This window comes from Monocercomonoides exilis (genome assembly GCF_001643675.1).
Source record: "Monocercomonoides exilis strain PA203 chromosome Unknown scaffold8-1962414, whole genome shotgun sequence".
Classification (NCBI taxonomy): domain Eukaryota; phylum Preaxostyla; order Oxymonadida; family Polymastigidae; genus Monocercomonoides; species Monocercomonoides exilis.
Genome location: NW_027150553.1, coordinates 1,642,057 through 1,758,584, shown reverse-complemented (window position 1 = coordinate 1,758,584; position 116,528 = coordinate 1,642,057). Strand labels below are relative to the sequence as shown.

Below are 116,528 nucleotides of genomic sequence, written 5' to 3'. Positions count from 1 at the left end.
TTTGAGATTGTGAATTGAAAGTTGATAACAATATGAGAATGTCACAAATGAAGTTAATAATTCAAAAGTGATATATTTTAAAACAAATTACCCATTTTTCAATATCTGCCTGGCGCATCACACCATCTTCGTGATTCTTATCGATGATATCAAAAATGATACTCTCATGAAAAAACGAAAGATGAGGTATCTTGAAATATTAGTTTTTAACCAACTGCTAAGTTTCATTAATTATAATAAATTGAATTTGTTCAACAAAAAAGATGTTTCTTTTCGGGAAGAACAACTTTCAAATAATTGAAAAAAGAAATGGCTGAACAGGTCAACATCAAAACAATTATCCTTATAGATATTAGTGATTATTTTTGATATCAAATTTTTTTCTTTCAAAAATTTCGGTTCGAAAATTTTCCTTGGATATCAACAAAAGAACACTGAAAAATGAAAAAACTCATAGAAGACATCTTCATCTTTATTTGAGTGAAAACATTTGTTTTTGGAATAGTTTTGATGATTTTTCAATTTGAATACAAAATCTCTTCCCAATGACAAACAAGCTTAGAAAAATGAACACCCCGAAAAAAGTTATAATTTCATAAATTATCATTTATATTGAACATGAATAATCACACAGTTTTTAAGCTTTTAAAAAATGAAAAATAATAAAAATGAGACACTGATAATTAAGCTTCTTAAACATAAAAAAATGAATAAGAAAATTTTGATGATAATTTTCAAAAAATGATAGGACTTTTGTCAAAGTTAAAAATAGTATTTTAATAAATTAATATTTAATTAAGGTTTATTGATTGAATATAGTGATGAAATTTATGTTAAGAAATTATTGAATTATTGGAAAGTTATCCTTTCATAAGCATAATTTAAAAAGGTGTTTGTTTTTATCAAAAAAAAAAAATAAAAAAAAAAAATAAAAAATAAAAAATAAAAATAAAAAATAAAAAAAAAAAGGAAATAATGAAAAAAAAAAGATGGGCTCTGACTAACGAGGGCACACCTTTTCAAGGTGATGCAGATGTTAACATGGAATTGCTGCTGAAGGCTTCTTTCATCCTTCAGACGAACTGTGGATGAGCGTAACTTTTCAATAATAACATTATTTACTATGCGCATCATTTCTTAACATTTGTCCAAACATAATGGCACGAAGAATAAACATCATTCTGTATATATACTCTTAAAATTTTGCTGTCTTCAATTATTGACAGAAAAAAATATCCCACAAAAGAATCTTATCGTTGCCTTCTTCTCATTGATCCACATTCATCAAGGAAAGATCCAACGATATGGAGACAGTTTTAAGAAGCTGAAATAGACGTCGTAACCTTCGTTCCACATACTACACACATATCGCAGCCTATGGACAGAGGTGTTTTTGCAGTATTGAAGTCGGAGCTTTCAAACAATTACAGCTCCCCATCATCCACCTTTTCATCTTCAAAAAGAACAGCTGTTGCAGATGTATTACCACAAGCTCTTCACACAGCATTCACCCCTTCAGTCATCAAAAAAGCCTTCATTAACAGCTGAGTCCTCAGCAATGAATCTGGATCTGTGTTAATGAAACATCCTCAGTCTTTAAATACTTCATTCCTTCACACTCACATTGTTTCGGTTTTTTCGTATTCGAAATTTCATAAGAAAAACTTATTGATGAATGGGATGAGATTTATGAAAAACACAAGATGAAAACTGGAAAAATTGAAGAAGAATAATTGTCATTTGAGAAAAAAAGTGAATCGTTTATTCAGATAATTAATGAAAGATGACAATAAAAATTTAGATGATTTTGACTCCTTTGAATGTTAAAAGGAATAAAAAATGAACAAAAAGTTATTAATTAAAGTTTTGTGTTTTTAAAAGGTGTTTTTAATATTTGTTTCCTAAAATAAGGATATTTCTTTTAAATCGCAAATAAAGAGTGAAATCAATTAAGTATTTTGAATTCATTCAATTAATTATTAAAGTTATAATTTGCTAAATTCTTTAAACCGTCCAATCAAAATAAATAAAAATACGAGTTTCAATATGCAGACAAGACCACTTCATTTTTATTGTGTCTTTGAACAGTTTGAAGAGTTTGTTTCAAAATAGATCAAATGATGTTTTGTGTTCCCACTTGTCAATCAAACATTTGCGATGTTTCAAAAAGAATAACATGTTTTTCATTATAAAGCATTCACCACAAACATGTAACGGAACATAATTAACTTGAGAATAGGCTGTTTCATTATTTTTCATATCCGTTTGTTAAAAATAAAAACAATACTTTAATTAAAATTTCTTGAAAGAAAAAGAATGATGTGAAAACAAATCACTCAGTTTCATTTTCTAAAAAATTTGAAAAATTTTGTGTTTTCCAAAAGAAAGTGATTTGGATGATAATTGAATCATGATACAGCCAACAAGGTTGAAAACCCCTGTTTCAAATTATTTAATTCCTGTTGTATTTTTAATCTGAATTGATTGCATCGCTTGTCCAAATCTTCATTTTTTTCTCTTTTCATCATCTCTTCGAACCATTTTGACAATCCTCAGAAACAATCAAAAAATTAAGGAAATGAAAATGAAAATCGTCGTTTTAAAAATAATAATAGAGAAAAAATAAAGTCACCTTTTTTTGTGTTTCAAAATCCTCACATATCAGAACTGACTCTTTTTGATGATTTGAAAATGTTTCTCGAGTTTTACACAAAATTCAATTTCACATTTGACTTGATCCTCTCTGAACAGTTGGAATAAAGAATTTTTCTAAAACAACTGTTTGGATGTGTCTCGATATTTTCTGTTCTTGGCTCCATTTTGGGCTCATTGCAATAATTCTTTCTCATTCTTTTTCACAGATACTTTTTTCAATGAAAATGTTTGAAATGCCCCATTTCCTTGTCCATATCCAATACCCAATTCATATTATCCCTAAAACATTTTATCTCGTCAATTTTAATTTTTGCACACTTATTTATCATCAGAACTACTCAAGAAAAAGAATAATAAGCACAAAATATCTCAAAAATGGCAATACATTTGATTTTTGCAAAAATTGAAAAAAAAAAAAAAAAAAGAAAACTCTTCTAAAATTAATGAACAAATCAAACGCTGCTTCACTCTTATTCTCTTCCAACAATACTTTTCTCCATCCAATAACAAACAAACCCCAAGGCTCACTTCATTTGTTTATCACCGTTCAAGTAAATTCCTCAAAGGCACCTTTAACCTGCCATCTTCCGCTTCATATGCTTCAAACCCCTTTTGCCTGTCAATACGTTTCAGCAGCATTAACATGACAACCAATTGCTCAGATCTAAGTGGAAAGCACTCCTCTTCCCATCGCCATTCAGCACTTCAAGAAACAAAAACGATCATTCATTCTGTGCTTTCCTGGCTCAGGTGCTCAACATCTTCCAAAGCACAGAATGCAGATCCACATGGCCATTGCCTTGAAATGTTTTGTTCAAAATCTTGTGCTGGCAATTAAAAGTGCTCAAACAATAAACATCATCTCAATGATGTTTCCATTGTGAGTCCGATATTTCCAAAGATGATGAATCCTCTTCTTTTCCCAATGACTTAAATCTTTTTGTTCCAATCTCAATAGTTGTTGTCTCGCTTGTGTGATCCCCTCCCATCAGCGTGACTGACAGGCTCACTTGAATCACGCTCTTTTCAACTGCAACACCAATGGTTCTGCATGCACTTGACTCATCCAATCCACACAACTCTTCTGCGTTTCCTCCACTCACTGCCACAAATCGATTGAGAATCCCTCTCTTCAGCCAATCCTTTTTGATATTTCGTCATATGTCCAAACATTTGCAATTGCATAATTGTATGCAAAGCAGATCCTCTTCTCATCTGTGTTTGTGGTGTAACATTCATAAAATGGATTTCCTGATTCCAAATACAGATTGTAATAATCAACATATTCAACGTCATGCCCACGTGGATTATTTGCATCCCTGCAGCTGCATTCATGGAAGAACAAAAATAACAATGAATTCCATCATTTGGTATTGTTTCTCGATTTGGCTGTAATAATAATCCTCCTCCCTCTCTTAATGCTGAACATGAAATAAATTGAATGCTCCTCATTTTGAATTGATTAGGAACATTGTAACAACGCATGCCTCCACCATAATAATTTGTAACCGAACATGAAGTGAAACTGCAGTCAAACACACACGCACTCTCTCCTCCTTCATTTTCTGCTTCAATGCATCCGGTTCCTGAAATATTAAAATTATTAAGATAAAGCCCTCCTCCATAGCTATTTGCTTTGCAATTCTGGAATTCACAATCGCTGATTCGAGCACACAATGAAATCGCATAAATAAGCATTCCACCCCCATAATGATTCTGAGCTGTGCATGCATTAAATGAGTTGTTCTCTATTTTAACTTCTTTTATGCTTGCGCACATTATTCCCCCTCCACGACTGTATGCAAAACAATTATTAAATATACAATGGGAAACAGACACAGAGGCAGATGATAAACCATTCACACAGATTGCCCCTCCGCTCGATTCTCCATCCGTCCATGAATCACTTTCTCCTGATGTTTTCGATCCATTCCATTCGCACCAAGTGAATGAATTAGCTCCATTGAATGTTTCGTTCTGTCTGTCTGGCTTCAAAGGAACCTCTGCTGTTCCACTGCATTCAACATTTCTTGTCCGATAACATCCAACAAACGAGGTATTTGAGGCAGTTAAAGAGGCATAGGGATTGTTGAGGGAATGAACAATCCTGCCATCATATGCATCACAAACAGACGAAAATGAACAACTGTTCATAAAACAAGAGGTTTGGATTGATGCAGTGGTTGGAGGTGAACATGCATCATTTGCTGTTGAGATGTTGAAAAATGTGAGTTTGGAGAGGGATACAAGGGGTATTGAAGGGGATGACAGGAATGGGGCTGATGAGACACAAAAAGAAGAGAATCGTGATTCACTCACCGAAATACTCCCTTCAATACCTTCTCCATATCCATCTCCTTTTCTTCCTCTTCCTCTGCCTCCTTCTCCTCTTTCTCCTCCTTTCTCTTCATCTCCACCCTTCTCCCCTCCATATCCCTTCCCTCCAAACAGCCTTCCCGAGTATATCTCTCCCCTCTTCTCCATCCTTTCAATGTGATGTTTGTCAACGCCCCAATGCTCCCACTCACATCAAATGCCCCTGCCTCAATATCCTTCCCCATCCCCACAACAAACTTTTCATCCTCTTCCCTTTTTCCCACTCTTCTGCAAATGCTCCTCAAAACATTCTATCTTCAAATTCCTTTTTCCTCCATTTCCTCGCCTTTCATCCGTTTTCAATCTGTTTTCTTATTAATGCCTTCTTCTTCTCAATTATTTCTCAAATTTCTCCTTCTGCCTTATCATCAATTTCTCTTCTCTCTATCTTTTATCGCTTCCCCTCCCCCTTTTCAAAATACCTTTTCCATTTCGCAAATCCCATCTTTTCCACACATTTCATATGTTTCCCTTTGCTCACTCATCTATGCCCATTCCATTTCCTGCCTTCTGCCATCTTCCCGGGATCGCCTCAAAATCCATCTTTCCTCATCCCTCGCGCTTTTAACCAACGAAGATATTCTTCCAAAAAGATCCTAATTTCAAATAAAAATATATATTAGAAAAGTTTGATAAAATGTTATTTCTTTTATTCAAAAAATTATGTGTTCATGCCTTTGACAATCTCTATTCTTCATTGCTTCTGTTCTTCTTCTTTCTTCTTTCTTCTTCTCTAGATCATTTTTTCTTTCTGCAAAAGCACCCATTTCCCCTCATCTCCATCTTCCATCATTCATTCAACAGCTTTGCTTCTCTTCTGCTTCTCCAAAAAAACATCCTATTTCCATTCTCCTGTTCTGCTTCTTCTCAAATAACTCTTTCAACAAATATCCTTCAAAACGATTTGGTGAAGAAGAAGAAGATAATGACCAAGAAGGGGTGAAAAAATATATAATTTCTTTGTTGAGGAGATGCATTTGAAAATAATGACAGAGAAGAATTCGATGAAGGAAATGAAGTAGATGAAGGGGATGAAGATGAAGAAAACGATGAGACTGAAAGTGTAGAAGAGGATTTAAAGATCTTTAATGTCGGATATTTTCTGTCGAAGATTGCTTCAAAAAAAACCTCGTTCTCTGCTTCAATGGATAACCCTTCGATGATACAATGCCAAAGGCGATTGCAAAATGATTCAAATCCATTTTGCCTGTCATTTGCCTCCAGCTGCTTGTATTACGCCGAACTGCCTGTTTTTCTTGCATTATCGCTCTCAAACCAAGCAATCAAATTTAGTTCCACTACTCTTCTCAGTCCATAAAAATATTGTCTTGTCCTTATCAACCCAAGAAAATCCATTCGTCCAGCAACAACCGCCAATCTCTTGTTTCAGCCACTTGTCTCCATTTTCCATTCAATGCATCCACTCCAATCCCTCCAACAAATTTTCTGAAAATGTCCTCTTCCTCTTTTTAAAAAAAAGGCAGCCTTTTCAGAAAAATTGGTCACACTTCCTTTTTGTATTTGGCATTTTCCGACTCCATGAATTTCTGCTCCATTAAAACTCGTTTTTCGTTGCATTTCGACCCATTGCATATTGCATCAAAAATAACTGTGAAATTTTTCGTTAAAAAATCCTCATGTTTTAATATTTGCTGTTTGTAGGTAATATTGGTGTGATTCCCTGCTATTGTCCTCTTCAAAAAAATAAATTGACTTTTAATATAAAATTGTCCGAATCATGACTTGGGAAGGATACGGATGAAAATATCTTCACATTATATAGAATTATCAGAAATACATATATCCCGTGATATATATAATATTTTCAAAGCATCGGTGCTCCATCCCCTTTCTTGTACAAAAAATCGCTTCAAGTCTTTCCAAATTCAACACCAGTCCCAGTCGCACAAGACGCCTTCAAAAACAATAATTCAGCAAATCCACCATAAAATATTATTGTCTGATGCCCTCCCATTTACAAAGGTAGTTTTCAGTTTTTTCTTTTTTTCAAAATTGTGACGATCGTATGCATAATTGAAGACTGGAATAGACAAATTGTATTTTTCTCGGTACACTCCGAGCACTGAGGCAAAGGCCGGTGGATGTGCAATGACGGCTGTTATTTGCATTACGGCGAGGTGGTTGTGGGTGTTTTGAATTTGAAAGGGATTTGATGTCTGGGTTGTTGGCAAATTCGATAATTGGGATTGTTTTGTGTGTTTTTTGGGGAGAATTGTGGAGATGAAGGGAGGACAAGAGGAAAGAAAATTTTAGAAGATGAGGATGTTTTGCCTTTTGTTTTCAGCAGGTTGTTAGGATGTGTTTGCTATGTTTTTTTGATTCTTGTGATTTGTTGTGGATAATGTGTATTGCGGGCAGTAACGGTGGGGGCAGTGTTGCACACTGCAAATGAAATGGATGCTAGCAGAAGAGTGTTGGTTGGGGAATTGTGATGTTTTAGAGAGAGAAAGAGAGAAAAATGGAAAATTACATATGAAAAAATGAAATAAATCAATAGAGGAATGAAAGGGAGGAGGGAAAAAGGCGAAGAGGCAACAGAAAGATGAAGGCTGTGGAAGTGTTGGAAATTGGCAGCAGGAGAGGGGAGCAGATGGGATGAGAAGGAAAGAGCAAAGGAAGATGGCAGAAAAATGGGGTGAATGATGGCTGAGAGAGGTGACATCTTGGGGTTTTGGTGTTGCTGCGATGAAGCAAATGGTCAGGGTGTGGGTCGTGTGCTTTGCTGGGGGAGGGAGAGTTGAGCGGAAAGGACAGGGAAGAGGAGGGGAAGGGAAGCGGAAGGGGGCAGTTATCATTTCTGGATGTTGACACATGTTGCGTTTGTGAATTCGATATTTATTTGTTTATTTGTTTATTTGTTTGTTTGTTTATGGTTTTATTTTCAAAGAGATATGTGCTTTTTGTGAAAATGATTGACAAAAGTGAAGATTGATCTGGCGCAATGAGAGGATAGCACGAAATAGCATTGGAAGCATTGAGAAGTGACAGGGCTGGGAGGTCTGTTTGCGAGGTGAAGAACGGAGGAAAGCAATGCTGAATAGGCTGGGGCTGGCAGGAAAAGAAGAGGAAGGAGAAGAGGAAGATTGCAAAAAGAAAGAGGAACAGTTTATTTATTAATTTTTATTTTTATAAAAATACTTTGTTTTTAATTTCATCTTTTTTATATTGAAATATATTTATTTTCGTTGTCTGTAATTTTTCTTTATTTTTTTCTGTTTTTTTATTGATACCGGAGCCCTTGCATGTGTTCAAAATATATGCGAGAAAATTGAATTTGGAAAGAAGACAGGAAATGACAACAGAAGAAAAAGAGATTCTGTGGAAAACAGTTGACAAATAACATTGGAGTTCCGTATCCATTTGGTGGCACTGAAGAAAAAGATGCTTTTCTCTTATGGATATCCCTTTGAGAAGCAGCGGAAGAGGCGGGAAGAAGGATTTTGAATTTATTAAATATTTTGCCAGATTGCTCCAAGAGGCAGAGGAAGAGAAGACAGCGTCGAAGATAGTATTTTTGTGTGTGAGTTGCACTTCTTCTTTTTTGCCAATTTTTTATCATGAGTCTTCACCCCTTATATCTCTTTCTCATTTGACATTTTTCAACATATCAACAGCAAATGACGCATGTTCACCTTCAACCACAATGTCAACCCAAGCTACATGTCTGATGAGCAGCTGCTCATTTACGTCTGTTTGTGATGCATATGATGGCGGGATTGTCACTTCCCTCAACAATCCCTTTACTTCTCTGACTGCTTCAAACACCTCTTTTATTAAATGTTGTCGGGCAAGGAATGTTGTTTGTGAAGGAACTTCAGACAGAAAGTTGACTCCAGAGAGGCAAAATACAACAGAAAATGGAGCGAATAAATTTGTTTGGTGTGAATGGAATGGATCGAAGACGACAGGAGAAAGTGATTCGTATGCTGATGGAAAATCGAGTGGAGGTGCAATTTGGATGTACAACAAGGGAAATGGAGAGCTCTCAGTTTCACGTTGTCTGTTTAATAATTGCTTTGCATACAGCCGTGGAGGTGGAATTATGTGCAACACAATCAAATCTGTGTATATCGAAAATAATGTGTTCAATGCGTGTACAGCTCAAAACCAACATGGAGGCGGAATGTATGCCAGCTCTATTTCATCATGTGCTCGGATCAGTGATTGTGAATTCCGGAATTGCAAGGCATCAAGCTATGGAGGAGGATTAATATTGCAATCATTTCAGGTATCTGGAACAGGATGCATTGAAACAGAAAGTGGAGAAGGGGAAAGTGCGTGTGTGTTTGACTGCAGTTTCACTTCATGCTCGGTTGTAAATTCTGATTGGTGGAGGGATGTGTTGTACACTGTTCCAGTTGCATTCAAAATGAGGAGCATACAGTTCATTTCATGTTCGGCGCGACAAGAGGGAGGAGGATTAAGATTGACCAGAATAAACAGAAAAACCAGTCAATGGAACTTATTGTTATTTTTTTCTTTCATGAATGCAATTGCAGGGATGCAACTAATCCATACGGCATGATATTGAGTATGTCGATACATACAATCTGTATTTGGATTCAGGAAATCCGTTTCATGAATGTTACACCACAAACACAAATGATAAGAGGATCTGCTTTGCAACAATTATGCTGATGCAGGTGCTTGGTCATATCAACACACAGAAAAGTGGATTGGCTAAAGGATAAGACGATATATGTTTCTGTTGGTGGAAATGATAATTTTGAGTTGTGTGGGTCAAATGAAACATATCCGTGTCTGACAGTGAAGAAGGCGTTTGAGATGTGTGAGGTGCAGATTAGCTTGTCAGTCACGCTGATGGAAGGGAATCACACAAGCGAAGCAACAACTATTGAGATTGGATCAAAGAAGATTTCGGTCATTGGGAAAGGGAGGACGGAGAGTTCGATTGGAACAGAAGCTGTTTTTCCTTATTCAACAATTTTCATCTTCTTCCTCTTCTTCGCTTTCTTCGTTATTCTCGTCAATTTTAAACATTTTGGTTGCATGAATTGTTCGAGTGCGAGCGAAGCTGAGATTGGAAATGAGCACAATTTTGGAGCAGAAGAGAAGCAATGCTATTGGCTGTGATACTGGCAGCTGAGACATAGCAGATGGGTTTTGCAAGCAGAAAGGAGCAATATTTTGAAAGACAAAAGATGATGATGAAGAAGAATATGTAAATGAAGTGTGATTATTTTTGAAGCTCATGAAATAAAAATGTTTCTTTTTCAATTTTTCTTTTTCAATTTTTCAAATATTTTCTTTTAATGATATTGGAATGTTTGCACAAATTCCCAATGCCAATGCACTCGCAAGGAATATGGAAAGATGGCGTTTTGACATTTTTGCTCAGCAAAAGGTTCAACGGTTTTTGTATAGATAAAGGAAAATGCGGGCTCAACAATGGAAACGAATAGAAGAGGAGTCCTTTTATTGCTTTGTGAGGCATATAGTGCAATCATGCCAAAAGAAAAGAAAAAAAAAAAAACTGATGAAATGACAGAAGAAGGAGTCTGACGAGAGATTGAGAAGAAGAAATATTTTTTGGAACTTCGATTGAAAGAGAAAGTTTTATGAAAATCTGTGAATGAGAAGAAAGAAGGGAAAGAGAAGATGGATTATATGATTTTGAGGGATGCTTGAGGAAAAATAGAAAGAAAGAAGAAGAGGAAGAAATATTTATATGAGAGAGTTGTGGAACTCATCAGTTGAGATGAAGAGGGCAGGGCTGGTGGTTGGGGGTGAGTGGAAGGAAGGGGAGTGTGGTTGTGGTGAGAGGGTGTGTTGTGGGAATGGGGAAGGATGATGGGGCAGGGGCATTTGATGTGAGTGGGAGCATTGGGGTGTTGACAAACATTACATTGAAAGGGTGGGGAAGAGGGAGAGAGATCTATTCAGGCAGGCTGTTTGGAGGGAAGGGACATGGAAGGGAGAAGAGTGGAGATGAAGAAAAAGGAGGAGAAGGAGGAGAAAGAGGAAGAGGAAAAGGAAGAGAAGGAGATGGAGATGGAGAAGGCATTGAAGGGAGTATTTCAGTGAGTGAATCACATTTCTCTTCTTTTTGTGTCTCATCAGCCCCATTCCTGTCATCCCCTTCTATTCCCTAATGTCCCTCTCCAAACTCACTTTTTCAACATCTCGACAGCAAATGATGCATGTTCACCTTCAACAACTACGTCAACCCAAGCCTCATGTTTGATGAGCAGTTGCTCATTTTCGTCTGTTTGTGATGCATATGATGGGATTGTTCCTTCTCTGAACAGCCCCTTGGCTTCCTTATCTGTTTCGAACACATCATTCGTTGGATGTTGTCGGACAAGAAATGTTGTATGTGAAGGAAATGCAGATAATAAGAAACAGCCAGGGAGACAGAACACAACAGCCAATGGAGCTAATTCATTCACTTGGTGCGAGTGGAACGGATCGAAGACAACAGGAGAAGTTAGCTCATACACCGATGGCTCTTCGAATGGTGGAGCAATCTGCATGTTCAGCTTATCGTCTGGAACGCTTTCAGTGAAATGCTGTTCGTTCAGTGGATGTGAAGCGTATTATTCGGGAGGAGGCATTCATTGCTACAACATCAAATCGGTTGATATTACAAATAACACATTCGACTCGTGCACTGCTCGAACATGGATTGGAGGAGGGATATGTGTTTATACAACTTCAACATGCACTCGAATCAGCGAATGTGAATTTCGGAGTTGTCAGGCTTCTGGCTATGGAGGAGGGCTTTATCTTAATGATTTCAAGGTTTCAGGAACAGGATTCATTCCAACAGAAAATGGAGAAGGGAGAGTGCGTGCGTGTTTGACTGCTGTTTCACTTCATGCTCAATTACAAATAATTATGGTGGAGGCATGTATTGCGCTTCTGTTCCTGCCACGCAATTCAAAATGAGGAGCATTCAGTTTATTTCTTGCTCTGCAACTGCATATGGCGGAGGTTTAAGATTGTATCCGAATAGACAAACATCGCAAAATGATATTATTTATTGCTATTTCCTTTTCTTCCATGAATGCAAATGCTCGGCCAATCCTCCATTCGGCCATGATATTGCATATGCAGATTATCACAAACAATTTTTGGATTCTGGTAATCCGTTTTACGAGTGCTATACTACAAATGCTGATGATAGGAGAATGTTTTATGAACACTATGATGGTACTAATTGGATCCACAAGCACACCGAAAAGTGGAATTGGCTGAAAAGAGGGATTCTCAATCGGTTTGTGGCGGTGAGCGGAGGAAACGCAGAAGAGTTATGTGGACTGGATGAGTCAAGTGCATGCCGAACCATTGGTGTTGCAGTCAGTCGGAGCGTGATCCAGGTGAGCCTGTCAGTCACACTGATGGAAGGGAATCACACAAGCGAGACAACAACAATTGAGATTGGATCGAAGAAAATTTCAGTCATTGGGAAAGGGAGGACGGAGAGTTCGATTGGAACAGGAGCCCTTTCATCATCATCAGCAGTAGGAACGTTGTTCAGTGTGACGACAGGTCATCTTGGTTTATTGCACATGGAGGTTGATTGCAACTCAAGTGCAAGTCCTTCGCCGAGTGTGGTTGTTTTTATGAAAGTGAAATATATTCATTAGAATTTTAAAGTAATTTTGTCAAATGAGAAATGGAGAAAGACAATGTCTCAAAAGTTGCATGTTATTTGTTTGATTTTTTGTATTTGTTATATTCATATTTCGTTGTGTTTTGTTTTCAAATGCATATTGTTTTCATTTCATTATAATTTTTATGGATTTTTTGCGAGATGGAAAAAGAAATAATTTTTCAAAAATTCAAATATTTGTTATTTTTTCAAGAATAAATGAAAAAGAAGAAAAGAAGAAAAACCTCTTCAATGCCATTTTTTCATTTCTTGAAAAGAGAAAAGATTGTTGAAAAAGTAATATTGAAAATAATTCTTTTCATGAAATATTCATCATCTTGTGAATATTACTCATAAAGAATGAAATTCTTATGCCTAACAAAAAATCTTTTTCACCTTCAACAGAATAATCTCATTTCTTGTATTTTTTGTTTAAATCATTATCTTTTTTACTCATTTGTTTGTTTGTTTTATTGAATTTTCAAATATGATCTTTCATTTCTTTTTTCATCAAAGAAGAGATATTTGAAAAAAATGGTTAATTCTTTTGGAAAAGTCGCAAATGTTAAATTTTCAAATAAATCAAAAACTTCATATTTGGCTCAAATTTTCGTTGGCATACACCAAACTTCACTAATATGGAATGTATTTAAGGATGATGCTATTTCACACATTCGAAAGAAGATTCATAAGTGGAAACGAAAATTTGAACACAATATGAAATTTTTGAATTATTTGAAAATTAAACATTTGCGACTTTTCAAAATGAATGACCCAAATTATTCCTGTTTTCAATGGGAAAAAATAAAGTTATAAAATTGTTTCTTGTTTCTTAAATTTTTTTTAACATGTGAATTCAAAGAAGGACGAAAAAAAATAACGGATGAATTTAAAGACAGAACGAAAATTTTCAATATTATCAGAATTTTGATTAATATTTCAGACTTTATGACATATTATTGTTTTGTTCAAAAAAAACATGCACATTCCGAGTTTTCTTTTTCTTTTCTTTTTATTCAAACATCAATTGAATTGTGTTCATGAAAAATAACTTTTTCTAAAAACAATCAAAAATAGTAATGATGCGGATTCATTTGAATGAAGCTGTTTTTGTTGAATAACAATCCAGCATGAGAATTGTGGTTTCAAAAATAATCACCCAAAAATCTGGCTGAATCTTTCATTGAGTTGAAAATGTTTTCTGTGATTTGTTTGTGATTATTTGAAGGGATTGAGTGTTTTTGCTTTTTCACTTCTTTTCGAACACTCAACTGAAACGCAAGGGCTCAATCAAAATAAAACGATTAAATTGGGGAAAGCATTCAAATGAGAATATTTATAATTGTTTTTTAAATCAAAACATTTTTCGGAGAATGTGTCATTTTCTGATTCGCAGTTATTTGCAAAAGAATTTTAACAAAAGTGTCACATGTTTTCAAATTATTGTTTTCCAAACACACATTGTCATTGAAAGACAGAAAAGATCATTCAAGATTTTTATTGAAATAATGGATTGATTTCAAAGAATTTGTGACAAATTGTTGATTCCAAAATATTGATAGGAAAAATGTGAAATCAAAAAGAATCACCCACACTCCAATAAAAAAGAAAAATCGATCTGATTGGTATGACTTTTTCTTTTGAATAACAAATGTGTGAATGTGTGTTGAGTCCTTCAAAGGAAATCTTCATTTTCTGTGAAACAATCATTTTTGTGAAACCACAAATATTTCCAGACATCAATTCAGGTGCAAAACAAATATCCGACTTCATTTAGAATGTTGATTTTCAAGCATTTTTTTTCACAATTCATCATAACTTCTCTTCTCCAAATAAACTCAACATTCTGGCTGGAAATCATGAATAAATTTCTTTTTCATGTTTGTTATGAAATACAAGAATTTTGATGAAATATTGTTTGGAAACAAGGAATATGTGTTTTTCAAACAATTTTTATTTTAAGTGTTTTTTTTAAAAACTATAAATTTTATTCACTATTCGTATTTTTTATAAAAAGTGATTGAAGTTCCATCCTTTATCTCATATTTCTTTCTGTCATTCATTCTCCATGTCATTGACCGAACTGAAATAATGTTTCAACCTTGAAGAGATAATACTACTGAACTCGACGGAGTACAAAATTTCAATTTCTTTTGGATATTAAAAAGGAAATGTGTTCTCGGTTCAATAAATCATTCAAATCAAATAGATTTTGACTTTTAAATTCTAATCAGTTTATTCTTCTTTTTGAAGTGAATTTTAATGAATCACTGTTATTCTTTCAAATCAAAAAATGAAAAATATGATTTTTTTTGTTCAAATCAACAAGATATTTAGACAAAGAGTTTTTGATATCACGGTTTGCGGATTCACTGTTATCTTGTCCAAATTCCTTGAAATGATATTTATTTCGAATTTTTCAAATATATTTTTTTCAAAAAAGAAACGATTCAAAACTCGCCTTTTGCAACAAAACAACTATCAACAATAATCACAATTAATAATAATTTATTATCTTTATTTTTTGTTGAATTCAAGTTGATTGATTGTTTTTTTCTAATTTATTGATCGAAATATAAGTTGGAATGTGATTTTGTGAGAACAAAACTTATTTTTTTTCTCCAGAAACACCGAATACTTCTTGAGCAACGATGTGACATCGCGAGCAGAATGGAGAGGCTTGCCAGGTGCTTCATTACCGAAAATGACATGTCTTTTTTGGAACGAACAATGAACAGTTTTGCATCGAAATCACTAACTTTCCTCATTCTGTTTGTTCCAGCAGTTGTTCCACAAAAAGACACTCGCAGTTGCTGGGCATCCACCAACAGAGTCTGGCGCACGAGCAGCTTCAGCGAATCTTTCCATTTTGTGTTTTGTGTGAAAGGAGGGGAAACGACAAGAAACGAGATGTTTTCATGAACACTCAAGATTGAGTGCGATTGCTCGAAATACTGGTTGCATATTGCCAAACATGAATCCTGCCACATGGATTTCATGCACTATTTTTTGGACAACAACCGATGCAGTATTTGAATTTATTATTTTTTTTACAAAACATTGCAGAACTGAATCCCTCACAAATCACGTGGAATGAGAATATTTGGAGTATTGCTACATGATCAAGCGTATATCCGATATTTTCTCTTCGATGTCTTTGCCGACTTGAGCCGATGACGATTTTTTGGTTGCTTGTCACAATTTCTCCGTTGATTTGAACAAAGCGATTTGTTTGTCTCCAAAATGAGCGAAATGCAATAATTCGTATCATGGATTGAGCTGATGAAGCTCGCAAGCATTTTTGCAGATTGAGTCTTGATGATTTTTCACTGATCCTTTTGAGTTATTCACCGTTCCCTCCAAAGAAGCGTTATTGGAGCCTCGGAACATGATTTTCGACCAAGCATATTATTGTCCTCCTACAAAGAAATTCTACATATTTCTTCACCACATTCATTGTCTTACCACCAATTTCAGCCTCAGTGGAGAAACTCTACCAAAGAAACGATATGAAAAGACAACGAGACTGCCATTTGCCATTCAATCAATGATGAACATCCTTCCCCTGCCATCATTGGTTCTATTTGATTGCAGCATTTGTTGGAATACGAAGCCATCTTCAACAACAACATCATCATTCTTCACTGATTCACACAAAAAGTTCTTATAACGAAAATGAAATTATTTCTTCGTTGTTTGTTTCAATCACATTTCAATGACAGATCAGAAGAAGGCGATTGAGGCAGAGAGATGAATGAAGAGCGTTATTCGCTAATTGCTTTCTTTATTGAGGAGGAAACAGCCAAGCAATTTGGATGAAGAAATGAAGATGGGATGAAATATTCATTTGATATTTGCAATGGAAGGGGAAAATGGGTGAAGAGACATTCAAATTGATGATGTTTGAAGGTTTGTTTGTTTGTTTTATTGATTAATTGATTTATTTATTTTTTTGATCAATTGATTTTTCATCAGAAAAGAGGGAAAAGAAGAAGAAAAGCACAATTTTCACGATTTTTCTTTTCAACATGGGTATCTTTTTTCAAAGGCAAGAAATGAATTCTTGATGAGGAATTGAGCGCCAATTTGTTGCATTGGGAAAGGAAGAGGTGTTTGTGTGTGTGCGTGTGTGTGGCCATCTGAGACAGCAAGGGGGATAAGCAGAGCAGAAGAAGGCTGTGTGCTTTGTCAGATAGAAGATGCGAATGATTTGAGATGCAACTGCGAAACAGGAGAAACATAAAGAGAGAAAGAGAGAAAGAGAGAAAAAGAGAGAAAAAGAAAGAAATTTGTCATTTTGAGAAGTGGCCAATTGGAAGAGATGAGGCTCAGCTGTTGTGCTGTCTGTTGGTGTTGGCATTGGAGTTGGTGTTGGTGTGGAAGAAGCACTTGCGAAATAATGACGAATTTATCTTCTGAGTGTGAGGATATCATCATTTGCTTCATCAATTTCGATGGTATTTAAATATTCTTATAATTTTTATTCTTTTTTTCTTTGATTATTTTCGAATTAGATTTTTCTTTTTCATTTTTGTCAAACAGATTTTTGTTTTTGGCTTTCGCCAACATTATTTGATCAACAGATTGAATTTTATTATCACGCATGTTTATATTTTCAGCCAGCCGATGCATCGAATAGCCATTTGGAGCTGAAAAGCTTTCCTTGAAAATGGACAATCCTATTTCTCCATGACATTCAACATTATTTTCTTTTGTTTTCTCCTTTGTTTTGATTTTTGTTTTTCTCACACAGTATGTCGTTCAATCGACACGTGTTGTCCCAATCAATTTTCATCCAATAAAGAAAAAGTTAAAAAAAATATCATTGTTATTCACTTTAATTTGATAAAAGAACAATAATAAAAGATAACACAAGGAAACAAAATGAAAGAAAAGGAAAAGAAAGAATAAAAAATTGAGATGAGGATGAAGAAGAAGATGAGGAATAAAAAGAGGGATAAAAAGCTTTTTTGAACAAATAAAAATTATTGATGAAAAAGTTGGAAAGAACAAATGAATATTAAGCATATCCTTCGCAATTAGCAGTATCAACAAATGCTCTGAATCTGTCTTTCTGCTCCGAGTTCTTTGTTGTCTCAAATATCTGCTCGGAAAAATAACAGGAGAAGGGATGTTGAAAATAAGATTTTTGTAGATTAATAGTTGACATGAAATGAGCTGAAGCTGTTGAATCACTTTTTCTCGAGGATAGTTGATAAATAGGGAGAAGAAAGAATGAGCAGAAAAAGATAAAGAAGAGAATGATGAAATATAAAAAATTTGTTTCTGTTCCAATCGAACGTGTTTCTCTTCTTTCCCAATGACTGAAATCTTCTTTTCTCCAATCTCAATTGTTGTCACCTCGCTTGTGTGATCCCCTCCCATCAGCGTGACTGACAGGCTCACCTGAATCACGCTCTTTTCAACTGCAACACCAATGGTTCTGCATGCACTTGACTCATCCAGTCCACACAACTTCTTCACCGCCACCACTCACAGCCACAAATCGGTTGAGAATCCTCTCTTCAGCCAATCCCACTTTTCTGTGTGCTGATATGTCCAACCCTTGGAATCCGTATAATCATGTCCATAGCACCCTCTGGTCATCTGTGTTTGTGGTGTAACATTCATAGAACGGATTATTCGAAGATAAGAAAACATTATATCGATCATAATATACCATATCATGACCATATGGCGTATCTGCAGAGCATTTGCATTCATGAAAGAACAAAAAATAACAATAAATCACGTCATTTTGTGATGCTTGTCTGTATGGATACAGCTCCAATCCACCTCCATGTGCCGATGCTGAACATGAAATAAACTGAATGCTCCTCATTTTGAATTGCGTGATTGGAATATTTGCACAATACATGCCTCCACCGTAGTAATTTGTCACCGAGCATGAAGTGAAACTGCAGTCAAACACACACGCACTCTCCCCTTCTCCATTTTCTGTTGGAATGCATCCTGCTCCTATGGCATTAAAATTATCAAGATCAAGACCTCCTCCATTATAATTTGCTTTACAATTTTGAATTCACATCCGCTGATTCGTACACATGTTGAAATCGTTACAACGTATAATCCTCCTCCGTAATGGTTGCTGTGCAAGACAACATGTTATTTTCGATACGCACAGTCTTGATTGTGTTGCACATAATTCCACCTCCACGGCTGTATGCAAAGCAATTATTAAACAGACAATGTGAAACAGAGAGCTCTCCAGAATTGAGATTGTACATGCAGATAGCCCCGCCACTCGATATTCCATCTGAAACAGAATCGCTTTCTCCTGTTGTCTTCGATCCACTCCACTCACACCACGTGAATGTATTCGGTCCATTGGCTGTTATGTTCTGTCTTTCTGGTTGTTTCTTATTAGTTTCAGTTCCATTGCATTCAACATTTTTGTTCTGCAACACCCAACAAACGAGGTGTTTGAGGTGGTCAAAGAGGTCAAGGGGTCATTGAGGGAATGAACAATCCCGCTATCATAAACGTCACAAACTGATGAGAATGAACAACTATTCATTAGATATGAGGTTTGGGATGATGTAGTCGTTGAAGGTGAGCATGCTTCATTTGCTGAGTTTGAGAGTGAAACAAGAGGGATTGAAGGTGATGAGGAATGGGGTTGAAGATTGGACAAGAAATTTCTTTCCTTCAACGTTTCTTCCTTCTTCCCCTTCATTCAGAAAAATTTTGCAAAATATCCCAATAAGTTTTAGTATCTTTTTTGTCTCGCTCGCCTCTTCTGATAGGAATGTTTTCGCCTAAATCTTTTTTCCTTCTGTTTCCGTTTTTCTTCCTTCTTTCTCCATTCCATTCGCATTCATCCCTTTTGATATTCATGCAAAACCCTGTCATAAAAAAAAGAAAAAAATATTTAAAATGTAATACAAAATATCACAAACCAGTACTATTTTCCTTTCGCAATCTGCTTCCTTTTCTTCATCTTCATATCCTTCTTGACTTCCTGTCACATTTCTTCTTCAGCCATTTCCTCAATTTTCCGATTATTTTCTGTTGCCTCCCTTTTCAAATCGCTGCACAAATCTTCAAAGCCCCCCTCCATTCATTTCATTGATTTCCTCCAGCTCATTCTTCGATATTCTCAAAAAATTGTCATGCTTTCTCATCAAATACATGTTCATTCGTTGCCTGAAAATGTCCTTCCATAAATCTCAATCCCTCAAAAAAAAAAAATAAAATGTTTGAAAAATTGGAGGAAAAATAATACAAAACAAACTCTGAAATATATTTATCGCCAATCTTCACACTTTCTTCTTCTTCTTCGAATGCCTCTCAAAATATTGTTCTTTTCTGCCAACAAAAACCTTGCTTCCCTTGTATGTTTCATTGCCAATGAAAGTGATTCTGTTCTGCTTCCAAAAACTTGCTTCATTTCCAATTCTCGGCACTGATTCCGCTCGAATAACACACAAATAATAAAAATGCTTCAATATAATTTTAATGAAGATGAAGAAGATAATGACAGCGGTGATGGCGATGATAGAGATGAAGATGATAAAGTTGGTGAATGCGATGTTATTTTCAAGTTTGAATACTATGTGTCTTCTGTCAGAAGATATCTTCAGCATCGCAACCTCGTTCTGCTCTCCTTGTGAATAACCCTTCGATGATGCAATGCAAAAGGCGATAGCAATGGTTCAAAGTCCATTTTGCCTGTAATTTGCCTCCAGCTGCCGTATTACGCAAACTGTCTGTTTTTCTCGTTTTTCGCTCAAGCCAAGCAATGAAAAAGCAGTTCCATCCCTCCTCAGTCCGTAAAATCAATGTCTTGTCCTTCTTCTCCAAAAGAAAGGCGCATTGTTCTGTCCAAACTGATTTCAATCTCCTGTTTCAGTTATTTGCCCCAATCTCTCCAACAAACTTAAAAATGAAAATGTCCTCTTCCTCTTTTTAAAAACTCTCCCTTTTCATAGATATTGAGCATTCTTCCATTTTTGCCTTGGAAGTCTTCCAATCCCGTTGACTTCTGCTCCATCAAAACTCATTTTTCGTCGCATTTCTATCCATCGCGCATGTTGAGTCCAAAATAATTGCCAGTTTATGACAAAATATTCAGGCTCTAGTAATATATTTGTAAAATAATGTTTGTCTCACTTCATTGCTGTTCTCCTCTGCAAAGAATAAATTGTCCATTTTAAATAATTTGTCTGAATCACGACTTTGGAGAGGATACGGATGGAAATATCTTCACAACAAATAGAACAATAAAAATTACATACATCAAAAATTCTTCATTTCCATCGAAAATATTGTTGTTACACAGCCATCCAGCAATCAATATGAACAATTTCATCTTCCATTAAACAAATATTCTTTTGCAATACTCAACCCATTCGCTGGAAATATTTCACTTGGTCAATCTGCCTTTGTTTTAGCTTCGGAGTCTCACTCCGTTGGCAGTTTCTGAGCATTTGATATTGCTTGATCATTTTCCATAACGAATAAGAGTCTCAAAGAAAAGGAGCACAACTCGATGTGTCGTGGCTGAATGGGCATATGAAGACAATGCGATAACAAAAGGATGGTATGGGGTGAAGGAGTTGAGTTCTTGGAGGAAACAGGGTTTTGACAAAAGGATGTTTTTGTGTGTTTTTGAGATTTCAGATGCAAAACGGATGTGCGGATTTGGATGGGATTTTGAGGGTTTTTTTCGATTTTTATCATTGGGAAGGTGTTGAGGCAGTGTTTATTATTTGAGAAAAGGAATTTGTTGTTGAGGAGGTGGGATAAGGAAAACAAGAAAGGTGGAGTGAATGGAATATATTTATTGGAGAGGAGGATAAGAGATGGAGAGATATGGAAAGGGATATTTTTTTTTCAAATGCAGGGAGAGAGAGGAGGGAGGCATATGAGGCGGAACAAAGAGAAGAGATTTTGTGGGCTTATGTTTGATAAGAAGGAAAAGTGGATTGAAGAAAAAAAGTGAAGAAAAATATTCTTCAAATTTATATTATTTATTTTGTGAACCGTTTGGCCGCGCCTCTCATTTGCAGGGCAAGTGTTGGAGGCAGAGGTGGAGAAAGACAGGAAGAAGGATCACACTTTGCATTGGAGGTGTGGAGACAGAGGAAGATGAAGGGCTGACAATGAGAGAGTATTTTGCAATGGAAAGAGACGTTTTTTTTTTTTTTTGGTTGGAAGAAGGGCATGGGAGATGAGGAGACAGGGATTGTGATATTTGGCGTGGTGGTATTATTGTTGTTTTGGGGAAATGGAGAAGAAGAAGAGAAGGGATGGAAGAGATTTGAATCTTCTTCTTTTGCCAGTTTTTTAAAAGAATGGAATTTGTGGAGGTAATTTGAGAGGAAGCAGAACAGAAGATTGAGCTTTTGTTAATATTTTAAAAAGAAGAAGAAAGAAAAGCCAGCGAAAGGCGGTCATTGTGAAAGATATAGGTTTGGATATTTTTAATTATAATTTTTCATATATTATTTTTTATGAAACTAGAATGTTCAACGAAAACGAATGAACAAGGAGTATGGAAAGAGGGGATATTGGATGCATATAAAGAAATCTGGAGATAATAATTGGAAGGCGTTTGGTGGAGTGAGCTGGCGCAAATATAAATGAAAGGAAAAGAGAAGAAGATATATTTTTATTTGAAGGTTTTGGAAGACATATATAATGAATCTTAACGAAAGCGAAAAATGAGATCAAGGAATTGATGATATGACAGAAGAAGAAATTTGAGAAATTTGAGAAGAAGAAGCGGAAGATGGTAGTGGTACGGGCTTTCTATTATTGGAATTTTTTTTTAACAATTTTATATTTTTGTATATTTTTAAATTTTTGTTTTATTAAATATTTTTTAAATGATAGCAGGAGCTTTTGCGTGAATATTCAAAATGAATGGATGCGAATGGAACAAGGTTAGGAGCGAAAGATGGAAAAGGAATACCGAGCGATGAAGAAGGGGCAGAAGAGATGAAAAGGATGGGAGGATTTTTGGCTTGAGGCAAAAAAGAAGCGTTTCAGTGAGTGAGTCAAACTCCATTCCTCTCAACTCCCTCGATGCCATTTGCTCTCTTCCAACTGATTTTTCAATATTTCAACAGCAAATGAAGCATGCTCGCCACCTCCTCATGCTACATGTTTTAAGTAGCGCTCGTCAGTCTGTGACGTTTATGATGGAGGTATTGTTCCTTCACTCAACAACCCCTTAGTCTTTTGACAGCCTCAAACACCTCGTTTGTTGGGTGTTGCAGAACATGTTGAATGTGAACTGACAGAAAGTTGATTTGGACAGACAGAACACAACAGCCAATGGAGCAAACTCATTCACTTGGTGTGAATGGAATGGATCGAAGACAACAGGAGAAAGCGATTCTGTTTCAGATGGAATATCGAGTGGCGGGGCAATCTGCATGTTCAGTCAATCAAATGCCTCTGTGTCTGTTTCTCATTGCACTTTCAGCAGCTGCTATGCTCCAGGGCAATATCAAATCGATTGAGATTGAAAACAACACATTTGATTGGTTCATTTATTTGATTTTGAAATGTGTTCGGATCAGCGGTGCGAATTCCAGAATTGTAAAGCATATAGCCATGGAGGAGGACTTTATTTGGATAATTTTCAGGTTTCAGAGGCAAACTGTATTGGAGCTGAAAATGGAGAAGGGAGTGCGTGTGTGTTTGACTGCAGTTTCACTTCATGCTCATTGACAAACAATTATGGAGGAGGTATGTTTTGCTATAATGTTCCTGGCACACAATTCAAAATGAGGAGCATTCAGTTTATTTCATGTTCTGCGTTGGCAAGGGAGGAGGATTTTATTTTGATCCAAACAAGCTACACCAAAATAATTCAAAGTCGAAAACTTTCAATCAAAATCGAAAACTTTCAACCAAAGTCGAAAAACTTTCATGAAATCGAAAATTATTATTCAAAGTTGGAAAACTTTCATTCAAAGTCGAAAGTTTTCATTCGAAGTCGAAAAGTTTCATTCAAAGTCGAAAATTATTATTCAAAGTCGAAAAAGTTGCAAACGAAATCGAAAAACTTTCAATCGAAATCGAAAGACTTTCAAACAAAGTCGAAAATTTCACAAAAAATAAATAAAATAAAAGTATTCCACAAAAGATGAAAATATTCTTTTGTTTTTGGATATATTATCAGCAATGTTTGCGTTGTCGATTTCTGCAAATTTTAAAGATTGCGAACCAAAATTAATTCAAAATCAACTCAAACATCTCAGAACACATCCTTCAATAAGAAATGAGTCGTTTGTGATGAAAAACTTTAAATAAGAGAGTCAATAATGTGTTCTTTATTCTTCATTAAATAGGTAATTTTCTGTGAAGAAGAGTGCTTTCAACTGAAATGAGATAAAAATATGTCAGAATTTCTCTCATAATTTTAAATTTGTAATTGGTCTTAAGAAAGCTAAGAAAAACACCGGAAAGATAAAAACATTTTTATTACAAATGTGATTGATGTGTACCAATGTTTTTTGACTTGTATTAATTTTTGTCATCTTTTGAAATTTAAAGTTTTTCGAACTTTCGACTTTGTTTGAAAGTTTTTCGACTTTGTTTGAAAGTTTTTCGATTTCGATTGAAAGTTTTTCGATTTCGTTTGCAACTTTTTCGACTTTGAATTATAATTTTCGACTTTGAATGAAACTTTTTCGACTTCGAATGAAAACTTTTGAATGAAAGTTTTCCGACTTTGAATAATAATTTTCGATTTCGTTTGAAAGTTTTTCGACTTTGGTTGAAAGTTTTTCGATTTTGAATAATTTTGGTGTAACAGCACAAAATGAAACAATTTATTGCCCTCTTCTTCCATGAATGCAACTGTTTGGCCAATATTCCATATGGTAATGATATGATGTATGTTGATGTTTTTGAGCACAGGAAATCCGTTCTATGAATGCTACACCACAAACACAGATGAGAAGAGAATGTGCTATAATGAATGCAGGTGCCTGGACATTTGATCAATCAACAAAAGGATTGGCTGAAGGACAAGACAATTTATGTTTCGGTGAATGGAAATGACTTGAATGAGCTAGAGATGTGTGAGGTGCAGATTGCTTGGCAATCACGCTGCTGGATGGGAATCACAAAAGCGAGGTGACAACAATTGAGGCTGGATCAAAGAAGATTTCAGTCATTGGGAAGGGAAGGGAAGCAAGTTCGATTGGAACAAGAGCTGTTTTGCTTTTATTCTCTGCTCAGCAGTTTTTAATCATCCGTTTTTTTATTTTCCTCCTTCTCATCGTTGCCCTATGAAAAAGCGTATCTCAGTCACTTTAGCTGTCTTCATAACAACAAAAGAATTGGCTTCTAATCAATTTTCTGCTTTTATTGGTTTTTACTGGGCCATGAGCAGAAAGAAGGAGGAGCAGAAAGATAGAGGCTGAGTCTTTGTTGGCTATAATTGTGTAGGTTGTGCCAAATGTACATTTATCATCACCAACTTTTCATCAATAATTTTAAAAAAAAATAAACCTTCATCCTCCTCTTTTTCATTTTCCTACTCTTCTTCTTTATCATCGTAATCTTTTTTCTTCTCTTCTTCATTTTTCTAGTCTATGCATTAGATTCCAAGGAGTGGAAGCAGAACTGAGGGTTTTAAAGGGGTGGTTTTTGAGGTCGAAGGATGGAAATGGGATCGGCAGCAGAGATGGGGCAAGCGGGTGTGCCAGCAGAAAGGACGATATTTAGAGGAGGAGGAAGAGGAGGAAAAGAAAAGAAGAAGAAACGACGAGTTGGAAAAAGTCAGCGAAAAAAATCGAATAAAAAGGTTTCTTGTGTTTTGTTTGTTTCTGCTTGCACAGGTTATGCCTTGATGCTTATTTTTCTGATTTTCACATAAATGATTTTATTTCGATCATTTTTCTTGTATTATTTGTACTTGTTTTACTTGAATTAAAGCGATGAAAGAAAATGGATTTTTGAAAGACAAAAAAAGCAGAAGATAAGCAGAGATGATGCGACCATGTTGAGGTGCATGAAATTTCACCAAGAAGCATTGAGAAGAGAAGGAGGCAAAGAAAGAAGTGCTTCAGTGAGCGAACTGCATTTCTTTTTTCTGTATTTCTTCCAACATATTTTTTTCAATATTTCAACAGCAAATGAAGCATGCTCACCTTCAACGACTACATCATCCCAAACCTCATATCTAATTAGTTGACACATATATGCGGTATGATTCAATTTCCCCTATGCCTCTTTGACTGCCTCAAATACCTCATTCATAGAATGTTGCCGGACAAGAAATGTTGAATGCATTGGAACTTCAGGCAATAAGAAACAACCAGGAAGACAGAATATAACAGACAATGGACCGAATACATTCACGTGGTGTGAGTGGATCGAAGACGACTGGAAACAAAGATGATTATACTGATGATGCTTCAAATGGTGGAGCAATTCGCATGTACAATCTGGGAAATGGAGAACTTTCTGTATCTCACAACGACTGTTATGCCTATTATAGAGGCGGTGGGATTATGTGCCTAACAATTAAGTCTATACAAATCGAAAATAATGTGTTTAATGCTTGTACTGCACAAAATCAGCATGGAGGAGGAATGTATGCGTATGGAATTTCATCATGTGCCCGAATTAGCGGATGTGAATTCCAGAATTGTAAAGCAAATTATTACGGAGGAGGACTTCTTTTGAATCTTTTCAGGTTTCAGGAACAGGATGCATTCCAACAGAAAATGGGGAAGGGGAGAGTGCGTGTGTATTTGACTGCAATTTCACTTCATGCTCACTTACGAATAGTTGCGGCGGAGGTATGTTTTGTAGAAGTGGTGAATTCAGTTCATTTCATGTTCAGCACGGCAAGAGGGAGGAGGATTATTTTTGCAGCCAAATCGAGCAACAGCACCAAATGATAAAATTTATTGTTTCTTCTTGTTTTTCACGAATGCAGCTGCAGGGATGCAAATAATCCACGAGGACATGACGTTGAATATGTTGATTATTACAATCTGTATTTGGAATCAGGAAATCCATTTTATGAATGTTACACCACAAACACAAACGATAAGAGGATCTGCTTTGCATACAATTATGCAAATGCAAGTGCCTGGACATATGATCAAACATCAAAAAGGATTGGCTGAAGGATAAGACGATTTATGTTTCTGTGAGTGGGAATGATGAATATGAGTTGTGCGGGGCAAATGAATCAAATCCGTGTCTGACAGTGAAGAAGGCGTTTGAGATGTGTGAGATGCAGATTAGTTTGACAATAACGCTGATGAAAGGGAATCACACAAGCGAGGTGACAACAATTGAGGTTGGATCAAAGAAGATTTCAGTCATTGGGAAGGGAAGGGAAGCAAGCGATTGGAACAGGAACACTTTCAGCAGCAGAAGCGCTGTTCAGTGTGACGAGTGGCCATTTGGGAACGAGCCATTTGAAGGTTGATTGCAACTCAACAGCAGATTTTTCTTCACCAAGCGTGGTAGTGGCATCTGATGGAGCAGGCAGAACACTTTCCCTGAAAGAATGTTTCAGGAAGAGAGTTATTTGTATGCAGAACGCGATAGCCGAAGGATGCAAATAGACATGGCTTGCCATGGCAGTGATATTTTCATCGTGCCCTGAATCGTTCTTGTGTGTGCATTATTTCTTTCAAAAATTGTTCGAAGATATGATGCATCAGTTGATATGTGTTTCTTCTTTTTTCTTTTCTTTTGGAGGGGAATAAAAATAAAATAAAATATTAAAAACAAAAAAATCTAAGCTTATTGATGAATTATTTATTTTTAAAGAGGAACTGAAAAGAAAAAATAAAAACAGTTGTTGTTTGATCTTTCTCTGAAACATTTAACTCATCAATCCCTTTTTGTCAATGATAATATTTTTATTTTTTGATTTTTATTTTTTGATTTTTGCAGAGGCTTGGAGATGCCTGAGATCCAAAAAATAATATTTTTATAATATTGTTATTTTTGAATTTTGTGTTTGTTTTGTGAAACATTTTATGAGCATTATGTTTTGGAAGTTTGTTTTTGTTTACAGATGTGTGATCATTGGCTGAGAGTTTTTTCAGAGAAAGTTATTTCTGATTTTTAAAATTCTTTTGAGGTTGATCCGTCACGGGCATTTGCTTGTTTTCTATAACACGCACACAACACACTCAAGCAAATAGAAATCAAAAAATACAGGCATTTAATAAAATGCTCATGTTTTGTGTTTTTTCTTTCCATGTTTTTTTTTAACAAAAATCTTTAATTTTTCAATAAATAGTGTTTTTTTCTGTGCAACTTTGTTTTATAGAAAAATTAAAAATTTTTGGAGGAAAACAAGGAATTGTGATGCTTTTTCATTTTTCAGTTGAAAGAGAAGAAAAGAGAAGATGAAAGTGGTTTGTTTCTTTTTTTCCCCCAACAATGAAATGTTTGTTCGAGAGATATGTGAAAAAAAGAAAATAAATATAATCAATGATATTGGTCAGATTGAATTTGTTTTTATATTCAATGGAGTATGAACCACTCAGATTTATTCTTTTCTGTTGAATCCCTATGATATGATAAAGCAATGAAAATATTGATTTCAAAAAGAATCACCCATCCATTTCCTTGAGATAACAAGGATCAGATATTGAAATGGAACTCTTCTTTTGATCAAATATCATTCACCAAAATTATTCTTGAACAACCTTTTTGAAATAGATTGAATGAGAACATGATTACAAAAATCAACCATTTGTTCCAATTTGTTTCCAATTTGTCAATAATTCCGTTTTCAATTACCAAAGAAACATATCAATAAAAAATTGTCAAAAAAGCCAATTAAATTCAAATAAATTAACATGAATGTTTTTGCAAATAATATCACTTATCAAAAAAGAAAGATTGGTATTTTTTCTCACAAAAAATTGGAAATGTTCCCAAATCACTTTGGTAATTGAAAACGGAATTATTGACAAATTGGAAACAAAATGGAACAAATGGTTGATTTTTGTAATCATGTTCTCATTCAATCTATTTCAAAAAGGTTGTTCAAGAATAATTTTGGTGAATGATATTTGATCAAAAGAAGAGTTCCATTTCAATATCTGATCCTTGTTATCTCAAGGAAATGGATGGGTGATTCTTTTTGAAATCAATATTTTCATTGCTTTATCATATCATAGGGATTCAACAGAAAAGAATAAATCTGAGTGGTTCATACTCCATTGAATATAAAAACAAATTCAATCTGACCAATATCATTGATTATATTTATTTTCTTTTTTTCACATATCTCTCGAACAAACATTTCATTGTTGGGGGAAAAAAAGAAACAAACCACTTTCATCTTCTCTTTTCTTCTCTTTCATCTGAAAAACGAAAAATAATTGCAATTCCTTGTTTTCCTCCAAAAATTTTTAATTTTTCTATAAAACAAAGTTGCACAGAAAAAAACACTATTTATTGAAAAATTAAAGATTTTTGTTAAAAAAAAACATGGAAAGAAAAAACACAAAACATGAGCATTTTATTAAATGCCTGTATTTTTTGATTTCTATTTGCTTGAGTGTGTTGTGTGCGTGTTATAGAAAACAAGCAAATGCCCGTGACGGATCAACCTCAAAAGAATTTTAAAAATCAGAAATAACTTTCTCTGAAAAAACTCTCAGCCAATGATCACACATCTGTAAACAAAAACAAACTTCCAAAACATAATGCTCATAAAATGTTTCACAAAACAAACACAAAATTCAAAAATAACAATATTATAAAAATATTATTTTTTGGATCTCAGGCATCTCCAAGCCTCTGCAAAAATCAAAAAATAAAAATCAAAAAATAAAAATATTATCATTGACAAAAAGGGATTGATGAGTTAAATGTTTCAGAGAAAGATCAAACAACAACTGTTTTTATTTTTTTCTTTTTCAGTTCCTCTTTAAAAATAAATAATTCATCAATAAGCTTAGATTTTTTTTGTTTTTAATATTTTATTTTATTTTTATTCCCCTCCCTCCAAAAGAAAAGAAAAAAAGAAGAAACACATATCAACTGATGCATCATATCTTCGAACAATTTTTGAAAGAAATAATGCACACACAAGAACTGATTCAGGGCACGATGAAAATATCACTGCCATGGCAAGCCATGTCTATTTGCATCCTTCGGCTATCGTTTTCTGCATACAAATAACTCTCTTCCTGAAACATTCTTTCAGGGAAAGTGTTCTGCCTGCTCCATCAGATGCCACTACCACGCTTGGTGAAGAAAAATCTGCTGTTGAGTTGCAATCAACCTTCAAATGGCTCGTTCCCAAATGGCCACTCGTCACACTGAACAGCGCTTCTGCTGCTGAAAGTGTTCCTGTTCCAATCGAACTTGCTTCCCTTCCCTTCCCAATGACTGAAATCTTCTTTGATCCAACCTCAATTGTTGTCACCTCGCTTGTGTGATTCCCTTTCATCAGCGTTATTGTCAAACTAATCTGCATCTCACACATCTCAAACGCCTTCTTCACTGTCAGACACGGATTTGATTCATTTGCCCCGCACAACTCATATTCATCATTCCCACTCACAGAAACATAAATCGTCTTATCCTTCAGCCAATCCTTTTTTGATGTTTGATCATATGTCCAGGCACTTGCATTTGCATAATTGTATGCAAAGCAGATCCTCTTATCGTTTGTGTTTGTGGTGTAACATTCATAAAATGGATTTCCTGATTCCAAATACAGATTGTAATAATCAACATATTCAACGTCATGTCCTCGTGGATTATTTGCATCCCTGCAGCTGCATTCGTGAAAAAACAAGAAGAAACAATAAATTTTATCATTTGGTGCTGTTGCTCGATTTGGCTGCAAAAATAATCCTCCTCCCTCTTGCCGTGCTGAACATGAAATGAACTGAATGCTCCTCATTTTGAATTGTTCAGGTGCACTTCTACAAAACATACCTCCGCCGCAACTATTCGTAAGTGAGCATGAAGTGAAATTGCAGTCAAATACACACGCACTCTCCCCTTCCCCATTTTCTGTTGGAATGCATCCTGTTCCTGAAACCTGAAAAGATTCAAAAAGAAGTCCTCCTCCGTAATAATTTGCTTTACAATTCTGGAATTCACATCCGCTAATTCGGGCACATGATGAAATTCCATACGCATACATTCCTCCTCCATGCTGATTTTGTGCAGTACAAGCATTAAACACATTATTTTCGATTTGTATAGACTTAATTGTTAGGCACATAATCCCACCGCCTCTATAATAGGCATAACAGTCGTTGAACGTGCAATGAGATACAGAAAGTTCTCCATTTCCCAGATTGTACATGCGAATTGCTCCACCATTTGAAGCATCATCAGTATAATCATCTTTGTTTCCAGTCGTCTTCGATCCACTCCACTCACACCACGTGAATGTATTCGGTCCATTGTCTGTTATATTCTGTCTTCCTGGTTGTTTCTTATTACCTGAAGTTCCAATGCATTCAACATTTCTTGTCCGGCAACATTCTATGAATGAGGTATTTGAGGCAGTCAAAGAGGCATAGGGGTTATTGAGGGAAGGAACAATCCCGCCATCATATGTGTCGCTAACTGATGAAAATGAACAACTATTCATTAGATATGAGGTTTGGGATGATGTAGTCGTTGAAGGTGAGCATGCTTCATTTGCTGTTGAAATATTGAAAAAAAAATATGTTGGAAGAGAAAAATACAGAAAAAAGAGAAATGCAGTTCGCTCACTGAAGCACTTCTTTCTTTGCCTCCTTCTCTTCTCAATGCTTCTTGGTGAAATTTCACAAAATACCTCAACATGGTCGCATCCCTTTTTCCATCTTTTCTGCCCCTTCTTCATCGTCTGCTTTCCTCATATCCCTTTTTCTTTTGTTGCAATCTTCTGCTTTTTTTCAAAAATCCATTTTCTTTCATCGCTTTAATTGGCATTCGTAAAAAAATTCTAAGTACACAACAATACAAATATACAAGAAAAATGATCGAAATAAAATCATTTATGAAATATATGAAAATCAGAAAAATAAGCATCAAGGCATAACCTTTGTGCAAGAAAAAAACAAAACAAAACATACAAGAAACCTTTTTATTCGATTTTTTTTTCGCTGACTTTTTCCAACTCGTCGTTTCTTCTTCTTTTTCTTTTCCTCCTCTTCCTCCTCCTCCTCTAAATATCGTCCTTTCTGCTGGCACACCCGCTTGCCCCATCTCTGCTGCCGATCCCATTTCCGATTGCATCGCTTCCCTTTGACCTCAAAAACCACCCCTTTAAAACCCTCAGTTCTGCTTCCACTCAATTAACTCCTACAACCAGAATCTAATGCATAGACTAGAAAAATGAAGAAGAGGAAGAAAAAGATTACGATGATAAAGAAGAAGAGTAGGAAGAAAATGAAAAAGAGGAGGATGAAGGTTTATTTTTTTTTTTTAAAATTATTGATGAAAAAGTTGGTGATGATAAATGTACATTTGGCACAACCTACACAATTATCATAGCCAACAAAGACTCAGCCTCTATCTTTCTGCTCCTCCTTCTTTCTGCTCATGAAAGTTTACCCAGTAAAAACCAATAAAAGCAGAAAAATTGATTAGAAGCCGCTAGAATTCTTTTGTTGTTATGAAGACAGCTAAAGTGACTGAGATACGCTTTTTCATAGGGCAACGATGAGAAGGAGGAAAATAAAAAAAACGGATGATTAAAAAAACTGCTGAGCAGAGAATAAAAGCAAAACAGCTCTTGTTCCAATCGAACTTGCTTCCCTTCCCTTCCCAATGACTGAAATCTTCTTTGATCCAGCCTCAATTGTTGTCACCTCGCTTTTGTGATTCCCATCCAGCAGCGTGATTGCCAAGCTAATCTGCACCTCACACATCTCAAACGCTTTCTTCACCGTCAGACACGGATTTAATTCATTTGCCCCACACAGCTCATTCAAGTCATTTCCATTCACCGAAACATAAATTGTCTTGTCCTTCAGCCAATCCTTTTTCATTGATTGATCAAATGTCCAGGCACCTGCATTCGAGTAATTATACGCATAGCACATTCTCTTCTCATCTGTGTTTGTGGTGTAGCATTCATAGAACGGATTTCCTGTGCTCAAAAAAACATTGTAATAATCAACATACATCATATCATTACCATATGGAATATTGGCCAAACAGTTGCATTCATGGAAGAAGAGGAAATAGCAATAAATTGTTTCATTTTGTGCTGTTACACCAAAAATTATTCAAAATCGAAAAACTTTCAACCAAAGTCGAAAAACTTTCAAACGAAATCGAAAATTATTATTCAAAGTCGGAAAACTTTCATTCAAAGTCGAAAGTTTTCATTCGAAGTCGAAAAAGTTTCATTCAAAGTCGAAAATTATAATTCAAAGTCGAAAAAGTTGCAAACGAAATCGAAAAACTTTCAATCGAAATCGAAAAACTTTCAAACAAAGTCGAAAAACTTTCAAACAAAGTCGAAAGTTCGAAAAACTTTAAATTTTCAAAAAGATGACAAAAATTAATACAAGTCAAAAAACATTGTTTTTGTTGAAATATCAATCACATTTGTAATAAAAATGTTTTTTTATCTTTTTTCCGGTGTTTTTCTTAGCTTTCTTAAGACCAATTACAAATTTAAAATTATGAGAGAAATTCTGACATATTTTTATCTCATTTCAGTTGAAAGCACTCTTCTTCACAGAAAATTTACTTCAGAAAATTGTTATTTTTTTTTCCTATTTAATGAAGAATAAAGAACACATTATTGACTCTCTTATTTAAAGTTTTTTCATCACAAACGACTCATTTCTTATTGAAGGAAACAAATGTTCTGAGATGTGTTTTGAGTTGATTTTTGAATTAATTTTGGTTCGCAATCTTTAAAATTTGCAGAAATCGACAACGCAAACATTGCTGATAATATATCCAAAAACAAAAGAATATTTTCATCTTTTGTGGAATACTTTTTATTTTACATTTATTTTTTTTGTGAAATTTTCGACTTTGTTTGAAAGTCTTTCGATTTCGATTGAAAGTTTTTCGATTTCGTTTGCAACTTTTTCGACTTTGAATAATAATTTTCGACTTTGAATGAAACTTTTTCGACTTCGAATGAAAACTTTCGACTTTGAATGAAAGTTTTCCAACTTTGAATAATAATTTTCGATTTCGTTTGAAAGTTTTTCGACTTTGGTTGAAAGTTTTTCGATTTTGATTGAAAGTTTTTCGACTTTGAATTATTTTTGGTGTAGCTTGTTTGGATCAAAATAAAATCCTCCTCCCCTTGCCAACGCAGAACATGAAATAAACTGAATGCTCCTCATTTTGAATTGTGTGCCAGGAACATTATAGCAAAACATACCTCCTCCATAATTGTTTGTCAATGAGCATGAAGTGAAACTGCAGTCAAACACACACGCACTCTCCCCTTCTCCATTTTCAGCTCCAATACAGTTTGCCTCTGAAACCTGAAAATTATCCAAATAAAGTCCTCCTCCATGGCTATATGCTTTACAATTCTGGAATTCGCACCCGCTGATCCGAACACATTTCAAAATCAAATAAATGAATATTCCACCCCCACGATAATTCTGTGCAGTACAAGAATCAAATGTGTTGTTTTCAATCTCAATCGATTTGATATTGTAGCAATTTATACCGCCCCCTGCATAATGAGCATAGCAGCTGCTGAAAGTGCAATGAGAAACAGACACAGAGGCATTTGATTGACTGAACATGCAGATTGCCCCGCCACTCGATATTCCATCTGAAACAGAATCGCTTTCTCCTGTTGTCTTCGATCCATTCCATTCACACCAAGTGAATGAGTTTGCTCCATTGGCTGTTGTGTTCTGTCTGTCTGGAATCAACTTTCTGTCTGCAGTTCCTTCACATTCAACATTCCTTGTTCTGCAACACCCAACAAACGAGGTGTTTGAGGCTGTCAAAAAGACTAAGGGGTTGTTGAGTGAAGGAACAATACCTCCATCATAAACGTCACAGACTGACGAAAATGAGCAACTACTTATAAAACATGTAGCTTGGCATGAGGAGGTGGTTGAAGGCGAGCATGCTTCATTTGCTGTTGAAATATTGAAAAAAAATCAGTTGGAAGAGAGAAGCAAATGGCATCGAGGGAGTTGAGAGGAATGGAGTTTGACTCACTCACTGAAACGCTTCTTTTTTTGCCTCCTTCTCTTCCTCTCCCCCTTGCCTCTTGGTGAAATTTCACAAAATATCCTAATGTGGCCGTATCCCTTTTCCTATCTCTTCTGCCCCTTCTTCATCGTCTGCTTTCCCGGTATTCCTTTTCCTTTTGTTTCCATCTTTCGCTCCTAACCTTGTTCCATTCGCATCCATTCATTTTGAATATTCACGCAAAAGCTCCTGCTATCATTTAAAAAATATATTTAATAAAACAAAAATTTAAAAATATACAAAAATATAAAATTGTTAAAAAAAAATTCCAATAATAGATATGAAAAGCCCCGTACCATTTTCTTTTCACCATCTTCCGCTTCTTCTTCTCAAATTTTCTCAAATTTCTTCTTCTGTCATATCATCAATTCCTTGATCTCATTTTTCGCTTTCGTTAAGATTCATTATATATGTCTTCCAAAACCTTCAAATAAAAATATATCTTCTTCTCTTTTCCTTTCATTTATATTTTGCGCCAGCTCACTCCACCAAACGCCTTCCAATTATTATCTCCAGATTTCTTTATATGCATCCAATATCCCCTCTTTCCATACTCCTTGTTCATTCGTTTTCGTTGAACATTCTTGCAAAAATCCTAGTTTCATAAAAAAATAATATATGAAAAATTATAATTAAAAATATCCAAACCTATATCTTTCACAATGACCGCCTTTCGCTGGCTTTTTCTTTCTTCTTCTTTTTAAAATATTAACAAAAGCTCAATCTTCTGTTCTGCTTCCTCTCAAATTACCTCCACAAATTCCATTCTTTTAAAAAAACTGGCAAAGAAGAAGATTCTATCCAAAGAATCTCTTCCCATCCCTTGCCCAAATCTTCTTCTTCTTCTCTCCATTTCCCCCCAAAACAACAATAATACCACCACGCCAAATATCACAATCCCTGTCTCCTCATCTCCCATGCCCTTCTTCCAACCAAAAAAAAAAAAAAAAAAAAAAATACCTCCATCCTTTTTCTGTCTCTTTCCATTGCAAAATACTCTCTCATTGTCAGCCCTTCATCTTCCTCTGTCTCCACACCTCCAATGCAAAGTGCCAGCGCTGATGTTCCTTCTTCCTGTCTTTCTCCACCTCTGCCTCCAACACTTGCCCTGCAAATGAGAGGCGCGGCCAAACGGTTCACAAAATAAATAATATAAAAATTTGAAGAATATTTTTCTTCACTTTTTTTTCTTCAATCCCACTTTTCCTTCTTATCAAACATAAGCCCACAAAATCTCTTCTCTTTGTTCCGCCTCATATGCCTCCCTCCTCTCTCTCCCTGCATTTGAAAAAAAAAAATATCCCTTTTCCATATCTCTCCATCTCTTATCCTCCTCTCCAATAAATATATTCCATTCACTCCACCTTTCTTGTTTTCCCTCTTATCCCACCTCCTCAACAACAAATTCCTTTTCTCAAATAATAAACACTGCCTCAACACCTTCCCAATGATAAAAATCGAAAAAACAACCCCTCAAAATCCCATCCAAATCCATCTCCCGCACATCCGTTTTGCATCTGAAATCTCGCAAAAACACCTCTTTTCCACAAAAAACATCCTTTTGTCGCTCCTTTCCCTCTCAAAACCCTGTTTCCTCCAAGAACTCAACTCCTTCACCCCATACCACAAATCCATCCTTTTGTTATCGCATTGTCTTCATATGCCCATTCAGCCACGACACATCGAGTTGTGCTCCTTTTCTTTTGAGACTCTTATTCGTTATGGAAAATGATCAAGAAATGCTTAATGCTCAGAAACTGTCAACGGGGTCAGATTCCGAAGCTAAAACAAAGACAGATTGACTAAATGATATATTTCCAGTGAAAAGGTTGAGTATTACAAAAGCGATATCTGTTTAATGGAAGATGAAATTGTTCATATTGATTGCTGGATGGCTGTGTAACAACAATATTTTCGATGGAAATGAAGAATTTTTGATGTATGTAATTTTTATTGTTCTATTTGTTGTGAAGATATTTCCATCCGTATCCTCTCCAAAGTCGTGATTCAGACAAATTATATAAAATGGACGATTTATTCCATGCAGAGGAGAACAGCGAGGAAGCGAGACAAACATTATGTTACAAATATATTACTAGAGCCTGAATGTATTTTATCATAAATGTTTATGTGACTTATTTTGGACTCAACATGCGCGATGGATAGAAATGCGATGAAAAATGAAATTTAATGGAGCAGAAATCAACGGGGTCGAAAGATGTCCAAGGCAAAAAGGAAGAACAACCAATCTCTATGAAAAGGGAGCGTTTTTTTAAAAAGAGGAAGAGGACATTTTCATTTTTAAGTTTGTTGGAAAGATTGGGGCAAATAACTGAAACAGGAGATTGAAATCAGTTTGGACAGAACAAGGAGCCTTTCTTTGGAGAAGAAGGACAAGACATTGATTTTACGCACTGGGGGGAGCGATGGAACTGGAATTCATTGCTTGGCTTGAGAGGCGAAAAAACGAGAAAAACAGACAGTTTGGCGTAATACAGGCAGCTGGAGGCAAATTACAGGAAAAATGGACTTTGAATCATTTTGCTGTCGCCTTTTGCATTGTGTTATCGAAGGGTTATCCACAAGAGCAGAGAACGAGGTTGCGATGCTGAGAATATCTTCTGACAGAAGACACATAGTATTCAAACTTGACAATAACATCGCATTCACCAACTTTATCATCTTCATCTCTATCATCGCCATCACCGCTGTCATTATCTTCTTCATCTTCATTAAAATTATATTGAAGCATTTTTATTATTTGTGTGTTATTCGAGCGGAATCAGTGCCGAGAATTGGAAATGAAGCAAGTTTTTGGAAGCAGAACAGAATCACTTTCATTGGCAATGAAACATACAAGGGAAGCAAAAAAGGCGAGTTTTGTTGGCAGAAAAGAACAATATTTTGAGAGGCATTCGAAGAAGAAGAAGAAAGTGTGTGAAGATTGGCAATAAATATATTTTTAGAGTGTGTTTTGTATTATTTTTTTCCTCCAATTTTTCAAACATTTTATTTTTTTTTTTTGAGGGATTAAGATTTATGGAAGGACATTTTCAGGCAACGAATGAACATGGGGAAAAGAGCATATTTGATGCTTTTCAGAAAGCAGGCAATGACAATTTTTTTGAGAATATCGAAGAATGAGCTGGAGGAAATCAATGAAATGAATGGAAGAGGAGGGCTTTGAAGATTTGTGCAGCGATTTGAAAAAGAAGGAGGGGAAGCAACAGAAAAGAATAATCGGAAAATTGAGGAAATGGCTGAAGAAGAAATGTGACAGGAAGTCAAGAAGGATATGAAGATGAAGAAAAGGAAGCAGATTGCGAAAGGAAAATAGTACTGGTTTGTGATATTTTGTATTACATTTTAAATATTTTTTTTCTTTTTTTTTTAATTGATAATAGGGACTTTTGCATGAATATTCAAAAGGGATGAATGTGAATGGAATACAGAAAGAAGGCAGGAGACGAAAACAGAAGGAAAAAAAAGATTTAGGCGAAAACATTCCTATCAGAAGAGGCGAGCGAAGACAAAAAAAGATACTGAAACTTATTGGGATATTTTGCAAAATTTTTCTGAATGAAGGGGAAGAGAAGGAAACGTTGAAGGAAAGAAATTTCTGTGAGAGAATTTCTTGTCCAATCTTCAACCCCATTCCTCTCATCACCTTCAATCCCTCTTGTTTCACTCTCCAAACTCACATTTTTCAATATTTCAACAGCAAATGAAGCATGCTCACCTTCAACGACTACATCATCCCAAACCTCATATCTAATGAATAGTTGTTCATTTTCATCAGTTAGCGACACATATGATGGCGGGATTGTTCCTTCCCTCAACAACCCCTATGCCTCTTTGACAGCCTCAAACACCTCGTTTGTTGGGTGTTGCAGAACAAGAAATGTTGAATGCAATGGAACTGAAACTAATAAGAAACAACCAGAAAGACAGAACATAACAGCCAATGGACCGAATACATTCACGTGGTGTGAGTGGAGTGGATCGAAGACAACAGGAGAAAGCGATTCTGTTTCAGATGGAATATCGAGTGGCGGGGCTATCTGCATGTACAATCTCAATTCTGGAGAGCTCTCTGTTTCACATTGTCTGTTTAATAATTGCTTTGCATACAGCCGTGGAGGTGGAATTATGTGCAACACAATCAAGACTGTGCGTATCGAAAATAACATGTTCAATGCTTGCACAGCACAAAACCATTACGGAGGAGGATTATATGTGAATGGGATTTCAACATGTGTACGAATCAGCGGATGTGAATTTCAAAGTTGTAAAGCAAATTATAATGGAGGAGGTATTGATCTTGATAATTTTAATGTTTCAGGAACAAGATGCATTGGAGATGAGAATGAAGGAGGGGAGAGTGCATGTGTGTTTGACTGCAGTTTCACTTCATGCTCGGTGACAAATTACTACGGTGGAGGCATGTATTGTGCAAATATTCCAATCACGCAATTCAAAATGAGGAGCATTCAGTTTATTTCATGTTCAGCATCGGCACATGGAGGTGGATTGGAGCTGTATCCATACAGACAAGCATCACAAAATGACGTGATTTATTGTTATTTTTTGTTCTTTCATGAATGCAAATGCTCTGCAGATACGCCATATGGTCATGATATGGTATATTATGATCGATATAATGTTTTCTTATCTTCGAATAATCCGTTCTATGAATGTTACACCACAAACACAGATGACCAGAGGGTGTGCTATGGACATGATTATACGGATTCCAAGGGTTGGACATATCAGCACACAGAAAAGTGGGATTGGCTGAAGAGAGGGATTCTCAACCGATTTGTGGCTGTGAGTGGTGGCGGTGAAGAAGAGTTGTGTGGACTGGATGAGTCAAGTGCATGCCGAACCATTGGTGTTGCAGTTGAAAAGAGCGTGATCCAGGTGAGCCTGTCAGTCACGCTGATGGGAGGGGATCACACAAGCGAGGTGACAACAATTGAGATTGGAGAAAAGAAGATTTCAGTCATTGGGAAAAGAAGAGAAACACGTTCGATTGGAACAGAAACAAATTTTTTATATTTCATCATTCTCTTCTTTATCTTTTTCTGCTCATTCTTTCTTCTCCCTATTTATCAACTATCCTCGAGAAAAAGTGATTCAACAGCTTCAGCTCATTTCATGTCAACTATTAATCTACAAAAATCTTATTTTCAACATCCCTTCTCCTGTTATTTTTTCCGAGCAGATATTTGAGACAACAAAGAACTCGGAGCAGAAAGACAGATTCAGAGCATTTGTTGATACTGCTAATTGCGAAGGATATGCTTAATATTCATTTGTTCTTTCCAACTTTTTCATCAATAATTTTTATTTGTTCAAAAAAAGCTTTTTATCCCTCTTTTTATTCCTCATCTTCTTCTTCATCCTCATCTCAATTTTTTTATTCTTTCTTTTCCTTTTCTTTCATTTTGTTTCCTTGTGTTATCTTTTATTATTGTTCTTTTATCAAATTAAAGTGAATAACAATGATATTTTTTTTTTAACTTTTTCTTTATTGGATGAAAATTGATTGGGACAACACGTGTCGATTGAACGACATACTGTGTGAGAAAAAACAAAAAATCAAAACAAAGGAGAAAACAAAAGAAAATAATGTTGAATGTCATGGAGAAATAGGATTGTCCATTTTCAAGGAAAGCTTTTCAGCTCCAAATGGCTATTCGATGCATCGGCTGGCTGAAAATATAAACATGCGTGATAATAAAATTCAATCTGTTGATCAAATAATGTTGGCGAAAGCCAAAAACAAAAATCTGTTTGACAAAAATGAAAAAAGAAAAAATCTAATTCGAAAATAATCAAAGAAAAAAAGAATAAAAATTATAAGAATATTTAAATACCATCGAAATTGATGAAGCAAATGATGATATCCTCACACTCAGAAGATAAATTCGTCATTATTTCGCAAGTGCTTCTTCCACACCAACACCAACTCCAATGCCAACACCAACAGACAGCACAACAGCTGAGCCTCATCTCTTCCAATTGGCCACTTCTCAAAATGACAAATTTCTTTCTTTTTCTCTCTTTTTCTCTCTTTCTCTCTTTCTCTCTTTATGTTTCTCCTGTTTCGCAGTTGCATCTCAAATCATTCGCATCTTCTATCTGACAAAGCACACAGCCTTCTTCTGCTCCGCTCATCCCCCTTGCTGTCTCAGATGGCCACACACACCCACACACACACACACACAAACACACAAGCACCTCTTCCTTTCCCAATGCAACAAATCGGCGCTCAATTCCTCATCAAGAATTCATTTCTTGCCTTTGAAAAAAAAGATACCCATGTTGAAAAGAAATATCGTGAAAATTGTGCTTTTCTTCTTCTTTTCCCTCTTTTCTGATGAAAAATCAATTGATCAAAAAAAGATAAATAAATCGATTAATCAATAAAACAAGCAAACAAACCTTCAAACATCATCAATTTGAATGTCTCTTCACCCATTTTCCCTTTTCCATTGCAAATATCAAATGAATATTTCATCCCATCTTCATTTCTTCATCCAAATTGCTTGGCTGCTTCCTCCTCAATAAAGAAAGCAATTAGCGAATAACGCTCTTCATTCATCTCTCTGCCTCAATCGCCTTCTTCTGATCTGTCATTGAAATGTGATTGAAACAAACAACGAAGAAATAATTTCATTTTCGTTATAAGAACTTTTTTGTGTGAATCAGTGAAGAATGATGATGTTGTTGTTGAAGATGGCTTCGTATTCCAACAAATGCTGCAATCAAATAGAACCAATGATGGCAGGGGAAGGATGTTCATCATTGATTGAATGGCAAATGGCAGTCTCGTTGTCTTTTCATATCGTTTCTTTGGTAGAGTTTCTCCACTGAGGCTGAAATAGGTGGTTGAGCAATGAATGTGGTGAAGAAATATGCAGAATTTATTTGTGGTACAACAATAATATGCTTGGCCGAAAATCATGTTCTGAGGCTCCAACAACGCTTCTTTGGAGGGAACGGAGAATTACTCAAAAGGATCAGTGAAAAATCATCAAGACTCAATCTGCAAAAATGCTTGCGAAAAGCTTCATCAGCTCAATCCATGATACGAATTATTGCATTTCGCTCATATGTGAGGGCAAACAAATTGCTCTGTTCAAATCAACGGAGAAATTGCGACAAGCAACCAAAAAATCGTCATCGGCTCAAGTCGGCAAAGACATCGAAGAGAAAATATCGGATATACGCTTGATCATGTAGCAATGCTCCGAGTATTCTCACTCCACATGATTTGTGAGAGATTCGGTTCTGCATTGTTTTGTAAAAAAAAAAATAAATTCAAATACAGCATCGGTTGTTGTCCAAAAAAAAAGTGCATGAAATCCATGTGGCAGAATTCATATTTAGAGATATGCAACCAGTATTTCGAACAATCGCACTCAATCTTGAATGTTCGTGATAACATCTCGTTTCTTGTCGTTTCCCCTCCTTTCATCCAAAATACAAATTGGAAAGATTCCGTGAAGCTGCTCGTGCGCCAGACTCTGTTGGTGGGTGCCCAGTAACTGCGAGTGTCTTTCTGTGGAACAACTGCTGGAACAAACAGAATGAGGAAAGTTAGTGATTTCGATGCAAAACTGTTCATTGTTCGTTCCAAAAAAGACATGTCATTTTCGGTAATGAAGCACCTGGCAAGCCTCTCCATTCTGCTCGCGATGTCACATCGTTGCTCAAGAAGTATTCGGTGTTTCTGGAGAAAAAAAATAAGTTTTGTTCTCACAAAATCACATTCCAACTTATATTTCGATCAATTAAACAAAAATAAATCTATACACTTGAATTCAACAAAATAATAAAGATAATAAATTATTGTTGACTGTTGTTCGGTTGCAAAAGGCGAGTTTTGATTGGTTTCTTTTTTGGGAGAAAAAAATTGAAAAATACGAAATAAATTTCATCTCAAGGAATTTGGAAAAAATGACAGTGAATCCGCAAACCGTGATATCAAAAACTCTTTGTCTAAATATCTTGTTGATTTGAACAAAAAAAATCATATTTTTCATTTTTTGATTTGAAAGAATAACAGTGATTCAGAAAAAAAATTCTTTAATAAGAACAAAAAATTTAATAAACTGAATTTTATTTTACAAAAATACTTAATATGATTTTAGTGATTTATTGAACTGAGAACACATTTCCTTTTTAATATCCAAAAGAAATTGAAATTTTGTACTCCGTCGAGTTCAGTAGTATTATCTCTTCAAGGTTGAAACATTATTTCAGTTCGGTCAATGACATGGAGAATGAATGACAGAAAGAAATATGAGATAAAGGATGGAACTTCAATCACTTTTTATAAAAAATACGAATAGTGAATAAAATTTATAGTTTTTAAAAAAAACACTTAAAATAAAAATTGTTTGAAAAACACATATTCCTTGTTTCCAAACAATATTTCATCAAAATTCTTGTATTTCATAACAAACATGAAAAAGAAATTTATTCATGATTTCCAGCCAGAATGTTGAGTTTATTTGGAGAAGAGAAGTTATGATGAATTGTGAAAAAAAATGCTTGAAAATCAACATTCTAAATGAAGTCGGATATTTGTTTTGCACCTGAATTGATGTCTGGAAATATTTGTGGTTTCACAAAAATGATTGTTTCACAGAAAATGAAGATTTCCTTTGAAGGACTCAACACACATTCACACATTTGTTATTCAAAAGAAAAAGTCATACCAATCAGATCGATTTTTCTTTTTTATTGGAGTGTGGGTGATTCTTTTTGATTTCACATTTTTCCTATCAATATTTTGGAATCAACAATTTGTCACAAATTCTTTGAAATCAATCCATTATTTCAATAAAAATCTTGAATGATCTTTTCTGTCTTTCAATGACAATGTGTGTTTGGAAAACAATAATTTGAAAACATGTGACACTTTTGTTAAAATTCTTTTGCAAATAACTGCGAATCAGAAAATGACACATTCTCCGAAAAATGTTTTGATTTAAAAAACAATTATAAATATTCTCATTTGAATGCTTTCCCCAATTTAATCGTTTTATTTTGATTGAGCCCTTGCGTTTCAGTTGAGTGTTCGAAAAGAAGTGAAAAAGCAAAAACACTCAATCCCTTCAAATAATCACAAACAAATCACAGAAAACATTTTCAACTCAATGAAAGATTCAGCCAGATTTTTTGGGTGATTATTTTTGAAACCACAATTCTCATGCTGGATTGTTATTCAACAAAAACAGCTTCATTCAAATGAATCCGCATCATTACTATTTTTTGATTGTTTTTAGAAAAAGTTATTTTTTCATGAACACAATTCAATTGATGTTTGAATAAAAAGAAAAGAAAAAGAAAACTCGGAATGTGCATGTTTTTTTTGAACAAAACAATAATATGTCATAAAGTCTGAAATATTAATCAAAATTCTGATAATATTGAAAATTTTCGTTCTGTCTTTAAATTCATCCGTTATTTTTTTTCGTCCTTCTTTGAATTCACATGTTAAAAAAAATTTAAGAAACAAGAAACAATTTTATAACTTTATTTTTTCCCATTGAAAACAGGAATAATTTTTTTCAAATATCTCTTCTTTGATGAAAAAAGAAATGAAAGATCATATTTGAAAATTCAATAAAACAAACAAACAAATGAGTTAAAAAGATAACGATTTAAACAAAAACACAAGAAATGAGATTATTCTGTTGAAGGTGAAAAAGATTATTTGACAAAGAATTCCAATCACATGCCTATGTGTAATATTCACAAGATAACAAACATTTCATGAAAAAGAATAACTTGGGATATTTCTTTTTCAACAATCTTTTCTCTTTTCTCGAACTCAAAAAAATGGCACTGAAGAGGTTTTTCTTCTTTCCTTCCTTTTTCATTTATTCTTAAAAATAATAAATATTTGAATTTTTGAAAAATTATTTCTTTTTTCTATCAAACAGAAAAATCCATAAAAATTATAATGAAATGAAAACAATATGCATTTGAAAACAAAACTCTAAATTTTTAAAATGAAAGTATTTTGCAAATCAAATCTTTTTTGTAATTAATATGTTAATTTTTTAATTTAATATTTTACTCTATTTCTCATTTGACTAACTTGATTCAAAACTCAAGTGCAAATATTTTCACTTTCATAAAATACAACAATAACACTCGGTGAAGAAGGATTTGCATTTGAGTTACAATCAACTTTCAAATGACTCATTCCCAGATGACCTGTCGTCACACTGAACAACGTTCCTACTGCTGATGATGATGAAAGTTCCCCTGTTCCAATCGAACTCTCCGTCCTCCCTTTCCCAATGACTGAAATCTTCTTTGCCCCAATATCAATCGTTGCTGTCTCACTTGTGTGATTCCCTTTCATCAGTGTGATTGTCAAGCTAATCTGCACCTCACACATCTCAAACGCTTTCTTCACTGTTAGACACGGATTTGATTCATTTGCCCCGCAAAGTGGAGATGTATCATTTCCATTCACAGAAACATAGATCGTCTTATCCTTCAGCCAATCCTTTTTTGATGTTTGATCATATGTCCAGGCACCTGCATTCGAGTAGTTATACACATAGCACACTCTTCTATCATCGCTGTTGGTGGAATAGCTTTCACAAAACGGATTCCCCTCATTCAAGAAAACATCGTATTTATCAACATAAAATATATCATGACCACTGGGAGGATTGGATGAGCACTTGCACTCATGAAAAAATAGGAAATAACAATAGCACCCATCAACTGGCCCTGTTGCTCGATTTGGCTCCAATCTCATTCCCCCACCTTGTGACGAAGCTGTACAGGAGATAAACTGAACGCTCCTCATTTTGACTTGAGCAGGAAAATTATAAATCCACATGCCTCCACCATTTGATCCAGAAAGTGAGCATGAAGTGAAACTGCAATCAAACACACACGCACTCTCTCCTCCTTCATTTTCTGTTGGAATGCATCCTGTTCCTGAAACATTAAAACTGTACAATCGTAAACCACCACCTTCGCTGTATGCTTTGCAATTCTTAAATTCGCACCCACTAATCCGAACACATTCCAATATCGAATAAGCATACATTCCTCCTCCGTAATGGTTTTGTGCTGTGCAAGCATTGAACACATTATTTTCGATATACACAGATTTGATTGTATGACACATAATTCCACCTCCACGGCTGTATGCTAAACAATTATTAAACAGACAATGCGAAACAAAAAGTTCTCCAGAATTGAGATTGTACATGCGAATTGCTCCACCATTTGAAGCATCATCAGCATAATCATCTTTGCTTCCATTAGCCTTCGATCCGTTCCATTCACACCAAATAAATGAATTTGCTCCATTGTCTGTTGTATTTTGCCTCTCTGGAGTCAACTTGACATCTGCATTTCCTTCACATACAACGTTTCTTGTACGACAACACTCAGTGAATGAAGTGTTTGAAACAGACAAGGAGACCAAGGGATTGTTGAGGGAAGAGACAATCCCTCCATCATACGCATCGCAGAGTGATGAGAATGAGCAGCTATTCATAAAACATGTGGTTAGGGTTGACATAGTTGCTAGAGATGGACAATCTGTAGATGCTGTTGTGATGTTAAAAGATGTTAATTTGGAGAGTGAAACAAGAGATATGGAATGTGATGAGATAAAATTGAAAAAAAGAAGAAAAGTGTGATTCGCAAACTGAAACGCTTCCTTCAACATTTCCCTTTCTTCCCCTTGCTTCTTGTAGCAATGAAGCAAAATATCTCAATATGATTGTATCATTTTTTCTGCTTCTTCTTCCCCTTCTGATCATCATGGCTTCCCCACATCTCTTTTTCACCTTTTGTTTCAATTTTCTTCCTTCTTTCTATATTCCATTCACATTCTTCGTTTGTGAATATTCACGCAAAAGTCCCTGTTATCAATTAAAAAACATATTTAATAATCCAAAAAAATCAAAAAACATAATATATAAAAAATAAAAAAAATAAGAAATAAAAATCAAAAAGACTTCAATAATAAATATGAAAACCCCTGCACCATTTTATTTTCACAAACTTCCGCTCCAACTTCCGCTCCAACTTCCGCTCCAACTTCCGCTTCTTCATTTTCTTCTCATCCTCTTTCTCTTCCTCTCCTTTCTCTTCCGCTCCTCCACTGCCCCATCCACCTCTTCCCACAAAACAATCTCTCATCCACATTCCCTTCTCTTTCCCCATCCCTTCAATGAAATATTCCTCATCATCCCAATAACCCAGCTAACACAAATAACCCTAATAACCCTAACAACCCTAATAACCCTTTCCTTCCCCTTCTGCTGCTCACAAAACAGAAACTTCTCACAAATATCAAAAAGCCCTCTTCTCTGCCAATGCCTTGTGATAGCAAAGATTCCTTCAAGTCATTCTTCCGCTGAATCCATTAACTGCCCTTCTGTTGTCTTCTTCTGTTAATCTTCCTCATTCCTTGTTCTCTCATTGATTTCTGAAGAAGCCTTCAAAAAAAAAAGAATGGATAATGAATGTGAAAATAAAAATATGTAATAAATCATTGAAAATATCGGTCAAATAATATGACAAAAAATAATAAATAATTATAAATAATAATAAATAGTAACACCTTGATAATCCTTCAATCTCTATCTTTTTTTTCTTTTGTCAAAGTATTGCCACTTTCATTGCCAATTCATCGCTTTCATCGCTTTCATCGCTTTCATCGCTTTCATCGCTTTCGTCCTCTCCAACAAAAATAAAGTCAGCTGAAATCATTCCATTTTGCAGCTTTTCCTTTCCAAAATGCCTCTTTCGATTAATAGAATAAAGCATACACAAGTAATCTTCAAAACACGTTCTCTTCATTTTTTTTTCTCTTTTCACCAAAAATATTTCTCTTCTCTCTCTTTCTTTTTCCTTTCTCTCAACCCACCTTCTCATTCCACTCCCTCCAATCAATCCCTCCTTTTTGCTCCAATTCACATTTCCTCTCTCCAAATTCAAAAATCACAGTCTCTTCTTCATTCCATTGAAAATCATCATCAAGCTCCGCCTTTTCACCCCCCTTCTCCTCAAATGCCATCATCCAATGTTAAGTCCTTTCATTCCATTTGATTTGTAATTCTGTTCATCGAATATCTTTGGACAAATAAAACATTTTGTATTTACTGTACATGAAGAAGAAGAAGAAGAAGAAGAAGAAGAAGAAGAAGAAGAAGAAGAAGAAGAAGAAGAAGAAGAAGAAGAAGAAGAAGTTGATGATGATGATGAATTAATTTGGCTGAATGCCAATTGCAGTTGTGTGCAAATGAATATTATTTTCCGGTGAGAATAAAACAAACAACGAGCTCACTTCTATGCTTTCCTGTTCCTAGTTAGGAAGTGCTGAATAATCATCCTTTTCTTCTTTTCTGATCTTTCGTGTCGCTTCAACAAATCAATGGCTGTTCAGCGTCTGCCCAAACAGAATTCTCAGAAACAGCTGAATAACAACAAAATGACAATAATAAATAAGGAAAAAATAAATAAAATAAAATAATAAAAATATTTGCACAAACTTGGAAATTCCATCGTAGATCCGTCAGCATCTCAACTGCCTTTCGAATCATTTCCATTCTTTCTCTCTTTCTCTCTTTCTCTCTTTCTCTCTTTCTCTCTTCCTCTTCCTCATCTCCTTCGCTTCACAAAATAATTAACCCTCAAACACTCAAAGGCCAAACAACTCAACAAAAAGAATAAATATAAAAAATAAATAAATTAAAATAATATATATTGTATATTTTATTTTATTTTATTTTAATTTAATTTATTTTTATGTTCTTGTTCTCCTTCTGTCGATATTTGCACCGCCCACTCACTCACACATACTCTTTTAGCCCTTTTCTACTGCCACTCCACCAGAAAAGCACCTCGACACATCGCGCTGCCCTCCCCTTCGCCTTCTTCTTCTCCTTCTCATTCTCCTTCTTCTTCTTCTCCTCCTTTCTCTGCACCTTTCTCTGTGCAATTAGACATCTGTGTGCTTCCGCTGAAGAAAAAGAAAAAAAAGAAATAAAAAATTAAAATTAAAAAAGATAAAACAAACCCGGCAAATACGCTTGTTGTAGCAAATGCCTGCCAGGCACTCTGACGCATCAAGAAAGACATCCCTCCTCTCTCTCTTTCTCTCTCTTTCTCTCTTCTATCTCTTTCTCTCTTCTCTGCTGCCGCAGAGCTGCCATAGGGAATGTTTGTGCATGTTCCAAACTCCCATTCCAATGCCATCTGCTCACAAAACACATCAAATGGACTGCATAAATTCAGTTTTCGTGGCTTTCTGCAGAAGGGCTATAATTCAGCTGAGCGGCTGATAAAATTGCAGCACACAGCCTCTGTAAGCAGCCGCTCTTAGACAGACCCCAAAATGAGTGCTGCAACTCCAACATGCAAAGGGCTCATGCCAAAATGGGTATCCGACCCGAAACCAGATAATTCTGAAGGCAATCGTCTTGTGTCCTTATCACAAATGCTCATCCATGCCAAACAAATCGGCACATAACGCGCATGCGACTTGGAAGGCCATAAGACTCTGGAAGAAATTAGCACAAAGCCATGCGCTCATATTATTCCATGCCTCGTGCAAAATTTGAGCGCAACGAAGCAAAAACAAAAATCGAACGAAAACATGCAAAAGACATGCGCAATTCGTAAAAATGAGCAAATTGATGCGGGGTTAAAGTTGTGTGCAATTTGTGGAATTCAACACAATTTGCAGAAAATGACGATGCTGCGTATCAAAAGAAGGCAAAGCAATCAGATGCTTCAATGCTGAAGGCAACAAAAAAAAAAAAAAAAAATAACATACAAGGCACGCAACATTGCAATGAACGATTACAGCTTATGCTCTTTGCTAGGCTGCAGCGCTCCAACCTTTTGCACTCGTTCCCAGATTAAAAAATTTGTTTCTGCTGAAAGAGGGAAAAATAAAATGCTTGAGAAGCATAAGATAATAAACAAAAAGCAACTTCATACCACCTGCTTTTCAGTCGCCGAGCGTATGCCCAGAGATATTAAATTATTTGTAAAAAATTTTTTATTGATTTTGTTTCATTTCGTGCATACGCGCTCCTAACATAGAAATATCTGTTAAAAAGTCTTGACTGTCTCGCAGAATTAAAAGTGAAAACATTCAAGCATTCTTCATTGCGCATTGGCATTCTAGCAGCCTTGTACTTGAAAAAGGAATGTTTTCCAAATTCAAATAATTTATTAATGGTTGCATTTATCCATCATTTTCGCAAAATATAATTAACATGCACGAAAAGAGGGACCGCCAAATAAAATTTACCGCCAATTTGGATGCATTATTATGTGAGAGGATATATGAAACATGAAAAGTAATGCTGCTGGCCTTGGAACTGCGATTAATTCGATTGTTTTTTAATATTCGGAAAGCATTGGGCTGTGCAGCCACAAAAGGCTCGAAACTGCGATACAACGTATATTCTTATTTCTATTTTGGTTTTATTCAGTCAGAGGATATTTTATGTTTTTCTAGCCTTTTCGGAGCCAAAGCATCGAATGAAATGAATAAGATGGCGATTACGTCTTTGAAAACCTGAGCAACGAAGAAGACTCGAGAGGGATAATTGCATGCTCATAGAGGGCTAATGATGAAGAAGTTTTATGACCAGCTCAATTTGAGCAAAAACAAGAGAGAAGGGCAAAAATAGTAAGAGAAGAAACACGACAAAGTCAAAAGGAAGAATAAGAGTAATTTTTTTAGCCAGAATCGAAAAGCAAATTAAGGAACAGGGGCGAGGATCCTTTGCATAAAAAAAAAGAGAGAGATTTTTTTGGAAATGAGGGGTGGATTATTTGTATGCAGAGATATTTGCGATTTTCAGGAAAGATCGAGCTGATGTGAGCGAAGATATTGTTCGAAGCTGAACATCAAAGGTCTGTTGATTCAAAATTTAAGTTATTTTCTTTTTTTCCTCATCGACATTTGTTCATTTTTGCTGTTCTTCAAGGCGATTTCTCCTTCAATTTTGTTCTCATTGTTGAATTCACTTATATTTTCAGAGAATAATGATGAAACAAAGACTTATTTTAATTTTCTTAAGGGGAGGCACAAGCCGCACATGCGCATGCAACGATGTCCAAAAGGCCAAACAATGCAAATAGCCAACGGGAGCGAAGAGGGATTGCGGTGCATGTGTTTATGCAGCAAGACCAAAGGAAGCGATATGGATCAGAACTCCACGAAGAGAAGGAAGTTTTTGCCATTGCCCTTTCCTTTCCTTCTTTTTTCTCCTTCTTCTACCATTTCAGTAATTTCGAGTAATTTTGCGGATGATGCACGCAACAAGGTTGATACGTTCCTGCTGTTGAAGTACTTTGACTGGGATTGTTGACTGCATTTCAGAGCAAAAAGTCCAAGGAGCAGTTTCATATAAATGTCGGGTTCGATGAAGATAGTTTTCTTCGCGCTTTCGAAAATATGTTTTTTATTGATATTTTCCTTCTGACGCAGGAACGCCTGCTTGCAGCTATGCGATTTTTTCCACCAAAACAGCCAGCAATAATGAGGAGCCATTGAAGCGAATGTAATGATTTTGCCTTTTGTGTCTTTTATGCGATTCAATGAAATAATGTCCTATTTCTGGTGCAACATGGAAACTGCCTTTGACGTCTAACAATGGAACTGAAGCATTTTCAGAGCTGGCAGAATTACTGAGGATTGAGCAAAGGCAAAAGAAAATACAGGCGAAGACTCAAAGTTAGTTTTCGGGGAAATCGAAATGACGGTGGCATGTTTGCTTACGAAAAGTGCTTCTGTCTGCGAAGTTTGATGAGTGCGTAAGACAAAGATTAGCGATGGAAAGATTACCATGATGAATAAAAATGAAAAAATAGAGGAAGAGGAGCAAATGAAATTGCTTGTAGAATAAAATTTCGGCTGGGAAATGGAGTCAAAGGCATATTTTGACTCTGAGAAGACGCATATATTATTCATAGAGGCAAAACCTTCAAAATTGCATATAATTCTAGATTCGTGCTTGACAATTCCTTCGTCAAGTTCTTCATTTGCCATGAAATCCAGTAATTATAAAATCGATATGAACTGTTACATGCATTTTCTGAATTAGGAATTTGCTACGAAAAAAGAAAGAGAGCAAGAAAATCATTAAAATTTCAGCAACATCTTTCATTGGGCGATTTGTTACAAAACAGCAAAATTTGCATGCGTGCCACAGAAGCAAAGTGTGCAAAAGAAATGGAAACTCAAAATCTTTCGGATAAAGACGAAACGATGAAAACCGAAGGCAAATAATCGATGTAAACAGATGGCGCTCATCAAAGTTCCTGCTTTATTTGTTTTGAATTACGAGATTGAGAAGGATAAATACATCCGTGTATCTTTCATCAGGATCAGATGAGAATTTGAATTTCGTCACAGAAATCTAGTGTTATTCAGATTTAGCGTTGCTTTCATGTTGGATTTGCCAGGAAAACAAAAGATATGAAGAAGGAAATAAATTAGAAAAAAATGTTGACACGGTCCAAACTGGAAAGATAAGAATTTCATACGACACCAACAAAAGAAACAGGGAAATAGTGGAAGAAGAAGAAAAAACCAACGCAAATGAATTAACACAGCAATTTTTATGAAAGGCTCATTAGATGGACTTTTTTGATGCATTCAAAAATATGAAAAAGAGAAATGCTTTCTAACTGGGATTTGAGCGCATGAGGAATTGTTTGCAAAGTTCGCGCTTAGCTGATAGAGCTTGTAAAGGCAAAGACTTTGCACACAAACTAATCTTCCAAAAAGTTGAATTTTTTGGTAAATGAGATAATTGACAATGACTCGACCAGAAAAGAAGAGAAAGAAAAAGAAGAAAATAACGATAATGTGGAACGTGAAGTTGGAATCAACGGAGATAACTAGCATTGCGTAATTTAAAGGCTTATCTTTTGTTTCTCTTTTTCATCTGACATTTTTCAATATTTCAACATCAAATGAGGCATGTTCGCCTTCAACAATTACGTCAACCCAAACCTCGTGTTTGATGAGCAGTTGCTCATTCACTTCTGTTTGTGATGCATATGATGGAGGAATTGTTCATTCCCTCAACAACCCCTATGCCTCTTTGACTGCCTCAAACACCTCATTTATCGGTTGTTGTCGGACAAGAAACGTGAAATGTGAAGGAAATGCAGATAATAAGAAACAGCCAGGGAGGCAAAACGAAACAGAAAATGGAGAAAATTCATTTATTTGGTGCGAGTGGAATGGATCGAAGGCTACTGAAATGAGCGAAGATTATACAAAACAAGCCTCGAATGGAGGAGCAATATTTATGTATGGCTTAACGTCTGGTTCACTTACAGTTTCTCACTGCGCATTCAACGAGTGTTCTTCATATTGGTGTGGTGGAGGGATAATGTGCAATACCATCAGAGCAGTGACTATTGAAAGCAGCACTTTCAATTGTTGTGTCTCCACAAATCGATATGGAGGAGGTGTTTATATCCTATCTGCTTCATTTTGTGCTCGGGTGAGTGGATGCGAGTTCAAAAACTGTCAAGCGATTGATTATGGAGGAGGGTTGAAATTAGAAAATTTTCAGGTTTCAGAAACAGGATGCATTGGAACAGAAAATGGAGAAGGGGAGAGTGCGTGTGTGTTTGACTGCATTTTCACTTCATGCTCGGTTACTGGATCAAATGGAGGAGGCATGTATTGTGTCACTGTTCCTAATCAATTCAAAATGAGGAGCGTTCAGTTTATTTCGTGCTCAGCATCTACACATGGAGGAGGAATGAGATTATATCCTAATGCTCCAACAACACCTGATGATGGAATCTATTGTTATTTCCTTTTTTACCACGAGTGCAAATGTTCTAACAACCCATCTTACGGCCATGATGTTCATTTTAGCGATCGCTATAATCTGTATTTTGATTCGGGAAATCCGTTCTATGAATGTTACACAACAAACGCAGATGATCAGAGGGTATGTTATGGATATAATTATACGGATTCTAAGGGTTGGACATATGGTCAAACATCAAAAAAAAATTGGCTGAAGGATAAGGCAATTTATGTGTCAGCGAATGGAAATGATACATCTCCACTTTGTGGGTCAAATGAATCAAATCCATGTCTGACAGTGAAGAAAGCGCTTGAGATGTGCGAGGTGCAGATAAGCTTGACAGTCACGCTGATGGAAGGGGATCACACAAGCGAGGCAACAACGATTGCGATTGGAACAAAGAAGATTTCGGTCATTGGGAGAGGCAAAGATAAGAGTTCGATTGGAATAGGGACGCTTTCTTTTTCTTCTTTTCCATCTTTGCTATAACTTTTTTTTTCCATTTTTCCTTTTTCATTTTGACTGGGCGATTTGTTTACGATGAAGCGGAAGAAGAGGAAGAGTCTGAGGAAGAGTGTGATGAAAAAGAAGATTAAAAAGAAGGGACTTTTGCGCCTGCTTTCATCCATTTCGTGATGCAAGAGATCTTCTATTGAAAGGAGCTTTTCACTGTTTCTTTATCAGAGAAATCGAATTCCTGATCCAGCTCTATGTTCTTTTTTGCTGAATAATAATGTTCACAGATTATATAAATGATGGTATTACTCCGATAATAATCAAATGCACAATGACACGAGTTGCATCTTCACAGGCAATTTTCTTCTTCCACGCATATACTGCACTCGGAAATGCGTCTAGAAATGCATTAAGCGGGAATTGTCCAATGATTGTATCGTTCCGATCGTATCCTACCAGCTCGTTGAATTTCATATTATCCCGCTGGATATTCAGTGTTGGGGTGCTTCTTGCCCAGCTTGCCGAATTGCTCCCATTGGCAAACACATAATTTCCACCAGACATTGCAGTGCAGCCTGAAATGTCCACATGCACGATCGAGAAGTCGTGCGAGCCATCTTCCAGATGCAGCATTATCCCGCCACCATTTCCACTGCAATTGCATCCGTTGAATTTTGTTGCTTCATTTGCCGGGGTTGATGAAGTCCCAACCTGCAACTTGCTTGATGATTTCAACTCGACCTTGATCCCACCACCACTTCCAGCCTTGCACTCGCATTCTTCGATTGTCACATTCTTGACCACAAACGTCTCTCCTGCCTTCACACTCTTTGCCACAACCACCCCATCTCCTTCAGTCAACTTCACATTCGTCACCTTCACATTCGCCAGCACGCTGTCTCCTGATGCTGTGGCTGTCAGATACAGTGCAGATGATAACAATGGCAACAATGAAGAAGAAGAAGAAGAAGGAGAAGAGAGATTCGGCTCAGAGAACAATGGTTTTGAGACATTCATATTTATGATCTCCACACCAACCATCGACAGCTGTGACAGCGGCACCACAAACACTGACGAAGACATCACATAGCCTCCAGTTTTACTCGTGGTGATCACAACATCCTCCAATGAGAGTGACCCACCTCCGTCAGACACCACAACCACACTCGGAGAAGAAGGACTTGAATTTGAATTGCAGTCAACCTTCATGTGCAATAAACCAAGGTGTCCTGTTGTCACACTGAACAACGTTCCTACTGCTGATGATGATGAAAGGGCTCCTGTTCCAATCGAACTCTTATCTTTGCCTGTCCCAATGACTGAAATCTTCTTCGATCCAATCTCAATTGTTGCTGTCTCGCTCGTGTGATTCCCTTCCATCAGCGTGACTGACAGGCTCACTTGAATCACGCTCCTTTCAACTGCAACACCAATGGTTCGGCATGCACTTCGCTCATCCAATCCACATAACTCTTCTGTGCTTCCTCCACTCACAGCCACAAATCGATTGAGAATCCCTCTTTTCAGCCAATCCTTCTTATCTGTGTGCTGATATGACCAAGCACTTGCAATTGCATAATTGTATGCATAGCACACTCTCTGGTCATCTGTGTTTGTGGTGTAGCATTCATAGAACGGATTGCCTGAATTCAAAAAAACATTATAATAATCAACATAATAAATATCGTGACCATATGGCGTATTTACAGAACATTTGCATTCATGGAAGAAAAGGAAATAACAATAAATCGTTTCATTTGGCGCTGCTGCTCGATTTGGATATAATTCCAAACCTCCTCCATATCCCAGTGCCGAACATGAAATAAACTGAATGCTCCTCATTTTGAATTGATTAGGAACAGTGACGCAATACATGCCTCCTCCATAATTGTTTGTCAATGAGCATGAAGTGAAGCTGCAGTCAAACACACACGCACTCTCCCCTTCTCCACTTTCTGTTGGAATGCATCCTGTTTCTGAAACCTGAAAATTTTCAAGAAGAAGTCCTCCTCCGTAATTAACTGCTTTACAATTCTGGAATTCACATCCGCTGATTCGGGTACATGATGAAATGATTTTCACATACAATCCTCCTCCGGCATTGTTTTGAACAGAACATGAATTAAAAACATTATTTTCGATTTGAACAGATTTGATTGTATGGCACATAATACCACCTCCACGACTGAATGCAAAGCAATTATTAAACAGACAATGCGAAACTGAAAGTTCTCCAGAATTGAGATTGTACATGCAGATAGCCCCGCCACCCGATATTCCATCTGAAACAGAATCGCTTGTTCCTGTTGTCTTCGATCCATTCCACTCGCACCAAATAAATGTATTCGCTCCATTATCTGTTGTGTTTTGTCTCCCTGGAGTCAACTTGACATCTGCATTTCCTTCACATACAACGTTTCTTGTACGACAACACTCAGCGAATGAAGTGTTTGAAGCAGACAAGGAGACCAAGGGATTGTTGAGGGAAGAGACAATCCCTCCATCATACGCATCGCAGAGTGATGAGAATGAGCAGCTATTCATAAAACATGTGGTTTGGGAAAAGAAATTGGCCAATGACGAGCATGCCCCATTTGCTGTTGAGATGTCGAAAAAAGTCAGATGGGAGAGGGATACAAAAGGGATGGAAGGTGAAGAGAAAAATTGGAAAAAAGATAAGAAATGCGATTCACTCACTGAAACACTCCTTTTTCCTTCGCTCATTTTCCTATGCTCGTCTCCTCTCAAAACTGCCTGCCATTACTCTTCTTCTATTTCAAAAATACTCTATTTTAGTGCATTCAATCTACATTTCTTTTCTATTTCCCTTCTCATTTCACATCCATCTCATCTCTTTTATTCTTTGCTTATCTTTAAGCAATATTGGCATGTATTTTATTTCAATGGGATATAATATGGGTCGGAATTTTGTGCTTTATGAATTTTGTTCCACACAATATTTACAAATATTTTTCTAAATTTTAATAGTTTTCCATATTTCTTTTTGCATTTAAATTAAATACTTATTATGATATAACAGCAGAAAAAGTTTAGAATAAAACGTCGATTTTTTCATGAATGCAAAAATTGTGTCCCATATTGTAAAGAAAAAATAAATATACGAACAATATTTATTAGTTAAGCACATTGTTTACTTATTTATTTGCACTTTGGCAAGTGGAACAGATTATTTCATAAGTTATAATTGTGTTGGGAAATGAAAATTTTTGAGAGTATTTTCATTTTCATGTAGCCAACATTTATTTGGAACAAACTCTAAATCAAAAATATTATCCAAATTTTTTCTTAACTTAATCTTATGAATCATATATTTTTATTCGAAAAAGCAAGAATTTCTTTGTTGTTTAGAGTTTATTCCAAGATCTGCATTATTACTAATAGAAATGATTTTACAAAATTTTGACAGAAGTTTTCGGTTATCAAAAATTCCATAGATAATAATAAATAATAGTGGCACACTTCGGGAAATGAGCCAGTTTTTGAACGTTCGTGCCATGAAAATAAGAAGGGTCAACTTTTTAATGGGACTTTTTAACTTATTGGCACATTTTTTTGTTTTGTTTGCCAACTGATAAAAAGCACGTAATTGCTTTCAGGACTTTAAAAAAACATTTTTGACAAGTTTTGTACTATTTATTATTGATTTGTATAATTATTACTATTTTCTATTAATTGAAAAATTGAGAATATTTGCTTTTATTTTTTAATTTTTGCTTTTTCAAGCTAACCAAACTTTTCTCAAATTTTTCAAATACAGTCTTAATTGGATATAATCACATCGAATACAATCACATTCGTTTATAGTCACATTTTTCCATGCACCGACATTTTTGGCCTATTTTTCATTCATTTTCTATCGCATATTATCACAAGGCTGAATATATATAATAACATTTTGTTTTATAATGTGTTCATTTTCATTGAAAAATCGATTTTTTTGATCATAAATTTCGATTTTTTGATTTTTCAGAAATATGTTTGAATTAGTCAAAATAATGTGTATTTATGATAAAAATTGTTCAATCAAGTAAAAAATGTGTATTTGTGAAAAATTTCCGAAAATGAAAAAATTGACTCAAAATAAAAATATTAATTCATTTATCTTTATTTTTTTCTGAGTAAAGCATCATCGTGCATAATCACAACCAGATATAGTCACAAAAAGTTGAGCAAAATCCGATGTGATTATATCCCGTTTTGACTGTAGTGTTTCAAAAACAATGAATATTCACCTTTTCACATTTCAAATCTTCAATAAAACCATTTCATTTTTCACAAAAACTTTTCATTTTAAGTTGTTTATAAAATGCACGCATAAAATTCTTTTTAATCTTTCTAATTAATTGGCAACATTTTTTTTGAATAATCACTTTTATTTTATTTTCTTGTTTTAAGAAAAATTGAATTATTTCATTGAATTTCATTCTAACAACAAACTACCGCACAATTTGTAGAAATAGTGTTTCAAAGGAAATATTTCCAATCTTGCTAGAATTCACAAGTTAGAATGATATTCAATGAAATAATTCAATTTTTCTTAAAACAAGAAAATAAAATAAAAGTGATTATTCAAAAAAAATGTTGCCAATTAATTAGAAAGATTAAAAAGAATTTTATGCGTGCATTTTATAAACAACTTAAAATGAAAAGTTTTTGTGAAAAATGAAATGGTTTTATTGAAGATTTGAAATGTGAAAAGGTGAATATTCATTGTTTTTGAAACACTACAGTCAAAACGGGATATAATCACATCGGATTTTGCTCAACTTTTTGTGACTATATCTGGTTGTGATTATGCACGATGATGCTTTACTCAGAAAAAAATAAAGATAAATGAATTAATATTTTTATTTTGAGTCAATTTTTTCATTTTCGGAAATTTTTCACAAATACACATTTTTTACTTGATTGAACAATTTTTATCATAAATACACATTATTTTGACTAATTCAAACATATTTCTGAAAAATCAAAAAATCGAAATTTATGATCAAAAAAATCGATTTTTCAATGAAAATGAACACATTATAAAACAAAATGTTATTATATATATTCAGCCTTGTGATAATATGCGATAGAAAATGAATGAAAAATAGGCCAAAAATGTCGGTGCATGGAAAAATGTGACTATAAACGAATGTGATTGTATTCGATGTGATTATATCCAATTAAGACTGTATTTGAAAAATTTGAGAAAAGTTTGGTTAGCTTGAAAAAGCAAAAATTAAAAAATAAAAGCAAATATTCTCAATTTTTCAATTAATAGAAAATAGTAATAATTATACAAATCAATAATAAATAGTACAAAACTTGTCAAAAATGTTTTTTTAAAGTCCTGAAAGCAATTACGTGCTTTTTATCAGTTGGCAAACAAAACAAAAAAATGTGCCAATAAGTTAAAAAGTCCCATTAAAAAGTTGACCCTTCTTATTTTCATGGCACGAACGTTCAAAAACTGGCTCATTTCCCGAAGTGTGCCACTATTATTTATTATTATCTATGGAATTTTTGATAACCGAAAACTTCTGTCAAAATTTTGTAAAATCATTTCTATTAGTAATAATGCAGATCTTGGAATAAACTCTAAACAACAAAGAAATTCTTGCTTTTTCGAATAAAAATATATGATTCATAAGATTAAGTTAAGAAAAAAATTTGGATAATATTTTTTGATTTAGAGTTTGTTCCAAATAAATGTTGGCTACATGAAAATGAAAATACTCTCAAAAATTTTCATTTCCCAACACAATTATAACTTATGAAATAATCTGTTCCACTTGCCAAAGTGCAAATAAATAAGTAAACAATGTGCTTAACTAATAAATATTGTTCGTATATTTATTTTTTCTTTACAATATGGGACACAATTTTTGCATTCATGAAAAAATCGACGTTTTATTCTAAACTTTTTCTGCTGTTATATCATAATAAGTATTTAATTTAAATGCAAAAAGAAATATGGAAAACTATTAAAATTTAGAAAAATATTTGTAAATATTGTGTGGAACAAAATTCATAAAGCACAAAATTCCGACCCATATTATATCCCATTGAAATAAAATACATGCCAATATTGCTTAAAGATAAGCAAAGAATAAAAGAGATGAGATGGATGTGAAATGAGAAGGGAAATAGAAAAGAAATGTAGATTGAATGCACTAAAATAGAGTATTTTTGAAATAGAAGAAGAGTAATGGCAGGCAGTTTTGAGAGGAGACGAGCATAGGAAAATGAGCGAAGGAAAAAGGAGTGTTTCAGTGAGTGAATCGCATTTCTTATCTTTTTTCCAATTTTTCTCTTCACCTTCCATCCCTTTTGTATCCCTCTCCCATCTGACTTTTTTCGACATCTCAACAGCAAATGGGGCATGCTCGTCATTGGCCAATTTCTTTTCCCAAACCACATGTTTTATGAATAGCTGCTCATTCTCATCACTCTGCGATGCGTATGATGGAGGGATTGTCTCTTCCCTCAACAATCCCTTGGTCTCCTTGTCTGCTTCAAACACTTCATTCGCTGAGTGTTGTCGTACAAGAAACGTTGTATGTGAAGGAAATGCAGATGTCAAGTTGACTCCAGGGAGACAAAACACAACAGATAATGGAGCGAATACATTTATTTGGTGCGAGTGGAATGGATCGAAGACAACAGGAACAAGCGATTCTGTTTCAGATGGAATATCGGGTGGCGGGGCTATCTGCATGTACAATCTCAATTCTGGAGAACTTTCAGTTTCGCATTGTCTGTTTAATAATTGCTTTGCATTCAGTCGTGGAGGTGGTATTATGTGCCATACAATCAAATCTGTTCAAATCGAAAATAATGTTTTTAATTCATGTTCTGTTCAAAACAATGCCGGAGGAGGATTGTATGTGAAAATCATTTCATCATGTACCCGAATCAGCGGATGTGAATTCCAGAATTGTAAAGCAGTTAATTACGGAGGAGGACTTCTTCTTGAAAATTTTCAGGTTTCAGAAACAGGATGCATTCCAACAGAAAGTGGAGAAGGGGAGAGTGCGTGTGTGTTTGACTGCAGCTTCACTTCATGCTCATTGACAAACAATTATGGAGGAGGCATGTATTGCGTCACTGTTCCTAATCAATTCAAAATGAGGAGCATTCAGTTTATTTCATGTTCGGCACTGGGATATGGAGGAGGTTTGGAATTATATCCAAATCGAGCAGCAGCGCCAAATGAAACGATTTATTGTTATTTCCTTTTCTTCCATGAATGCAAATGTTCTGTAAATACGCCATATGGTCACGATATTTATTATGTTGATTATTATAATGTTTTTTTGAATTCAGGCAATCCGTTCTATGAATGCTACACCACAAACACAGATGACCAGAGAGTGTGCTATGCATACAATTATGCAATTGCAAGTGCTTGGTCATATCAGCACACAGATAAGAAGGATTGGCTGAAAAGAGGGATTCTCAATCGATTTGTGGCTGTGAGTGGAGGAAGCACAGAAGAGTTATGTGGATTGGATGAGCGAAGTGCATGCCGAACCATTGGTGTTGCAGTTGAAAGGAGCGTGATTCAAGTGAGCCTGTCAGTCACGCTGATGGAAGGGAATCACACGAGCGAGACAACAACAATTGAGATTGGATCGAAGAAGATTTCAGTCATTGGGACAGGCAAAGATAAGAGTTCGATTGGAACAGGAGCCCTTTCATCATCATCAGCAGTAGGAACGTTGTTCAGTGTGACAACAGGACACCTTGGTTTATTGCACATGAAGGTTGACTGCAATTCAAATTCAAGTCCTTCTTCTCCGAGTGTGGTTGTGGTGTCTGACGGAGGTGGGTCACTCTCATTGGAGGATGTTGTGATCACCACGAGTAAAACTGGAGGCTATGTGATGTCTTCGTCAGTGTTTGTGGTGCCGCTGTCACAGCTGTCGATGGTTGGTGTGGAGATCATAAATATGAATGTCTCAAAACCATTGTTCTCTGAGCCGAATCTCTCTTCTCCTTCTTCTTCTTCTTCTTCATTGTTGCCATTGTTATCATCTGCACTGTATCTGACAGCCACAGCATCAGGAGACAGCGTGCTGGCGAATGTGAAGGTGACGAATGTGAAGTTGACTGAAGGAGATGGGGTGGTTGTGGCAAAGAGTGTGAAGGCAGGAGAGACGTTTGTGGTCAAGAATGTGACAATCGAAGAATGCGAGTGCAAGGCTGGAAGTGGTGGTGGGATCAAGGTCGAGTTGAAATCATCAAGCAAGTTGCAGGTTGGGACTTCATCAACCCCGGCAAATGAAGCAACAAAATTCAACGGATGCAATTGCAGTGGAAATGGTGGCGGGATAATGCTGCATCTGGAAGATGGCTCGCACGACTTCTCGATCGTGCATGTGGACATTTCAGGCTGCACTGCAATGTCTGGTGGAAATTATGTGTTTGCCAATGGGAGCAATTCGGCAAGCTGGGCAAGAAGCACCCCAACACTGAATATCCAGCGGGATAATATGAAATTCAACGAGCTGGTAGGATACGATCGGAACGATACAATCATTGGACAATTCCCGCTTAATGCATTTCTAGACGCATTTCCGAGTGCAGTATATGCGTGGAAGAAGAAAATTGCCTGTGAAGATGCAACTCGTGTCATTGTGCATTTGATTATTATCGGAGTAATACCATCATTTATATAATCTGTGAACATTATTATTCAGCAAAAAAGAACATAGAGCTGGATCAGGAATTCGATTTCTCTGATAAAGAAACAGTGAAAAGCTCCTTTCAATAGAAGATCTCTTGCATCACGAAATGGATGAAAGCAGGCGCAAAAGTCCCTTCTTTTTAATCTTCTTTTTCATCACACTCTTCCTCAGACTCTTCCTCTTCTTCCGCTTCATCGTAAACAAATCGCCCAGTCAAAATGAAAAAGGAAAAATGGAAAAAAAAAGTTATAGCAAAGATGGAAAAGAAGAAAAAGAAAGCGTCCCTATTCCAATCGAACTCTTATCTTTGCCTCTCCCAATGACCGAAATCTTCTTTGTTCCAATCGCAATCGTTGTTGCCTCGCTTGTGTGATCCCCTTCCATCAGCGTGACTGTCAAGCTTATCTGCACCTCGCACATCTCAAGCGCTTTCTTCACTGTCAGACATGGATTTGATTCATTTGACCCACAAAGTGGAGATGTATCATTTCCATTCGCTGACACATAAATTGCCTTATCCTTCAGCCAATTTTTTTTTTGATGTTTGACCATATGTCCAACCCTTAGAATCCGTATAATTATATCCATAACATACCCTCTGATCATCTGCGTTTGTTGTGTAACATTCATAGAACGGATTTCCCGAATCAAAATACAGATTATAGCGATCGCTAAAATGAACATCATGGCCGTAAGATGGGTTGTTAGAACATTTGCACTCGTGGTAAAAAAGGAAATAACAATAGATTCCATCATCAGGTGTTGTTGGAGCATTAGGATATAATCTCATTCCTCCTCCATGTGTAGATGCTGAGCACGAAATAAACTGAACGCTCCTCATTTTGAATTGATTAGGAACAGTGACACAATACATGCCTCCTCCATTTGATCCAGTAACCGAGCATGAAGTGAAAATGCAGTCAAACACACACGCACTCTCCCCTTCTCCATTTTCTGTTCCAATGCATCCTGTTTCTGAAACCTGAAAATTTTCTAATTTCAACCCTCCTCCATAATCAATCGCTTGACAGTTTTTGAACTCGCATCCACTCACCCGAGCACAAAATGAAGCAGATAGGATATAAACACCTCCTCCATATCGATTTGTGGAGACACAACAATTGAAAGTGCTGCTTTCAATAGTCACTGCTCTGATGGTATTGCACATTATCCCTCCACCACACCAATATGAAGAACACTCGTTGAATGCGCAGTGAGAAACTGTAAGTGAACCAGACGTTAAGCCATACATAAATATTGCTCCTCCATTCGAGGCTTGTTTTGTATAATCTTCGCTCATTTCAGTAGCCTTCGATCCATTCCACTCGCACCAAATAAATGAATTTTCTCCATTTTCTGTTTCGTTTTGCCTCCCTGGCTGTTTCTTATTATCTGCATTTCCTTCACATTTCACGTTTCTTGTCCGACAACAACCGATAAATGAGGTGTTTGAGGCAGTCAAAGAGGCATAGGGGTTGTTGAGGGAATGAACAATTCCTCCATCATATGCATCACAAACAGAAGTGAATGAGCAACTGCTCATCAAACACGAGGTTTGGGTTGACGTAATTGTTGAAGGCGAACATGCCTCATTTGATGTTGAAATATTGAAAAATGTCAGATGAAAAAGAGAAACAAAAGATAAGCCTTTAAATTACGCAATGCTAGTTATCTCCGTTGATTCCAACTTCACGTTCCACATTATCGTTATTTTCTTCTTTTTCTTTCTCTTCTTTTCTGGTCGAGTCATTGTCAATTATCTCATTTACCAAAAAATTCAACTTTTTGGAAGATTAGTTTGTGTGCAAAGTCTTTGCCTTTACAAGCTCTATCAGCTAAGCGCGAACTTTGCAAACAATTCCTCATGCGCTCAAATCCCAGTTAGAAAGCATTTCTCTTTTTCATATTTTTGAATGCATCAAAAAAGTCCATCTAATGAGCCTTTCATAAAAATTGCTGTGTTAATTCATTTGCGTTGGTTTTTTCTTCTTCTTCCACTATTTCCCTGTTTCTTTTGTTGGTGTCGTATGAAATTCTTATCTTTCCAGTTTGGACCGTGTCAACATTTTTTTCTAATTTATTTCCTTCTTCATATCTTTTGTTTTCCTGGCAAATCCAACATGAAAGCAACGCTAAATCTGAATAACACTAGATTTCTGTGACGAAATTCAAATTCTCATCTGATCCTGATGAAAGATACACGGATGTATTTATCCTTCTCAATCTCGTAATTCAAAACAAATAAAGCAGGAACTTTGATGAGCGCCATCTGTTTACATCGATTATTTGCCTTCGGTTTTCATCGTTTCGTCTTTATCCGAAAGATTTTGAGTTTCCATTTCTTTTGCACACTTTGCTTCTGTGGCACGCATGCAAATTTTGCTGTTTTGTAACAAATCGCCCAATGAAAGATGTTGCTGAAATTTTAATGATTTTCTTGCTCTCTTTCTTTTTTCGTAGCAAATTCCTAATTCAGAAAATGCATGTAACAGTTCATATCGATTTTATAATTACTGGATTTCATGGCAAATGAAGAACTTGACGAAGGAATTGTCAAGCACGAATCTAGAATTATATGCAATTTTGAAGGTTTTGCCTCTATGAATAATATATGCGTCTTCTCAGAGTCAAAATATGCCTTTGACTCCATTTCCCAGCCGAAATTTTATTCTACAAGCAATTTCATTTGCTCCTCTTCCTCTATTTTTTCATTTTTATTCATCATGGTAATCTTTCCATCGCTAATCTTTGTCTTACGCACTCATCAAACTTCGCAGACAGAAGCACTTTTCGTAAGCAAACATGCCACCGTCATTTCGATTTCCCCGAAAACTAACTTTGAGTCTTCGCCTGTATTTTCTTTTGCCTTTGCTCAATCCTCAGTAATTCTGCCAGCTCTGAAAATGCTTCAGTTCCATTGTTAGACGTCAAAGGCAGTTTCCATGTTGCACCAGAAATAGGACATTATTTCATTGAATCGCATAAAAGACACAAAAGGCAAAATCATTACATTCGCTTCAATGGCTCCTCATTATTGCTGGCTGTTTTGGTGGAAAAAATCGCATAGCTGCAAGCAGGCGTTCCTGCGTCAGAAGGAAAATATCAATAAAAAACATATTTTCGAAAGCGCGAAGAAAACTATCTTCATCGAACCCGACATTTATATGAAACTGCTCCTTGGACTTTTTGCTCTGAAATGCAGTCAACAATCCCAGTCAAAGTACTTCAACAGCAGGAACGTATCAACCTTGTTGCGTGCATCATCCGCAAAATTACTCGAAATTACTGAAATGGTAGAAGAAGGAGAAAAAAGAAGGAAAGGAAAGGGCAATGGCAAAAACTTCCTTCTCTTCGTGGAGTTCTGATCCATATCGCTTCCTTTGGTCTTGCTGCATAAACACATGCACCGCAATCCCTCTTCGCTCCCGTTGGCTATTTGCATTGTTTGGCCTTTTGGACATCGTTGCATGCGCATGTGCGGCTTGTGCCTCCCCTTAAGAAAATTAAAATAAGTCTTTGTTTCATCATTATTCTCTGAAAATATAAGTGAATTCAACAATGAGAACAAAATTGAAGGAGAAATCGCCTTGAAGAACAGCAAAAATGAACAAATGTCGATGAGGAAAAAAAGAAAATAACTTAAATTTTGAATCAACAGACCTTTGATGTTCAGCTTCGAACAATATCTTCGCTCACATCAGCTCGATCTTTCCTGAAAATCGCAAATATCTCTGCATACAAATAATCCACCCCTCATTTCCAAAAAATCTCTCTCTTTTTTTTATGCAAAGGATCCTCGCCCCTGTTCCTTAATTTGCTTTTCGATTCTGGCTAAAAAAATTACTCTTATTCTTCCTTTTGACTTTGTCGTGTTTCTTCTCTTACTATTTTTGCCCTTCTCTCTTGTTTTTGCTCAAATTGAGCTGGTCATAAAACTTCTTCATCATTAGCCCTCTATGAGCATGCAATTATCCCTCTCGAGTCTTCTTCGTTGCTCAGGTTTTCAAAGACGTAATCGCCATCTTATTCATTTCATTCGATGCTTTGGCTCCGAAAAGGCTAGAAAAACATAAAATATCCTCTGACTGAATAAAACCAAAATAGAAATAAGAATATACGTTGTATCGCAGTTTCGAGCCTTTTGTGGCTGCACAGCCCAATGCTTTCCGAATATTAAAAAACAATCGAATTAATCGCAGTTCCAAGGCCAGCAGCATTACTTTTCATGTTTCATATATCCTCTCACATAATAATGCATCCAAATTGGCGGTAAATTTTATTTGGCGGTCCCTCTTTTCGTGCATGTTAATTATATTTTGCGAAAATGATGGATAAATGCAACCATTAATAAATTATTTGAATTTGGAAAACATTCCTTTTTCAAGTACAAGGCTGCTAGAATGCCAATGCGCAATGAAGAATGCTTGAATGTTTTCACTTTTAATTCTGCGAGACAGTCAAGACTTTTTAACAGATATTTCTATGTTAGGAGCGCGTATGCACGAAATGAAACAAAATCAATAAAAAATTTTTTACAAATAATTTAATATCTCTGGGCATACGCTCGGCGACTGAAAAGCAGGTGGTATGAAGTTGCTTTTTGTTTATTATCTTATGCTTCTCAAGCATTTTATTTTTCCCTCTTTCAGCAGAAACAAATTTTTTAATCTGGGAACGAGTGCAAAAGGTTGGAGCGCTGCAGCCTAGCAAAGAGCATAAGCTGTAATCGTTCATTGCAATGTTGCGTGCCTTGTATGTTATTTTTTTTTTTTTTTGTTGCCTTCAGCATTGAAGCATCTGATTGCTTTGCCTTCTTTTGATACGCAGCATCGTCATTTTCTGCAAATTGTGTTGAATTCCACAAATTGCACACAACTTTAACCCCGCATCAATTTGCTCATTTTTACGAATTGCGCATGTCTTTTGCATGTTTTCGTTCGATTTTTGTTTTTGCTTCGTTGCGCTCAAATTTTGCACGAGGCATGGAATAATATGAGCGCATGGCTTTGTGCTAATTTCTTCCAGAGTCTTATGGCCTTCCAAGTCGCATGCGCGTTATGTGCCGATTTGTTTGGCATGGATGAGCATTTGTGATAAGGACACAAGACGATTGCCTTCAGAATTATCTGGTTTCGGGTCGGATACCCATTTTGGCATGAGCCCTTTGCATGTTGGAGTTGCAGCACTCATTTTGGGGTCTGTCTAAGAGCGGCTGCTTACAGAGGCTGTGTGCTGCAATTTTATCAGCCGCTCAGCTGAATTATAGCCCTTCTGCAGAAAGCCACGAAAACTGAATTTATGCAGTCCATTTGATGTGTTTTGTGAGCAGATGGCATTGGAATGGGAGTTTGGAACATGCACAAACATTCCCTATGGCAGCTCTGCGGCAGCAGAGAAGAGAGAAAGAGATAGAAGAGAGAAAGAGAGAGAAAGAGAGAGAGGAGGGATGTCTTTCTTGATGCGTCAGAGTGCCTGGCAGGCATTTGCTACAACAAGCGTATTTGCCGGGTTTGTTTTATCTTTTTTAATTTTAATTTTTTATTTCTTTTTTTTCTTTTTCTTCAGCGGAAGCACACAGATGTCTAATTGCACAGAGAAAGGTGCAGAGAAAGGAGGAGAAGAAGAAGAAGGAGAATGAGAAGGAGAAGAAGAAGGCGAAGGGGAGGGCAGCGCGATGTGTCGAGGTGCTTTTCTGGTGGAGTGGCAGTAGAAAAGGGCTAAAAGAGTATGTGTGAGTGAGTGGGCGGTGCAAATATCGACAGAAGGAGAACAAGAACATAAAAATAAATAAAAATTTAATATAAAATATAAAATATATTTTATTTTTATTTAATTTTTATTTATTTATTCTTTTTGTTGAGTTGTTTGGCCTTTGAGTGTTTGAGGGTTAATTATTTTGTGAAGCGAAGGAGATGAGGAAGAGGAAGAGAGGAAGAGAGAAAGAGAGAGAGAGAGAAAGAATGGAAATGATTCGAAAGGCAGTTGAGATGATGAAGGATCTACGATGGAATTTCCAAGTTTGTGCAAATGCTTTATTTTATTTTATTTTATTTTATTTTATTTATTTTTTCACTTATTTATTATTGTCATTTTGTTGTTATTCAGCTGTTTCTGAGGATTCTGTTTGGGCAGACGCTGAACAGTCATTGATTTGTTGAAGCAACACGAAAGATCAGAAAAGAAGAAAAGGATGATTATTCAACACTTCCTAATTAGGAACAGGAAAGCATAGAAGTGAGCTCGTTGTTTGTTTTATTCTCACCGGAAAATAACATTCATTTCCACACAACTGCAATTGGTTTTCAGCCAAATTAATTCATCATCATCATCTTCTTCTTCTTCTTCTTCATTTACAGTAAATACAAAATGTTTTATTTGTCCAAAGAAATTCGATGAACAGAATTACAAATCAAATGGAATGAAAGGACTTAACATTGGATGATGGTATTTGAGGAGAAGGGGGGTGAAAAAGAAGGTGTGCTGATGATTTTCAATGAGTTGAAGAAGAGACTGTGATTTTTGAATTTGGAGAGAGGAAATGTGAATTGGAGCAAAAAGGAGGGATTGATTGGAGGGAGTGGAATGAGAAGGTGGGTTGAGAGAAAGGGAAAAGAAAGAGAGAGAAGAGAAATATTTTTGATGAAAAGATTCAAAAGTGAGGAGAAAGTGTTTTGAAGATTATTTGTGTATGCTCCATTCTATTAATTAAAAGAGGCATTTTGGAAAGGAAAAGCTGCAAAATGGAATGAATTCAGCTGGCTTTATTTTATTTGGAGAGGATGAAAGCGATGAAAGCGATGAATTGGCAATGAAAGTGGCAATGCTTTGACAAAAGAAAAAAAATAATAGAGATTGAAGGATTATCAAGGTGTTTCTATTTATTATCATTTATAATTATTTATAATTTTTTGTCATATTATTTGACCGATATTTTCAATGATTTATTACATATTTTTATTTTCACATTCATTATCCATTCTTTTTTTTTTGAAGGCTTCTTCAGAAATCAATGAGAGAACAAGGAATGAGGAAGATTAACAGAAGAAGACAACTGAAGGGCAGTTAATGGATTCAGCGGAAGAATGACTTGAAGGAATCTTTGCTATCACAAGGCATTGGCAGAGAAGAGGGCTTTTTGATATTTGTGAGAAGTTTCTGTTTTGTGAGCAGCAGAAGGGGAAGGAAAGGGTTATTAGGGTTATTAGGGTCATTAGGGTTATTAGTGTTAGCTGGGTTATTGGGATGATGAGGAATATTTCATTGAAGGGATGGGGAAAGAGAAGGGAATGCGGATGAGAGATTGTTTTGTGGGAAGAGGTGGATGGGGCAGTGGAGGAGCGGAAGAGAAAGGAGAGGAAGAGAAAGAGGATGAGAAGAAAATGAAGAAGCGGAAGTTGGAGCGGAAGTTTGTGAAAATAAAATGGTGCAGGGGTTTTCATATTTATTATTGAAGTTATTTTGATTTTTATTTCTTATTTTTTTTATTTTTTATATATTATGTTTTTTGATTTTTTTGTATTATTAAATATGTTTTTTAATTGATAACAGGGACTTTTGCGTGAATATTCACAAACGAAGAATGTGAATGGAATAAGGTTAGGAGCGAAAGATGGAAACAAAAGGAAAAACAGAGATGTGGGAAAAAGATTCATTTCAGAAGAGGCAGAAGAGATAGAAAAATGGGCACAGCCATATTGGGTTATTTTGCGATATTTTTCTAAGAGGGGAAAGGAAGAGAAGGAGTTATTGAATGGAATATTTCTGTGAGTGAGTCAAGCCCCATTCCTCTCAACTCCCTCGATGCCATTTGCTTCTCTCTCCAAATTATCATTTTTCAACTTTTCAACAGCATCTTCAGATTATTCACCTTCAACAACTACGTCAACCCAAGCCTCATGTTTTATGAGCAGTTGCTCCTTTTCATCAGTCTGCAATGCATATGATGGCGGGATTGTTCCTTCTCTGAACAACCCCTTTGCATCTCTGACAGCTTCAAACACCTCATTCGTTGGGTGTTGTCGGACAAGAAATATTGAATGCATTGGAGAAAAAAACGATAAGTTGACTCCAGGGAGACAAAACGCAACGGATAATGGAGTAAATTCATTTATTTGGTGCGAATGGAGTGGATCGAAGGCTACTGAGAAGAGTGAAGATTATTCAAATCAAGCCTCGAATGGAGGAGCAATATTCATGCACACCTTAACATCTGGAACACTTTCCATTTCTCACTGCGCATTCAACGAGTGTTCTTCATATTGGTGTGGTGGAGGGATAATGTGCAATACCATCAGAGCAGTGACTATTGAAAGCAGCACTTTGAATTGTTGTGTCTCCACAAATCGATATGGGGGAGGTGTTTATATCCTATCTGCTTCATTTTGTGCTCGGGTGAGTGGATGTGAGTTCAAAAACTGTCAAGCAATTGGATATGGAGGAGGGTTGAAATTAGAAAATTTTCAGGTTTCAGAAACAGGATGCATTGGAACAGAAAATGGAGAAGGGGAGAGTGCGTGTGTGTTTGACTGCAGCTTCACTTCATGCTCAGTTACAAATATATATGGTGGAGGCATGTGTTGTGCTACTGTTCCTGCGACACAATTCAAAATGAGGAGCATTCAGTTTATTTCATGTTCAGCACGGCAAGAGGGAGGAGGATTATTTTTGCAGCCAAATCGAGCAACAGCACCTGACAATAAACTATATTGCTTCTTCTTGTTTTTTCACGAATGCAGCTGCAGGGATGCAAATAATCCACGAGGACATGATGCCGAATTTGCAGATACATACAATCTGTATTTGGAATCAGGAAATCCATTTTATGAATGTTACACCACAAACACAGATGATAAGAGGGTGTGTTTAGCATATTATCCTTCAGGTACCTGGACATATGATCAAACATCAAAAAAGGATTGGCTGAAGGACAAGACGATATATGTTTCGGTGAATGGAAATGATAATTTTGAGTTGTGTGGGGCAAATGAAACATTTCCTTGTCTGACAGTGAAGAAGGCATTTGAAATGAGTGAGGTGCAGATAAACTTGGCAATCACGCTGCTGGATGGAAATCATCAAAGTGAGGCAACAACAATTGAGATTGGATCAAAGAAGATTTCAGTCATTGGGAAGGGAAGGGAAGCAGGTTCGATCGAAACAGGAGCACTTTCATCAACTGGAGCGCTGTTCAATGTATCAACAGGTCATCTGGGAATGAGAAAGCTGAAGATTGATTGTAACTCAAATGCAAATCCTTCTTCACCGAGTGTGGTTGTTGTGTCTTATAGAAGTGGAATATTTTCTCTTGAATTTTAAAGTAATTTTGTCAAATGAGAAATGGAGAAAAAATATATCTCAAAAGTTATGTATTATTTGTTGAAATCTTTTTTTTTTGATATTTTTATGTTTTGTTGGGTTTTGTGTTCAAATACATGTTTTCATCATTTCACGATAATTATTTGATTTTTTGTGAAATATCAAAATAATTTTACAAAAATGCAAACATTTTTCATCATGAAATGAAATTTTCAAATAAAAATATGAAACATATTATTGAATTGAAAAATTTTCCATATTTGAAAGTTTGAAATATTTTGAAAAAGAAATGAAACAAATGAGTTGAGATTAAGGAACTCTTTTTTTTCAATCAAATCTTAATCCTTGAAAATGAGACAATCAAAATTATTTGCTTAATATTACAAATTAACAAGTAATGAGAGAAAAAGCTGAATTAAATTTCTTTTTCTGAGAAATTGATTTCAATAAGAAAGTTCATTATCGAGATTATTGAATCTCAACGAAATAACACAAATTTCTTTGAAAAAGAAATAAAATAGTGTCGTTTTGTTGATGACTTTTTCAAATCCCAAAAAGTTTCTTAATAGTTTTGTTAATTATGGAATAGTTATTTGCATTGAAAATTCATATTGCAGCTCTAACTCATTTCAATTATTTTTATCATTGAGCAGTCCTTTTATTTTGAAAAGTCAAAAACGATATAAATTGGTTTTTGATGAAAATAATATTGAATGATAACATTGTTTTCAATGACGTTAACTCATTTCAGTTGAATTTCTGTGAATTTGTTTCAAAACACAAATTTGTTATAATCTTGTTTTGATTTTTCTCAGTTCAAAAATTAGTTCATTTTTTCTCAGAGGGCTCAATATGTGGAAAGTGATTTTTGAAAAAAACAAAAATGTTCCTCAATTCTTAAATTTAAAAAATATGTTAAGCTATCAATAATTTTGACAAATTTTTATTTTTGATTAATTTGAAGATATCTTTCATTCAAAATTAAATCAAACATCATTTCTCATTATTTCTTTTCTGGTTAAAATTTTTTTTCCGAACCAATTTTTTTTCAATTTTTTCATTAATATCAATAAAGTGTCATTATTGAAAGATCGATATTGCAGAAAAAGAAAATGAACAAAAACTCAAAGGTTATTATGAAAGGATTTTCAATCAAATTTATTTTATTAAAAATGAAGGATTTGATGGTTATTTGATATTCTGCAAAAATGTCAAAATTTTTGAGAAACAACAAAGCAATCACTGAACAAAATGCGGTCTCAATTCTCGTTGGTTTAATATTTGCATATTGAATTTTACTTTTTCTCTTTTTAAATAAAAAGTGTCTCTTTTTTATTCTCAAAGTTTCGATTATATGAATGAAAAAATCGATAAAATGTTTTGAACATTTTCAACGTTCGATAAATTAAAAATAATGTTGATGTTGAGAAAAATGAATATTTTCATTTTCCACAACCAAATAATGGGTGATTCTTTTTGAAATCATTTTTTTTATTGAACAATCTTTCGGTTTGCAAATTCTTCATTCTGTGAAAGAAAAGAATAAAAAAAGAGATGATATCACCGTTTCGATTCAGTGTCTTTCATTTGTCTCTCATATTGTTTTCATTAATAAACATCAATGTGTTGAACATTTCTTTTTTAATAAAGACATTTTTTTATTTGAAACTGTCCAGCTGTCTTCGCTATGGAGAAAAAACTTATGATTTCAACAATAATCACCCAAAAGATTTGTGAAGAGAATATTCATTTTGTTTTGTCACTTCGTCTTTTTCATCAAAAGAAATTGACAATTCTCTGAACAAAACCAACTTTCTTTGAATTGTTCAGTTTTTCATCTGTTCCAAAATAATTTGGAATGATTTTTATAATTGTTGATTCTTGGTATCAGAGTTTGTCTTTTGGCTCTTTCTTTCTCTTTGTTTTCCGATCATATTCATTCAAACATTTTAAAAAGAAATCAACTCCAATTGTATCTTTCACTCATTTTGAGCATTTGAACTCCAATGTCATTTGGAGAAAAGATTCTTTAATAATGATTATTTTCATTTATATTTTCCTTCTCGATATTTCCCATTTTTTCTGAAAGATAGCATTTGAATTTTTTAATAAATAAATAATACTATTTGAAAGAAAAGTGTTGAAAAATAAGTGCCTGTTTTGTGAACCTGTTGAAAATAATGAGAAATCATCAAATATAGATTGGATAAAAAATAAAAAAATTGAAAGAGAGATATTTATATTTCCTTTCATGCAATTCAAAAAAAAATAGAATTGAATGAGGAGAAATGTGTGAAAGAAGCATTTTTGGTGAAGAAATGAAAAACAAGAAGATTTGTGTGATATTTGAATAAGGTGAAAAAGAAGAAGAAGAAGAAGTTAGAAATTTGATAAAATCTTCCCTTTTCCTTCCCTCCTTTCTCTTTGATTTCTCTTGTTTGCCAATCTCCCAAGCTGCCCTTCACACACAATCTTCTGTGTCTCATCTCTTCTCATTTTTTGTGATGTGATTGACAAAATATGAACTCCCCAAAAAAAGAGAGACATTTCCATCATTCTCTTCCTCCAAACAAATATTGCTCTTCCATCTCAATCAAACATCCTCCTTTTTTAAACCATCTTTTATTTCCTCTCTTTCTCTCTCTTCCACTCATCCCTTTCCTTTTCCAGTGATAACACTCTTTCTCCCTCCCCTCTTTCCACACGCCATCGCTCACAGGTCATTCAACCCCTCAAATTTTCGATTTCTATTTTTCTTTTTCTTTCTCTCTCTCAATATATATATAACTCACTCTAAACACACCTCTCATCAGAATTTCTCCCCAAATTTGTGTTTTGCTCCCTCAATCCCCGTTTCCCTTCCTCCTCCCTCCTCAAACAAATTCAGAACTTGTTCAGAGGAAACATTGCTTGTCCTTTTCTGTTCCAATACGAAATCAGCCTCCACTTCATGGCTCTCAATTTCCATCCCCCTTTTCTTCTCATAGCAAATGGCATTCTTGCACATTTCTCTCACAGATGCATTCCCTTTCCCTCTAAAAATGTGTTGTTCCCTCTGCCTTTGCGATGCTGTTGTCATCCCGTCAGATTATTCTGCAACTGTCATCCATTAATCGAGTTTCGTAGCCAATTGCAAGGCATCCAAAACACTGTGGCCTGCCGCCTGACGCTCGCAGTCGCTAAGCACCCCACTTCTATTTTCACCCAACCAGCCAATTGATAATTTTCTCATTGTGAACAAACATAATAATCTGTGTTTTTGATAGAATATTGTTGTATTTTCCACAAAATCAGACAGTGAGCAGAGGCATCTGTCAACACCACGAACTGCAGAAAATCATTGGTGCTCATGTCTCCACAGATCGCGAGCAAATGGCTTCCTCGCACCCTGCTTTGGGATATCTCAGCTCTCAGCCAAAATAATAATAATGATTTATCTTTTCTCCTTTCAAACCAACAAGCATCAAATAGATCGTCCTCCAACCCCGTCACGGCTTTCCTTGCTTTTCGTTGTCCCTGGTCAGTTGCTGCGCCCATCGAAATAAAGCACATCCCCCGCAAATATGTCCTCGTTCTGCTGTTCTTCAAACAACATAAAAATACGATGCCATTTCCAAAAGCATGCACAGAATGAGCAACAGCCATGAAAACAACAAACACACACAAACACATTTCACCCCATCACATCCCGCTTCACACTGCAAACAGCGTTGCGGCCATCAAAATATTCCGAATGTCTTGATCATAATACATACTTAAATCCTTCAAAACTATTGATAAAACAAGTTTTTCGATGAACAGACTCTCCGCACATCAACAAGCCATGATTATTGATATTTCATGAAACCGATGCAATTTGGAGTGAAACCAAGTCTGTGGCTGACAGATTTCAGAACATCCGAGTATTTTCATATAATTGATGTATTTTGTGAAATCTGAAATCAAAGATAGAAATTGAAACATAATTGAAAATCTTTTTCAAAATGAATTGTGCACGAATAAATATTTTTTTTTGAAAAATGCAATGCGTGTGTATTTCATTTTATTTTTGCCATTCATTAACAACCACTTTCTATCTTTTTTTGTTGGCCTTTCGTTTTTGAAGCAAGTTGAGCAGCAGAGGCAACGGAGTTTGAATGACTGTTGTTGTTTGAGCTTGCAATTGCTTTCTGTCTGCTGCTTGGCAGTTGCCACTACAAAATCCCTGCAAGCTAAATTATCGGGTGATGTTGAGTCAGGGGAAGCATGGAGATGCAAAAGAGGCAGATGCATTTGAGTTTGTGTGCCATGAGGCTAATTCGATATTTGATGAGCATTTCAGATTTTTCAGCTGATATGACAGGATTATTCGGGAAACTGGGGCGATGCTGAGACACAGGGTGAAAAAGGGGGAAGACACGAGAGAAAGAGAGATGCAATTCAACATTTTCAGAGGAACTGTTGAATGGAATGGGCAAAATGGCAGGGGATAATAAGATGTCATTGGACAACACGATGTTGTTGGAGAAGCACACTGGGTGTTTGGGCTTGAGAAAAAAAAATGATTCATTTTCAGTTCAATCTGATCTATTTGTCGAGCATAAGGTTTGAGAAATTGATTTATGAAAAAAGGAAGAAAGGAAGGCAGGCAGACGAAATGAATGATTATTTGAAGTTATGTCTTTGTGAGAACTTTCTGATGCACAATGATGGCTGCAAAAACAAAGAAATGAAAGCGATCTGTGCTTGATGTGCTGAGGAAGTTGCCTCAAGCAGAGACGAAACAGAAGAAGTACAGAAAGAAGAAGAAGAAGAAGAAGAAGAAGGTCTCCTGGCTCTGAGCCACTTGAGCTTGTGAGATGGAGTGGCATTGCTTGGGTGTTTGATGTTTGATGAAATTTTTGAGTTTGCATGAACTCAAAAAAAAAAAAAAATAATAAATAAATAGATAAATAAATAAATTGGAAAGTGGACAAGAAATTGCATTTGAAGGAGATTGGGGAGAGGAGGAAATACAATGAGCTGCACCACAATCTGACGCATCTGGAGTGCCAGCTGGTGTGGGAGTTTTTGATGAGCAGAATGTTGGAGGAGAGAGAATGAGAAAGTGTTGTTGTGAGAGACCGAAGATTTGGGAGAGATGTGCCAAAAGAATAGGAAGAGGCGTTGAGATGAGTGGATTTGACGAGAAAGGGGAGGAAGAAGGGGAAGAGAAAGGGGAAGAGTTGGAAGAGGGAGTTTTGTTTTGATGGGCAAATGCATTTGAAATTCTTTTTGTGGGAAAGAATAAAAAAAGAAAATAGAAAAAAGAAAAAAGAAAAAAGAAAAAAGAAAGCATGAACGGCGAACATTATAGAATATCCGATTGGAAATGAATGGAACGGAGAAATATAGCCACAGAGCAGGTTTTCAATTCTGGCATATGCTTCGATTTGAGGCAAGGTTAAGGCAAGAGAATGAGGGACTTTGAACTTGTTGGACTTATTAATCAACACTTATGATTTTTGATGGCAAATGTTTTTCCGAACAATTTCGATAAGACGAATTTTTGACAAAAGAAGAATTAGAAGAATATTGAATTGGAGCATCGAAAAGGATGCTTCAATCTTTCAGGTTTATTATCAATGTGTGCAACTCCTTCCTTTTTTAAATCAAATCTGATTTTTTCAAATGACAATTAATTTATTGTTCGTGTTTAAAAATTTGATGTTATGTCCAACGCCAGTTCATAAACATGGAACGTGAAAAGATGATTTTTGAGCACTTTTTGAAAATACAGTTGAAACGAATTGAGAGCGAATGGAGGAATTAATTAAAGAAAATATATGAAATGAATGGAAGAGGAAAGACTTGAAGATTAATACAAAATTTTGAAAAGGGGGAAGGGAAGAAGCAAAGGAGAGAGCGGAAAATTGATGATTTGATAAAAGAAAGATTCTGGCAAGAATTAGAGAAGACGAAGAAGAATGATGAAGACGAAGAAGATATTAACAAAAAATAGAATAAAAGAGAATATTAAATGAAGGCGAAGAAAGAAGGGAAAGAGAAGATGGATTATATGATTTTTTGAGGGATGCTTGAAGAAAAATAGAAAGAAAGAAGAAGTGGAAGAAATATTTATATGAGAGAGTTGTGGAACTCATCAGTTGAGATGAAGAGGACAGGGCTTGTGGTTGGGGGAGTGTGGAAGGAAGGGGAGTGTGGTTGTGGTGAGGGGGTGTGCTGTGGGGATGGGGAAGGATGTTGAGGCAGGGGCATTTGATGTGAGTGGGAGCATTGGGGTGTTGAGGAACATCACATTGAAAGGGTGGAGAAGAGGGGGAGAGATCTATTCAGGCAGGCTGTTTGGAGGGAAGGGATATGGAGGGGAGAAGGGTGGAGGTGAAGAAAAAGCGAGTGAAGGAGAAGGAGGAGAAAGAGGAAGAGGAAGAGAAGGAGATGGAGATGGAGAAGGCATTGAAGGGAGTATTTCGGTGAGTGAATCACATTTCTCTTCTTTTTGTGTCTCGTCAGCCCCATTCCTTTCGTCCCCTTCAATACCCCTAATATCCCTCTCCAAACTCACTTTTTTCAACATCTCGACAGCAAATGATGCATGTTCACCTTCAACAACTACGTCAACCCAAGCCTCATGTTTGATGAGCAGTTGTTCATTCTCATCTGTTAATGATGCATATGATGGAGGAATTGTTCCTTCCCTCAACAACCCCTATGCCTCTCTGACTGCCTCAAACACCTCATTTGTTGGGTGTTGCAGGACAAGAAATGTTGTTTGCGAAGGAACTAAAACTAATAAGCTGGCTCCAGGAAGACAAAATGAAACATTCAATGGAGCTAATACATTCACTTGGTGCGAATGGAATGGATCGAAGACAACAGGAGAAGCTGACTCGTATGCTGATGGAATATCTAGCGGAGGGGCCATCTGCATGTACAGTCAATCATCTGCCTCTGTGTCTGTTTCTCATTGCTCTTTCAACAACTGTTATGCTTATTATGCAGGAGGCGGTATTTATTGTTACAATATCAAATCTGTTGAGATTGTGAACAACACCTTTGATTCTTGTACTGCACAAAGTTATCGTGGTGGCGGGATGTTCATTCATACTATAAAATTGTGTGTTCGGATCAGCGGATGTGAATACCAGAATTGCAATGGAAGAGAATGTGGAGGAGGACTTTATCTTGATTATTTTAATGTTTCAGGAACTGATTGCATTGGAACAGAAAATGGAGGAGGGGAGAGTGCGTGTGTGTTTGACTGCAGTTTCACTTCATGCTCATTGACAAACAATGGAGGTGGAGGCATGTGTTGTGCGAACATTCCAATCACGCAATTCAAAATGAGGAGCATTCAATTTATTTCATGTACAGCACGGCAAGAGGGAGGAGGATTGGAGTTATATCCATACAGACAAGCATCACAAAATGATGTGATTTATTGTTATTTTTTGTTCTTCCATGAATGCAGCTGCAGGGATGCAGCCAATCCACGTGGGCATGACGTTGAATATGTTGATTATTACAATGTTTTTTTGAGCACAGGAAATCCGTTCAAGGAATGTTACACAACAAACACGAATGAACAGAGAATGTGTTATGCATACAACTACTCGAATGCAAACACCTGGTATTTTCAGCACACAGAAAAGAAGGATTGGCTGAAGGACAAGACGATCTATGTCTCGGTGAATGGAAATGATACATCTCCGCTTTGTGGGGCAAATGAAACAAATCCGTGTCTGACGGTGAAGAAGGCGTTTGAGATGTGTGAGGTGCAGATTAGTTTGACAATCACGCTGATGGAAGGGAATCACACAAGCGAGGCAACAACAGTTGAGATTGGAGAAAAGAAGATTTCAGTCATTGGGAAAGGGAGGACGGAGAGTTCGATTGGAACAGGAGCACTTTCATCTGTAGGAACGCTGTTCAGTGTGACGACAGGTCACCTTGGTTTATTGCACATGAAGGTTGATTGTAACTCAAATATAAATCCTTCGCCGAGTGTGGTTGTGGTGTCTGATGGAGGTGGGTCACTCTCATTGGAGGATGTTGTGATCACCACAAGTATTTCTTCAGGAAACTATGTGATGTCTTCGTCAGTGTTTGTGGTGCCGCTGTCGCAGCTGTCGATGGTTGGTGTGGAGATCATAAATATGAATGTCTCAAAGCCATTGTTCTCTGAGCCGGATCCATCTTCTCCTTCTCCTTCTTCTTCTTCTTCATTGCCGTCATCTGCACTGTATCTGACAGCCACAGCATCAGGAGAGAGCGTGCTGGCGAATGTGAAGGTGACGAATGTGAAGTTGACTGAAGGAGATGGGGTGGTTGTGGCAAAGAGTGTGAAGGCTGGAGAGACATTTGGGATGATGAGCACGAGAACAGAAGGGGGGCAGAGTGGTTGTATGTTTGGGAAGGGCGATTCTGAGATGAATTTTTGGTCACATGCGAATTTGGAGGGAGGAATAAAAAATCATAGGTGCGTTGCGATTTTGTTTCTGTTTTGCTGCAACTCGTGCAACCCACATAAAATAAGCATCATAACTGCTGCAAAACTCGAAATCTCCTGTTTTATCAAGGAGCAGAAAATCGGGTTTATTTGTGAAAAGGAAAGGAAGCAAGGTGAGTAATTTGATGGAACATGAACGATTTATTTTTTCTTTGAAAAAAAGAGTATTCGAATTATTTTTCCATTTTCGATGTTTTGCAGAAACAAAAAGTGGACAAGTTTCTTTATTGAATCCTTCTTTTTTTCTATGAAACAATTCATATGATTTTTATTTTTTCATTCATTGGCCAACTGCTTTTGAATGATTTTTTAGACTACAATAGTTATTAAAAATATATATGGGTGATTATTTTTGAAATCATATTTTTTCTTACAAAAATTTCGGTGCAAAAATTTTTCTTGAAAATCAATAAAAAAAATTGAAAAGTGAAAAGGCTTATTGAATGCATTTTTATCTTTGATTCGGATCAACCATTTGTTTTGAAAAACAATTATCATGCTTTTTCTCTTTTGAATTTAAATTTCTTTCGAAAAACTAACAATCTTTGAAAAATTAACACCCCGAAAAAAGATATGATTTCAAAAATAACCACCCATATCGATCTTTTCTTTTTCATGCTTTTTTTTTTTCAAATGTGATTTTCACAACAACATTTTTTTATTACAAAATGAAAAAATCAAACAGTTCCCTTGTTTGAAAAGAAATATGAAATTTCGGAACAAACTGTTGAAGAACTTCAAAAATGATTTGTTGATGAACAAACAAACAAATGGATAAATGAATGGATGAAAAACATCAAACAATAGTATTTTCACAACAACTGATGAATGGAAAAAAAAAAAATTATTCGATTTTTTTTTGTATTTTTGTCAAATAATATCAAACTCTTCTGATTTGTCAATCATTCATTTTCATTTTGACAGGGGAAAATAAAAATGAAAACAATTATTCATTGAGAAATCAGAGGAATTAGAAAATGGGTTCAATCTTAATTATTTAATGAAATATTTATCAAAATGAAAAATTAAAATTAAAAAATAGATCTCTTTTATAATGAAAATAATTTTTCTTCGTTAATGGTTTATTTTTTTGTCTTTATTTTCCAATTTCAACCAAAAGGCACTCAATGGCTTTCAAAGTTATGATTTCAAAATTAATCACTCATATTGATTTTTTCGAATTGAATGTTTGTTTTTTATTTATTTTGTTTTCTTCTTTTTTTTTATCAAAACAAATAATTCTTTCACAAAACGATGAAAAAGAAGTTTTTGAAATGCATCAACACTGATTTATTTGTTCCTTTTTTATTTTTGTTTTCCAGTCACACTTTTAACAGTTTATTTTGATGAGGGTGATTGCTTATCTTATCCCACAAGTTTTCTGTCAAAAACGTCGATTTGAAATTGAGATTGGGACACTTGGAAATGGACACTTGAAATTGATAACTACATAGTGACAGTTCATTATTTGACTTTTTTTGTCTCAAATATAAGGTTTGTTTGGTTATTGAAAATCCTATTTCACTTCAACTGAATATTCACAAGTCAATCTCGAAAAGCTGTATGATCATCCATTCTCCAATTTATTTTCTGATCTCATAACTCATTTTCCATATTCATCTCGATTATTTCTTTTCATTTGGTTAAATAAATGTGGATTAGGTTTTCTATCTCATTAAATAATAATTCATTTTTGAAATGTAGCAAATGTCATTAATGAAAAGGATATTTGTATTATTTCAAAAATTTTTGATCAAACTCATAAAACACCTCATGTTGATTTCAATGGAATATTTAATGTATTTTTAAACTTTTTATTTTCGATTTAATTAAATGTTGAAATATGATAATCATCAAAAAATTAGAAATATTCAAATAAACATTAAAATATTGCTTTTGCAACTTTTCATAAAGAATAATGATATAATTGAGACAATAAATCAATTCCATAATCATTGAATCAAATGAAAAGAAATAATCGAGATGAATATGGAAAATGAGTTATGAGATCAGAAAATAAATTGGAGAATGGATGATCATACAGCTTTTCGAGATTGACTTGTGAATATTCAGTTGAAGTGTAATAGGATTTTCAATAACCAAACAAACCTTATATTTGAGACAAAAAAAGTCAAATAATGAACTGTCACTATGTAGTTATCAATTTCAAGTGTCCATTTCCAAGTGTCCCAATCTCAATTTCAAATCGACGTTTTTGACAGAAAACTTGTGGGATAAGATAAGCAATCACCCTCATCAAAATAAACTGTTAAAAGTGTGACTGGAAAACAAAAATAAAAAAGGAACAAATAAATCAGTGTTGATGCATTTCAAAAACTTCTTTTTCATCGTTTTGTGAAAGAATTATTTGTTTTGATAAAAAAAAAGAAGAAAACAAAATAAATAAAAAACAAACATTCAATTCGAAAAAATCAATATGAGTGATTAATTTTGAAATCATAACTTTGAAAGCCATTGAGTGCCTTTTGGTTGAAATTGGAAAATAAAGACAAAAAAATAAACCATTAACGAAGAAAAATTATTTTCATTATAAAAGAGATCTATTTTTTAATTTTAATTTTTCATTTTGATAAATATTTCATTAAATAATTAAGATTGAACCCATTTTCTAATTCCTCTGATTTCTCAATGAATAATTGTTTTCATTTTTATTTTCCCCTGTCAAAATGAAAATGAATGATTGACAAATCAGAAGAGTTTGATATTATTTGACAAAAATACAAAAAAAAATCGAATAATTTTTTTTTTTTCCATTCATCAGTTGTTGTGAAAATACTATTGTTTGATGTTTTTCATCCATTCATTTATCCATTTGTTTGTTTGTTCATCAACAAATCATTTTTGAAGTTCTTCAACAGTTTGTTCCGAAATTTCATATTTCTTTTCAAACAAGGGAACTGTTTGATTTTTTCATTTTGTAATAAAAAAATGTTGTTGTGAAAATCACATTTGAAAAAAAAAAAGCATGAAAAAGAAAAGATCGATATGGGTGGTTATTTTTGAAATCATATCTTTTTTCGGGGTGTTAATTTTTCAAAGATTGTTAGTTTTTCGAAAGAAATTTAAATTCAAAAGAGAAAAAGCATGATAATTGTTTTTCAAAACAAATGGTTGATCCGAATCAAAGATAAAAATGCATTCAATAAGCCTTTTCACTTTTCAATTTTTTTTATTGATTTTCAAGAAAAATTTTTGCACCGAAATTTTTGTAAGAAAAAATATGATTTCAAAAATAATCACCCATATATATTTTTAATAACTATTGTAGTCTAAAAAATCATTCAAAAGCAGTTGGCCAATGAATGAAAAAATAAAAATCATATGAATTGTTTCATAGAAAAAAAGAAGGATTCAATAAAGAAACTTGTCCACTTTTTGTTTCTGCAAAACATCGAAAATGGAAAAATAATTCGAATACTCTTTTTTTCAAAGAAAAAATAAATCGTTCATGTTCCATCAAATTACTCACCTTGCTTCCTTTCCTTTTCACAAATAAACCCGATTTTCTGCTCCTTGATAAAACAGGAGATTTCGAGTTTTGCAGCAGTTATGATGCTTATTTTATGTGGGTTGCACGAGTTGCAGCAAAACAGAAACAAATTCACAACGCACCTATGATTTTTTATTCCTCCCTCCAAATTCGCATGTGACCAAAAATTCATCTCAGAATCGCCCTTCCCAAACATACAACCACTCTGCCCCCCTTCTGTTCTCGTGCTCATCATCCCAAATGTCTCTCCAGCCTTCACACTCTTTGCCACAACCACCCCATCTCCTTCAGTCAACTTCACATTCGTCACCTTCACATTCGCCAGCACGCTCTCTCCTGATGCTGTGGCTGTCAGATACAGTGCAGATGACGGCAATGAAGAAGAAGAAGAAGGAGAAGGAGAAGATGGATCCGGCTCAGAGAACAATGGCTTTGAGACATTCATATTTATGATCTCCACACCAACCATCGACAGCTGCGACAGCGGCACCACAAACACTGACGAAGACATCACATAGTTTCCTGAAGAAATACTTGTGGTGATCACAACATCCTCCAATGAGAGTGACCCACCTCCATCAGACACCACAACCACACTCGGCGAAGGATTTATATTTGAGTTACAATCAACCTTCATGTGCAATAAACCAAGGTGACCTGTCGTCACACTGAACAGCGTTCCTACAGATGAAAGTGCTCCTGTTCCAATCGAACTCTCCGTCCTCCCTTTCCCAATGACTGAAATCTTCTTTTCTCCAATCTCAACTGTTGTTGCCTCGCTTGTGTGATTCCCTTCCATCAGCGTGACTGACAAGCTTATCTGCACCTCACACATCTCAAACGCCTTCTTCACTGTCAAACACGGATTTGATTCATTTGCCCCACACAACTCAAAATTATCATTTCCATTCACAGAAACATATAACGTCTTGTCTTTCAGCCAATCCTTCTTTTCTGTGTGTTGAAATAGCCAGCTACTTCCCGTGTAATTATATCCATAACATACCCTCCTGCTGTCTGTATTCGTTGTGTAACATTCATGAAATGGATTTCCAGATGAATTAAAAAGTTCATAGCGATCATAATACATCACATCATGCCCATAAGGAGGATTGGCCGAACATTTGCATTCATGAAAAAATAAAAAATAACAATATATTTTATCATTTGGCGTTGTTGGTTGATTTGGATTTAAATAAAATCCTCCTCCATATGAAAATGCCGAACATGAAATAAACTGAATGCTCCTCATTTTGAATTGTGTCGCAGGAACAGTAGCACAACACATGCCTCCACCTCCATTGTTTGTCAATGAGCATGAAGTGAAACTGCAGTCAAACACACACGCACTCTCCCCTCCTCCATTTTCTGTTCCAATGCAATCAGTTCCTGAAACATTAAAATAATCAAGATAAAGTCCTCCTCCACATTCTCTTCCATTGCAATTCTGGTATTCACATCCGCTGATCCGAACACACAATTTTATAGTATGAATGAACATCCCGCCACCACGATAACTTTGTGCAGTACAAGAATCAAAGGTGTTGTTCACAATCTCAACAGATTTGATATTGTAACAATAAATACCGCCTCCTGCATAATAAGCATAACAGTTGTTGAAAGAGCAATGAGAAACAGACACAGAGGCAGATGATTGACTGTACATGCAGATGGCCCCTCCGCTAGATATTCCATCAGCATACGAGTCAGCTTCTCCTGTTGTCTTCGATCCATTCCATTCGCACCAAGTGAATGTATTAGCTCCATTGAATGTTTCATTTTGTCTTCCTGGAGCCAGCTTATTAGTTTTAGTTCCTTCGCAAACAACATTTCTTGTCCTGCAACACCCAACAAATGAGGTGTTTGAGGCAGTCAGAGAGGCATAGGGGTTGTTCAGAGAAGGAACAATTCCTCCATCATATGCATCATTAACAGATGAGAATGAACAACTGCTCATCAAACATGAGGCTTGGGTTGACGTAGTTGTTGAAGGTGAACATGCATCATTTGCTGTTGAAATATTGAAAAAAGTGAGTTTGGAGAGGGATATTAGGGGTATTGAAGGGGACGAAAGGAATGGGGCTGACGAGACACAAAAAGAAGAGAAATGTGATTCACTCACCGAAATACTCCCTTCAATGCCTTCTCCATCTCCATCTCCTTCTCTTCCTCTTCCTCTTTCTCCTCCTTCTCCTTCACTCGCTTTTTCTTCACCTCCACCCTTCTCCCCTCCATATCCCTTCCCTCCAAACAGCCTGCCTGAATAGATCTCTCCCCCTCTTCTCCACCCTTTCAATGTGATGTTCCTCAACACCCCAATGCTCCCACTCACATCAAATGCCCCTGCCTCAACATCCTTCCCCATCCCCACAGCACACCCCCTCACCACAACCACACTCCCCTTCCTTCCACACTCCCCCAACCACAAGCCCTGTCCTCTTCATCTCAACTGATGAGTTCCACAACTCTCTCATATAAATATTTCTTCCACTTCTTCTTTCTTTCTATTTTTCTTCAAGCATCCCTCAAAAAATCATATAATCCATCTTCTCTTTCCCTTCTTTCTTCGCCTTCATTTAATATTCTCTTTTATTCTATTTTTTGTTAATATCTTCTTCGTCTTCATCATTCTTCTTCGTCTTCTCTAATTCTTGCCAGAATCTTTCTTTTATCAAATCATCAATTTTCCGCTCTCTCCTTTGCTTCTTCCCTTCCCCCTTTTCAAAATTTTGTATTAATCTTCAAGTCTTTCCTCTTCCATTCATTTCATATATTTTCTTTAATTAATTCCTCCATTCGCTCTCAATTCGTTTCAACTGTATTTTCAAAAAGTGCTCAAAAATCATCTTTTCACGTTCCATGTTTATGAACTGGCGTTGGACATAACATCAAATTTTTAAACACGAACAATAAATTAATTGTCATTTGAAAAAAATCAGATTTGATTTAAAAAAAGGAAGGAGTTGCACACATTGATAATAAACCTGAAAGATTGAAGCATCCTTTTCGATGCTCCAATTCAATATTCTTCTAATTCTTCTTTTGTCAAAAATTCGTCTTATCGAAATTGTTCGGAAAAACATTTGCCATCAAAAATCATAAGTGTTGATTAATAAGTCCAACAAGTTCAAAGTCCCTCATTCTCTTGCCTTAACCTTGCCTCAAATCGAAGCATATGCCAGAATTGAAAACCTGCTCTGTGGCTATATTTCTCCGTTCCATTCATTTCCAATCGGATATTCTATAATGTTCGCCGTTCATGCTTTCTTTTTTCTTTTTTCTTTTTTCTTTTTTCTATTTTCTTTTTTTATTCTTTCCCACAAAAAGAATTTCAAATGCATTTGCCCATCAAAACAAAACTCCCTCTTCCAACTCTTCCCCTTTCTCTTCCCCTTCTTCCTCCCCTTTCTCGTCAAATCCACTCATCTCAACGCCTCTTCCTATTCTTTTGGCACATCTCTCCCAAATCTTCGGTCTCTCACAACAACACTTTCTCATTCTCTCTCCTCCAACATTCTGCTCATCAAAAACTCCCACACCAGCTGGCACTCCAGATGCGTCAGATTGTGGTGCAGCTCATTGTATTTCCTCCTCTCCCCAATCTCCTTCAAATGCAATTTCTTGTCCACTTTCCAATTTATTTATTTATCTATTTATTTATTATTTTTTTTTTTTGAGTTCATGCAAACTCAAAAATTTCATCAAACATCAAACACCCAAGCAATGCCACTCCATCTCACAAGCTCAAGTGGCTCAGAGCCAGAAGACCTTCTTCTTCTTCTTCTTCTTCTTCTTCTTTCTGTACTTCTTCTGTTTCGTCTCTGCTTGAGGCAACTTCCTCAGCACATCAAGCACAGATCGCTTTCATTTCTTTGTTTTTGCAGCCATCATTGTGCATCAGAAAGTTCTCACAAAGACATAACTTCAAATAATCATTCATTTCGTCTGCCTGCCTTCCTTTCTTCCTTTTTTCATAAATCAATTTCTCAAACCTTATGCTCGACAAATAGATCAGATTGAACTGAAAATGAATCATTTTTTTTTCTCAAGCCCAAACACCCAGTGTGCTTCTCCAACAACATCGTGTTGTCCAATGACATCTTATTATCCCCTGCCATTTTGCCCATTCCATTCAACAGTTCCTCTGAAAATGTTGAATTGCATCTCTCTTTCTCTCGTGTCTTCCCCCTTTTTCACCCTGTGTCTCAGCATCGCCCCAGTTTCCCGAATAATCCTGTCATATCAGCTGAAAAATCTGAAATGCTCATCAAATATCGAATTAGCCTCATGGCACACAAACTCAAATGCATCTGCCTCTTTTGCATCTCCATGCTTCCCCTGACTCAACATCACCCGATAATTTAGCTTGCAGGGATTTTGTAGTGGCAACTGCCAAGCAGCAGACAGAAAGCAATTGCAAGCTCAAACAACAACAGTCATTCAAACTCCGTTGCCTCTGCTGCTCAACTTGCTTCAAAAACGAAAGGCCAACAAAAAAAGATAGAAAGTGGTTGTTAATGAATGGCAAAAATAAAATGAAATACACACGCATTGCATTTTTCAAAAAAAAATATTTATTCGTGCACAATTCATTTTGAAAAAGATTTTCAATTATGTTTCAATTTCTATCTTTGATTTCAGATTTCACAAAATACATCAATTATATGAAAATACTCGGATGTTCTGAAATCTGTCAGCCACAGACTTGGTTTCACTCCAAATTGCATCGGTTTCATGAAATATCAATAATCATGGCTTGTTGATGTGCGGAGAGTCTGCTCATTAAAAAACTTGTTTTATCAACAGCTTTGAAGGATTTAAGTATGTATTATGATCAAGACATTCGGAATATTTTGATGGCCGCAACGCTGTTTGCAGTGTGAAGCGGGATGTGACGGGGTGAAATGTGTTTGTGTGTGTTTGTTGTTTTCATGGCTGTTGCTCATTCTGTGCATGCTTTTGGAAATGGCATCGTATTTTTTTGTTGTTTGAAGAACAGCAGAACGAGGACATATTTGAGGAGGAATATGTTTTATTTCGATGGGCGCAGCAACTGACCAGGGACAACGAAAAGCAAGGAAAGCCGTGACGGGGTTGGAGGACATTCTATTTGATGCTTGTTGGTTTGAAAGGAGAAAAGATAAATCATTATTATTATTTTGGCTGAGAGCTGAGATATCCCAAAGCAGGGTGCGAGGAAGCCATTTGCTCGCGATCTGTGGAGACATGAGCACCAAAGATTTTCTGCAGTTCGTGGCGTTGCCAGATGCCTCTGTTCGCAATCTGATTTTGTGGAAAATACAACAATATTCTATCAAAAACACAGATTATTATGTTTGTTCACAATGAGAAAATTATCAATTGGCTGGTTGGGTGAAAATAGAAGTGGGGTGCTTAGCGACTGCGAGCGTCAGGCGGCAGGCCACAGTGTTTTGGATGCCTTGCAATTGGCTACGAAACTCGATTAATGGATGACAGTTGCAGAAAAGCCTGGCAGGGCTACTACAGCATCGCAAAGGCAGAGGGAACAACACATTTTTAGAGGGAAAGGGAATGCATCTGTGAGAGAAATGTGCAAGAATGCCATTTGCTATGAGAAGAAAAGGGGGATGGAAATTGAGAGCCATGAAGTGGAGGCTGATTTCGTATTGGAACAGAAAAGGACAAGCAATGTTTCCTCTGAACAAGTTCTGAATTTGTTTGAGGAGAGTGGAGGAAGGGAAACGGGGGTTGAGGGAGCAAAACACAAATTTGGGGAGAAATTCTGATGAGAGGTGTGTTTAGAGTGAGTTATATATATATTGAGAGAGAGAAAGAAAAAGAAAAATAGAAATCGAAAATTTGAGGGGTTGAATGACCTGTGAGCGATAGAATGTGGAAAGAGAGGAGGGAGAAAGAGTGTTATCACTGGAAAAGGAAAGGGATGAGTGGAAGAGAGAGAAAGAGAGGAAATAAAAGATGGTTTAAAAAAGGAGGATGTTTGATTGAGATGGAAGAGCAATATTTGTTTGGAGGAAGAGAATGATGGAAATGTCTCTCTTTTTTTTGGGAGTTCATATTTTGTCAATCACATCACAAAAAATGAGAAGAGATGAGACACAGAAGATTGTGTGTGAAGGGCAGCTTGGGAGATTGGCAAACAAGAGAAATCAAAGAGAAAGGAGGGAAGGAAAAGGGAAGATTTTATCAAATTTCTAACTTCTTCTTCTTCTTCTTTTTCACCTTATTCAAATATCACAAAAATCTTCATGTTTTTCATTTCTTCACCAAAAATGCTTCTTTCACACATTTCTCCTCATTCAATTCTATTTTTTTTTGAATTGCATGAAAGGAAATATAAATATCTCTCTTTCAATTTTTTTATTTTTTATCCAATCTATATTTGATGATTTCTCATTATTTTCAACAGGTTCACAAAACAGGCACTTGTTTTTCAACACTTTTCTTTCAAATAATGTTATTTTTTTTTTCAAATATTTAAATGCTATCTTTCAGAAAAAATGGGAAATATCTGAAGGAAAACATAAATAAAAATTATCATTATTAAAGAATCTTTTCTCCAAATGACATTGGAGTTCAAATGCTCAAAATGAGTGAAAGATACAATTGGAGTTGATTTCTTTTTAAAATGTTTGAATGAATATGATCGGAAAACAAAGAGAAAGAAAGAGCCAAAAGACAAACTCTGATACCAAGAATCAACAATTATAAAAATCATTCCAAATTATTTTGGAACAGATGAAAAACTGAACAATTCAAAGAAAGTTGGTTTTGTTCAGAGAATTGTCAATTTCTTTTGATGAAAAAGACGAAGTGACAAAACAAAATGAATATTCTCTTCACAAATCTTTTGGGTGATTATTGTTGAAATCATAAGTTTTTTCTCCATAGCGAAGACAGCTGGACAGTTTCAAATAAAAAAATGTCTTTATTAAAAAAGAAATGTTCAACACATTGATGTTTATTAATGAAAACAATATGAGAGACAAATGAAAGACACTGAATCGAAACGGTGATATCATCTCTTTTTTTATTCTTTTCTTTCACAGAATGAAGAATTTGCAAACCGAAAGATTGTTCAATAAAAAAAATGATTTCAAAAAGAATCACCCATTATTTGGTTGTGGAAAATGAAAATATTCATTTTTCTCAACATCAACATTATTTTTAATTTATCGAACGTTGAAAATGTTCAAAACATTTTATCGATTTTTTCATTCATATAATCGAAACTTTGAGAATAAAAAAGAGACACTTTTTATTTAAAAAGAGAAAAAGTAAAATTCAATATGCAAATATTAAACCAACGAGAATTGAGACCGCATTTTGTTCAGTGATTGCTTTGTTGTTTCTCAAAAATTTTGACATTTTTGCAGAATATCAAATAACCATCAAATCCTTCATTTTTAATAAAATAAATTTGATTGAAAATCCTTTCATAATAACCTTTGAGTTTTTGTTCATTTTCTTTTTCTGCAATATCGATCTTTCAATAATGACACTTTATTGATATTAATGAAAAAATTGAAAAAAAATTGGTTCGGAAAAAAAATTTTAACCAGAAAAGAAATAATGAGAAATGATGTTTGATTTAATTTTGAATGAAAGATATCTTCAAATTAATCAAAAATAAAAATTTGTCAAAATTATTGATAGCTTAACATATTTTTTAAATTTAAGAATTGAGGAACATTTTTGTTTTTTTCAAAAATCACTTTCCACATATTGAGCCCTCTGAGAAAAAATGAACTAATTTTTGAACTGAGAAAAATCAAAACAAGATTATAACAAATTTGTGTTTTGAAACAAATTCACAGAAATTCAACTGAAATGAGTTAACGTCATTGAAAACAATGTTATCATTCAATATTATTTTCATCAAAAACCAATTTATATCGTTTTTGACTTTTCAAAATAAAAGGACTGCTCAATGATAAAAATAATTGAAATGAGTTAGAGCTGCAATATGAATTTTCAATGCAAATAACTATTCCATAATTAACAAAACTATTAAGAAACTTTTTGGGATTTGAAAAAGTCATCAACAAAACGACACTATTTTATTTCTTTTCAAAGAAATTTGTGTTATTTCGTTGAGATTCAATAATCTCGATAATGAACTTTCTTATTGAAATCAATTTCTCAGAAAAAGAAATTTAATTCAGCTTTTTCTCTCATTACTTGTTAATTTGTAATATTAAGCAAATAATTTTGATTGTCTCATTTTCAAGGATTAAGATTTGATTGAAAAAAAAGAGTTCCTTAATCTCAACTCATTTGTTTCATTTCTTTTTCAAAATATTTCAAACTTTCAAATATGGAAAATTTTTCAATTCAATAATATGTTTCATATTTTTATTTGAAAATTTCATTTCATGATGAAAAATGTTTGCATTTTTGTAAAATTATTTTGATATTTCACAAAAAATCAAATAATTATCGTGAAATGATGAAAACATGTATTTGAACACAAAATCCAACAAAACATAAAAATATCAAAAAAAAAAAGATTTCAACAAATAATACATAACTTTTGAGATATATTTTTTCTCCATTTCTCATTTGACAAAATTACTTTAAAATTCAAGTGAAAGTGTTCCACTTCTATAAGACACTACAACCACACTCGGTGAAGAAGGATTTGCATTTGAGTTACAATCAATCTTCAGCTTTCTCATTCCCAGATGACCTGTTGATACACTGAACAGCGATCTTGTTGATGAAAATGCTCCTGTTCCAATCGAACTCTTATCTTTGCCTCTCCCAATGACTGAAATCTTCTTTGATCCAATCTCAATTGTTGTTGCCTCACTTTGATGATTTCCATCCAGCAGCGTGATTGCCAAGTTTATCTGCACCTCACTCATTTCAAATGCCTTCTTCACTGTCAGACAAGGAAATGTTTCATTTGCCCCACACAACTCAAAATTATCATTTCCATTCACCGAAACATATAACGTTTTATCTTTCAGCCAATCCTTTTTCATTGATTGATCATATGCCCAACTCCCCGAATTCGATGCATTGTATCCGTAGCATACTCTCTTGTCATCTGTATTTGTGGTGTAACATTCATGGAACGGATTTCCTGATTCCAAATAAAGATTAAAGTAATCATAATACATCACATCATGACCATATGGAGTGGATGTAATCCTGCACTTGCATTCATGAAAGAAAAGGAAAAAGCAATAAATCCCATCACCTGGTGGTGTTGGTTTATTCGGATCAAAGCTTAGCCCTCCACCATACGATGAAGCATTACATGAAATAAATTGAATGCTCCTCATTTTAAATGTGACAGGAACAGTTCGACAATACATGCCTCCGCCACTTGAACTTGAAAGGGAGCATGAAGTGAAACCGCAGTCAAACACACACGCACTCTCCCCTCCTCCATTTTCTGCTTCAATGCATCCTGTTCCTGAAACCTGAAAATCATTAAGATAAAGTCCTCCTCCATTATTATTTGCTTTACAATTCTGGAATTCACATTCGCTGATCCGAGCACATGATAAAATCGAATAAGCATGAATTCCGCCACCTGTATTTGCTTGTGCTGTGCAGCTGCTGAATGTGCTGTTCTCACACACAATTGTCTTGATTGCATGGCAAAATACACCTCCGCCATGCGCATCAGAATAGCAGTTGTTGAACTTGCAAAACAAAATAGACAACATTCCTTCTCCCAAATTGAACATGCATATCGCTCCCCCGCTCGATATACCATCATCCCATGAATCGCCTTTTCCCGCTGTTTTTGACCCATCCCATTCGCACCAAATAAATGTATTTGCTCCATTGAATGTTTCATTTTGTCTTCCTGGAGCCAGCTTATTAGTTTTAGTTCCTTCGCAAACAACATTTCTTGTCCTGCAACACCCAACAAATGATGTGTTTGAGGCAGACAAGGAGGCCAAGGGGTTATTGAGGGAAGGAACAATTCCTCCATCATACGCATCACAAATCGATGAAAATGAGCAACTGCTCATAAAACAAGTGGTTTGGGCTGACGTAGTGGTTGAAGGCGAACATGCCTCATTTGCTGTTGAAATATTGAAAAACAAATATGTTGGAAGAGAAAAATACAGAAAAAAGAGAAATGCAGTTCGCTCACTGAAGCACTTCTTTCTTTGCCTCCTTCTCTTCTCAATGCTTCTTGGTGAAATTTCACAAAATACCTCAACATGGTCGCATCCCTTTTTCCATCTTTTCTGCCCCTTCTTCATCGTCTGCTTTCCCCATATCTCTTTTTCTTCTATTGAAATCTTCTGCTTGTTTTCAAAAATCCATTTTCTGTCATCGCTTTTAAATATACATGCAAAAGTCCCTGCTATCATTAAAAAAATAAATTATAAATTTAGAAATATTAAATAAAATAAAATACAAAATATAAATATAAACAAACAAACAAACAAATAAATAAAAATACAATACAAATTATGAAAAATCAGTACCGTTTTTTTATCGGCTTTTTCCACTTCATTTTCTGCTTCTTCTTCTTCTTCTTTTCCTCCTCCTCCTCCTCCTCTAAATATCGCTCCTTTTTGCTAACACACCCGCCTGCCCCATCTCTGCCGACGATCCAAATGCCAATAGCATTTTCCCCATTTTACTCCAAAAAAGAAAAGAAAAGAAAAGAAAAGAAAAGAAAATAGCCAAAGTCCAGTCCTCAGATTCCCTGAAACAAAAAACTTCAACAACTTGATTCCAATAAATAGACCAGAATGGCGAAGAAGGCAAAGAAGTAATTATTGAAGAAGACATTGAACGACAAATAGAAGGAGATGATAAAACTGATGAATCAGGAGAAGTGGATGATGATGATGATGATGATGACCAAGAAGAAGTTTTTATAAAAATTATCTACAAAAAAGTTAGTGATTATAAATGAGCATTTGACAGCATTTTCACAGTTAGCAGCTCCAAATGCTCTTCCTCCGCCTTTCTGCTCCTTCTTTGCAATATCTAATGTCTGCTCGAAAAAATACCAAGAGAAGGGAAATTGAAAATTAGACGCTTGCAGATTTAAAGTTGACATGAAATGAGCTGAAGCTGTTGAATCACTTCTTTTTAGAGAAAAAATTGCAGGAAAAAGAAAGAAGGAGCAGATGAAGATGAGAAGGATGAAATATAAAAATTCGTTTTTGTTCCAATCGAATTTTTATTTTTGCCCGTCCCAATGACAGAAATCTTTTTTGATCCAATATTAATTGTTGTTGCCTCACTTTGATGATTCCCTTCCAGCAGCGTGACTGATGAGCTCAGCTCTTCCAAGCCCGTCTCCACTGCGTGTCCCACCGTCTTGCAAGGTGCTGGCTCACCCATCCCACACAGCCCACTCGAGTCGCTTCCATTAGCACCCACATACAGAACCTTCGTCCAATCCTTCAGCCAATCCCACTTTTCTGTGTGCTGAAATGTCCAACTTGTCGAACTCGATGCAATATATCCGTAGCACACTCTCTGATCATCTGTGTTTGTTGTGTAACATTCATGGAACGGATTCCCAGAATCCAAATATAAATTGTAATAATCCAGATATATCATATCGTGACCATGTGGTGGATCACCCAAGCATTTGCATTCATGGAAGAAGAGGAAATAGCAATAAAGCCCATCAGCTGGTACAGTTTGCTTTATTGGTTCCAAATGAAATCCGCCTCCCCTGGTCGATGCGTTACACGAAATAAACCTGACGCTTCTAATCTTGAATTGATTGGGAACATTTCTGCAATACATGCCTCCTCCCCATGTTCCAGTTATTGAGCATGAAGTGAAACAGCATTCAAACACGCACGCACTCTCCCCTTCTCCACTTTCTGTTCCAATGCATTCTTGCCCCGAAACATTAAAATTTTCAAGAAAAAGTCCTCCTCCATGGCTATATGCTTTGCAATTCTGGAATTCACATCCGCTGATCCGAACACATGTTGAAATAGTAAAAACGAACACCCCTCCTCCAATCCATGTTTCAGAAGCACAAGCATTAAATGTGTTATTCACAATCTCAACTGATTTAATGCTATAGCATGAAATCCCTCCGCCTGCGTAATACGCAACACATTCATTGAATGCACAATGCGAAACTGAAACAGTGGCAGACGATTGACCAAACATGAAAATAGCACCACCGTTCGAAGTGCCATCGGCATATGTGTTGCCGTTTCCTGTTGCCTTCGATTCACTCCACTCGCACCAAGTGAATGAATTTGCTCCATTGAATGTTTCATTCTGTCTGTCTGGTTTCAATAGAACCTCTGCAGTTCCTTCACATTTCACATTCCTTGTCCTGCAACACCCAACAAACGAGGTGTTTGAGGCTGTCAAAAAGACCAAGGGGTTGTTGAGTGAAGGAACAATACCTCCATCATATATGTCGCAAACAGACGAAAATGAGCAACTGTTAATAAAACATGAGGTTTGGATTGACGTAGTGGTTGAAGGCGAACATGCATCATTTGCTGTTGAAATATTGAAAAATGTGAGTTGTGAGAAGGAAACAAGGAGCATTGAGGGAGTTGAAAGAAATGGAGCTTGATTCACTCACCAAAACATTTCCTTTCCCTCTCTCATTTTCCATAAGCCTACCATGCCTCTCAATGAGATGTTCATCAAGATTCAAATGAGCCTGAGCTCCCTTTTCCTTCCTCTTCTCCTGCTTCTGAAATGCATATTTCCAAAAGAAAAACTTCTTTTTCCTTCAGTGCCTCCAAATTGAAACAAGAACATAATCTTCTTCGTCATTTGCTTTCCCAATAATCTCTTTTTTCTTCTGTTGTCTTCTTCTGCCTTTTTCCCACATTCCATTCGCATCCATTGCTCTTGACGACTCATGCAAATGCACTTTTGCCATTAAAAAAATAACAATAAAAATTCAGGGGAAAAAAGATAAACCGAAGAAATATTAAATAACATATGGAAAAAAAGAAAAGAAAATTGAAAGAATATTTGAAAATAAATTTGAAATAAAATATCAAAAATATGACTTTTGAGATATAATCCTTATACCTTTTTCTTCTCGAAACCTTCCGCTTCATTTTCCGCTTCTTCATTTCCCTTCTCTTCTCCTCATTCTTCTTCTCCTTCTGTTGTTCCCTCGTTTCTCTCATCTCAGTCTCATAACCCTTCTTCTCTTCCTTGATTCTTTCAATCCATATCTTCCTTCTCTCTCTTCTGCCTTCCTCTCAAATAAAACAAGGCACTTCCATCCCTCCTTTCCTCATCCTCTCCAACCATGCAACTCACACAAAAAAGAACACTCATCCCGCCATTCCCTCTGCCTCGAGCACAGTCAACACAATACGTGTAGAAACAGCATGCCTTGAGTGCTGTGTGCTGCTCCATAGCCGTAGTGCTGCTTCGCTCATCCCCAGCACTTCAAGCGCACATCCCATTTTCTGTCATGGCAATATCAGGAACATCAGGGACATGCCCGTCCTTTTATCCCTTGGCTCTCTTCACACATGTTGCATGTGCTTGCCTCAATTCATCCCTCGTTGCTGCCAATGCTCGTCTGCTTCAAAAATGACAAAAACGAAGAAGAAGAAGAAGAAGAAGAAGAAAGACTTATCCGCCTGTTGCAGTTGGCGGCAGATATGACGAAGTCGCATTGTTGCCATCGCCCGCAACAACTGTAGCAAAACAGCCCAACCCTATATTAGCAGCCGAACAGAGCCTCAAAAAATACTGAGCTTTGCCAGCAGAAGTCGAAATACTGTTGATGGAGACGGGAAGATGATAATTCCCAACTCAAATTGCTGTATTACTGCCCATGGCAACGAAACGCCAAGCTTTCCACTCGCCCTTGTAGCAGCTCGGTGAAGGTTAAAGAACGGTAACAGCTGCAGGGTGCTTCACTTGTCTTGCCATTCTTGCAGGAACACAGGCAGAGACTGATGCTTTTGTCACAAATTATTCTTTTTTTCATTTAAGCACGAATTTTTGGAAAGTCTTGCTTCTCTGCGCATATTCCACAAAACACACATGCATCTTTCCGACGGCAGCAACAGCTGTTTTACTCCCATTGATGTTGCTGATCTCCACTCTCATTGCTTTGCATTGTTTTCTAAGTTTTTATTCACAAAAATTGTCCTTCCCTCGATATCGCCTGCCACTTTCCTTGCCAAAAAAGCTTCTCCTCTGCCTAGCATTCCAAAATGCTATATAATTTTGTGCAGATTTTGTCCTTCACAGAATTCCATCCACTTTTTGTCTTCATTCAACAAAACATCAGTTGAATTTGTTTTCACCTCTTGTTCCAAATAAAAATCATATATCTTCCGTAACTTCATTTGATTCCCAATGGCTATACAATAACAAGCTCCGTTCTCATCGCATTGCTCTACAAAGCGGAGATTGGCCATTTCAACAATAACTCACGTTCCTGCACTTGGGAGAGGATACAGATGGAAATATCTTCGCAATCAATAGAACAATGAAAATTACATACAATATCATTTTTGTGTGATTGATGAAATTGTTGCATTCGCCTTGGCCATCCAATTGACAAAAGTCATCAGGCAGAATTCCAAAAATATTGCATCTCACCAATTTTTGTTGTCACACAGGAAATAATATTTCTAGCTTTACAGATAATGTGCATTCACGGATTTCTCATTCTGTGAATGGACGATTCCAGTTTTTTCAAATCTGATGATCATGAAATCCATTACAAAAAAGACTCAAACCAACAAATCATTTTCATATTTTTTTTCTTGGCAATGGCTGAGTGAAAATGGAAGTTGTTGAGAGGGGCGTGTGGAAACAAAAATTAAACTTGTTTTGGGGATATTTTATTCATTTTCTGAATTTCGTGTGTTTTCCAGTGTTTGATTGAAAGGAGAGATTGTGGCTGATCAGAGAAGCGGATGCGCACAAGAGAAAAAGGTGCTTGCAGCAGTAATGTTTGATGAGATGATTTTTCAGCAGTTCCTTTTTTGGAAAAGAAAGGCGAACGAGGGAAACAATGTTTGTGAGAAGGAGCAGGAAAGGGGAGGGGGATGGAGAGCGTGGGGTGAAGTGCCTGCTTGGTGGAGGAACACATTGCAGCTGGGATTTATGCACACATATATTTTATTTTGAAGGAGGAGACAAAAGCGATTTGGATGATGTATTTTAGGGAGCTGACGAGTGGGGATGTTTGGGGATGCAGTCATGCTCATCTGGGCAGTCGAGGCAGCACAGGAAAGGGAATGTGCGATTGCTTTGTGAGCCTTTCATGGTGAAAGAGGAGACAGGTTTGATGATTTGTTTCATGAGAATTTATATATTTTATATTTTTTATTTTGTTTTTTTTTTTTTATTGAAGATATTGAGTGAATTGCCGAAAGATGCATGGAAAGCCATCATATGTTGCCTGAGTGATGTCGATGGAGCACAGATTGTTTTTTTTAAGCCTTGCTCGAAGAATGAGGAATGAGAAGAAGAAGAGATATTTCATAATTTTTTTTGGATTGAAGACTGGATGGAGGAAGATGGGAAGAGAAGAATGGTGAGAGCGAGGTTGAATGGGCAATGGAAGAGCGGGCGAGAACAACATTTAATTTTACTTTATTTGGAATTGGGTTTGAAAGGCGAAGGCGTGGTGTGGTGTGGTGCTTGGAGTGGATGATGTTGGGGTGAGAGGTATTTGGAGAGAGGCAAACAGGGGACGAGGGGAGTGAAGGGAAATGAAGATATCTGGAGGTATTTTATTCTTGTTTGTTCATTTTCTTCATGTTCCATTTTTTATTTTTATTTGCATATTTTAATTTCATTGATGTGTGATGCGATCAGGTGTTATGAGAAGCGCTGGGGGAGCATGAAACATGGGATGTGGAAACAGAACTTTTTTCTGGGACATTCCTGGAAGAAATTGGGAGAAATCAGCATTTAGAAGAGTGTTTGGCAGAATGAGCGAGGCGGAAAAAACTGAAGAGAATGGGAAAAGGAATTTTTGTGGAATTCATTTACAAAAATCTTTTCGGAAGCAGCATCAGAAGAGGCAGGAAAATGAATACAGCCACATAATGATATATTTTGGCATGGCGCTAAGAAGCATGGGGAAGGAGGAGAATGTATAGGAAGAATTTTCTTAGAGAAAATCGCATTTCTCCTCTATTTGCCAATTTTTTCTCTTCACCTTCCATCCCTTTTGTATCCCTCTCCCATCTGACTTTTTTCGACATCTCAACAGCAAATGGGGCATGCTCGTCATTGGCCAATTTCTTTTCCCAAACCACATGTTTTATGAATAGCTGCTCATTCTCATCACTCTGCGATGCGTATGATGGAGGGATTGTCTCTTCCCTCAACAATCCCTTGGCCTTTCTGACTGTCTCGAACACCTCGTTTGTTGGATGTTGTCGTACAAGAAACGTTGTATGTGAAGGAAATGCAGATGTCAAGTTGACTCCAGGGAGACAAAATACAACAGATAATGGAGCAAATTCATTCACATGGTGTGAGTGGAGTGGATCGAAAACAACAGGAACGAATGATTCGTGGGAAGATGGTGCTTCTAACGGAGGAGCAATTTGGATGTTCAATCTGAGAAATGGAGAACTTTTTGTTTCACATTGTTTATTTAACAATTGTTTTGCACATTGGGATGGAGGCGGAATCATGTGCCATACAATTAAATCTATTCAAATCGAAAATAATTTTTTTAATTCATGCTCTGTTCAAAACAATGCCGGAGGAGGATTGTATGTGAATACCATTTCATCATGTGCTCGGATCAGCGGATGTGAATTCCAGAATTGTAAAGCAAACAATCAAGGAGGAGGGCTTTTGCTTCATTCTTTTGATGTTTCAGGAACAGGGTGCATTGGAACAGAAAATGAGGGAGGAGAGAGTGCGTGTGTGTTTGACTGCAGTTTCACATCATGCTCAGTTACCAGTTCATATGGTGGGGGCATTAGTTTATATAATGTCCCAGTCCAATTCAAAATGAGGAACATTCAGTTTATTTCGTGTTCAGCAGTATCACGAGGGTGGAGGTTTGAGGTTGGAGCCAAACAAACAAACAGCGCCAAATGAAACAATTTATTGCTATTTCCTCTTCTTCCATGAATGCAAATGTTCGGCCAATCCTCCTTATGGTCACGATGCGTATTATGTTGATTATTATAATGTTTTTTGAATTCAGGCAATCCGTTCTATGAATGCTACACCACAAACACAGATGACCAGAGAGTGTGCTATGCATACAATTATGCAAGTGCAAGTGCTTGGTCATATCAGCACACGGAAAAGAAGGATTGGCTGAAGAGAGGGATTCTCAATCGGTTTGTGGCTGTAAGCGGAGGTGGTGAAGAAGATCTGTGTGGGGTGAATGAATCATATGCATGCAGAACCATTGGTGTTGCAGTCATTCGGAGCGTGATTCAAGTGAGCCTGTCTGTTACGCTGATGGAAGGGAATCACACAAGCGAGACAGAAACAATTGAGATTGGAGAAAAGAAGATTTCAGTCATTGGGAAAAGAAGAGAAACATGTTCGATTGGAACAGGAGCCCTTTCATCTGTAGGAACGCTGTTCAGTGTGACGACAGGTCACCTTGGTTTATTGCACATGAAGGTTGATTGTAACTCAAATATAAATCCTTCGCCGAGTGTGGTTGTGGTGTCTGATGGAGGTGGGTCACTCTCATTGGAGGATGTTGTGATCACCACGAGTAAAACAGGAGGCTATGTGATGTCGTCGTCAGTGTTTGTGACGCCGCTGTCGCAGCTGTCGATGGTTGATGTGGAGATCAAAAATATGAATGTCTCAAAACCATTGTTTTCTGAGACGGATCTCTCTTCTTCTTCTTCTTCTTCATTGTCGTCATTGTTGTCATCTGCACCGTATCTGACAGCCACAGCATCAGAAGAGAGCATGGTGGTGAATATGAATGAGAAAGATTTGAGTTTGATTGAGGAGATCAGAGTTATTTGTGCAAATACAATCAGAGAAGAAGATTATATACTGCAACATGGAATGCAATGAGAAGTGAATTTGTGATGAGTATTTATAAAATACGACTTTTTATCTAAAAGTTGAATTTTTAGATGTTGTTAGCTGCAGTTTTATTACGAATTGTCAAAGCCAGTAGCATTAAAAACTAACGAATAGATAATATGATTATAATATTGACATTGATGATTGGCGAATTTGAGATATGGTAAAATTAGTTAATTTTAATATTTACAGTTTGTATTGTACAATTTTAACGGAACACTGAAAATCAACAGAAATAATTTATTATTTTTGTTGGGTAGGGTGAGTAATTTATTTGACCCTATTTTTTTTTCTCGTATATCTTTAAACAGTGCTTAAACATGATAAATATAATTTTAAAGTAATGAACGAAATAATTAAAAGATTAAACATTGATATTTTTAGCATGTAGTTTCTTTAGGAGAACCAATAAAATTGTAAATTTATTTGATTTTTTATTAGTTAGCATTCTGCGCATGCATTCATATTCCGTATTAATGATGAAATTGAATTTTTTTTTTATCTTTTGACATTTTTAGTGTTTTCCTCAAAAGAAAAAAATGCCACTTTTTGAAAAATTTCATATATTTTGAAGCTTATATTTTTTTACTGATTTAAAAAGTTTTTAGGCTGTTTTATTGACTTAAAATGGATGTTTGCTTTTCGTTAGTGTTCAAAATTGCTGATGATACGCAAAAAATTATTCGAAACGAGAATTTTTCCACTTAAAATAATAATTGTTTAAAACCTTTCAAAATTTTGTTCACTGTCTCATGAAAAATTGTAAAAACAGATTTTTTTTATTCTTTTTGTTTTTAAACAGCATTAACATAAACTTTGTGGACGGATAAAAAATTTTTGAAAATTTTCATTTTTTTCGTGGAAAAAATTTTTTTCTCCAATAATTTTTTCTAATGAAATTGTGTGAAATTTGGGTGCATATTTGCTTATTTGAAAAAGCCCATGCTCTGTTCCAAACATTAACTGTTAATATATGGATGATTATTTTTAATTCCATATTATCTCTAATAATAATATCGGTTTGAGAATTCACTTTGAATATTGATAAATGAACACTGAAAAGTGAAAAGGATTATTAAAGACATCATCATCTTAATTTCAGCTTCGACATTAATTTTTTTTTAAAGTTGTTAAAAATCAACAACTTGATTGCAAAATCTCTTCCCAATGACAAACAATTGCTGAAAAATCTTCTTTCCTATTACAATTATTATGAAGAGAATTTTCTGTTTAAGCCAATAGGAAGATAGTTTTTATGATGAAAATACAGAAAAATTATTGGATTGTTCTAAAGATTCATAAAAGAAATATTGAATAAATGTGAAAAAATGATTTAATATTATTCTAATTATTGATTAACTGCAAAATTTTAAATTCTATTTGCAAAATCCTTTTCAATAATATTTTCTTTCTTTTTTTGCAAATGAACACAGAAAAACAAAAAATTCATTGAATATAATATTCGACAATCGTTTATATCAAATATTGATTTTCAACACAATCACAATTAATATATCATTTATTAGAAATATCATTTTGATAAATAAATAACACTTTCGAATTTTCAATACAACAAAAATATTTATAATTTTACAATAAATGCAGAATAATCAAAGGATTTCGAATATATTTTTGGGTAGTAGACTTTTCAGCAATTGTTTGTCATTGGGAAGAGATTTTGCAATCAAGTTGTTGATTTTTAACAACTTTAAAAAAAAATTAATGTCGAAGCTGAAATTAAGATGATGATGTCTTTAATAATCCTTTTCACTTTTCAGTGTTCATTTATCAATATTCAAAGTGAATTCTCAAACCGATATTATTATTAGAGATAATATGGAATTAAAAATAATCATCCATATATTAACAGTTAATGTTTGGAACAGAGCATGGGCTTTTTCAAATAAGCAAATATGCACCCAAATTTCACACAATTTCATTAGAAAAAATTATTGGAGAAAAAAATTTTTTCCACGAAAAAAATGAAAATTTTCAAAAATTTTTTATCCGTCCACAAAGTTTATGTTAATGCTGTTTAAAAACAAAAAGAATAAAAAAAATCTGTTTTTACAATTTTTCATGAGACAGTGAACAAAATTTTGAAAGGTTTTAAACAATTATTATTTTAAGTGGAAAAATTCTCGTTTCGAATAATTTTTTGCGTATCATCAGCAATTTTGAACACTAACGAAAAGCAAACATCCATTTTAAGTCAATAAAACAGCCTAAAAACTTTTTAAATCAGTAAAAAAATATAAGCTTCAAAATATATGAAATTTTTCAAAAAGTGGCATTTTTTTCTTTTGAGGAAAACACTAAAAATGTCAAAAGATAAAAAAAAAATTCAATTTCATCATTAATACGGAATATGAATGCATGCGCAGAATGCTAACTAATAAAAAAATCAAATAAATTTACAATTTTATTGGTTCTCCTAAAGAAACTACATGCTAAAAATATCAATGTTTAATCTTTTAATTATTTCGTTCATTACTTTAAAATTATATTTATCATGTTTAAGCACTGTTTAAAGATATACGAGAAAAAAAAATAGGGTCAAATAAATTACTCACCCTACCCAACAAAAATAATAAATTATTTCTGTTGATTTTCAGTGTTCCGTTAAAATTGTACAATACAAACTGTAAATATTAAAATTAACTAATTTTACCATATCTCAAATTCGCCAATCATCAATGTCAATATTATAATCATATTATCTATTCGTTAGTTTTTAATGCTACTGGCTTTGACAATTCGTAATAAAACTGCAGCTAACAACATCTAAAAATTCAACTTTTAGATAAAAAGTCGTATTTTATAAATACTCATCACAAATTCACTTCTCATTGCATTCCATGTTGCAGTATATAATCTTCTTCTCTGATTGTATTTGCACAAATAACTCTGATCTCCTCAATCAAACTCAAATCTTTCTCATTCATATTCACCACCATGCTCTCTTCTGATGCTGTGGCTGTCAGATACGGTGCAGATGACAACAATGACGACAATGAAGAAGAAGAAGAAGAAGAGAGATCCGTCTCAGAAAACAATGGTTTTGAGACATTCATATTTTTGATCTCCACATCAACCATCGACAGCTGCGACAGCGGCGTCACAAACACTGACGACGACATCACATAGCCTCCTGTTTTACTCGTGGTGATCACAACATCCTCCAATGAGAGTGACCCACCTCCATCAGACACCACAACCACACTCGGCGAAGGATTTATATTTGAGTTACAATCAACCTTCATGTGCAATAAACCAAGGTGACCTGTCGTCACACTGAACAGCGTTCCTACAGATGAAAGGGCTCCTGTTCCAATCGAACATGTTTCTCTTCTTTTCCCAATGACTGAAATCTTCTTTTCTCCAATCTCAATTGTTTCTGTCTCGCTTGTGTGATTCCCTTCCATCAGCGTAACAGACAGGCTCACTTGAATCACGCTCCGAATGACTGCAACACCAATGGTTCTGCATGCATATGATTCATTCACCCCACACAGATCTTCTTCACCACCTCCGCTTACAGCCACAAACCGATTGAGAATCCCTCTCTTCAGCCAATCCTTCTTTTCCGTGTGCTGATATGACCAAGCACTTGCACTTGCATAATTGTATGCATAGCACACTCTCTGGTCATCTGTGTTTGTGGTGTAGCATTCATAGAACGGATTGCCTGAATTCAAAAAAACATTATAATAATCAACATAATACGCATCGTGACCATAAGGAGGATTGGCCGAACATTTGCATTCATGGAAGAAGAGGAAATAGCAATAAATTGTTTCATTTGGCGCTGTTTGTTTGTTTGGCTCCAACCTCAAACCTCCACCTCGTGATACTGCTGAACACGAAATAAACTGAATGTTCCTCATTTTGAATTGGACTGGGACATTATATAAACTAATGCCCCCACCATATGAACTGGTAACTGAGCATGATGTGAAACTGCAGTCAAACACACACGCACTCTCTCCTCCCTCATTTTCTGTTCCAATGCACCCTGTTCCTGAAACATCAAAAGAATGAAGCAAAAGCCCTCCTCCTTGATTGTTTGCTTTACAATTCTGGAATTCACATCCGCTGATCCGAGCACATGATGAAATGGTATTCACATACAATCCTCCTCCGGCATTGTTTTGAACAGAGCATGAATTAAAAAAATTATTTTCGATTTGAATAGATTTAATTGTATGGCACATGATTCCGCCTCCATCCCAATGTGCAAAACAATTGTTAAATAAACAATGTGAAACAAAAAGTTCTCCATTTCTCAGATTGAACATCCAAATTGCTCCTCCGTTAGAAGCACCATCTTCCCACGAATCATTCGTTCCTGTTGTTTTCGATCCACTCCACTCACACCATGTGAATGAATTTGCTCCATTATCTGTTGTATTTTGTCTCCCTGGAGTCAACTTGACATCTGCATTTCCTTCACATACAACGTTTCTTGTACGACAACATCCAACAAACGAGGTGTTCGAGACAGTCAGAAAGGCCAAGGGATTGTTGAGGGAAGAGACAATCCCTCCATCATACGCATCGCAGAGTGATGAGAATGAGCAGCTATTCATAAAACATGTGGTTTGGGAAAAGAAATTGGCCAATGACGAGCATGCCCCATTTGCTGTTGAGATGTCGAAAAAAGTCAGATGGGAGAGGGATACAAAAGGGATGGAAGGTGAAGAGAAAAATTGGCAAATAGAGGAGAAATGCGATTTTCTCTAAGAAAATTCTTCCTATACATTCTCCTCCTTCCCCATGCTTCTTAGCGCCATGCCAAAATATATCATTATGTGGCTGTATTCATTTTCCTGCCTCTTCTGATGCTGCTTCCGAAAAGATTTTTGTAAATGAATTCCACAAAAATTCCTTTTCCCATTCTCTTCAGTTTTTTCCGCCTCGCTCATTCTGCCAAACACTCTTCTAAATGCTGATTTCTCCCAATTTCTTCCAGGAATGTCCCAGAAAAAAGTTCTGTTTCCACATCCCATGTTTCATGCTCCCCCAGCGCTTCTCATAACACCTGATCGCATCACACATCAATGAAATTAAAATATGCAAATAAAAATAAAAAATGGAACATGAAGAAAATGAACAAACAAGAATAAAATACCTCCAGATATCTTCATTTCCCTTCACTCCCCTCGTCCCCTGTTTGCCTCTCTCCAAATACCTCTCACCCCAACATCATCCACTCCAAGCACCACACCACACCACGCCTTCGCCTTTCAAACCCAATTCCAAATAAAGTAAAATTAAATGTTGTTCTCGCCCGCTCTTCCATTGCCCATTCAACCTCGCTCTCACCATTCTTCTCTTCCCATCTTCCTCCATCCAGTCTTCAATCCAAAAAAAATTATGAAATATCTCTTCTTCTTCTCATTCCTCATTCTTCGAGCAAGGCTTAAAAAAAACAATCTGTGCTCCATCGACATCACTCAGGCAACATATGATGGCTTTCCATGCATCTTTCGGCAATTCACTCAATATCTTCAATAAAAAAAAAAAACAAAATAAAAAATATAAAATATATAAATTCTCATGAAACAAATCATCAAACCTGTCTCCTCTTTCACCATGAAAGGCTCACAAAGCAATCGCACATTCCCTTTCCTGTGCTGCCTCGACTGCCCAGATGAGCATGACTGCATCCCCAAACATCCCCACTCGTCAGCTCCCTAAAATACATCATCCAAATCGCTTTTGTCTCCTCCTTCAAAATAAAATATATGTGTGCATAAATCCCAGCTGCAATGTGTTCCTCCACCAAGCAGGCACTTCACCCCACGCTCTCCATCCCCCTCCCCTTTCCTGCTCCTTCTCACAAACATTGTTTCCCTCGTTCGCCTTTCTTTTCCAAAAAGGAACTGCTGAAAAATCATCTCATCAAACATTACTGCTGCAAGCACCTTTTTCTCTTGTGCGCATCCGCTTCTCTGATCAGCCACAATCTCTCCTTTCAATCAAACACTGGAAAACACACGAAATTCAGAAAATGAATAAAATATCCCCAAAACAAGTTTAATTTTTGTTTCCACACGCCCCTCTCAACAACTTCCATTTTCACTCAGCCATTGCCAAGAAAAAAAATATGAAAATGATTTGTTGGTTTGAGTCTTTTTTGTAATGGATTTCATGATCATCAGATTTGAAAAAACTGGAATCGTCCATTCACAGAATGAGAAATCCGTGAATGCACATTATCTGTAAAGCTAGAAATATTATTTCCTGTGTGACAACAAAAATTGGTGAGATGCAATATTTTTGGAATTCTGCCTGATGACTTTTGTCAATTGGATGGCCAAGGCGAATGCAACAATTTCATCAATCACACAAAAATGATATTGTATGTAATTTTCATTGTTCTATTGATTGCGAAGATATTTCCATCTGTATCCTCTCCCAAGTGCAGGAACGTGAGTTATTGTTGAAATGGCCAATCTCCGCTTTGTAGAGCAATGCGATGAGAACGGAGCTTGTTATTGTATAGCCATTGGGAATCAAATGAAGTTACGGAAGATATATGATTTTTATTTGGAACAAGAGGTGAAAACAAATTCAACTGATGTTTTGTTGAATGAAGACAAAAAGTGGATGGAATTCTGTGAAGGACAAAATCTGCACAAAATTATATAGCATTTTGGAATGCTAGGCAGAGGAGAAGCTTTTTTGGCAAGGAAAGTGGCAGGCGATATCGAGGGAAGGACAATTTTTGTGAATAAAAACTTAGAAAACAATGCAAAGCAATGAGAGTGGAGATCAGCAACATCAATGGGAGTAAAACAGCTGTTGCTGCCGTCGGAAAGATGCATGTGTGTTTTGTGGAATATGCGCAGAGAAGCAAGACTTTCCAAAAATTCGTGCTTAAATGAAAAAAAGAATAATTTGTGACAAAAGCATCAGTCTCTGCCTGTGTTCCTGCAAGAATGGCAAGACAAGTGAAGCACCCTGCAGCTGTTACCGTTCTTTAACCTTCACCGAGCTGCTACAAGGGCGAGTGGAAAGCTTGGCGTTTCGTTGCCATGGGCAGTAATACAGCAATTTGAGTTGGGAATTATCATCTTCCCGTCTCCATCAACAGTATTTCGACTTCTGCTGGCAAAGCTCAGTATTTTTTGAGGCTCTGTTCGGCTGCTAATATAGGGTTGGGCTGTTTTGCTACAGTTGTTGCGGGCGATGGCAACAATGCGACTTCGTCATATCTGCCGCCAACTGCAACAGGCGGATAAGTCTTTCTTCTTCTTCTTCTTCTTCTTCTTCGTTTTTGTCATTTTTGAAGCAGACGAGCATTGGCAGCAACGAGGGATGAATTGAGGCAAGCACATGCAACATGTGTGAAGAGAGCCAAGGGATAAAAGGACGGGCATGTCCCTGATGTTCCTGATATTGCCATGACAGAAAATGGGATGTGCGCTTGAAGTGCTGGGGATGAGCGAAGCAGCACTACGGCTATGGAGCAGCACACAGCACTCAATGCATGCTGTTTCTACACGTATTGTGTTGACTGTGCTCGAGGCAGAGGGAATGGCGGGATGAGTGTTCTTTTTTGTGTGAGTTGCATGGTTGGAGAGGATGAGGAAAGGAGGGATGGAAGTGCCTTGTTTTATTTGAGAGGAAGGCAGAAGAGAGAGAAGGAAGATATGGATTGAAAGAATCAAGGAAGAGAAGAAGGGTTATGAGACTGAGATGAGAGAAACGAGGGAACAACAGAAGGAGAAGAAGAATGAGGAGAAGAGAAGGGAAATGAAGAAGCGGAAAATGAAGCGGAAGGTTTCGAGAAGAAAAAGGTATAAGGATTATATCTCAAAAGTCATATTTTTGATATTTTATTTCAAATTTATTTTCAAATATTCTTTCAATTTTCTTTTCTTTTTTTCCATATGTTATTTAATATTTCTTCGGTTTATCTTTTTCCCCTGAATTTTTATTGTTATTTTTTTAATGGCAAAAGTGCATTTGCATGAGTCGTCAAGAGCAATGGATGCGAATGGAATGTGGGAAAAAGGCAGAAGAAGACAACAGAAGAAAAAAGAGATTATTGGGAAAGCAAATGACGAAGAAGATTATGTTCTTGTTTCAATTTGGAGGCACTGAAGGAAAAGAAGTTTTTCTTTTGGAAATATGCATTTCAGAAGCAGGAGAAGAGGAAGGAAAAGGGAGCTCAGGCTCATTTGAATCTTGATGAACATCTCATTGAGAGGCATGGTAGGCTTATGGAAAATGAGAGAGGGAAAGGAAATGTTTTGGTGAGTGAATCAAGCTCCATTTCTTTCAACTCCCTCAATGCTCCTTGTTTCCTTCTCACAACTCACATTTTTCAATATTTCAACAGCAAATGATGCATGTTCGCCTTCAACCACTACGTCAATCCAAACCTCATGTTTTATTAACAGTTGCTCATTTTCGTCTGTTTGCGACATATATGATGGAGGTATTGTTCCTTCACTCAACAACCCCTTGGTCTTTTTGACAGCCTCAAACACCTCGTTTGTTGGGTGTTGCAGGACAAGGAATGTGAAATGTGAAGGAACTGCAGAGGTTCTATTGAAACCAGACAGACAGAATGAAACATTCAATGGAGCAAATTCATTCACTTGGTGCGAGTGGAGTGAATCGAAGGCAACAGGAAACGGCAACACATATGCCGATGGCACTTCGAACGGTGGTGCTATTTTCATGTTTGGTCAATCGTCTGCCACTGTTTCAGTTTCGCATTGTGCATTCAATGAATGTGTTGCGTATTACGCAGGCGGAGGGATTTCATGCTATAGCATTAAATCAGTTGAGATTGTGAATAACACATTTAATGCTTGTGCTTCTGAAACATGGATTGGAGGAGGGGTGTTCGTTTTTACTATTTCAACATGTGTTCGGATCAGCGGATGTGAATTCCAGAATTGCAAAGCATATAGCCATGGAGGAGGACTTTTTCTTGAAAATTTTAATGTTTCGGGGCAAGAATGCATTGGAACAGAAAGTGGAGAAGGGGAGAGTGCGTGCGTGTTTGAATGCTGTTTCACTTCATGCTCAATAACTGGAACATGGGGAGGAGGCATGTATTGCAGAAATGTTCCCAATCAATTCAAGATTAGAAGCGTCAGGTTTATTTCGTGTAACGCATCGACCAGGGGAGGCGGATTTCATTTGGAACCAATAAAGCAAACTGTACCAGCTGATGGGCTTTATTGCTATTTCCTCTTCTTCCATGAATGCAAATGCTTGGGTGATCCACCACATGGTCACGATATGATATATCTGGATTATTACAATTTATATTTGGATTCTGGGAATCCGTTCCATGAATGTTACACAACAAACACAGATGATCAGAGAGTGTGCTACGGATATATTGCATCGAGTTCGACAAGTTGGACATTTCAGCACACAGAAAAGTGGGATTGGCTGAAGGATTGGACGAAGGTTCTGTATGTGGGTGCTAATGGAAGCGACTCGAGTGGGCTGTGTGGGATGGGTGAGCCAGCACCTTGCAAGACGGTGGGACACGCAGTGGAGACGGGCTTGGAAGAGCTGAGCTCATCAGTCACGCTGCTGGAAGGGAATCATCAAAGTGAGGCAACAACAATTAATATTGGATCAAAAAAGATTTCTGTCATTGGGACGGGCAAAAATAAAAATTCGATTGGAACAAAAACGAATTTTTATATTTCATCCTTCTCATCTTCATCTGCTCCTTCTTTCTTTTTCCTGCAATTTTTTCTCTAAAAAGAAGTGATTCAACAGCTTCAGCTCATTTCATGTCAACTTTAAATCTGCAAGCGTCTAATTTTCAATTTCCCTTCTCTTGGTATTTTTTCGAGCAGACATTAGATATTGCAAAGAAGGAGCAGAAAGGCGGAGGAAGAGCATTTGGAGCTGCTAACTGTGAAAATGCTGTCAAATGCTCATTTATAATCACTAACTTTTTTGTAGATAATTTTTATAAAAACTTCTTCTTGGTCATCATCATCATCATCATCATCCACTTCTCCTGATTCATCAGTTTTATCATCTCCTTCTATTTGTCGTTCAATGTCTTCTTCAATAATTACTTCTTTGCCTTCTTCGCCATTCTGGTCTATTTATTGGAATCAAGTTGTTGAAGTTTTTTGTTTCAGGGAATCTGAGGACTGGACTTTGGCTATTTTCTTTTCTTTTCTTTTCTTTTCTTTTCTTTTTTGGAGTAAAATGGGGAAAATGCTATTGGCATTTGGATCGTCGGCAGAGATGGGGCAGGCGGGTGTGTTAGCAAAAAGGAGCGATATTTAGAGGAGGAGGAGGAGGAGGAAAAGAAGAAGAAGAAGAAGCAGAAAATGAAGTGGAAAAAGCCGATAAAAAAACGGTACTGATTTTTCATAATTTGTATTGTATTTTTATTTATTTGTTTGTTTGTTTGTTTATATTTATATTTTGTATTTTATTTTATTTAATATTTCTAAATTTATAATTTATTTTTTTAATGATAGCAGGGACTTTTGCATGTATATTTAAAAGCGATGACAGAAAATGGATTTTTGAAAACAAGCAGAAGATTTCAATAGAAGAAAAAGAGATATGGGGAAAGCAGACGATGAAGAAGGGGCAGAAAAGATGGAAAAAGGGATGCGACCATGTTGAGGTATTTTGTGAAATTTCACCAAGAAGCATTGAGAAGAGAAGGAGGCAAAGAAAGAAGTGCTTCAGTGAGCGAACTGCATTTCTCTTTTTCTGTATTTTTCTCTTCCAACATATTTGTTTTTCAATATTTCAACAGCAAATGAGGCATGTTCGCCTTCAACCACTACGTCAGCCCAAACCACTTGTTTTATGAGCAGTTGCTCATTTTCATCGATTTGTGATGCGTATGATGGAGGAATTGTTCCTTCCCTCAATAACCCCTTGGCCTCCTTGTCTGCCCTCAAACACATCATTTGTTGGGTGTTGCAGGACAAGAAATGTTGTTTGCGAAGGAACTAAAACTAATAAGCTGGCTCCAGGAAGACAAAATGAAACATTCAATGGAGCAAATACATTTATTTGGTGCGAATGGGATGGGTCAAAAACAGCGGGAAAAGGCGATTCATGGGATGATGGTATATCGAGCGGGGGAGCGATATGCATGTTCAATTTGGGAGAAGGAATGTTGTCTATTTTGTTTTGCAAGTTCAACAACTGCTATTCTGATGCGCATGGCGGAGGTGTATTTTGCCATGCAATCAAGACAATTGTGTGTGAGAACAGCACATTCAGCAGCTGCACAGCACAAGCAAATACAGGTGGCGGAATTCATGCTTATTCGATTTTATCATGTGCTCGGATCAGCGAATGTGAATTCCAGAATTGTAAAGCAAATAATAATGGAGGAGGACTTTATCTTAATGATTTTCAGGTTTCAGGAACAGGATGCATTGAAGCAGAAAATGGAGGAGGGGAGAGTGCGTGTGTGTTTGACTGCGGTTTCACTTCATGCTCCCTTTCAAGTTCAAGTGGCGGAGGCATGTATTGTCGAACTGTTCCTGTCACATTTAAAATGAGGAGCATTCAATTTATTTCATGTAATGCTTCATCGTATGGTGGAGGGCTAAGCTTTGATCCGAATAAACCAACACCACCAGGTGATGGGATTTATTGCTTTTTCCTTTTCTTTCATGAATGCAAGTGCAGGATTACATCCACTCCATATGGTCATGATGTGATGTATTATGATTACTTTAATCTTTATTTGGAATCAGGAAATCCGTTCCATGAATGTTACACCACAAATACAGATGACAAGAGAGTATGCTACGGATACAATGCATCGAATTCGGGGAGTTGGGCATATGATCAATCAATGAAAAAGGATTGGCTGAAAGATAAAACGTTATATGTTTCGGTGAATGGAAATGATAATTTTGAGTTGTGTGGGGCAAATGAAACATTTCCTTGTCTGACAGTGAAGAAGGCATTTGAAATGAGTGAGGTGCAGATAAACTTGGCAATCACGCTGCTGGATGGGAATCACAAAAGCGAGGCAACAACAATTGAGATTGGATCAAAGAAGATTTCGGTCATTGGGAAAGGGAGGACGGAGAGTTCGATTGAAACAGGGGCACTTTCATCAACTGGAGCGTTGTTCAGTGTATCAACAGGTCATCTTGGAATGAATCATTTGAAGGTTGATTGTAATTCAAATATAAATCCTTCGCTGAATGTGGTTGAGACATCCGATAGGAACTATTTATTTTTCTTAGAGGTTGTATAGATGAACGTTTCTTTTTTCATCAGAGCAGAATCCTTTTTATTTTTTTTAAATTTAATTTGCGATTTTATTTCGATGGGCAGATTTTTGCGCAACTGAACTTTTCCATGTTATACTTCTTTTTACAATATTAAAACAGTATTAAACAAATTGTACCATTTCTTATAACGTTTTCTTTTAGGCGCATGTAAAAAGAAAAATAAACTATTTCTTAAAAAATATGAAAAGTTCAAATTTTAAACTTATATTTTTTTATTTTTATTTTTATTTCTTGAAATGAATACAGGTATTTATTTTTATTTTTATTTTATTTCATTTTTTATTTCATTTTTTTTTTTTTTGATTAAATTTTTTCTTTGGTTTGTAAGCTAAGATGGTTATTAACTGTTCTATTTTATTTATTTTTATTGTGCTCTTTCAGATTTCTGTTTTCTTGTTCATTGCAGAATGTATTAATTACTAGTCAATTGAATTTAGTTTACTGAAGTGTTGGAAAGCCTTTGCTCTTTTATTGTGTTTTCTTTTTAAATTGAATAATGTATGCTATTTGGTATGTTGTAATATTGCTGTGTGCAATTGCAGAAATGAAACAAGGAGCACTGTCAAAAAATTAAAAAAACAATTAAAAATCTATCACAATGTGCTTTAATTCTTAAATCCAGAGTGATGATTTGAAACTGTAATTTGTAATCTCAACCATGTTTTTCAAGCTGTATACAGCTTGACGCAAACTTATTGACGATTAAATATGCACAAAACATTTGTAATGCAGGAATTAATACGAATTTTCAAGTATTTTTTGTACTGTTCATCAAAAAAATGTGTTATTAAAAAAAGAAAAAAGAAAAAATAATGTTCAAAAATATCAAATTAATCAAACTCTCAGCTATTTATTAGCTCAACAATTGTTCCACTTTATTGTTTTGCTAATTTTCGTTTTATGCCTGAAAAACTGGGTTAAAAATTTTTGAAATCGTGTCCATTTAAAATAATTCAAAATTCAAAATTTCATAACTTAATTTCGAAACGAAAAAATGTGGGGGAAAATATGAAACTTCAAGCTTTTTCATTGAAATAATTTGCACGGTGGATGAACTTTTTGTGATCCAAAAATATAAGCAAAACGGGTTTATTCATTCGAATCATTCACATGTGTGTGATTCTTTTTGAAAAGTCGCAAATGTTAAACATTTTGAATTAATGATAATGTTTCTAATTTGATCAGTGTTCACTTTAAATCCATCAAATTTCTCCATGATGATATATTTTCGCATCAAATTGGTTTGTGAAATCAAGTTTGAATAATGATAAAATTTGATGGATTTAAAGTGAACACTGATCAAATTAGAAACATTATCATTAATTCAAAATGTTTAACATTTGCGACTTTTCAAAAAGAATCACACACATGTGAATGATTCGAATGAATAAACCCGTTTTGCTTATATTTTTGGATCACAAAAAGTTCATCCACCGTGCAAATTATTTCAATGAAAAAGCTTGAAGTTTCATATTTTCCCCCACATTTTTTCGTTTCGAAATTAAGTTATGAAATTTTGAATTTTGAATTATTTTAAATGGACACGATTTCAAAAATTTTTAACCCAGTTTTTCAGGCATAAAACGAAAATTAGCAATAAAGTGGAACAATTGTTGAGCTAATAAATAGCTGAGAGTTTGATTAATTTGATATTTTTGAACATTATTTTTCTTTTTCTTTTTAATAACACATTTTTGATGAACAGTACAAAAATACTTGAAAATTCGTATTAATTCCTGCATTACAAATGTTTTGTGCATATTTAATCGTCAATAAGTTTGCGTCAAGCTGTATACAGCTTGAAAAACATGGTTGAGATTACAAATTACAGTTTCAAATCATCACTCTGGATTTAAGAATTAAAGCACATTGTGATAGATTTTTAATTGTTTTTTAATTTTTGACAGTGCTCCTTGTTTCATTTCTGCAATTGCACACAGCAATATTACAACATACCAAATAGCATACATTATTCAATTTAAAAAGAAAACACAATAAAAGAGCAAAGGCTTTCCAACACTTCAGTAAACTAAATTCAATTGACTAGTAATTAATACATTCTGCAATGAACAAGAAAACAGAAATCTGAAAGAGCACAATAAAAATAAATAAAA

At 35.7% G+C, this 116,528-nt stretch overlaps 21 protein-coding genes across 21 annotated transcripts; 9 read left to right on the top strand and 12 right to left on the bottom strand.

The window, feature by feature from the left end:
- Positions 1-29,777: 29,777 nt before the first annotated feature.
- MONOS_15894 (uncharacterized protein) lies at positions 29,778-31,250 on the bottom strand (the record flags this gene model as incomplete). Its single annotated transcript, XM_067868796.1, has 1 exon — positions 29,778-31,250. One exon carries the CDS (start codon positions 31,248-31,250, stop codon positions 29,778-29,780), a length of 1,473 nt encoding a protein of 490 aa, XP_067733155.1.
- Positions 31,251-32,340: 1,090 nt separating this feature from the next.
- MONOS_15893 (uncharacterized protein) lies at positions 32,341-32,778 on the bottom strand (the record flags this gene model as incomplete). The annotated part of the gene is made up of 1 exon (XM_067868795.1): positions 32,341-32,778. The coding sequence occupies one exon, from the start codon at positions 32,776-32,778 to the stop codon at positions 32,341-32,343; it is 438 nt and encodes a 145-aa protein (XP_067733154.1).
- A 1,594-nt stretch (positions 32,779-34,372) lies between these two features.
- Positions 34,373-34,630, top strand: MONOS_15892 (uncharacterized protein; the record flags this gene model as incomplete). Its single annotated transcript, XM_067868794.1, has 1 exon — positions 34,373-34,630. The coding sequence occupies one exon, from the start codon at positions 34,373-34,375 to the stop codon at positions 34,628-34,630; it is 258 nt and encodes an 85-aa protein (XP_067733153.1).
- A 10,333-nt stretch (positions 34,631-44,963) lies between these two features.
- On the bottom strand, positions 44,964-46,403 carry MONOS_16550 (uncharacterized protein; the record flags this gene model as incomplete). Its single annotated transcript, XM_067869458.1, has 1 exon — positions 44,964-46,403. The coding sequence occupies one exon, from the start codon at positions 46,401-46,403 to the stop codon at positions 44,964-44,966; it is 1,440 nt and encodes a 479-aa protein (XP_067733152.1).
- Positions 46,404-47,255: 852 nt separating this feature from the next.
- On the bottom strand, positions 47,256-47,909 carry MONOS_16549 (uncharacterized protein; the record flags this gene model as incomplete). Its single annotated transcript, XM_067869456.1, has 3 exons — positions 47,256-47,328; positions 47,454-47,485; positions 47,760-47,909. The coding sequence occupies 3 exons, from the start codon at positions 47,907-47,909 to the stop codon at positions 47,256-47,258; spliced, it is 255 nt and encodes an 84-aa protein (XP_067733151.1).
- Positions 47,910-48,263: 354 nt separating this feature from the next.
- MONOS_17166 (uncharacterized protein) lies at positions 48,264-49,264 on the bottom strand (the record flags this gene model as incomplete). Its single annotated transcript, XM_067870060.1, has 5 exons — positions 48,264-48,308; positions 48,385-48,505; positions 48,695-48,841; positions 48,912-49,115; positions 49,224-49,264. 5 exons carry the CDS (start codon positions 49,262-49,264, stop codon positions 48,264-48,266), a joined length of 558 nt encoding a protein of 185 aa, XP_067733150.1.
- Positions 49,265-52,881: 3,617 nt separating this feature from the next.
- On the top strand, positions 52,882-54,177 carry MONOS_15889 (uncharacterized protein; the record flags this gene model as incomplete). The annotated part of the gene is made up of 1 exon (XM_067868791.1): positions 52,882-54,177. The coding sequence occupies one exon, from the start codon at positions 52,882-52,884 to the stop codon at positions 54,175-54,177; it is 1,296 nt and encodes a 431-aa protein (XP_067733149.1).
- A 255-nt stretch (positions 54,178-54,432) lies between these two features.
- MONOS_15888 (uncharacterized protein) lies at positions 54,433-56,688 on the bottom strand (the record flags this gene model as incomplete). Its single annotated transcript, XM_067868790.1, has 2 exons — positions 54,433-55,787; positions 55,938-56,688. 2 exons carry the CDS (start codon positions 56,686-56,688, stop codon positions 54,433-54,435), a joined length of 2,106 nt encoding a protein of 701 aa, XP_067733148.1.
- Positions 56,689-61,910: 5,222 nt separating this feature from the next.
- Positions 61,911-62,831, top strand: MONOS_17165 (uncharacterized protein; the record flags this gene model as incomplete). Its single annotated transcript, XM_067870059.1, has 1 exon — positions 61,911-62,831. One exon carries the CDS (start codon positions 61,911-61,913, stop codon positions 62,829-62,831), a length of 921 nt encoding a protein of 306 aa, XP_067733147.1.
- A 5,338-nt stretch (positions 62,832-68,169) lies between these two features.
- MONOS_15890 (uncharacterized protein) lies at positions 68,170-68,478 on the top strand (the record flags this gene model as incomplete). The annotated part of the gene is made up of 2 exons (XM_067868793.1): positions 68,170-68,348; positions 68,406-68,478. 2 exons carry the CDS (start codon positions 68,170-68,172, stop codon positions 68,476-68,478), a joined length of 252 nt encoding a protein of 83 aa, XP_067733146.1.
- Positions 68,479-70,640: 2,162 nt separating this feature from the next.
- Positions 70,641-72,336, top strand: MONOS_16543 (uncharacterized protein; the record flags this gene model as incomplete). The annotated part of the gene is made up of 1 exon (XM_067869450.1): positions 70,641-72,336. One exon carries the CDS (start codon positions 70,641-70,643, stop codon positions 72,153-72,155), a length of 1,515 nt encoding a protein of 504 aa, XP_067733145.1. The 3' UTR covers positions 72,156-72,336.
- Positions 72,337-76,448: 4,112 nt separating this feature from the next.
- On the bottom strand, positions 76,449-77,062 carry MONOS_18576 (uncharacterized protein). The gene has a single exon (XM_067871607.1). The coding sequence runs from the start codon at positions 77,045-77,047 to the stop codon at positions 76,712-76,714; it is 336 nt and encodes a 111-aa protein (XP_067733144.1). The 5' UTR covers positions 77,048-77,062; the 3' UTR covers positions 76,449-76,711.
- Positions 77,063-78,364: 1,302 nt separating this feature from the next.
- Positions 78,365-79,421, top strand: MONOS_16120 (uncharacterized protein; the record flags this gene model as incomplete). Its single annotated transcript, XM_067869033.1, has 2 exons — positions 78,365-79,142; positions 79,267-79,421. 2 exons carry the CDS (start codon positions 78,365-78,367, stop codon positions 79,419-79,421), a joined length of 933 nt encoding a protein of 310 aa, XP_067733143.1.
- A 515-nt stretch (positions 79,422-79,936) lies between these two features.
- Positions 79,937-80,764, top strand: MONOS_16119 (uncharacterized protein; the record flags this gene model as incomplete). The annotated part of the gene is made up of 1 exon (XM_067869031.1): positions 79,937-80,764. One exon carries the CDS (start codon positions 79,937-79,939, stop codon positions 80,762-80,764), a length of 828 nt encoding a protein of 275 aa, XP_067733142.1.
- Positions 80,765-83,935: 3,171 nt separating this feature from the next.
- MONOS_17164 (uncharacterized protein) lies at positions 83,936-84,846 on the bottom strand. The gene has a single exon (XM_067870058.1). The coding sequence runs from the start codon at positions 84,789-84,791 to the stop codon at positions 84,126-84,128; it is 666 nt and encodes a 221-aa protein (XP_067733141.1). The 5' UTR covers positions 84,792-84,846; the 3' UTR covers positions 83,936-84,125.
- A 7,696-nt stretch (positions 84,847-92,542) lies between these two features.
- MONOS_15796 (uncharacterized protein) lies at positions 92,543-94,494 on the bottom strand (the record flags this gene model as incomplete). The annotated part of the gene is made up of 1 exon (XM_067868693.1): positions 92,543-94,494. One exon carries the CDS (start codon positions 94,492-94,494, stop codon positions 92,731-92,733), a length of 1,764 nt encoding a protein of 587 aa, XP_067733140.1. The 3' UTR covers positions 92,543-92,730.
- A 733-nt stretch (positions 94,495-95,227) lies between these two features.
- MONOS_15797c2 (uncharacterized protein) lies at positions 95,228-97,074 on the bottom strand (the record flags this gene model as incomplete). Its single annotated transcript, XM_067868695.1, has 1 exon — positions 95,228-97,074. Exon 1 carries the CDS (start codon positions 96,665-96,667, stop codon positions 95,228-95,230), a length of 1,440 nt encoding a protein of 479 aa, XP_067733139.1. The 5' UTR covers positions 96,668-97,074.
- Positions 97,075-100,185: 3,111 nt separating this feature from the next.
- Positions 100,186-100,761, bottom strand: MONOS_15798 (uncharacterized protein; the record flags this gene model as incomplete). Its single annotated transcript, XM_067868696.1, has 1 exon — positions 100,186-100,761. The coding sequence occupies one exon, from the start codon at positions 100,759-100,761 to the stop codon at positions 100,186-100,188; it is 576 nt and encodes a 191-aa protein (XP_067733138.1).
- A 949-nt stretch (positions 100,762-101,710) lies between these two features.
- MONOS_17163 (uncharacterized protein) lies at positions 101,711-102,127 on the top strand (the record flags this gene model as incomplete). Its single annotated transcript, XM_067870057.1, has 1 exon — positions 101,711-102,127. One exon carries the CDS (start codon positions 101,711-101,713, stop codon positions 102,125-102,127), a length of 417 nt encoding a protein of 138 aa, XP_067733137.1.
- A 2,858-nt stretch (positions 102,128-104,985) lies between these two features.
- On the bottom strand, positions 104,986-106,026 carry MONOS_15799 (uncharacterized protein; the record flags this gene model as incomplete). Its single annotated transcript, XM_067868697.1, has 2 exons — positions 104,986-105,827; positions 105,978-106,026. The coding sequence occupies 2 exons, from the start codon at positions 106,024-106,026 to the stop codon at positions 104,986-104,988; spliced, it is 891 nt and encodes a 296-aa protein (XP_067733136.1).
- A 4,414-nt stretch (positions 106,027-110,440) lies between these two features.
- On the top strand, positions 110,441-111,880 carry MONOS_15797c1 (uncharacterized protein; the record flags this gene model as incomplete). Its single annotated transcript, XM_067868694.1, has 1 exon — positions 110,441-111,880. The coding sequence occupies one exon, from the start codon at positions 110,441-110,443 to the stop codon at positions 111,878-111,880; it is 1,440 nt and encodes a 479-aa protein (XP_067733135.1).
- Between the last annotated feature and the right edge of the window lie 4,648 nt (positions 111,881-116,528).

Bases quoted from the DNA above. Each gene is read 5' to 3' on its own strand.
- MONOS_17164 (XM_067870058.1), bottom strand. From the start codon at position 84,791: ATGAAGGTTGATTGTAACTCAAATATAAATCCTTCGCCGAGTGTGGTT.
- MONOS_18576 (XM_067871607.1), bottom strand. From the start codon at position 77,047: ATGCAAACTCAAAAATTTCATCAAACATCAAACACCCAAGCAATGCCA.